This window comes from Lynx canadensis, chromosome B3 (assembly GCF_007474595.2).
Source record: "Lynx canadensis isolate LIC74 chromosome B3, mLynCan4.pri.v2, whole genome shotgun sequence".
In the NCBI taxonomy this organism is placed as follows: domain Eukaryota; kingdom Metazoa; phylum Chordata; class Mammalia; order Carnivora; family Felidae; genus Lynx; species Lynx canadensis.
The window spans coordinates 121,713,250-121,835,145 of NC_044308.2; the positions used below are offsets into that span (position 1 = coordinate 121,713,250).

At 50.7% G+C, this 121,896-nt stretch overlaps 2 protein-coding genes across 5 annotated transcripts; one reads left to right on the forward strand and one right to left on the reverse strand.

The window, feature by feature from the left end:
• Window positions 1-7,902: 7,902 nt before the first annotated feature.
• Window positions 7,903-18,468, reverse strand: ZDHHC22 (zinc finger DHHC-type palmitoyltransferase 22). Of its 3 annotated transcripts, none has more exons than XM_030319655.1 (4): window positions 18,059-18,468; window positions 15,621-16,160; window positions 10,453-10,689; window positions 7,903-8,322 (listed from the first exon to the last, which is right to left on the reverse strand). In XM_030319655.1, exons 2-4 carry the CDS (start codon window positions 16,144-16,146, stop codon window positions 8,210-8,212), a joined length of 876 nt encoding a protein of 291 aa, XP_030175515.1. In that variant the 5' UTR covers window positions 16,147-16,160; window positions 18,059-18,468; the 3' UTR covers window positions 7,903-8,209. The 3 variants fall into 3 exon arrangements, with proteins under 3 accessions (XP_030175515.1, XP_030175516.1, XP_030175518.1); XM_030319656.1 differs by lacking the exon at window positions 18,059-18,468 and adding an exon at window positions 16,973-17,059; XM_030319658.1 differs by lacking the exon at window positions 7,903-8,322 and having other exon boundaries at window positions 8,506-10,689.
• A 33,483-nt stretch (window positions 18,469-51,951) lies between these two features.
• TMEM63C (transmembrane protein 63C) lies at window positions 51,952-120,452 on the forward strand. Of its 2 annotated transcripts, none has more exons than XM_030319659.1 (24): window positions 51,952-52,072; window positions 80,592-80,654; window positions 86,045-86,206; window positions 86,744-86,823; window positions 87,240-87,321; window positions 92,116-92,153; window positions 96,363-96,505; window positions 97,892-97,940; window positions 99,900-100,008; window positions 103,106-103,179; window positions 103,803-103,883; window positions 103,996-104,119; window positions 104,861-104,994; window positions 106,430-106,552; window positions 106,938-107,091; window positions 108,289-108,395; window positions 109,366-109,452; window positions 110,017-110,082; window positions 112,014-112,176; window positions 112,419-112,524; window positions 112,930-113,097; window positions 115,102-115,211; window positions 116,607-116,675; window positions 119,490-120,452. In XM_030319659.1, exons 3-24 carry the CDS (start codon window positions 86,057-86,059, stop codon window positions 119,691-119,693), a joined length of 2,421 nt encoding a protein of 806 aa, XP_030175519.1. In that variant the 5' UTR covers window positions 51,952-52,072; window positions 80,592-80,654; window positions 86,045-86,056; the 3' UTR covers window positions 119,694-120,452. The 2 variants fall into 2 exon arrangements, with proteins under 2 accessions (XP_030175519.1, XP_030175521.1); XM_030319661.1 differs by having other exon boundaries at window positions 119,493-120,452.
• Window positions 120,453-121,896: the final 1,444 nt, after the last annotated feature.

Sequence of the window (121,896 nt, forward strand, 5' to 3'; positions counted from 1 at the left end):
GAGGCGGTTGAGGCCCCGCCCCGCGCGGCCGCGTCCCACCTGCTGTGGTCCCGGCGCACGTGGGGGTCTGGGGAATCGGTTTAGGGGTTTCGTGTTCCTCAGAGTGCACCACTGTTTCCTGTAATTTAATTTTCTTTCTTGAAAGCGTTGCTAATTAAATTCTTTCTCCGGCGAGCCGCGCGTCCCCTCCCCTGCTCCTCTGTTGATTAAACTATCCCGCAGCAGCTCAGTCATTCTCTGCCTGGGCTGCGGGTGCTCAGGTGGAGGGACCTCGATGGCCGCTCACCTGGCTGCCCCCTCGGCGGGCGTCCCTCCTCGGGTCTCCTGGCTCCCTTTCCACCTGGACCATGCGAGCAATCTTTGTAGCCTGAATAAAAGCGGGCACAGCCCTTTCCCTGCCACTGGTGACCTCTGCTGGCTGGGAATCCATCAAAATCAACTTCATGTTATTTCACGTTCCCTGTCCTCTCATCTCTGAATCCTACCCCTCACTGCTTTTTTCTCTGCAGCACTATTCCTACCTTCTCCCCCACCGTCCACAGCACAAAACGCGAAGCAGTTTTGCCAGGCTGCCCAGAGACCTGGGGAAGGTCATACAGCGTACGTAGGGCCTAGCTGGGACTAGAACTTGGCTCCCCTGAAGCTTAATCTCTCAAGAGTCACAAAGTCAGAAACCTCCAGGTGCCAAACAGGCAAGGGAAGAGTGTGGGGTTGCCCTCTGTGGGGTAGTGGGGAGGGGTGGGGTCTGTGGCAAAGCAGAGTGGCTTGCCCTTTCCGGAGTCATTCAAACATCATGCCCCGCTGAAGGCCAAGAGTGTCCAATTCTTGGTTAAGTCTAAGAGGGAGTCCAGTGTCTGAGGATGGCAGTGACTTGCCCAGGGTGACAGGGACTCAGCAGCAGCAGCAGTGGGCACTCTGGACTCAGTGTGGTCATCTTTCTAAGATGCCACTTCCTGGGTGGGGATGTGCAGCCCCCTGCTCAGTTCTGCCCACTGAGGCCTAGTTCCTACTGCTCCTCCTCTCCCACGCTGCAGAGAAATGTCCCAGGACTGCACCCCTCCCTCTGCTCATGGGGGCCCCCTGCCCCTCAGAGTATGGGGGGATGCCATGCTCCCCTACTCTCTATCTGAAATCCCTTATGCACACCGCTCCTGGCCCAATTCTCAACTAGCTGTCAGGCAGAGGAAGAAGGCAGCTCAGGCAAATCCCAGAATTTGCAAGGAGGAGTTTGGGGGACCAATGCTATTTTTAAGGAGATATTACTGGTGGGAATTTCAGGCATCACAAGCAGGCCAGAAAGGGGGCATTTGGGGACAGGGACTCTGGGAAGAAGCCCACACATGGGACTGCCTCCTCCCCAGAAGGCCTCACGGCCGGTTCTCTGTTGCTCTCAGCTCAGGGTTCCAGGTCAGTGCCCTGCTCCCTGCCAGCAGAGCTTTGTGCTAATGCTGCTTAAATTGGGGGAGGGGCATTAACACGTGATCCCACTTCACCAGCCATCGCTGTGGCCCCTCCAGAGGCCTCTCTTCTCCCATATGTCATAGATGAGCTTTGGCAGATGTTTTTCTCCTCGGAGCCTGCTCCATTTTGGGGTCTTTGGTGGCCCCCATGCCCTGGTCTCCAGGGGGTGGGTGTAGAGACAAGCCAGCTGTGCTCAGGCCTCTGGCAGTGTCTGGTCCCCTCCTGCGGGCACCCTGACACTGCCTGGGAAGGCAGCAGCCCAGAAACAGCTCAGGCCTTTTTTTTTTTTTTTTCCCTGGTTAGACATCATCCTTGTGACCTGGGGTAGGGTCCCCAGCCGGGACTGTCTTCAGACGTCCACAATTAGCCTCTGGAAGAAGCTGCTTCATCCTGGGCAACTTGCCCATAATCATCAGCCTGGGAAGGACCAGATACATCCCAAGGATCCCAGGGTCCTGAAGCCAGCCTGTTTGCTCCCACAGTCACCTTAAGCAGCTACTGTGAGCTCTGTGAAGGCAGAGGCTGTGCCTAATTCCTTTCTCTGTACCCACCAGAGCCTACTGAATACCAGGTGCTGAATAACAGTAGGTTAAATGAATAAATCGATCAATGGATGAATGAATGAAAACTTGACTGTTACTTGTCAGCAGGGAGTTTATTGGATGTCTACAATAGTCCACAATACAAAGGCAGTCTGGTGTCTGGGTTCACAAGATGAACTCAGGAGCAGACAGCCTGAGTTCGAATCCCAGCTCTGCCACTTACCAGCTGCATGGCTTTGGGAAGCTTATATAACTTCTCTGGGCCTCAGTTTCTTTACCTGGAAAATAGGGGTAATAAAAAAGCATACCTCGAGGGGTTGCTATGAGGAATAAGTAGTTACTATAGGTAAAGTGTGTATGACAAGGGCCTATTCACATAGTGAATGTTCAGCAAATGTTGGTCATTATTACTCATTGTGACTCATGCATCAACAATGGTGTCAGTGCTGTATACTATATGCTAGGTGCTAGGGGAAACCAGAGAATTCCACCATTGCCATTCCTGCCCTCCAAGGTTCAGCTGGGAGACAAAACCCATACAGGAGGGACAATTTCCCTGGACCAGTCAGGGCTAACGGAAGAAACATGTGGGGGCCACTAGGTGACGGTGTGGGGAGAGGGCGGTGCAGAGGGCCATGAAAGGAACATGGGCCTCGCCAGTCAGGATGAGAGGATTGTACATCATGAAAGGTCACCCCTCTTCCTGAGCCCCTGGTAGCCATCTTAGTAGAAACGACTTCCTTCTAACCCCCTTGCTGAAGTTCTATGGGAAGGAAAGAGTGATGGGGAGTTCTTCCCAGAGGCTCTTCTTTGAGCCCAAGTGTCTCTGATGTCCCCAGTTTGAGTTCTCCAACAGCTTTGAACTGAACCCTGGGGAAATAAACGTGACCCTCTGCCTTTGGTCTCTAATGTAGAGGATCGTGCTGATCATTAGAAAAAAAGTAAACATCAGTTTGTGCTTGACTCACCCAAGCAGGGCAGCCTGTAAGAAGCGATCAGAGGGAAGAGGCAGGTCCATGGGGAACGTGGCCTGAAGACTAAACTCTGACTGTGACCACAGGACGCTTACTCATGCCCTATCACTCCTAATGGCGACTCACAACTCCCAGGAATCATCTGGCATTCCAGCCCCTGCACAGTCCCTTCTAATTGCACTCCTATCCACAGCCCTGCTTTCTTGTCTGGCAACTCCTAATCATCCTGTATAAATTTGACGTTGCCTCCTCTGGGAAGTCTTCCAGCCTACCCGCCGAGAGGGTGCTCTCCTCCTCCTGTGGCACCCTGTCCTCCCTCATAACTGTCCACAGTTGGTCCTCGTCCCTTTGGTCTTCCCGGGGTCAGGTAATAGGTCTCATTAATCTTTGCATTCCTGGTTCTTGGCATCATTCCTGGCATGGAGTCGGCATCAATGAATGCCTGAGGAATGAATGGAGGAGCTGGGCCAGCACTACCCACAGAGAGAGGAATGAGGACAGAAGCAGAAACCAACATCAGGAACTATCCCAGACCCCCCAGTCCCACCAACAGGCTCACCCTGGTTGGTGACCAGGTCCAAGGTTCTGCCTTATCTCCAAAGCATCTCAGATAAGGCAGGAGCAATGCATCCTAGCTCCCTACCCGTCCCCTCCCTTTCTCCCCAGCAGGAGGAGCTGCCTTCCAAGCATCCTTGAGAGCATGCCCAGAGGAGGGAGATGCAGGGAGCAGTGAGGCCAGTTGCAGGATTCTGAGTACAGAGAGGAGCCAGGAGGACCAAATTCATCAAGTGACAAGACGGCCATGATCCTGGGAAAGGAGACTGGCTAAAGAGTGGCTGCTGGGACCTAAGGATTGGTTTCTTCATTATAGCAGGTGGGGGCTCAGGTTGCTTCAAGGACTCATGACCTCTATTGCCGCAGGCAGATGGTTTCTCCCAGCTTTGGCAGCCAGAAGGTTGTGCTGCATGGCACGATGTGCAGATTGCCCTGAATCTCTTCCTCCAGTGCAGGGTTATGGAGTGGTTAGTTAAGAACAATAGCATCAATCACCAACTGATGGGCCATTGACAGAGGCCAAGTGATCCCCGTTACCTTGAATCCCAGGGTCATGATCTTCTCTGCTCCTGATGGCCTTTCATTTGAGGTCACCTTGACCATTCTGTCTTCACCTTCAGGATCATCTTGGGCCTTCTCCCCAGGACCTCTCCAGTCATGCTCCATGTCGGTGAAATGGCTCTGATACTTTCCCTTCCTTACCAGCCCACAGCCAGTATTCCCACCCAAACCCTGGTTATGTCACCCTCAGCTCATAGCAAATGCCTCCTCTTGAGTCCCTCCACCATCTCCACTTCTGGTCTACCCACCAAAGCCCTACTTTCTGAAATATATTTCTTTTTTTTTTTTTTTTTTTTTTTTTTTTTTTTAAATTTTTTTTTTCAATGTTTTATTTATTTTTGGGACAGAGAGAGACAGAGCATGAACGGGGGAGGGGCAGAGAGAGAGGGAGACACAGAATCGGAAACAGGCTCCAGGCTCCGAGCCATCAGCCCGGAGCCTGACGCGGGGCTCGAACTCCCGGACCGCGAGATCGTGACCTGGCTGAAGTCGGACGCTTAACCGACTGCGCCACCCAGGCGCCCCTATATTTTAAATTTTTTTTTTTCAATGTTTATTTATTTTTGGGACAGAGAGAGACAGAGCATGAACGGGGGAGGGGCAGAGAGAGAGGGAGACACAGAATCGGAAACAGGCTCCAGGCTCTGAGCCATCAGCCCAGAGCCTGACACGGGGCTCGAACTCACGGACCACGAGATTGTGACCTGGCTGAAGTCGGACGCTTAACCGACTGCGCCACCCAGGCGCCCCCTGAAATATATTTCTAATCATGTAGTTCCCTTGCTCACAACTTTCAATGGTTCCCCTGTCAACTTTGGTCCAGATCTCTTAGCTTGCCATTCAAGGCCCCCTCTGCTCAGATCTCAAATCCCAGATTTTTTTTAATGTACATCCAAGTTAGTTAGCATATATAGTGCAACAATGATTTCAGGAGTAGATTCCTGAATGCCCCTTACCCATTTAGCCCATCCCCCCTCCCAAAACCCCTCCAGCAACCTTCTGCTTGTTCTCTATAATTAAGAGTCTCTTACGTTTTGTCCCTCTCCCTGTTTTATATATTCTTGCTTCCCTTCCCTTATGTTCATCTGTTTTGTATCTTAAATTCCTCATATGAGTGAAGTCATATGATTTTTGTCTTTCTCTGACTGACTAATTTCACTTAGCATAATACCCTCTAGTTCCATCCATGTAGTTGTAAATGGTAAGATTTCATTCTTTTTGATTGCCGAGTAATACTCCGTTGTATGTATATATATATATATATACCACATCTTCTTTATCCATTCATCTGTCGATGGACATTTGAGCTTTTTCCATACTTTGGCTATTGTCAATAGCGCTGCTATAAACATTGGGGTGCATGTGCCTCTTTGAAACAGCACGCCTGTATCCCTTGGATAAATACCTAATAGTGCAATTGCTGGGCATAGGGTAGTGCTATATTTAATTTTTTGAGGAACCTCCAAACTGTTTTCCAGAGTGGCTGCACCAGTTTGCATTCCCACCAGCAGTGCAAAAGAGATCCTCTTTCTCCGCATCCTCGCCAATATCTGTTGTTGCCTGAGTTGTTAATGTTAGCTATTCTGACAGCTGTGAGGTGGTATCTCATTGTGGTTTTGATTTGTATTTCCCTGATGATGAGTGATGTTGAGCATTTTTTCATGTGTCTGTTAGGCACCTGGATGTCTTCTTTGGAGAAGTGTCTATTCATGTCTTTTGCCCATTTCTTCACTAGATTGTTTTTGGGTGTTGAGTTTGATAAGTTCTCTATAGATTTTGGATACTAACCCTTTATCTGATATGTCATCTGCAAATATCTTCTCCCATTCCCTGGTTGCCTTTTAGTTTTGCCGATTGTTTCCTTTGCTGTGCAGAAGATTTTTATCTTGATGAGGTCCCTGTAGTTCATTTTTGCTTTTGTTTCCCTTGCCTCTGGACACGTGTTGAGTAAGATATTGCTGTGGCCAAGGTCAAAGAGGTTTTTGCCTGCTTTCTCCTGGAGGATTTTGATCATTTCCTGTCTTACTTTAGGTCTTTCATCCATTTTGAGTTTCTTTTTGTGTATGGTGTAAGAAAGTGGTCCAGGTCCATTTTTCTGCATGTCGCTGTCCAGTTTTCCCAGCACCATTTGCTGAAGAGACTGTCTCTGTTCCATTGGATATTCTTTCCTGCTTTGTCAAAGATTAGTTGGCCATACATTTTGTGGGTCCATTTCTGGGTTCTCTATTCTGTTCCATTGATCTGAGTGTCTGTTCTTGTGTCAGTACCATACTGGCTTGATGATTACAGCTTTGTAATACAGCTTGAAGTCCGGGATTGTGATGCCTCCAGCTTTGGTTTTCTTTTTCAAGATTGCTTTGGCTATTCGGGGTCTTTTCTGGTTCCATACAAATTTTAGGATTGTTTGTTCTAGTTCTGTGAAGAATGCTGGTGTCATTTTGATAAGGATTTCTCAACTCCCAGATTTAATTCCACCTGCTTCTCCATGATGGCCGCTATGCTCACCATCCCATGATCACTCCAGGGCTCCAGGCCAGTTCCCTTTTCCTGGAAAGCCTTCTTATCCATGTCTGCCTTCTCAAATCTCATCCATTCCTCCAAGCTCTGCACACATGGAAGCTCCCTGGTCCCTACAGCTGGACATGCTCTCTTCCTCTTCTGGGGCTTCCCAGCAACCTCTCCCAGGATGTGAACCCCTGGAGGACAGTGTTGTCTCATCTGTCTTCCAGCCCCACAGTGTGCACAGCAAAGAAGAGATGTGGAGTGAGCAAATGAGCACAAAATCTAAGCATTCATTTAGTCAATATTTACTGAGCACCTACTATATGCCTAGCCCCTGCTAGGCATTTAGGATACAATGGTGAAAAGGCAGGTGTGTCTGCCCCATGGAGTGTAGACAGCCCATGCTCTACAATGTGCCGAAGATTAGTCACAGCTCCATTCATCCCCTCCCCACCCCACCGCCGGCATATCTTGGGTCTGCCTTTTTGGTTGCTCGTTGGCATGTATCCAGGGAACGCAGACCTTTATACAACACTGGCCTAGGCTGAAGGCTCTTCAACAGCCCAAGAAGAACTAACACTTTGTAGTTGTGCCTCTACTAGTCCAGGCCTGCTCATCTTTAGGATGCATCAGAGGTCATGCCCATTCATCTGCTCAGGGACCACTCCCTCCCTGCAGGGCTTAACCCACTCTCAGCTGCCCTCAGGACTGGGCAGCCTGAAGTCTTCAAGTTTTGTAGGGGCTGAGAGGTCAGGGGGCCCTGGCTGATCCTCAGGGGGCAGTCAGCTCTACCTGTGATGGAGGATCAAGTGGCTTCTCCTCTTCATTCTCTCCCCACCTGTCCTCTGACATGGGAAGGAGTGGGAGGAGGAAGAGGAAAGTTCCTACATTACACATTCTACTCCTGGCCCCCATGGGTCCATGATCCCAGCACATAGACCTGCTACCAACAAGGGGTGGTATCCACACATTTACCAGCCACACAGCACAAACCCTGACCAGTCACAAAGGACACTGGCTGATGGGTTGGAATAAACTCCTGAGGGTTCCATGCAGGTAACAGGCATTGCCCTTTTCATTGCTGGATTTTGAAGCTAGCCAGGAGTCCAAGGGAGGAGCAGGAGCAGCTGGGGCAGCAGGAGTGGGTTCTCAGGGAGTCTGGACAATGGTTACTTACCTACTAGAACAGAAGTATTTTTAATACTTTACCTTAAATATTTCAACAGCTTGTTTGACTGTGTCGGTGCATTCCAGCCTTGCCTGCCCTGCTACCAACCACAGTGCCCGTGTGATCACATCAAATCCAATTTAACACCACATGTTTTATTGATGTTCTTCATCAACAATACAGGGACATGTGTACAAATGCTACTCAAGTCCCACACCTGGCAACCCCCCCCCCCCACCGTCACCGCCCACTGACCAATCGGCCAGAAGCCGACTCCTGCAGGTCTCCCTTTTAGTTCCTCTCCCCATGTCAAGTCTCACAGTGCTGAGCCTCCAGGAGGCTGGGAATGGCATGGTTAGCTTCCAAGCTTGAGCTCTGCAGTCAGGGAAGAGCCAAGGTCTGGATTGCCCAGGGAATCTCTTCCCTCCCCTTCCACTCCCACTTTTTCAGTATGGCCAGAAGTAGGGGGTGAAGATGCTCCCCAATGATTCCTTCATCCAGCCAGCCCGGCTCCTCTTCAGCCTTCTCTGCAATATCCTTCCCCTCCAAGTGACCTGCCCTGCTGACACCAAGATAGCAGAGTAACCATTTTCCAAGGGGTGGGATTCAGTGGGTGGGGGCAGGGACAAGATGCCCCTGATGGCAGAGATTTTATTGTCTTGCTCATCATTTTTGTTTGCTTCAAGTTTTTATTTAAATTCCAGTTAGTTAACATATAGTGTAATATTAGTTTCAGGAGTAGAATCTAGTGATTCATCACTTACATATAACACCCAGTGCTCATTACAACAAGTGTGCCTTGTTCATCATTGTATACCGGTGCCCGGAAGAGACTTGGCACAGAGTTGGCACTCAAGAAATATATGTAGGATGCATGAATGAATGAAAATGGGAGGGAGTGTGAGCCAGTGGTGCCATTACTACATTAGCCCTGTAGGGGGCATGAAGGCAGGACCAAGGTAAAGTGCTCCTGAGCTCTGCTCAAGAACTCATAGTGTTGTGTGACAATGCTTGGGGTGCCTGTGGCCGCCAGCTGGACACTGTAGGGTGTGGGCTTCAGCTCTGCTGCCTGCACGGGTGGTAGACTGGCCTTGGGATCCAGTCAGAAGGGGCACTTGTGTTGTCCCCACTCCCAAATATGCCCCAGAGGTTTGATCTTCTGGGCCCCAGAACACAGAGCAGTGCCCCCATCCAGAGCCAATTAGATAACCAAGGCTGGCTTCACAACCGCCTGACCTTCCAGCCTTGCTCTCCCGCTACGGCCCCTACCTGCCCCTGACACTGCTCCATCTCCCTTTCCTCAAATGCCAACCCCCTCAGCTAGCATTAACACCCAGTCTGTCCTGTCTCACCAGAGACCCCTCCTCAGTGGCAAGGTAGGGTCCTGAAGGTTTGCATTATGATTTTCAGACCCTTCCATGCCTTCTTCCTGCTTCGTGAAAGCAAATAATTCACAGGCATCTCTACAGATCTTGCCTCTGGACCTGGCAGTCACAAGAGTCACTAGACTCTTGGGGGTGGGAAAGGATCCTCCCTTTCCTGACCCTGTGCAGAAATTCTTTCCACAGCATGCATGCCAGATGACTGACCAGTCCCTGCTGGAATACCTCCAGTGGGACACTCTTTACTTCCCCAGGCAGCTTTTCAAATTCTGAACAGCTTTAGATGCTAGAATGTCCTTCAGAAATGAGCCCATTTTCCCCTCTCATTCTCATCTCCCAAATATCCCAGTGCCCAACCTCTGTGTGACCTCTCTCCTCCCCTCCTCTAAGCATTTTCTAATTTCACAACACTCCTCACCACCCCCCCCACACACACACATGCACACGTCCCCTTCTGTATGGTCATGCAGCCACATGCTTCTCCCATTTATCAGTATTTCTCCTTTCCTTCTTCCTTCCTTTTTGCCTTCCCAACATCTAACAAAAACCCCAAAGACTAGACATCAGAGAGAAAGCTACAAGAGTGCCAAGGAAAGGAAGCATCAAGGCAGGTCCCAGACTGGGCTGGGGTGGCCATATGGAGCAAGATGGACAGACACAGCACCTAGAAAATCCAGGCCATTGGCTGCTGTCTCCCAGAGAAAAGGCTTTGCAACTTGGGGGTGGGGCAGTAAGCTCCTGAGTTTCCCTTCCACTGCTCACAAATCCACAGAGAGAATAAGAACACACCTCTCCTGTTTCAACCTCCCTAGCAGTTGGCAGAGCTGACTTGGCTATCTCTCACACATGGTAATTTTAAACATTTTTGCCTACCTCTAGGTCCTGGGAGCATCATACCAACAGCAAGAATCCACTCTCCATCCTAACATGGGTCTGAGAGGAAGAGCTCTAGCCAATAGCAGTGATGACATGAGACATGGGAGAGAGTGGATGAGCCCGGCAGAGGGGGAAATCAGGGGCTCCAAGGGGGAAGGAACAAAAGCAGAGGCCTCCTAGCAGTTGGCTGGCTCTTGGGAGCCTAGCAATGCCTGAGTGGCCATTTTTCCTTCTCGCCACAATCCACCAGCCAACGCTGTTCTCTATATGTCACAGACCAGGGGTGGATGCTAGGACCTTACTGGCTCAAGGTTGTATTGGGTCATGGGCGGAGACAAGAGTGCCACGGTCTTATGTTCAGGAGGAGTTAAGACACACACACAGAAATGATGGGAATGCCTGCTATTTGTCACGCTGCTTGGAGCTCTCACCTCCAACATTGAACATGGGGACCAGCAGGCCCAGCAGCCACCTCTTCCCGAAGACCTCCTGTAAGTTCTTGCGCCAGGGCCGGGCCCTCACCGCCACCCCCTTCCGCACCTGGTGGCGGGTTTGCCCCCTGAGGATCAACAGCAGCTGATGGCAGCAGAAGCCCGCGCAGGCCAGGCCGATAGCAAACCAGAGGTAGAGCATGAGGATGACGAACATTTCAGAACCGAGGACAGCTCCTGCAGGGGGGAGGGGAAAGACCAGAATCGCTTTACACCCAGGCCACGTACTGAACTGCGATCCATGCAGGCGCTTTCCACTAGGGAAGGAGGGAGATTAATGAGACTGAAGCTATATGCTGTAGCAATCTCAGCGCTGCAGCGAGGGAAGGAAGGATGAACTAGTTGCCCTAACTTTTTCTTAGTGCCCACGGCTCCTGAAGTGAGAGGGGAGAACTGGGGGACGTGGGGGAGAAGAGAAGGTAGCTTCTTCTCCTGGCAGATGCCTAGATGCCACCATTTCCTTAGGGTCAGAGATGCCGTCTTGCTCTACCTTCTCTTTGTGATCTGGAAACAGGGAGAAGGTGTTTTTTCAGGAGCAGAGGGGGGTGAGCTGAGGATGCAAGGGAGGGAGCTGGCTCCTGGGCAGTTGCCTTGACTGCAGCCCCATCTCCCTACAGAACTGGGAACACTGGCGGGGAGGACTCTGGAAAATGACAGCATGATGGAGAACAGGGCCTAGTCATCAAGAAGAAGTCACAAGCTCCAAGGGCAGTGCAGAGCGCTGACTTAGAAAATAATTCAGTCATTAATGCTAACAAGAGGACAGTATGGCCACGAGAACATTTGGCCAGAGCTGTCAGCCAGGGTCTGCTAAGGCTGGAAGAGGCCCCCAAGATCATCAGTCTAGCTCCCTGCCTTGGGCAGGACCTCTCCAAACCCCTCCAAACTAGCATTCTCTATCATTGGTTTTAAACATCCACTGAATAAGAGATCCCACACTCTTCGTCAGAACTGGGGTGGTCAATCTATGCTAAGTTTGACTCTCCCGGCTCTGTGGCCTTGTATAAATTATCTAATCTCTCCAAGTTACAGTTTGCTCATCTGTAAAATGGGCATAATAACAATGACTCCATAAGGTTGCGTGATTCAGGGAAATGGTGTACAAAGTGACCAGCATTCTGGTTCACACTCCGTGCAGTGCTCCCTGATGAGGGTCATTTATAGATGAGGAGACTACATCCAAGAAGGGCTCACATTTAACTCCCAAGACCAGCCAGCTTTCTCCTTCTTTCCAGGGCTTTGAGTCCTGGATGGGCTGCAGCTTTGGCAGCCTGGTAGAGACACCTACCTTGACCTGTCTAGCAGCTAGGGCATTGGGTCCAGGAGAGAACTCAAAAGCCCTCCTCAGCCCCTCTCTCCCTGCAGCGCAAGCCAACCTCCACCCCTTCCAACGAGATGAGGGTGTCTGTTCCAGAGACCCCACCTTACAATCTATTCAGCCTCTGCAAATCTCAACCATATCCTTCTTCTCCAGCATTCCCCTGGCTCCAACCCACCTCCTCCCTGGTTTCCCCAGTCCCCAGTTTCCAGACCCCCGAGGGTTGGGCTTTTAAAATTTGTCCAGTCTGAGCAGCGGTGGACTCCGCAGCCAGGAGGATGTGGGCCAGATTCAGGTTTGCTCATTAACAGCCTCGTCTTGCCCTCAGCCCCAGGGGCTTTGAAAGGTTTCTCCTTGCAGAGTTGGAGACAAATAAGTCCAGCTGCCCAGGGGATGGAGAGCTCACTCCAGCTGGCATTTGGAGCAGCCCCTCAGCTGGCATGGGGGCGGCAGCGGGACAGGGCTTACATAGGGCTGTTCCATCCCTCTGACCCACTTCTTCCTTGTCAGCACAGGTTAGCTCAGGCAGCCACGTGCAGGATGAAGGACCCCGGGACCATGGTGCCCTCCAGGCTCCAGGAATGCTGACAGGCAAAGATGGCCCTCGAGCTGTGATGTGAGAACATCAGAGCTGTCAAGTGCAGGGCCTGCCTTGCAACTCAGCCGCAAGGATAAGCCTGAGTTGATGGAAGCTGTTTTCCATAGGCTTTTTTCTGGCACTAAATCAAGACATGCGGAAAAGACCTCGTGGCCTTTTTCTGGCCCCTTGCAGCAGCTACAAAAGGCTATTCTGGGGACCTGCTTTCTCTTGAAGTGTTTGAAGTTGCTCAGCCTAGCTGCCTCAGCTCCTCTGAATTATTTAATAATAGTTCTTCTTTTAGAAAATCACAGAATTTTCCTAAAGGGCCTGATTGGTCACACCATTCAATCTTTCCATCTCTGCTTCCTACCAAGCATCTATAACACCTTTGACAGATCATCACCCAGCATCTTTAATAGACAGCCAGGGACAAGAACCTCTCTTCCACCCAAAGTAGCCCGTTCAGCAAGAAGCAGCTCCAGAGGCAGTGTGGTGCAGTGGAAAGAGTATGCGCTCTGGAGGCTAGCAGCTCTGAGTCCAAATCTTGGGTTGGGGTCACACTCGTGTGGTTTGGAAGCAACTTAACCTTGCTGAGCTTTTGGCTCTTGAGCCTTTAAAATGGATGTGATAATCCACATACTATGTGTTCAGCAAATGCTAGTCCCCCTTCCCTTCTACTGGACTTTCTGGTGGCACCCACCACTCTGGCACACTTATCCCAATGACACAGGTCAGATGGTGTCATCTCCATTTCCCAGATAAGAGGACTGAGACTCAGAGGGCTGACAAAACCTGTACCAACCCCCCTGAAGCCCAAAGAAAGGACAACTTCCAAAATTGAACTGGCTAGTCTCCCACCTCCTTGGCATAAGCTGAGGGCCAACACTCCCAGCCATGCTGTGCTCTTGTGGCAGATCTGACTCAGGTCGGTACCACAGTTGTGGACAGCTCAATCTATTAAACAGCTTGTCCCCTCCTCTTCCCTCCTGTCCACCTGCCCCCCTGAGCAGATGAGAGAGGGTGTGCCCGCAACCATTCGGGTTGAGAATAGAAGGAGAAGACATAGGAAGGGAGACACTGATGGGGTCAGGTGCATGTGTGGGCGGGGAGGGAGAAGGCCTGGTGAGGGGGAAGAAGGAAGGTCAGCAAAGGAGGATGATGGGTGGGACGGGAGAGTTGGAGATTAGAAACCTTGGCCCCCTTTTCCCAGTGGGTATGGGGAGGAGGTAAAAAGGGGTGCTGCAACAAGGATCTGGGCCCCAAGGTAGTCACTGACTGGCTCTATTCTCTCCCAGATCAAAGTAAGAGCCCCTCTTCCCTTCTATCCTGTCTCCCAAACCTAGCACATATGGACAGGCCTCAAGCCCAGGCTTATCTCAAATCAAACCATTTCAGGATCCTCCCTTTGGAACCATTCATTCTGATGTGATGATGCTACTTGGAAAAGAAAGTGTAATCAGGCTCTCTGGCTCTCCTCATCCCTCCACCTGTCTGTGCTCACACTCCACCCCCTAGCCCGCCCACCTCCCCTCCCCCGGTCTGGTTATTTTGGTCCCAGCAGCCTCCTAGGCCCGTGCCAAGATCCAGAAGGCCCCAGAGTTCCAAGTTCTGGGCCAAATTCAGCCACCAGCCCTCAAGGCAACCCCACAGCTGTGGCCTTCCTGAGTTTCTGAGTTCCCACTACCCAAGGACACAACAGTTCTGCTCCTGTGAAGGACCGGGCTGCAGACCCAACAAAGACCAAAATGGTGGCTTCCCCCAGAATGGAGCAGAACTTTTATGAGGGTCCAGCCCAGGTACATCTAACTAATCTTGGGATCTCAATGGATGTAGCTGCAATGTCTGTCTTTGTCCCTGAAAGGCCAATGGTGTGCTAGATTCCCCGTGCTGCTGGGGGTGGTTTAAACACCTGAGCAGGGGTGGGGGCGGGGCAGAGGCTGCTAGTCAGTAATAGTAAGATCCTGGGCAAGCCATTCAATCCCATATGAGCCTAAGTTTCTTCATCTGGGAGGTGGAGATAACAATCTCAGACACACACATGCATGCATGCTAGCAACTGTAAGAAACAAGTCAGCTGAAGTCAAAGGCCAGGGTAGGGATGGAATGGAAGGAAATGAGGTAGGGGCGAATTTCAAGGCCAGGTAAACTGCCAGGAGCCAGGTCCCTCTGTGCCAGGAATCATGGAGCTCTCCTTGGGGGCACACTATAGAAAGTACAGTCCCACCAGGGTGCTCAAGAGAGTGCTGGTGTGAAGGCCCACGTGCCTGGCTCCTGCAAGCGTGAGAGTCTCCCTGGAGGGTCAAATCGCACGCCAGTGCCACAGCACTGTGATGTGAAGGTGGAGCCATTAAACACGGCTGCGTCTCTAACCAGGGTGGCCCCTGCTCTGCGCCATCTGCAGGCTAGAGAACAGCCTGGTGGGGACAAATTTAGTGGGCAGGAGGGTAGGGCTTACCCTTCTGCGGGGGCTGGCCTGGCACCCTGGTCAGTCTCACTGTGGTTGGTTGGCGAGACCTTTGGAAGGCAAAATCCTTGGGGGAATGTCTGAACAGGATTGGAGTCCAGGCAGAGGAATGTCATAGCATGGGTGTACCTCACAAACTGCATGGAGGGATGGCCAGCACCCAGCCCTGTCTGGCACAGAGCAAGTGTACTGCCTGGATTGCCACACAAGTCTATGAGCAAATAGTCAGTGGCAAACAAGGAGGAGATGATGAATGAGGATGGGTGGGGGGCGGCGGTTGGAGAGGGAGGTGGCCGGGTAAAATACAGTATGCCCAGTTAACCTGAATTTCAGCTACATAACAGAATATTTCTTTATGTATTTCTTTATTTATAGAGAGAGCATGAGCAGGGGAGAGGAGCAGAGAGAGAGAGAGAGACAGAGAGACAGAGAATCCACGATCAGCACAGAGCCCAACTCGGGGCTCGATCCCACGATCCTGGGATCGTGACCTAAGCCAAGATCAAGAGTCGGATGCTCGACCAACTGAATCACCTAGGCACCCCGTTAACAGAATTTTAAAAATAATATAAGTATGCCCTATGTAATATTTAGGACATACTTGTATTAAAAGAGTTATGCATTGTTTATCTGAAGTTACAATTTAACTGGGCATCCTGTATTTTTCTTTACTAAATCTGGCAAACTTGGGGTTGGGGTGGAGGATCCCTATGTAGGGCCCAACCTGCCTGCCAAGGCCCACTCACCGGAGAAGAACTGGCTGATGGAGGTGGGAAGGAGCGTGAGGAAGGCCAGGGGGTGGGCGAAGGAGATGGAAAGGACTGCTGAGATGTAGGCCACCCCGGCCACCATGGAGTAGAGGCAGGCAAGGGAGGTGTAGAGGCAGAACAAGACGAAGTTGCGCATGTTCCTGCCGCCGATGCAGTTGCCGGTGAAGAAACAGTGATGATCGTGCCTCAGGGTGACTCTGGCGCACACGCGGCAGAAGTGGGTGCTGGGCGGGGGGCACGGGGCCCTCCTGGTCGAGGGCCCCTGGCAGGCGTCCAGGTCGTCCGGGGAGTTCTGGATGACCAGGACGTAATTGCCCAGGGCATTGGTTGAGAGGAACAGGAAGAGCGCCCCGTGGAGCAGCGCGGGAGAGAAGAGCCAGGCGGCCGAGGGGTCCTGGCGCATGCTGGGCAGGAAGAGGAAGAGCTGCAGCACGAAGGTCACCAGGGAGATGCACAGGAAGTAGGCGGGGGCCACCACGTTGAGCAGCCTCAGGGCCAGCATCCTCGATTACATTCCTAAGGGGCCCAGGGTGAGAGGAAGACTTACTGCAGTGTCCAGGGGGCACAGTTGGTCGCTCCCGCCCCACTGAAACCCAAGCTCCCCACCCCTGTCCCTTGGATCACGCCTCCTCTCTTCCCCAATCCGAGCCCGAGCAGGTGTCAAACCCCAAGACCCAACTGGCCTCTGGGGGTCAGGCCCTATCTCCCAGTGCCCGCTTGGTTTTTGAGCAACCTCTGAGGCTCTAGAACCCTGGAATCAGGCACAACGAGGCAGTCTGGGGGGTGGGGGGTGGGGGGAATGAAGGGCGTGGGGCCAGCGCTCCGCTCCTTTTTGGCAGTGGAAATGAGCCCAGGTTTGGGATTTCTCCTCCAGACTCCCTTGGAGGAGAAAGCAAAGAATTTGGAGTGGGGCAGAGAGAAATGACCTGTTGGAAGTCCTGCTTTACCTCCTTTTCTCTGACCCTCTGGCCACCCCCCTCACCCAATGTTGGGCAATACTCAGGGACCACACCCCTAACCTAAGGCTCCTTGGAGGTATGTGTGCTTATAGGTCTGTGATGTGTGTGTGTGTGTGTGTGTGTGTGTGTGTGGTGGTGGTTGTGGTGTGGTGAGTGTGTGTGTATATGTGGGGGGCATTCCTTGTGCATGACTGTCCGTGTAATCTGTGTGTGCCTGGGTATCTGTGTTTGTGTATGTATATATCTGTGTATCACACACGCAGCCGCTGCCACCTGGCTTTTAGAAAAAAAAAATCAATTAAAACAATCAATACATTCACACACGCGCTCAGGCACCGGGTGAGGTGAAGGGGGGCGCAGTCGGAATACCTGTGTCAGCCGATCCTGGTCAGCCCATCTCCCCGACGCTGGCTGCCCTGGCTATTTCTTTGCAAAGAGCGTTTTCATTTGAAGCGACGAAATTAAAATCCCCCTTCGCGCCCTCCCCCCACCCTCCTGAAGCGAGAACCCAAACAACCCCGATGGCGCCGAAACCCTTTCGATGCCAACAAGCCCGCCCTGGGCGAAGGAGCGGATGTTTGGCCAGCCTTTTCGGCGGATCTACCCCCTGCTGCCGAACACCCCCACCTCATTCCCCACTCTACCCTGCCCCCCAAAGCCCTGGTTCCTGCCCAGCTTCGGAAGCCACCGGGAAACAGGATTCCCGGCGCCCGAGAGAACTTTTCCAGGGGCTAAGGAGCCGGCGAGCCCTAGGCGCAGGAAAAGTTCTGGGAAGGCGGCTGCACCCAGGATGGGCAAATGCCACGAGGCCTCCGTCCAGGCTGTCCCGTCCGGATTGGGCGATCGATCACCTTGGAGTCCCCTTTGCAGGTGCCAGTGCCCCCGGGGACCTGCGGCCGCTACAGGGAGCGCGAGCCAATCTCCTCGACAGGAACTCAGCCCGGAGCAAGCCCGGGGGTGGTGGCTAGAGGCCGGGCACCGCCCCCACCCAGGCGCCCCCGGGGGCTGCGGCGGCGCTGCCCACCCCAGAGAGCCCTCGGCTCCGGTCTCCGGCGAAGCAAGTGTCTTCCCCACGCCGGTCGCCAGGGGGGCGCGGGAGCAGCCTCCAGATGCGCCGCGGCGCCTGGCAGGCGGATAGGGGCTGGGGGAGCGAGGGGCGCTCGGCCGGCGGCCCCCGCGCCCTACACCTGATCAGGGAGCGCGGAGACCGCCCGGGCGGTCCGGGGGCGCGGGGAGCTGTCCGCTCCGCACTGGCGGCCGCCTCGCCCGCGGCGGAGGGCGGCACGGCCGGGAGCCCTAGCGAGGCTGGCGGCGCGGGCGGCCGCCGGCGTCTCGGCCACCGCCTCCTGGACGCCGGGGAAGCCGCCCCCCGCGCCGCCGCCGCTGCCGCCGCCGCCGCCGCCGCCGCCGCCGCCGCCGCCGCACCGCCGCAGAGCGGTGGGGAAATGAACTCACCGAGCTCGGGTCGCGGACAAGAGGAGCCCCGGACACCGGCTGTCACGCTCCCCGAGGCTGCAAAGTTGTGGGCTCGGCCCCGCTGGCTCGCAGCCTCCTCACGCTTCGCTTCGGGGACTGGGCAGGTAGCGGAGACGTGGGGAGGAGGGAGCGGGCAGCTGCCGTCCTCCCACTTGGGCGCCAGCGAGTGGGGGCCAGGAGGCGGCGGGGATGGCAGCTGGGCACCCCTCAACCCCGCCACCCCTCCCTCCCCTCCTGGGGGCGGCGCTCTGGCCACCCCTCTCAGCATCGTAGACTTGCCCCCCCCTTTTCCCCTGGAGTGGGCTGGGGCGCTCTGCCGGACTTCAGCCACCAACTGGGGGATCTGGATTCAGCGCTGATGTGGATGTGTTAGCCATCATCTGCTCCTTCCTTCCCTGCTCCCCACTCTCGGAAGGAGGGAGGCCTGGGGGGGGGGGTTGAGAGCTCAGTTTGCCAGGGGCAACACCCATAATGATCCACGTTGTTGTGCACAGAGGCGTTGAGAGCCGCAACTCTGGAGCCTGTCTGCCTGGGTCTGAATATCCCCCATCCACGGCCGTGTGATTTTCACATTCCAGTTTCCTCATCTGTAAAACAGAGATGTGAGGATTATGTGACAATGTATGTAAAGCCGTTAAACAGGGCCTGCCCGTGGCAAGCTCTATTTGAGTATTAGTTCATAATTACTGCCACTGTTTACTGGGCTCTCGTTACGTACCAGACACTGTGCTAAGCCTTTAGCATAAGACAGCTTTGTTAGTCCTCAGCAGAAGTTCAATCATCCCCATTGTGTGGATGAGGAGGTTGAGGCACAGAGAAGCTAAGTCACACACCCAAGGTCATACAGCGGAGAAGTGACAGAGCCTGGGTTCGAACTAATGCATATGCCTTCAGCCTCTAGACACGCGGAATCACCCTGAGACCCAGGGGGAGCTCTCATTTGGGAGAAGGGAGGACAGCAGAAGGTTTTATCCGGACCAGAAGCTCATGCCTAGAGCCCCACCCCTTGCCCCCTGTTCCTATGTCCTTCCTCTTCCTGACTCCACTATTCTGAGGTGGGTACTGAGAGGCACCAAGAGGGTGGGGACACCTGGCCCCTTGCATTTCAGTGGGGATGAGGAGGAAGCAGAGAAAGCTTTAGATACACTGCAGGCATAATGGTGTCACCACTACCCCAATTTCCTGGGCTGTCATAGCTCACTCATCTGGCCTATTCCTCTCCTCTGGGTGAAGGCTAAATTAATAAATAAATGTTTATTGCTTTCTCATCTGGTTGATTAAAACAAGGGCAATCCCTCAAAATGAGGACCATATGTTTATCAGCTCAGCCTATAGTTTTGAGTCAGCAGACACCGTTTTCTCTGTGTTTTATCAGTATACATCAAAATAAAAAGGGGGCCAGGAAACCTTTTTATATTCTGAAGGGGTCTTACATGTAAGCAAAAGCCTAGCTTGCTAAGGGCTGGTCTCTGAGAATCTGGTAGCCCTGTGACTCGGGGGGCTACAGGGCAGACACAGAGAAGCACAAATAGCCTTTTTCCCTTTAGAGCTGCTTTGTGTAGAGATCATGGCTGGCTGGGCCCTCTTTGTAAGCTCTGCTGGCCCCGCCACAGGCTGGGGAGGGAGGGAGGCCGGAGTGCTGGGTTTGTGTTATATTGATTGAAGATCTCCATTCCTTAAATACCTTGAGAGTCGCGCAGTATTTCTAATTTTATTTTGCATATGGGTGTGTGGTGGGAAGGTGTGCGTCTGGATTTGCGTGTGTGAGTGTGTGTGTGTGTGTGTGTGTGTGTGTGGGGAGAAAGGGAGAGAGAGAAGATGTCAGTGGGGGAAGGGAGCACTCAGCCAGGAAAGAGTCTGGCTGTGGAAACGCAGATGGGCAAGAACAATTACTTGTGTAGAAATATAGTTTATCAACAGGAGAAGACATTAAAGCTTCAGATCTCCAGCTAGCATCTCCTCAGTGCCCCCCACCTTAGTGAATTGAGTAAGAGGAAGTACAGCCAAATGTTATTTTGTTTTTCTAAAATTGGTGCTTATCCCTGACAAAATCAATAGGGAAGTCAATTTGAAAACCTCACCTCGATTCTGGACCCATCGGAATTAAGCAGACCAAGAATGAACAACTTTACTGCTACTTCCCAGCTGTGGGACCTTGAGCAGGTCACTTAACCCCTCTGTTCTCAGTCTTCTCACCCATAAAATGGGATGAAGATGTTACCTCGTGGTGATGATCAAATGGGATAATGTAATTTAAGCACTTCTGTCCTGGCAGGAGATTGGACAGTGTTAGCTTCTTCTCTTCCTATCTCTCTTCTGGGCCCTTATCTCTACCCACAAGAATATCTTGCCTTTCCAGCTAAAATGAGAGCTCTCTATGTTGGAAATGTTTGGGGGTCTCTTCCATGTCTCCTAAAATGATTATTTGCCCCGCAGAGACACTGAGTAAAAGTGTACTGACTGATGAGTTGATACTGGTCTCTCTCTGAGAGGAAAAGCTGTGTTCCAAGGTCTTTGGAATATCTGCTAAGGACACAGATGCCATTGATCTTGCGTCCTGCCACTACCCACGCCCCCCCCCCCAACTATGGTCTCATCATCCATAAACAGCATCAGAAAATAATTTATAAACTACACTCTCCATTGCCCTTGTCATATATTCTTAGAGTTAAGCTATGACTATATCTGCGGGCGGGCCCAAGGGAGCGGGAACAAGACAGGCATCTGATAGCTGCCGAGCACTTTCCCAGAAATACGTGCCATAAATCTTGCTATTTGGTGCTATTATTTGAATAAAATGAATTCCCTCCCAAGTGGCTATCTTCCATTTTGCCTCAAAATGTTGTGTACCCAGAGAGGAACTCTGTGCAGCAAGCGGCATCTCCCCTGGGCGGGGAACCCCACACACGTGTATCTGGCCCTATAACTCCCAGCTGTTTGGGATGGAAAACATTCCAAGATGCAAGGGGCCACAAAGAAGGAGGCCGTGGGGATTTTCCTTCATTCTCATACCCTTATATCGTATTGATTAGGGTGAAGATAAACTGGGGTCTTAAGGTTAACTGGTACCCTGAAATTAAGATTTTAATAGACATCCTCAGACAGGATGTTTTTTTGCTGCAGATAGCAAGTCATAGCCAGGGGCAACCACAAAGTGCTCCCCGAGTCTCAGAACGCTTAGTGAGACACCATCTCTGCCTGCCTGGATCCAAAAAGCATATAAGGGTCATCTTTGTCTTATCAGACCCAATACATGGAATTTGGATTATCACAGAATTTCTATTTGGAGGGGGTAAGGTACTTGGCCGACGATGTCTTCATTTTAGCAATAACACGTTACTTTGATGTAATAAAGTGCTTTGCAGGTTGCAAAGTACATCCACAAAATTAAAATTTTATTCTGTGAGTCTCTCAACAGCCCTGGAAGCTAGCTGGGACAAAAATTATTAAGCCCATTTTTCTTAGGAGGAAACTGAGTTCAGAGACTTGCCCCGTGTTAATTTGCAAGCCTTGCCTATGTTTGATTTAAAATGTGACTCAACATGCAAGAATCTCACTAATACTCAACTTTTTTGGAACATCTCAAGTGCATAAAGGAAGCAGGTATATGACACAGTCCTTCAGAATAAAAGACCTGAATGATCTTCCTTTACGTGAGATATTTATATAAAGCTACGTAAATAAAATAAGGCAAAGTAAGCCCGCAGCACATTAATCAAATGTTCCCAAGGATTCTGCTGTTTGTGGTGCTGGAGAGCGTGTATGGAATTAGGAGCCGTGATGCTCTTCGGCAAAGCCTACGTGTCAAGGTGGGAACAGCAGGTCTGAATGTCACCCTTGGGGTGACGGGTAGCCCCGGCAGTCTCCCTGGTGATTGATGCATAAGAGTGGAATTCTTGGCTTGGCTTGACAGCGCCTCCTTTAGAGTGTTCAGGCGGTGGAAAAACAAATGTGATCTTTTACCAATTAGGCATGGTTTCCGGGTCCTGGTAGGGAGGCCTGTGCCTGTGGGCCAGTGTGCAGCTTAGCCAAGGTGGTGGCAGCAGGATTAATTGGCGCTTTGGTCTCAAAGTGTGCAGGAGGTGGGGGGCGGGGAGCGGAGTGGAGGGGACAAAAAGGGGGCATAGGAAGGGAAAAGAGGAGGTGGGCAGAGAGCAGAGGGGAGAAGAAAAAGAGAGGAAAGGAGAGGGGCTGAGAGAGAGCACACTCATCTGTCTGACACAACCTCAGTATGTCTTCATGATGGACGATGCTCAGGGGCGCGGGGGGAGATCCGCTGTCTCCATGGAGAGCGCTGCGAGGCCAGGTGTCCAGGATGGGAGGGAATGAGGCTGAAGGTTGACATCTCAATCAGAGGAGGAGGGAGGTGAGACCAGGAGAGGCACTGCAGTGCCCTTGGCTGCTTGTAAGACTCTCGATATGTTGTAATGGTCGTAGAGAAGCGGGCAGCCCAGACCTCACACCCCTGAACCCCTCTGCCTCCGTCTCCCCCAGTGCTCCAGCAGAGATGGCCCAGGGCCCAGGGCCCAGGAGAGAGGCAGTGTGGTGTGATTGGAAAAAAACAAAAAACAAAAAACAAAAACAACCATGAGCATTTGGTGTGAGCTTTCCGTGTCCGATGGCCTTGGCCTAAATCCCTGTGTTCCTATTTACTTGCTGTGTGACCTTGAGCACCTTCCTTAGCCTCTCTGAGCCTCAAATTCTCTGTCCGTTAACTTGCATTTTGTCATCAATTTTACATGACAAAGATGCCAACTCAACAGGCCCTGGGCTTTCTACTTAAATAATCCCCCAACTACCAAATCATCTTGCATGCTTCCTAACACTACTGCCTCTGCGATGATCTTGTTTGTGTGTTTCTTTACTTGTTTACTGTTTCTTTTCATCTGATAGACTATAAACCCCTTAGGGCAGGGACTTACCCATTAGCTTTGCCTCTGTAGCTAGGACCCAGCACAGAGCCTGGCACACAGTAGGTACTCAGCAAATATTGGAATAAATAAGAGACAGTCTGGGGGACAAAAAGCATGAGGGACTGACGTGGGGGTGTAAAAAATACCTTGATTGTGGTGATAGTTACATGACTATATGTTTACCAAAACTTATAGAACTGTACCTGTCAAAAGGGTGGATGTTACTATATGTAATTATACCCTTAATATCTGATCTTTATTTTCATTTATTTATTTTTATCTTAGAGAGAGTGTGTGTGGGGGGTGGGCAGTGAGAGGGACAGAGAGAGAAAGAGAGAGAGAGAGAGAGAGAGAGAGAGAGAGAGAGAATGCCAAGCAGGCTCCATACTCAGCACAGAGCCCGATGTGGAACTCTGTCCCACAACCCTGGGATCGTGACCTGAGCCAAAATCAAGAGTCGGACATTCAACTGGCTGGGCCACCCATGTGCCCCCTGACTTTAAAAAATAAACTATAGGGAGCAATGGATCAACAGAATTCAACTAATAAAGACTCATTTTTATTGACACTCATTATGTGTCAGGCTGAGAGGGGGCCAAGTGCCTTTGCATTGGTTAACTCATTAAATCCTTGCAACAACTCTGCCTCACGGAAGTCTGACTCTACGTATTTTGTAGAGGGGAAATGGAGACTCAGAGTGGTTACAAGATTTGCCAAGATTGCAAAGCTCGCTGGCAGCAGAAATGAAATCCAGGTCACATGACTCCAATGCCCAAGTCTCACCCAGTGGGGTTTCTTCTGTCTCTCACCCCTAAACCCTCACACTGACAGAAATACAGAGGCTGTTTTCCTTATGGCAGAGTCACATATTATGCTGATGTTTACGATGTTCATCTCTTACTCTTTCGCATGAATTAGCCAGTCAAAATCTTTTCTTAGTGAAACAGGGCGTAGAGAGAATGGGCTTTTGTCTGGAGATTGGGATTGGGGTGGGATGTGGCATAGAGTTAATACAAACAGGCCTGCAGGAGGGCGTGGGAGGGTCTGATGGGACCAGAAGATAAAAGGGAACCAAAGGAGAGGGTGTCCAGAAGAGCGGTGAGAAGACAGTCTCCAGGGTCCGATGATCTGGGTTCAGATTTCAGTTCCACTAGTCACCTGTGCAACCTTGAGCAAGTCAGTTCCTGATCTGTAAAACAGGGTTAATTGTAATTCCCACCTCATAGGGTTGCCGTGCAGATTAAACAAGATAACATCTGCAAAGCACTTACGATAGTGGCTGGCGTAGTAAGTATTAAACAAGTGATAGCCGTTGTACCTATTCTTAATTAATTAAACACTGGTGTAAGCCAGGATGGAAGTTCACTTCAGTCTCACATAAATGAAGTTTAAAGGAGCCAGTCCAAGGCTGCTATGGACATTTCATGATCATGTGGGACCCAGATTCTTTCTCTTGTGTTGCCCTGTCATCCTGATGTCCCCTCCTGCCTCATGGCCCAGAATGGGCCAGCCATCATGTCCATATTCCAGCCAGCAAGAAGGAGACAAAGAGAAAGGACATACCCTTCTCCTCAAGGACATTTCCTGGAAGTTAGAATACATCCACTTACCTCTCACCAGCCAGGACTTAGTCACGTGGTCACACCTAGCTACAGGTACCTATGTAACCAGCTAACACTTCTGAGTTGTATTGATAAAGAGGAAAAGGAAAATTAATTTTGGGGCCAACTTTTGAAAAGTTCTGAGGGTAAAGCTGAAGAGCATATTTTGACCAGACCCTAAGCTCAAAGCCAGATTTCATCTTCTACTATGGAAAAGTTTAGACACATCAAGTTGTCTGTCCCCCAAGTCCCAGGACAGAAGCAAGAGTTTCCTGGCACTTTCGGTCACTTAAAGATTCCTGTTTCCCGGGGCCCCTGGGTGACTCAGTCGGTTGAGTGTCTTACTTCGGCTCAGGTCCTGAGCTCATGGTTCATGGGTTCGGTTTGTAGGTTTGAGCCCCCCCATCGGGCTCACTACTGTCAGCACGGAGCCCACTTTGGATCCTCTGTCCCCCCCTCTCCTTTCCCCTCCCTGCTCACTCTCTCTCTCTCTCTCTCTCTTTCAAAAATAATAAATACATTTTTAAAAAGATTCCGGTTTCTCATTGGTCAAATGGGGCTACGACCTCTGCCTTTTCCCACTCTCCCACTGACCCTTGCCTTCCCCTGGGCATTTCTCCTCATAGAAACGAACCCAGGAAAAGCAGCTCCAGCCTGGCAAAGGCTTGACCTCAAATGAACACAGACAATGGGCGCTACAGGCAGCTATGGTCAGTGTCCTAGGCCATCTGGCCAGCTCAGCAAGCAGGACATCTGACCCTGATGATACAGAGAGAGACACAAAGGATGTACTTTAAATATTTTTTTATTTAAAAAAACCATATGAGTGGGGTGCCTCGGGTTAAGCGTCTGACTCTTGGTTTTGGCTCAGGTCATGATCTCAAATGCGTGGGATCAAGCCCCATATCAGGCTCTGTGCTGACAGAACTGATTCTGCTTGGGATTTTCTCTCTCTCCTTCTCTCTCTGACCTTCCCCCACCCACAGGCACACGCTCTCCCTCTCTCTCAAAATAAATAAGTAGACTTAAACAAAAAACCTATGAGTAACATTTTTTGCATGAAAATTTGAAGTTTTAATTAAAAATAAGTCAGAAATCCTTTGATCCTAAACCTAAAGATAATGATCATTAATATTCTGTATGTGCCTTTCAATCTTCTATTTATTCAGATTTTTTTCCTTTTAATTATAAATTTGGGGCTCACATCTTCATCCTCTTTTATAACCAGCATTTAAAATTCCACCATAGTGGGGCACCTGAGTGGCTCAGTTGTTTAGGCGTCTGACTCTTGGTTTCAGCTCAGTCATGATCTCATTTTTCGAGTTTGAGCCCCACGTCAGGCTCTGTGCTAATGGCATGGAGCCTGCTTGGGATTCTCTCTCTCTTCCTCGCTCTCTGTCCCTCATCTGCTCATGCTGTCACTGTCTGTCTCAGAATAAATAAATAAACTTTAAAAATAAATAAAATCCCACAGTAGTAAGACAATCTTCCCATGTTGATAAACACACTTCTCCCACATCATTTTTAACAGACAGCTTGGTTGCTTCTCTTACAGAAGGGACACAGTTTAGTAGGGATACACCAAAATTTGGCTTTGAACTTAGTGTCTCGTCAAAATATACTCTTCAGCTCCAGCTTCAGTCTTGGTCTTTGAAAGGCTGAATAGCTCAAGTTCAGACTTCAGTGTCATTTCTGAGTTCCCTAGACTTGTGTACGATTCATGATCCCGTGACCATATTACATAATCTTTGTATCCAAGAAACATAATAACCTCTGTTATACACACATGGCATGTCATTTGGATTTACTGTTAATAATTAGTTTCAAATGTAGATAACCTTCCACATGTGGCTTGTAATGAATATCTTCTTTTATGCTTTATTTGTTGAAATCCTATCAGCCAGCTAAAGCTTAAATGTATATTTATTATTACAAGGGTGAAATGCTGTATTGCTTATGACAGTTATAAACACTGTCCCTTTTATGTTAAAATTTTTCCAGTGTTAAATATAGAAGGAAACATTGAAAACTGATACAAATATTGAGATGCATACTTTCAGAAGATGCTTTCAGAAGATACTTTTTTGGGGCAACAACAATAAAACATTAAAGTAATAATATGAAGCAGATAATGGAAATTAGATTATATAATAGTTCTAATCTTTGTAGAATTGCTTGGGATGCTCGCATTTGTAACACTGAACAAAATAATCTTTACAAACGTCAGTTTTTTAGTTACTGTATTCTAGTTAGGCCATGAGGCTTTAGTAAAAAAGCCCAGTTGTGGATATCTTTACAATTCGTCTTGTACAGGTAAACTAAAAGATATCTGTAAAGATAAAAACAGGATGTCAATCAACCTCCCCATTTCATAAGGAAGAAAGCCTCTATCACATGTAACAATATCCATGGTGAATCATATTTGACCCAATGTGGAGAGGAATATAAAGACTTTGAAGAGAAGAAGAAATTATTGGAAAAAGTGAGGATCCCACTCCTTCACCATCATCAGTCAAAAGGAAGCTTTGATTTATGAACACAAACATGTCTATAAGATACAGCGTAGGAGCAAGCCAGCAACTACAGGTACAAGGAGACAATTGTGCCTGCCCTGTCGTGTTAAACTGCACAGCGTTGACAGTGCAATTCATGAATAACGAAGTTATCATTAGGAACAGTCTCCGATAAAATTTTAGACGTACTCCTTTATCAAAAATATTTGCCCCATGAAGGCGATCGTAGGCGTTGGCCTAGACTTCGGCTGAATACTGATCTTAACACTCGGCCACCTGGCATCCAGCCAAAGTGTGTTGAGCGCATCTCTAACTTCAGATTACTTCCGGTTTCTCACTATTATTAGCAACATTGCAATGAGTGTCCTAGCACAAACAACTCCATGGGGCTCTATGATTATTTCTTTGGCTGGGTTCCTAGTAGTAGAGTGGCTGGGTCAAAAGGATCCCTATTGCCAAACTACCTTCCAGAAAGTTTGCACCAACTTGCCTCCCGCAAGAGGAGGGGAGTAGGGAGAGATCGTATCCTGGGTCCTCACCAGCTACGGCACCTGCATTTTCAACCTCCCGCAGCGGTTGGCAGTTGGGTGGTTGAGAGTAGCATCCTTCAGACGGCTCCAAACTCTTCTGGACCCCATCATTGTGATTACAGCTATAATTCATCTTGTGTTTATCTTCTCTCTGGCATTATGGTAGACTCCTTGGGTGCTTTTTGGACTTTTTGGGTCACAACGATCACGAAAAGTAAATGTTGCTGGCTTAAATTTATAGATAAGGAAACTGAATCTCAAGGGTTGGGTGGCCCTGCTCCTAACCCTGATGGAAGTTTCCAGAAGCCTGACGAAGCAATAGTCTGAAAGCCTTCTCTTGTAGGTAAATGAAGACTAGAAGGTCCGATCCCCATGACCCCAGCTATTCAACCCCAGGGGAACTCGAGCAGTCCCCAAGTCCTCCTAGCTGTATCCATTTCCGGCCAGGGTTTGAATGTGGAAGAAAGGTGAAAGCCAGTACTTACTGAACCCTGCCTCTGCTCTGGGCTTGGTTGTGTGCTAGGCACTTTACCTGGATTCACGTCCAGGGCTTCTTGGTTGTTGCTGAAGGAAACTGCGTCTGAGTGTCTGCCCTCCCCAAGTGAGCTGCCCGCCTGCCTGGTGTGCGTGTGTGTGTGTGTGGGTGTGGTAACAGACTAACAGCGCTAGGAGCAGGTCAAGATTATTGGCCGCTGAGTCCTCCACCACAACACATTGGCAGCTGACCACTTGGGGGGACGGGGTAAAAAGAGTGACCACGTGACTGGGACTTGCTATACATTATCTCATGTAGGTCTCAAACTGCCTGGTGAGATAGGATCCACATCTTACGCAGGTGGAACCAGAGGCTTAGGAAATGTTCCAGAGCTCACAGCTAGTAAATGGCGAAAGACCCAAATAATCCAGGGTAGATGCACATACTTTCTCTGATCCAGACAGGAAAACATACTTCAATACATTTCTATAACCCTTGTAAGAGCCTGAAGCCTTGAGAAAGAAACAAGGAGCCTTCAGAATCCCCCAGCAGCAGGAAGGCTGTTGTTCCGAGGCCTTGCGGAGGAAGAATGTACCGTCCCCGAGCTGAGGGGGACGCATGAGGGTAGACAGCCTTGGGCAGGTGCTGCAAGCGACCTTCTAGCCTGAAGCAGAACTGCCTGGGCTGCGCGGGTGGTGGCAGAGGAGTGTTGTCCTCGCACGTGAGGACCTGCCTCCTCCTTCCTTCCCTTTTCCACTTCTGGAACCCGGGAACTGAGACCTGAAAGCCTAGAGGGGGTGAGGAAGGAGCCAGCCTGCTGTCCTCACTGGCATCCTTCAGCAGAGACACACACAGCACCCGTGGGCAGCCAGACCCCAGAGTCAAACAGATCTGGGTCTGATCTGATTCAGTCACTCTCCAGTTACGTGACCCTGAGAAAGTTACTTGCTCTCTGAGGTTCAATTTAAATCACAGAATGTGGGCAGAGTCATCGTTCCTCATCAGTGGCTATAAGACTGAGTGAGCAAAGGCTCCCACCCCATTGCTGCCTCAGTCAGAAGCCAGCCCCCGACTCCCTCTAGTCCCCACCTATGCAAGGAGCCTGTCCTGGGCAGCGTCCTGGGACCCCTGGAGCTCCAAGGACCCACCTGAGTGGGTGGGTCCAGATCCTATCCAAAGTCTTGTAGACTGCACACTCACTCTAACCTTCAGACTAACCACAGCATGTGCTGTGGCCCCACCTGGAACACACTTCCTGCCCCTGTGTCTGCCTTATTGTGCTCACACTTTATGCTTCACATAGCTTCATGCTTCTCCAGGAAACCTCCCCTAAGCCTCCAAGTCCAGCTGACACATGTCCTACCACCATATCGTACCAAGTTTTAATGGCCTGGTTGATTGTCTTCCATTGGACCGTGAGCTCAGGAAGGGCAGGGACTAGCTTCTGCCTATGTTGTACCCGCAGTGCCCAGTGGATAGATGCTCAGGGTAGATGTTCAGGACATGTGCACAGAATAGCAGAATTGAAGGGAGGATGAATGGATGCTTACACGGGTCTGGATGGAGTACCTGTGGGAGACAGACCACTATAGACTCTCTGAACCAGGGCCTCCCAAACAGGAAAGAAGAGGCCAGGACTTGAACTATCATGGTAGCAGTGACCCTGTCTTTTATTCTCTCCGGCAAAGGAAGATACATCTAAGTTCGCTCTGTCCAGTTGTTCAGGTTCTGTACTTTACAATTCCGGGGGCACATTTTTCACGTTTCATAGATCTGTGTGGTTATTGCAACAATTTTCCAGCAGATGGCAGTAAAGTATCTTAAATTAAGGGTGCTTTTTGCTCTTTGTGCAAATGCACTGTTTGGGCTATCTGTGGTGCTGGGTGCAGCTGTCTCCCGGCCCTCCCAATCTGCTGAGAAATTGCCTGACACCCTTTCGCAGCCTTGTCCCTCCTCCTCTTCGCTTCAAGGTTTTACAAAACCACACCCAGGACCTCAGCGTTGGCCTGAGAACTTCAGCAGAACTTCTGACATTAGAGTCAGAAATCCCACCTGCACCCGTTGCTCCAGAGAAGGTAATGTTCGTGATTGGAAACCTTGGGCTCAAGTCCCAGCTGCTGTATTTCCTAGTGAGTGATCTGGGGCAAGTGACCTTGCGGTTCTGGGACCTAGCTTTCTCTTCGGCACAGAATGCAGTAACATCCCTGCCCCTGAGGCTGTGAAGAACAATCGCTACCCTGAACGTGCCCACGCTTCACCACTGGTAACGCACCTCTGCCCAGGAGTATCCTGCATTGATAAAACGCTGGACTCTTCACACTACCCTGGGAGGATATATTGGGGCGGGGGTGTGTCACAAGCCACGTGACTCCCATCTTGTCGCTCTCCCCCCACAGGGTCGTCTTCTCCTAGGGAATCCCTTTCCCAGCCTCCGGCACCAATCCATCACCCTTCAGGGGCTTTGGCCACCACTGCAGTCTCCGCTCCAAACTCCTTCGTAGAGTCACAGTCAGTAGGCCAGTGAACAAATATTTATTGAGCACCTACTATGGGCCGGGCTCTGTGCCAGTCTCTACCCTCTACTCCCTTACGGTCGCATGACGGGCAATAAAATTAGTATAGTTGCCATCTTGTTCCTGAGTCATCAGACCCCATCCCATTCCTCTGGGACTCTAAGAAGAAAGAATTCTTGCCCAGTCTCACCCTGTTTAGTTCTTAGGCCACGTAATGACTGGATTCTGTAAATACCATTTTGGCCCCAACCACCACAAGTCTCCTCCGAGGTCCAGACCAAGAGAGGCTCAGCTGGGGTTTTCCGTGCCCTTCTCATACTGGGGCAAGGTTTGGGAAGCAGCAAACAAACTCACCATGGGTTTCACCTCAGTTTGGTCTGGCTGTGAAGAGACAGGAAACCCAAAGTAGTTGTGGCCTAGACGAGATAGACACTCATTGCTCTCACGTGTAAATGAAGTCTAGAGGCAGGCAGTCCAGAGCTAACATGGCCATTGTACGGTGTCAGGAAGGACTCAAGCTCTTTCCAGTACCCTGTTCTGTCATCTGTCAGGGGTAGTCCTCACGGTGGAGGTAGCATTTCAGGGCTGGCAAAGCCCTTCCCTTATGATATCAGGACTCAGGCCCCTTCTATAACATTTCCCTACCATTTGTAGCATGCAGCTCCCACTTCATGGTCTGAAATGGCTGCTTGAACTCCAGCCATCAAGTCAACATTCCACCAGCGGGAATTTAGGAAAGACAACTGAGCAAGGACATGCCCTCTCTCCCTAAGGACACTCCCTGGAACTTATTCATGATACTTCCATTTATTTCCCATTAGTTAGAACTGAGTCACATGATCGGATCTAAATGCATAGAAGGCTAAGAAATAGTCCTTATTTCAGATGTGTTCAATTCCTAAGGGAGAAAAAGAGCATGGTTATTGAGGAACCCTAAGAATTCTCCAGCACATCTTACCTGTGAAGTACCAATTCCTGCCTACAGGAGGTCCCTGGCATAGATTAACCAGGACAATAACTCAACAACCATAAGATCACAGAACAAGAATAATGGAAAGACAGTAATGACGTAACCTCCTCTCTGTGTGTAAATACCGTTTACATATCCCTGTTGCCAACATTCAGCACCGCAAACCCCCAGCTCTCAGCTGCCCAGTCCTGTTCCTGCAGGTTCAGCTTTAGCATCCCTTCCCCCACCCCTGAGACAAACCCTCCCATGCACCCGACACTGCCCCTCCTCCCTTCCTAGAGTGGAGTTTGGCTGAAGAGAAGGTGTGGGGCGCAGTGACGGGGAGGCCCTGTGACAGCACAGGAGCGGTGGCGGTTGCCTTGGTGAGCCGGGCAGAGGTTTCTAGAATGCTGCTAAATGTGTTTTCCTGACCCGCCAACGCCTACTCTTTCTGGCTTAGGAGAACTTCTTGGGAGCTGAGGCCCCCTGGTCCCACCTTGTTATCTCCCCCTGCCACCCTTTAGAAATATTCATTTGCCCATTGACTACCTCTTCCCTTAAGAAGGGGCTCTCAAGCCCTCAGACGCCCCAGGGCAAGGAATGAGGAAGGGGACAGTAACAGTTTTCCCTGCACCCTCATGCCAGCCCTGTGCCTTAGGAGCCTCATCCCCATTTGAGAGATCCAACCTCTGGGCCCGAGGGCCGCAAGGCAGTGGCCCCGGTCAGCCCGCTCACGGTGGAAGCACCGAGACTAGAGCCAGCTCTGTGACTCCCAAGCCACTGCATCTTCGTGAGTTATGTGTCCCAGGTAGGGTTCTGATGGCGGAATTTTAAGCAGACTGTCAGATGTGTTTGCTGTACTGACTGTCCCCTCCAGCTCTTCATGGGGATGTCTGAAGCAAGGGGAGAAAATATGACCCGGCTGGGAATGTTGGCAAAAAGCCACGGGCCCGGTCTATGGTTTGAGCGGTCACGGGACACAGATTGCTGTGGGCACCCCTGCCCGCTCCCCTTGCCTGTCTGCCCCACGCTCCCCGGGCATCTTGCCCACACCCTGATCCCTGATGTCCAGGGACACTGGCTCTGCCCCCTCTTCAATCCCTCCAGGCCCAGAAAAATCACCCCTCCGCTCAGCAAAGGAGGCCACATCCACATACCCTTGCATTCAGCTCCCTGTTCCTCCCCGCAGGCTGGTCATCCTCCCTCCCTGCATCTCACTCAGTCCCAGGGCTGCTGGATCAGGGAAGTGCCTGGAACTTTCCAGAAGGCCGTAGAGGGGAGGGCGCCCTCTTGCCTCTCCCAGAGCCAACTCTGCAGAGTCTGCACATGGAGGCCTGTCCTCGTGGCCCGCTTCTCTATCGGCACAGTTTGTGCAGCACTCCCTCCTGGAGGGGGCAGGGGGTGAGGCTGTTAGGGGTGGAGGCCATCTCAGCCCACATCCTGGAAAACCCACTTGGGACCAGGAGTTGGATGTTCTTGTTTGGGAGTTGGATGTTCTTGTTTGTTTGTTTTATTTTATTTTAAAATTTTATTTTTAAGTAATCTCTAGACCCAATGTGGGGCTGAAACTCACAATCCCCAAATCAAGAGTCACATGCTCCACTGATTGAGCCAGCCAGGCCCCACAAGAGCTGGATGTCCTGCTAGTTTATCTGCATAGCCCCGCTCCCACAAATACACTCTTACTCGTGCACACAAGCATGCTTGTACTCCAACATTCACAAACAGACCTGCACACACACACGTGCACGGGACCCTTAGTTTAAATTCTTCTAAGACAGTACACTCATGGGTGTCAGAGTCTGAGCTCTGAAGTCACATACGAAGTTTGCTTTTATATACTGCATTGTGGTTTTTAAACAATGACTTCTCATTTTCAGAGGGCAATATACGAAATTGGAACCACACATAGATGTAATAAGGAAGGGTCTTCCTCCCCCTCACTGTTCCCAGTCTCTTGCTCCCCTCCCCAGGGACAGCCATTGTCACCACTTCTTTGTGTCGCCTTCCAGAGCTCGTTCGCAGATGAGAGTCTATAAGGCTGCTCACTCACACGCGGGCGCGCGCACGCGCGCAGACACACACACACACACACACACACACACACACAGGATAGCCCACAGGCGCACTGCTCTGCACTCTGCTTTATTTTGTTTATGCAAATGCACCACTTGGGCCACGCCGGGTGCATCTGTCTACCAGCCCTCCAAGCTGCTAAGTTGCCAGTTGCCCAGCACCCTTTCCCAGCCCGATTGCTGTACCTGGTGATTGCTCACGTTTAAGGACACACAGAGCACCTCAGCCTTTTTAATGGGGGCATAGTGTCCCATCATGCAGATACACCATGATTTATTTGATGCGCCCTACTAGGTGAGCATGAATTGTTTCCAGCTGTTACCCACAGTTTTTTTTTTTAAAGTTTATTTATTTTGAGAGAGAGAGAGAGAGAACGAGCAGAGGAGGAGCAGAGAGAGGGAGAAAGAGAGAATCCCAAGCAGGCTCCATGCTGTCAGCAGGGAGCCTGATGTGGGGCTCCAACTCACAAACGGCGAGATCGTGACCTGAGCCAAAACCGAGAGTTGGACGCTTAACCGAATGAGCCACCCGGGCGCCCCTCTTTTTTTCTACATATTTGTTTATTTAAGTACTCTCTACACCCAATGTGGGGCTCAAACTCACAACCCCAAGATCAAGAGTCTCACGCGCTTTCACTTGAGCCAGTCAGGTGTCTCTGTTACCTACAGGGTACAGTTCTTTAGTGAGTGCCTGCCTGTACAATTCAGCCCACGTGGGTGTGTGTTTCCTTCAGAACTGGGTAGGAAGGAGGGACCCAGCCTCTTGTACTTCACTTTCTGAATCCATAGGTGACAATAGTTAGAACACCGACCTCACCACGTGAAGACCAAATGAAATCAGCATGCTGAATGCCTAGCACAGCATCTGGCTCAGGGACCCAGACGTGTTAGCTCCTGAGGAGGGGAGAGGAGAGGGTAGGAATGGGGTGAGTAGGGGCCAGCTGCCCCCCAGGAAGCTGCCCAGTGCCTCTCCTCAAGGCCACCAAGTTAGATGGCAGCGGGCCTCAGCCTGGGAAGTCTGCTGCCCTGATGATGGGGTGGGGATGGTCAGGGAGATTCATACCTAGGGTGCCACAGGGAGAAGTAGGGGGCAGGAAGCCATGAGTGGCTGGGGGCCCAGCTACTGCCTTGGAGCCAGAGTGAGGGGCAGGCCTGGCTTTCCTGCTGAGTCATTCCCACTGGAGCTTTGGAGGATGGGGCAGGCCTGCTTCCAGAGAGAGTGAGAGAGAGAGAGAGAGAGCTCTATCGTGGTGAGAGCTCTCAGGTGCGCACACACACACACACACACACGCACACACACGCACATACACCCCTCCCAGCTTAGAAAAAGGAACCCCTCCCAGCAGAGAGAGGCTTTGTTCCTCACAAGATGTAAAAGCCAAGGAGACAAAGGAAAGGCAGCTCCCAGGGCCCCTGTCCCTCAGCAGCCATTTCTCCACCCCTCTCTCTGTCCTCACCCCATTTCTACCAGCTTTCTCCTCCATCCAACCCACCCCTGCCCCTAGGGTGACTAGCCATCCTGGATGGCCCAGGATGAGGGACAAGTTGATTCCCCGGCTTGTCCATCTCATTTCCCCTCCTCATCTTGCACCTGTCCCCTGGCCCCGGGGTTACCTGTAAATCGCACCTCACAGAGGAGAGAAGCCTTCCTGCCTCTGAGGTGGTGTTCTGATGTAACAGGCCTTTATGAGACTTGTCCCACACTGTGGGGGAGAGAAGTGAATGAGGCTGGGGCCCTGGGTCCAGAGGGACTCACACTGCGAGGGTGAGGAGGCTAAGGTTGGAGTCCTGCCCCCAGAGCCAGCACCGGCTGGGCCCTGGGGGGCGGGGCAGCCTGTGAGAAGCAGGGTCTGGCTCGGAGGGTGGGCTGGTTGGAGGACCTAATGCTGCCTTCCATTGAAAGTGACTCTTTGTCTTAGTACAAAATCCCCAAACCCAACTGTGGTCTAACACCTAGCTCTATACCCTTCCAGACATATTTCTATTCATGTGCACCTGGTTTATGGAAAAGTCTGAGGCTGACAGGATCCAAACAGGAAATGTGTCTGCTTTGTCTCTCTAACCACAGCCTTCAACCTGATTTGCTAAATCTTTTCTGGCCCTGAACAATATTCCAGGCAGATTCCTAGTTTTCTGATCAGACTTCCTGTTTGTTTGTTTAATTATTAAAAGCCCAGGCTAATCCAGTCCAATTTAAAAATTAAGCATCAGGGCACCTGGGTGACTCAGTTGGTTAACCATCTGACTTTGGCTCAGGTCATGATCTCATTCATGGTTTGTGAGTTTGAGTCCCACATCAGGCTGTCTGCTGTCAGCAGGGAGCCTGCTTCCGATCTTCTCTCTCTCTCTTTCTCTCTCTCTCTCTCTCCCCCTCTCCCACTTGTGCTTTTTCTCTCTCTCTCAAAAATAAATAAACGTTAAAAAATTAAAAATTAAACACCATATGCAAATCTAGGGTGATTCTCCTCCCCTGCCCCCATCAGAAGGCTTTTACCTCCAGGGTCTGAGGTTGGGATGTGATGGTGGGGGGGTGGGGGGATGAGAGCTGGAGAGGGGCACAGTCACAGGTCTTGTTTCCTTGGCCAACACTCCCTGATGACCAGTGCTTCCTGGGGACAGGCTTCCAAGTGGGGTGCAGCTGAGTTGTCTGGGGAGAGGCCCCTCTGCCTGGACTTTTTCCAACACACCCTGTCATGTCTAGCCCCTGGAGGCTCACCACTAGAATTCCTCCCCAGCTACACCTCCCACAGGAAACTCCTGCACCTTTGCCTGGCCAGATGGAGGCATGTGGGGTGGGGGGTGGGGTGCCCTGCACTGCCCCCAGCTCTGCTTTGCTTCTCTGTCCATTCTTCTTCCCAGGAGGCTATGGGTGGGTACCCAGCTGAGGCATGGGGTGCCAGTCCTCCCGTCACAGGTACCCTACTCGGGGAGTAATCTCTAGCAGACCCCCTGCACTCCCAGAAAGTAGAAGGGGAACCCCTTGCCCCAGTCTGGGGTCATGTGACTTGTGCAGTCATACAGAGTCCCAGGACCATCAGTGCCCCCCATGCTTGGTCTAATGCTCTGCTGTCTTGAAATTCTTAGTAACTTTCAAACAAGAAGCCACTCCTTTTCGTCAAGAATTAGGGAGCTGGTCCCACCTGGGACTGAGGGCTCGGACCATCCTAATCTGTTGGCAGAAAGAGGGAGGAACGGAGGCTCTGGTTGGAGTAGCAGGGCTCGTTCTGGAGCCTGTAAATGCCTGGGGAGTGCCACATGCCTCACTGCTTTCCCCCTCTCCTGGGAGTGAGGGAGCCTGTCCGTGCCAGCCCCACTCCCCACCCCCCATCCCACCCCCCCATTCGGTGTCCAGTCATCATCTCCCAGGCAAATAGGATCTGAACTAATCAACATCCTGTTAGGGATACAAGCATCCTTCCACATCACACACTACCCAAATCAGGAATTGAATAGATTCAGATTAAGTGCCTTTTTTTTTTCACAACAGTGAAATCATGTTGCATATATTGTTTTATAGCCTGCTTTTTTTCGCTTAACAACACACTGTAAATACGGAGAAAATTTTCATCTACCATCTAATCTTCAGCATCTGTTTTAGTTAAATATTGCTGTGCAACAAACCACCGAAAACCCAGTGGCTCAAATCAACCACGGTTTATTGTTTCTCATTATCCTACAGGTTGCCCAGGTCCTCCCGACCATCCACGAGAAACACAGAGTCTAGAGAGAGAAAAACTCTGGTCCAGAGTTAGCTGAGCCACTTCCTGCTTGTGTGACCTTGACCAAGCTACTGAACCTCAGGTTCCTCATCCATAAAGTGTTCTAGATGAGAACCGTGATGTCTCCCTTACCTGAGATATTTTGAGGATCAAACGAGAACTGTGAAGAATGGGATCTGCCACGTAGGGTCAGCATGAAGATTAAGAAGTCTACCAGGGGCGCCTGGGTGGCGCAGTCGGTTAAGAGTCCGACTTCAGCCAGGTCACGATCTCGCGGTCCGGGAGTTCGAGCCCCGCGTCAGGCTCTGGGCTGATGGCTCGGAGCCTGGAGCCTGTTTCCGATTCTGTGTCTCCCTCTCTCTCTGCCCCTCCCCCGTTCATGCTCTGTCTCTCTCTGTCCCAAAAATAAATAAACGTTGAAAAAAAAAATTTAAAAAAAAAAAGAAGTCTACCAAAGGTTAGCTGCTATGTAGGCTAGTGAGGGAATTGCTGGGGCAGGGAGGGAGCTGGGTCCCCAGCCCATCAGACCGAGAGGCACAGAAGAAAGGGAGGATTCTGCAAGGACTAGAAGCATCTGAAAGGCTGCAGTGAACAGAGCTAAGAGTATGAAGCATTGCTCAGCCAAAGAGGAAATGAAATCTGGGGGAAAGAGTCGCCTTGCCACAGCATAAAGGCACTCATGTGTTAGCCATATTTTCTGCATTCTAATAATATGCTGGTAATAAAGTCAGGAGTAAAATATACTAGAAAGCGAGTAGTGCCAGCCTCGAGGCACCAGAGTCAACAAATGACCCACGGGTGTCCACTGCCTCTATCCCTGCTCGCTCCATCATGGGACCCCCTTCGGCTGCTTCAGGAAAGAGAGAGCTGAGGCAGAGAACCAAATGCATCTCGGAGGGACAGGAGAAACAGTGCCAGGGAGCCAAAATCTAGACCCCAATGTTTTCTGTGCCCCAATATCTTATTTCAACGCTTTCATTACACTTTCAGAGATTTTAACACATACAGGTTCATGTCCTTGGGCTCTTTTAAAATTCGGTAATATTTAAAACAAACCGATATAAAGAATAGCACAACAAAAACCCCATGTTCCTGTCACCAGTTTAAGAGACAAAACATGCCAATACAGTTAAACTTGCCCTGGTGTGTTCTTCCCGTCTCCTTTCCCCACCTTCTTCTCGTGGCGGGGGGGTGGGGTGGGGGGGGAACCACTATTCTATTATGTCCTTGCACTCTTTGTACTTTTTCAAATACACAAATAAATCCAAAGGAAAGGATAAGTTGCTTTATAAAGATTTGAGTTCCAGTTAAAGGCCTACAGGTTTGGATGACTTCTGGAGAGGCTGCAGGAGAAGCAGAGAGAGAAAAAAAAAAGTCTGAAAAAAAAAGGAACAGAATGTCAGTAACCTGTGACAATACCAACTGGAATAATAGATATGTAATTAGACTCTGGGGGCTGGGCAGAAACACATTTGAAAACATAATGGGTGAAAATTTTCCAAATTTGATGAAAAATCTAAGCCCATAGATCTGAAAAGCTGAATCAATGCCAAGCACGAAGATCATCACACCAAGGCACAGTATCTTTAAGTTGCTGAAAATCAATGATAAAAAAGATTTAAAAATTTTTTTTATTTCAGAGAGAGAGAGCGGGGGGGGGGGGGGGGCGGGGAGAGGGGTAGAGGAAGAGAGGAAGAGAGAGAGGGAGAGAGTCTTAATCAGTTTCCATGCTCAGTACAGAGCCTGACACAGGGGCTTGATCCCAAAACCTTGGGATCATGACCTGAGCCAAAATCAAGAGTGAGATACTCAACAGACTGAGTCATTCAAGCACCCCTGAAAAATATTTTTTAAGGAGCCAGGGGAGGGGGGAGGGACATTATACACAAAGGAAAATATAAAAATAATCTCTGACTTTTCATTAGAAATAATACAAGTCAGCAGACTATGGAATTAAATCTTTAAGACTTATTCATTTTTTAATTAATTAACCAATTAAAGATTTTTTAAAAATTTCTTTTAATGTTTATTTATTTTTGAGAGAAAGAGGGACAGAGTGTGAATGGGGGAGGGGCAGAGAGAGGGAGACACAGAATCCGAAGCAGGATCCAGGCTCTGAGCTGGCAGCACAGAGCCCTACGAGAGGCTCAAACCCACAAACTGTGAGATCGTGACCTGAACCGAAGTCGGACACTTAACCGACTGAGCCACCCAAGCACCCCTAAAGTGTATTTATTTATTTATTTATTTGGAGAGAGGGAGAGAGAGAGAGCACAAGTAGGGGAGGGGCAGAGGGCAAGGGAGAGAGAGAATCCCAAGCAGGCTCCACACTGTCAGCATGGAGTCCGATGCCCTACTGGAACTCATGAACTGTGAGATCATGACCTGAGCCAAAATCAAGAGTTGGACACTTAACTGACTGAGCCACCCTGATGCCCCTAAACCTTTAAGATTTAATTGAATGGAACAAAAAACTGTCAACCCAGAATTCTGTAGCCAGTTATAACGCTGAGGGAATTCATTGATGGCAGGCATGTTGAAGGCTTGAGGGAAATGATACCAGGTAGAGAAACTCAGATCCCCACAAAGAAATAAATGGAAAGAAATAAATACCAGACATGGTAAAAGTAAGAGATGTTTCCCCCTCATTAAAAAATTTATGTAAAAGAAAAATAAGAGTTTATGTAAAGCAAAAAAAGTAGCAGTGTACTATAGAGTTTATAACATGTGTAGAAGTAAAATGTATGACAAAAAACACAAAGGACGAGAGAAGAGAAGGAGCTATAGTGTTGTAATTTTCTTCTGTAATCTGTGAAGTGGTATAATATTATTTGAAGGTAGACTGTGAGAAATTAAAGATGCATATTGCAAACTTTAGAGCAAACACTAAAAAAAGAGAGAGGAATAATTATTAAGCCAACAAAAATAAAATGGACTCTTGGGACGCCTGGGTGGCTCAGTTGGTTAAGCCTCTGACTTCAGCTCAGGTCTTCATCTCACAGTTTGTGGGTTCAAGCCCCACATCAGGCCCTGTGCTGACAACTCAGGGCCTGGAGCCTGCTTTGGATTCTGTGTCTCCTTCTCTCTTTGCCCTTCCCCTGCTCACGCTCTCTCTCTCCCTCAAAAATAAAGATTAAAAATTTTTTTTAATTAAAAATAAAATGGACTCTTAAACAATATTCAATCCAAAGGAAGGCAGGAAAGGAGGAAAAAACCCAAAGAACTCATGGTACGAATAGAAAGAAATAGCCAGATGGTAGACTTAAACCCCACCACATAAACAATGATATTAAAAGTAAATGGAATGCATGGATGAACTTTGAAAATATTACGCTAAGTAGAAGAAGCCCGTCTTGAAAGACCACTTATTGGATGATCCCATTTATATGAAAGGCAAAGAATAGGCATATCTATGAATACAGAAAGTATTTTGTAGTTTCCTAGGGCTGAGGGAGGGATGGTGAGGGGAATGGAAATGACTGCTAACTGACATGAGATTTCTTTTTGGCATAACAGAAATGTTCTACGATCAGATTGTGGTGATGATTGCACAATTCTGTGAAGATACTAAAAACCATTGAATTGTACACTTTTTAAAAACTGAAGTATAATTGATATGTAATGTCACATTCATTTCAGGCATACAACATCTACTGGTTATGCTGTGCTCACTAGTGTAGCAACTGTCTGTCACCACACAACACTATCACAATACCACTGACTACATTCCCAGTGCTGTACCTTTTATCCCTATGACTTATTCATTCCGTAACTGGAAGCTTGGACCTCCCACTCCCTTTCACCCATTCTGCCCATCTCCCCACCTCCCTCCCCTCTGGCAATCATCAGTTTTTTCTGTCTTTTTATGGGTTTGTTTCTGCCTTTTGTTTGTTTGTTTGTTTGTTTATTCATGTTTTATTTTTTAGATTCCACATATAAGTGAAATCATATAGTATTTGTCTTTCCCTGTCTGACTTCTTTTCCTCAGCATAATGCCTCAAGTTTCAACCACATTGTTGCAAATGGCAGGGTTTCCTCATTTTTACATCTAAATAATATTCTTTTGTGTGTGTGTATGTGTGTGTATTCCATTGTGTGTATACACATATACACATATATGTGTATATATATACAAATGTGTGTATATATATGTATATACATATATATATATATGTATATATATTTTCTTTATCCATTCATCTGTCAATGGACACACACTTAGGTTGTTTTCACGTTTTGGCTACTGTAAATAATGATGCTATGAACATGGAGGTGCAGATATCTTTTCAAGTGTTTTCATTTCCTTTGGATATATTCCCAGAAGTGAAATTGCTGGATCATATGGTAGTTCTATTTTTAATTTTTGAGGATCCTTCATACTGTTTCCCATAGCAGCTGTACTAGTTTACAATCCCACCAACAATGCACAAGGATTCCCTTTTCTGTTGGAAGTTTTTTGATTACTGATTCAATCTCTTTACTTGTTATTGGCCAATTCATATTTTCTACTTGAGTCAGTTTTGGTAGATTGCGTGTCTAGGAATTTATCCATTTCATCTAAACTACCTAGTTTGTTGGCATATATTTGTTCACAATATTCTCTTATAATCCTTCTTTATCTCTGTAGGGTCAGTAGTAATGTCCCCACAACTTTTTTTTAATTTTAGTAATTTGGGTCTTTTCTTTCTGTTCAGGCTAGCTAAAGGTTTGTCAACTTTGTTGATCATTTTCTAGCACTATTTTTTGGTTTTGTTGATTCTCTGTTGTTTTTCTACTGTCTATTTCATTTATCTTCACTCCAACCTTTATTGTTCCCTTCTTTCTACTTTCTTTGAGTTCATTTACTCTTCTATTTCTAGTCTTTTAAGTTGGAAGTATAAGTTATTCGTTGCAGATCTTTGTTCTTTTTTAATGGAGGCACTTACAGGTATAAATTTCCCTTTGAGCATTGCTTTCACCACATCTTGTAAGATGTAGTAGTTGTATTTTCATTTTTATTCATCTCCAATCATTTTTTAAATTTCCTTTGAGATTTCTTATTTGACCCATTGTTTATTTAAGGGTGTATTGTTTAATTTCCATGTTTTTGAGTTTTCCAGATTTCTTTGTTATTGATTTGTGTAATTTTATTCCACTGTAATCAGAGAACATATTTTGCATAATTTCATTCTTTTTAAATATTGAGACTTGTTTTGTGGCCTAACTTATGGTCTATACTGGAGAATGTTGCATGTGCACTTGAGAAGTATGTGCATTCTGCTGTTGTTGGGTGGAGTGTTCCATAGTTGTCTCTTAGGTCTAGCTTGCTTATAGCATTGTTCAAGTCTATTGTATCCTCGCTGATCTGCATCTAGTTGCTGTAGCCATTATCAAAATAGGCATTATTGTCAAACTGTTTACTTCCCCCAATCTTGTCAGTTTTTTCTTCATATATTTTTGGGGATTCTGTTGCTAGGTGCATATTTGTTTACAATTTTTATATCTTCTTGAGAGAGTGACCTTTTTATATATTATTATTATATATTTATATATATAATTTTTATTTTCATTATTATATAATGTCATTTTTCATCTCTTCTAACAATTTTGTCTTAAAGTCTATTTTTTCTGATATTAGTATAGCCACTCCAGCTCTCTTTGGTTACTGTTTGCATGGAATATCTTTTTTCATCCTTTTAATTTCAACCTCTTTGTGTTTTTGAATCTAAAGTGAGTCTCTTGTGAGCATATACTTGGATATTTCTTTTTATTTCTTTTTATTTTTTTAAACATTTAGTTATTTTCTGAGAGAGGGAGAGCGTGTGCGTGCACAAGCAGGGGAGGGGCAGAGAGAGAGAGAGAGAGGGAGACAGAGGATCTGAAGTGGGCTTTTGCTGACAGCAGAGAGCCTGATGCAGGACTCAAACTCATGAACCAGGAGATCAGGACCTGAGCTGAAGTCGGATGTTTAACTGATTGAGCCACACAGGTCCCCCAGATATTTCTTTTTAATTCATTCTCCCAGTCTCTGCCTTTTGATTGGAGAGTTTAATCCACTTACATTTGAAGTAATTACTGATAAGGTAGGACATACTTCCATTAATTTGCTATTTGTTTTCTGTATGCCTTATGCTCTTTTTATTTTCTCCATGCCATTTTTGTGTTAGACATTTATTTTCATTTTAATTTCTTTGTCATTTTTATTATTATATATTTTTGAGTTATTTTCTTAGTGGTTGCTCTGAGGATTAAAATTAGCATCTTAATTTAGAATAATCTAGCTCAGATTAGTTTCAATAGTATGCAAAAAGCTTTGCCCCATATAGCTCTGTACCCACTTTTATGTTGCTATTGTCACAAATTACATCTTTATATATTATGTACCTATTGACATAGATTTCCAATTTTTGTTTTATGTAGTTGTCTTTTAAATCAAATAAGAAAGAAAGGAGCTACATAAACCAATAACACATTAATACTAACTTTTATATTTACCTGTGCAGTTACATTTACCAGTGTTTTTTATTTCTTCATGTGAAATTGAATTACTATCTACTGTCCTTCCATTTCATCCTGAAGGATTTCCTTTACCATTTATTAAAGGGCAAGTGTACTAATGGTGAGCTATCTCAGTTTTTGTTTATCTGGAAATGTCTTATTTCTCCTTCATTCTCGAAGGATAATTTTGCTGGATAGAGAATCTATTGATTGACAGTTCTTTTCTTTCAGCACTGTGAATGTGTGATCCCACTGCCTTCTGGCCTCCATGGTTTCCAACAGTAAATCAGCTATTAATCTTCTCAAGCCTTCCTTGTACATTATGTGCTGCTTCTCTCTTGTTGTTTTCAAAATTCTTTTGTCTTTCAACAGTTTAATTATAACATGCCTTGGTGTGGATCTCTTTGAGTTCATCCTGTCTGTACTTCATTGAATTTCTTGGATGTGTAGATTGTTTTTCATCAGATTTGAGAAGTATGGGGCCATTATCTCTCCAAATTTTCTTTCTATGCACCCTCCCCCCCCACCCTTTTCTTCTGGCTCTCCCATCATGCACACTTTAGTATTCTTGATTGTGTACCACAGGCCTTTTAGGGTCTATTCATTTTTCTTTTTCTTTTTTATTTGAGGGAGAGAGAGAGCATGAGCAGGGGAGAGCGGGGAGAGGGAGAGAGAATCTAAAGCAGGCTCCATGCTCAGCACAGAGCCCGATGTGGGGCTTGATCCCATAAACCTGATCATGACCTGAGCCAAAATCAAGAGTCAAATGTTCAACCAACTGAGCCACCCAGGTGCCCCTATTCATTTTTCTTTATTCTACCCAGACTGGATAATCTCAGTTGACCTATCTTTAGATTTGCTGATTCTTTCTTTTATCTGCTCATATCTCCTGTTGAGCCTGTCTAGTAAATTTTTCATTTCAGTTATTGTACTTTTCAACTGCAGAATTTCTATTTGGACTTTAAAAAAATTTTTTTTCTCTTTTTTATAATTTCTATCTCTTTTTTTGGTGACACATCATTCTCATGGCTTCCTTTACTCTTTGGGCATATTTTAATTGGTCAGCTTAAAATCTTTTGAGGGAAGTTCCATGTCTGGGCTTCCTCAGCAACAATTTCTACCAACCATTTCTTTTCTTGTATGTGGGCCATACCTTTTTGTTTCTTTTTTTTTTTAATTTTTTAAATGTTTATTTATTTTTGAGAGACAGAACATGAGTGGGGGAGGGGTAGAGAGAGAGGGAGACACAGAATCTGAAGCAGGCTCGAGGCTCTGAGTTACCCACACAAAGCCCAACACAGGGCTCCAACCCACAAAACTGTGGGTTCAGATCATGACCTGAGCTTTGGCTCTGGTGCTTCACCAACTGAGCCACCCAGGTGCCCCATACCTTTTTGTTTCTTTTCATGCCTCATAATTTTTTTGTTGAAAACTAGACATTTTGAATATTATAATGTGGCACATCTGGGAATTAGAGGCTTTCTCTCTCCAGGGTTGTGTTGTTGCTGGTTGATGTAGAAGTTGTTTGCCTAATGTCTTTTCTGAACTAATTTTGCAAAATCTATATTTTTTGTTTTCTGTGGCCACTGAAGTCTCTATTCCAGTAGCTTTGTGGTAAGCTAGTGATTTGATGGAGATTTATTTAAACATCTGGAATAACAACAACAACAAGAAAAAACATCTCCCAGTCTTTGGAGATGGACTCTATGTTTGTGTTGGGGCAATCCTTCCAAACTCAGCCAGGCAGTTTACAACTCTGTTTTACCTTTTACTTTCTGCTTGCACAGAGACAGAAGGGCAGCCAACGGTGAGAGTTCAGTGCATACTATACAGTAATAATGAATAAACTACACCTTCATGCTAAAACATGGAGATATGTTAAGAGAAGCCCAATGTAAAGTATATAGACTCTGATTCCATTAACGTTCACTTAAAAAACAGACCAAACCAGGGCACCTGAGTGGCTCAGTTGGCTAAGCTTTGGACCCTTGATTTGGGCTCAGGTCATGATCTCACGGTTTTGTGGGTTGGAGCCCTGTGTCGGGGCTTTGCACTGACAGCTGACAGCACTTCCAGCCCGTTTTGGGATCCTCCTTTGCTCTCTGCCCCTCCCCCGCTTGCACTCCGTTTCTCTCAAAATAAATAAACTTAAAAAAAAAAAAAAAAAGACCAAACCAAACTATATGGATTGGAGATGGCAAAAGTGAAAGAAAGAGAAAACAGGATTGCCATTAAGGTCAGGATAGGGTTGGTTATCTCTGGATGGAGGTCTGATGGAGGCAGAAGGAGCGTGATTGGGAAGCAACACAGAGAAATGTCTTGTGATAATGTCGTATTTCTTGACTTGGGTAGTGGTTACACAATTTTGCTTTACGATTAATCATTATAGTGCTCATTTGTATATTATATATATACATTTTTGTATGTGTATTATATTTCATGAAGTTAATAAAGGCTATAAGACAACAACAAAAAAAAAGGGCTCGTATACTGAAACAGATGCCAGCTCACAGTGGAATGGATATAACAGAGTTGATTTCAAGAACCTCGAAATGAAGAGGGGATCCTCTCTCTGTAGCCCAGAAAAAATAGGAAAGCCATATTTCCATCCTGCGAGGATCCACCTGGATGGTCTTTAGCCTTAATATCAACATGAAGACTCAAGTATTCTTATTGACCTAATCTTGCAGGGCCTCAGCCAGACTCAAGACAGAATTGAGGTGAATCTGCACAGGCTTCCAACACTCAGATCTGACTGGTCATGCTCAAGCTTATTTCAATTCTAGAGACCCCTCCCTCTCAAATGCCTCCAGAGTTCCAGCACAACAGAGGTGCTTCCTTTGTGACATCATCAACATCTGCCTCTGACCAGGCCGCCAGAAGTTTCTAATATTGGTAATTGGTAGTGGCTGTTGGTGGTGGATGAAAGTGACCTCCCACCTGTCATGAATTTCCCGTCATGAACTTCCCCTCTTCCGGGAGAGAAGTACTAGTAAAAGAGGCTGCTACTAGCTAAGAGCATCTACCTGGTGGGGTGTTGGTGAGTGGGGCTCCAGCCTGAGGCTAAGGGGAGGGGAGGGCAGGGAGGCCAGGCTGTGCCAGCACAGGGGAGGCCTAGATTCTCTGCTATGGAGGGCCAAATTGTTACTGGGACCTGGCTTCTCTACTCTGGCCCCACCAACCTGGGGAATGCCAGCTTCCAATGAGGGGTTTTTGCTATGTTTCTGGACTGAAGTCTGAGACCTTATTCTATCTTGAAATCTACCACCTTATGTCTGGTTAGATGGAAGACACTGGGAAAATAGTTTTCCCCAGTGCTCCTCTGCCTTCTGCACAGGAAAGCAAATTCCTTTCTCTTCAGAAAAGCAGATTAGAGTGTGTGACAGAAACCCAAGTTCCAAAAATGGACTCACATTCTCAGAGAGCTTTGATTTGGTCCTTGGGGACAGGGGATACCCTAGAGTATCTTGATTGTCACTTACAGTGTGAATAGTGATGTGGTTCTGCCTTAAAATGAGTTTACATTCTGGGTCTTATAGCAAAATCTGTGGAGTCTCGTGCCCATCACCTCTGGACCCGCTGCCCCCCTCCCCTGCTTACTCCCTCATAGTCTTATCTAGCACCCAGCAGTCTTAAACTCACACCAGGCCTGGGGTGATGGGGACTCTAGTGTAGCTTTCCTGCCTTGAAGCCTAAAACCAGTAGAGTCAAACTAATTAAAAACAGGCAGTGAGCACACCTAGATGACTCTTTCCTGGGTCTCCCACCTTTTTCCTGTCATTTCGAGTTTTCCTGAACATCTCATCAGGGCAGTGCAGAAAGGCCATGAACAGTTGTGTAGGTTGTGTAGTTGCGTTTGTTTTTAGCAATTACATTCAATTCTGCCATTGAAATCCTTGTGCATGTAGGCCTTTATCAGGGGAATGTTTTGGATGCAATGATCTCTAGACAACAGTGGGGAGGTCCCAGAGTCACCATGAGTCCATAACACTCTGGTGAGGGCTATGTGCTTGCACCCCTTCATGAGAATGGTGAAGGACCTCAGGAAATGTCACTGATTAATAATCCAAATCAGTAAGACCTTGCTAAGCTCGGGGATATAAGATAAGATAACACAGACTTCACCCCCATTGCCATTAAGAAGTATTTATTGAGTCAGGGCACTGTGCTAGATACTAGGAATAAAAAGAAAAAAAAGATATAATCTGACTTATAATCTAGTGGGAGAGAATGTAAGTATCAAAAATCAAAATTCCTGCTTTCTGACTCTTAAAGAAAATTATCATTTCAGATGGCTGAATTTTCTGGATAATGAAGGTTCCAACCATTAAGCATATATTTTATTTTATGTTAACCATTTTTTATTAGAAATACTTTCTAGGGGCACCTGGGTGGCTCAGCTGGTTAAGCATCTGACTTTGGCTCAGATTGTGATCTCATGGTTCATGAGTTTGAGCCCACATCAGGCTCTTTGCTGTCGGTGTGGGGCCCACTTAAGATCCTCTGTCCCCCTCTCTCTGCCCCTCCCCTGCTTTCTCTCTCAAAAATACATAAACATTAAAAATAAAAAGAAATACTTTCTAAATAGGCCATTGCTTCCATTTTAAAATAAAATATTTGCTCAGAACTAATCTTCCCTAATGATTCAGCACATTTCCAACACTACCCTATAATACAAGGATGTCCCCAAGCCTCTTGGAGCAACCCTGAACTAAATGACTTTGTTTCACAGTTGTTCTATGTCCTCTTACTCTTGCTTTCACTGTGCTTTTTTATGAGTCCTTTCTTCTTCCTGCCCCTCCGCTGTGGGCTTGAAAATCAGGAGACTAGGTTTATCAGTTAAGCTATTGGTTCAGCTGTTGTCACAGAGACAACAGTCTCTGTGGTCAGCAGTCCAGGGCTCTTCTCTTCTGGGTCATCATGAAACAGGCTCTTAGTGTCTGATTGACTGACCAACCCTAGGATGTTGCTCTTCTCAGCTTCATCAAAGCTGCCCCCCACCACCGCCTCCATCCCCACGCCCATGGCCCAGTCTACGCAAGGGGAAAGAAGAAGCTGGGAGCAGGCAGCCTCCTTTTAAGAATGTCCAGAAGTGAAACAAAGCACATTCACTCATATCTCATTGGCTAGAACTTAGTCCCATTGCTGCTCCTGGCTGCAAGGGAGGCTGGGATATGTAGTCTCTGGCAGGGGAGCCATGAATGCAAGTTTTAATCTTGAAAGCTCTAGTGCTAAAAGGAAATGGGAAGGAGAGATTATAAGGGGGCCCTTGGCAGTCTCTGCTACACTGGGTCTGTTAAAATTGTGTGTAGAGTAAATGTAGGTGGGCTCTCATTGAAGATACAAGGTGCTCTTCTGCACAGAGAGCACCCAATGTTGACAGTTTGACGGTTCCAACCCCAACTGTTTGGGTTGCTCAGAGGCCCTTGGTTTCTTTGCTGTTGTTCTGGATTATGTCTCCAGACAAGCTGCTGGAGGTTAACAAAGCAATCATAAAGACAATAGGATAACAGTTATTGTCTTTCAGGGAGCACCTACCTCAATCCACATGAGAGCATGAAAAATGTTCTCAGCATCCACGGTTTGGAAACACCTCTCCTTCAAACGCCTCCCAAATCCACAAAGTCTCAGCTATTCATTCTTATCCACCTTTACTGAGTACCTTCTACTGGCTTGACACTCATCTAGGAGGTTGGTGTTCAATTGGTTAGGACATTGGGGTGATCTCTTTGATTGTATCACACACAGGCCATGTGGCATTTTCCTGGGTCCTCCTTCCTCCTCTTTGCGGGTATATCCGTGATGCCTTGCAGGTCTTGGGTCTTATCAGTCTTATCCCTTGCTTCTGCTCAAAAACTTTCCATGGCTCCCTTTGGCCTAAGTAAAATCCAAACTTCTGTGCTTTGTCTTGGAGGTCTTTGAAGACCTGCTTCCAGCCTTCCATTCTGGCCTCAGCTCCCACCAGAGGGCATGTCCAGGGTCAGGTTCATCTAGGGAGGCCGGTTGCACCGATTCTGTGTGGGTGGCACCTTGGTGAAGGGGTTGGAGAGCTGAAACAGCTCTTGGTCTGGGCTAGAATACCCACAACTCTGTTTCCTCACAGGACGCTTGGTCCAGGAGGCCTGGGAATTTCAGTGTAGTCTCTTCCTTTCTTTTCATCTGGGTCTTTCTGACACTGACTCAGGTCTTCTGTATGTGAAAAACTGAGTTAAGCACCTTCCAGGCACCTTATACTCCTAGCCGCTCTATGGGAGTAGGTACTATTATGGGGCTCCTTTGATTTGTGTCCGGGCACCTCTCTGACAGATGGGGAAGTTAATCTCAGCGTGGTTAAGTAACTTACACAAGGTCACAGAGAGAGTAAGAGACAAAGCTCAGCTCTGAACTAAGGTTCAACTGGGTCTGAAAACCATGTTTTTTCCCACTTAACACAGGACCTTTCTAAAGGAACAGCTATTAGCCTCATTACACAAGACGCTTAGTCCTTCCACCCTGGGGTCAAGACACTAGTTCTGTGATGAGGAAGCAGAGAGAAGAGAGGGCAGGCTTTTCTCTCTGCACCAGCACCATAACAATGGCAACAACTACTACTCTTCACTGAGCACCTGTTTTGTACACAGTATCTCATGTCGTCCGCACAACCAGCCTTTAAGGTTATTATTATTTCCCTCATTTTATATGTGTAGAGAGTGATGTTCAGAGAGGTTAAGCCCCATATTTAGATTCGAATCCAGGAAGCTAGGCCTCTTCAACACTGCTCTTGGATTCATCGGGGTTAATCTTTGTTCCCACCAGCCCTTATCCTAGAAGCGGTACCAGAAGTGTTAGGGCCAGAGAGGCCTTAGACTCCCGCTAGCCCAGCCCTCTCAGGATTACAGTTGAGAGGGGAAAACAAAGTCAGAGGGACTGAGTGAGCTACCCAAGGTCACACAGCACACTAACACCTGAGCCTGGGCCTGGACCCCAGCCCCTGATGCCCTGTTGACACTGCACAGTAGACGTCCCAAAGCCTTCCTGTCCCATAAATGAAAAACGGATGAATGAGTGAGTGAAGAAATGGATAGATGTTGAGAGAATCTGTCTAGTGGCTCACTTTGGATTTTCACAGGGTGGCTGGGTAAGAAGAAGCAAGTTGTGAGGTGGGGAGTAGGCGCGTGGCTGGGAAGGACATAGCCAAGGTGCGCCAGTCTGGGAGGGGGCCATTGTGCAGCATGTTAGGGGTAACCGGTCCATGGAAGCACAGCTACCCTCCCTCCAGCATCCCTCCAGCTTTGTATTCAACTGCTTCCTCTATGGCCTTCTCTGCCTGTTGCCAGCAAGTCCTACCAAGCAATATCTTAGTGTCATAAAACTGGGGAGAGTCCCTTTCAGAGACTGGTCCGCAGCCCTCCTCACCCATTAGCTATTGCACTGAAAGCACCCATAACGGATAATGTCTATTAAGTTAATGTGCCTGAGCCCCTGCCTGGGCAAGTGAGGGCCACGTTCACTGTTACCCCTCACTCTGTATACCGATCTTTAGGGATTCAAACACTGGTATCTGCCTCCAGGCCCCCTAAGCAGTTGTCTCCAGCAGAGTAGCCAGGACTTGGATGAAACTGGAGACATGCAGGACTGTGGCTCGAGCACACTGGAAATGACCCAGCCCATTCCTTTTGGGTCTCCTAGGCAGGGCTGTGGCCAATCTGTAGACCTCTCCTTTGCTGGGGAAGGAGGCAGAACTGGGTACCAGGCACTGGGCGCCAGGAGCTGGTCCCTGGGCGGGGCAGAACCCTGCTACCTTTGTGTGGCTGTGCATCTTTTCTGGCTTTGGCTGGCATCCGTGGGGAGGGGAACAAGCCTCGGAGGAGAGCCTGGAGTGGCGGTGAGGCTGTAGGGTGGGCCGAGAGCAGCGAGACTGCTGCCGAGGCCCAGGGCAACAGAGGGTGCTGGAGACATTGCAGCAAGGGACCGGCAGCCTTGTGCGTTTGCAATGGTAATTTGCAGATGGTTCCTGGTAGCTACAGGGTCTCTGAGGCGGAGCCTGGGGCTTCGTATAAAATAATCCAGCCTGGGTTCCCCCGTGGGTCAGAGCAGTCTTGGGGCGGAGCCAAGGTTGGCTCCTGCCGGGGAGGAGCCGGGATGCCGCTCCCGCGGTGATGCAGAGGGGAATTTGCTGACAGTCCCTTGCCAGGTGGGGCTGGCTTCACCAGGCCCGCGACGAAGACCGGCTGGCTGTCTCCTCCCAGGTAAGGAGCGTGTTGCCTGTCACCGTGTCCCGGCGGCCGGTGCACCCTGCCTGGGGCTGGGTCGTGACGCTCAGGGCGCAGATGTGGTGAGCACGCTGGTGGTACGAGCCAGGAGTGCTCCGGCCGGGAGAAGGGGCGCAGAATCCGGGTCCTGGACAGGGGAGGGGGTGGGGAGGGACTGCTTGCCCTCAGCTTTCCGGGACCTCGGACTGGGAGGGGTGGGGGTGGGGGAGACTGCGCCACACTCCCTTGCCATGCAGGCTGTCTGCCGGCCTGGACCCAGGGAAAGGTGGAATGAGCCGCGTATCCGTATCCGGGAGGGCCGTGGCTTGGTCGACCATCTTCACTGGGTTGGGGGGAGGGTGGGGCAGGAGGCACCCCCCTCCCCCCCCCCCCCCCCCCCCCGCCGCCGCCGCCGCCGCCGCCGCCGCCGCCTGCATTACAGCCAGGTGGGGTTGCCTCTCTGGATCACCCCCACCCAGGGATTCCCCGGGGCTGTGCCGCCCACTGGCTGGGCTGGGAGCGGTGTGCGCTTCCCCCGCAGTCTACTTCACCGTTATGAGTTATGACAGCGTCACTGCTGCGCGGCCGGGTGGAGGTCTCATTCTGTGCTGGTGGGCTGGGCTCCTGGGCCCCGGGGTAGAGGGTGCCACCTTATATTCTTCCAAAGAAAGGTTCTTGCCTCCATCCTTATCTTGGCCTGGAGAGAGGAGCTTCGGATTTGGACGATGGACCTGGGGAAACTGAGGCCTGGGGTGCTGTGGCTTCACCAAGGTCACTTAGCAGGTCCTACAGCTGGCCTCCCAGGCACTGCCTTGATCTGATGTCCTCTGGAGGGGCAGGGGCCAGTCTTGCTCTCTAGATCTCTGGTCCAATTTGGGGAGCACCGCCCCACCCCAGCGCCCCCCTTGCCCCATCCCTGAGAATGGAGGAGGTTGCAACTTCTGTATGGGGCTTGGGGTGTTCTGGGTGTGAACAGCGCAGGGATAAGAATTGTCCGGGGACGGGAGAAAATTACTCCCAAAAAACGTTCATCTGAGCAGACCGAATTGTGGGCCTCTACTATCCTCGTGGGTTCAGGGAGAGGAGAGTTGGCTTCTGGGAGAGGAAGGCCCGAGGGGGCAACCCGGTTCCGGCTTTAGTCTCTGTACCGGCCTTGATGAAAACCTGCACGTTCCCAGGCCGCAGTGGGAAGGACAGGGGATGAAGAGATGGACTTTTTCTCCTTTGATGGCCTGTGTCTCACTGGAGAAGAGGCCGGGGAACCATGTTGGTAAGATGGCCTTCTCCCTACGCCGCCCTCTGTGGTGTAGCATCCCACCCTTGGCCTCTCCCCAGCTCCTGTCCCCGGGAGAAATGGATGGGCTGCTGTTGGATCTGTGGCTCTTGGAAGTGAGCTTTTCCCGAATTCACCTTGTCTTCCTTCTGCCTGAGGCAGATGACTTTCTCTGGGGGAAAACTGAGGTAGGGGGAGAGCTGTGTTTTATTTCAGAGCTGGAGCCAGCCAGCGCCATGGTGCAGGTGAGGAAACCGAGGCACAGAGGGTGCAGCGAGTTGCTCCAGGTCTCTCACCTACACGCAGGTCTCTTACTCCCTGGCCCACCACAGGGCTGTGGATGAGGCCCCTTGCTCTCTCCTCTGGTCCCCCAGCCCCCAGCCCTGGTAGGGTGAGGCTGTGAGTACCTCCTAAGGGGTGAAGGGGGGGTGTCAGGGAGAGGGGACAGCTTCAGCACTTTCTCCTTTACGAGATGTTTTCAAGTTACTTGGAAAAGAAGCAGCTAGAAGAGCCAAAGTCACTTGGTTGCCTTCCCATCGTGCCCCCACAGGAAAGACACCATTTCTCTGGGCCTCTCGGAGCCAAGTGCAGCTATCCCGCCCGCCCTGGTACCGGCAGCTGTGGTCGCCCCTGGGAGATGACCCCTGGGGCCAGTGCCTTCAGTTACTTCTCATCACAGGAAGGGAGTTTCTGCCCAACCCAGCCTTATTCTGCGTGAAAGGGAGTTACCTTGTGCCTAGCTCATGAGTTGCTGCTCTTTGAATACACTATCTGAGCACAGGACCCCTGAAGCTGGCCCCTGGTGATTCTGCCTTGGGCTACCTGATGATCAATCGCCAGCAATCACTGGGGCGACCTGTGGGAAGGGATGATGTTCCCAGTAAACCGGATCAGAACTAGCTGTCCATGGGGTGACGGTACAATACCAGAGAGAGAAGAGGACCCGCCATGCATCTCGATGCTCCGAGGGTCCTTTCCAGCCCTTCACCGGGAGGAAGGCCACTGCTCCGAAGTCCTGGGAAGCTGGTGGTGTGTCCTTCCTGGTTAGCAGAGGCAGGGGCAGGCTGCAGAGAGGCTCCTGGCTCGTGGCAGAAGAACCACTAGCAGAGGAGCATGGCACCTGGTTCTGGACCAGAGTCCCTGTTGGCTGGCGCTCTGCCCTTGGTTTTCCTACCTGACAACTGGGCATGAAAACACCTTCCCCAGTTGGGTGGGAGGGCTCTGGAAACATGTCAAGCATTTATTACGGATGGGCGGTGTTATTCCTGGAGTCTGTGGTATAGATTGGAGCTATCTGTTTCCAGCCCCTATGGGGAAAACGTGGCTGTTTCCTCTGTGGAGGGCGCCCTCTCCCCCATGGCCAGTCGAAGCCACCCTTCTAAGGCCTGGAAGGCGGGCCATCCCTCCCCAACGTACCTCCAGTTGTGTTTTGGCCCTTGAAGGCTCCATTCCCCTTCCTCGACTGCCTGTGCTATTTAACAGGATTCCCACGCACTAAAATGCTGGTGACTGGTGGCACAGCGGACCTTGCTGCCGGCCTGTATCTTCCCCACTGACTCTCACATCCCAGAGACTCTCAGCTCTGCTTCCTCCTGGGAAGCAGCTGGTGGAAGAACTGTGGAGATGATAGGCATAAGAGCTCTTTGCACACAGCGTCCAGGGTGCGAGAGTCCACGGGGGGCCTTCAGGGCCTTGGGCAGGCTCGCTCTGGGACCCGCCGTAATGAAAGCACTCTGAGGAAGTGAGATCAGCAGCTTTTAGTGCACTGTGTTGCCTGTGGCGGGGGCCCGTGTCCTCTCCTCCTCTCTCTCCTGGAGAGACTGGTTTTCCTAGCTTACTCACACGCCAGCACGGGTGGTGTGGACCGGACTCCTTGTTCTTGCCATGAGTTGGCGGGTGGAACTGGTGCAAAATAGGGTCCCAGGGGGAGCTGAGATGAGAACCTGGGCAGCTCATGAGGTACCGTGTGTGTCCTTGTTCTAGATCTGTCTAGACGCCCATGGGCAAACCAAAGGTGGCCCTTCAGAAGAGCACCCGTTGGCCAGAGCTCTGTGTCCTGTGTTTCTAGGGAACGGAATGCAACCGAGCCTCCATGTTCCTTCCCAGCACCCTGTGGCTGGTACTGAAGCATGCAGAGGCAGGGTTGGGTGGGGGTGGAGGGGATGCCCGCTTTCACCTCCTGCCTGCTCCTGGTGATTCGTCATATTCTGAAGGGGAACTGAAGCCTGGACCCGCTTGCAGAACCAGGATCCAAGTGTCACTGTCTGTTTTTCCCACCCTTTCATTCTGCTGTCTTGCATGAACACCCTCAAGACCGGGTCGGAAGAGCTGGGCTGGGGGTGGCTAAGGTAGGGCACGGCCCTGTGCCTGCAGACCCCTGTTCATGCCAAGCCAGGGCTCTGGCATCCAGAGGACCAGGGGCGGAGGGGCCAGGCCAGCCTCCAGTGGGAAGCCAGACGAGTGCTCCCTTCACCGAATGGCCTCGGCAAGGAAGACGGCCCTGGAGACAGGAGGCCACTCTGCACTCTGGCTGAGTCTCCTTAGATTGTGCCCGCCAGAGCGATGCTGGCCGCAGGCCATGAGATCCTGTCAGGAGAAAGGCATCCTGAGGTCTTTGGAGATACAGATGAGCAAGATGGCCGGTTGGCAGGGGTATGGCTGTTGGTTGCTTTTTGATGTGGAGGTCTCATCACCTCAGGCGTCTGAGTGGCAATGATTTGACCATAGGCTGGAAATGCTTCAGAGGTCAGCTGAGCCCCATGGGGAAACCGGCTGCTTTGTCGGGGGGCATGGGAGCACAAGAACGAGGCACACAGAGACATCTTGTCCAGGGGGCACTTGGGAGCTGAGTTTCCACCTGCTTCATTATCTGCTCGCTTCACCTCTGTGTTCACAGCGAAGTGAAATAGTCCCTACTGCAAAGGGCCAGCTGGAGGATGAATGGACATAAGGAGAAAGGTGCACGTGCCTGCACGTGCCTAGTGACCGGGAGCCCCCTTCTTCCCGTGTGCTCCCCCTTTACCTGCTCAGTGGTGGGTTGCCCAGGGACTCTGGGCTGGCTGGCCAAGCTTTGGTGACAGTGCTGATCAACAGTGTTGACTGCCTCTGGCACTGTTTGAACTGAGATGTCCCCTCCAAAAGAGCTGGCAGATGGGGAGGTCTTCTCAGAAGCAGAGGGTGTGTGTGGGATGTGGGGGGCAGGCGTGGGGGAATGTCTGTCCTTCGGTACCGCAGACAAGCTGTTGTTGGGCCCAGGATCCCTTCTGAGCTGGGACCTCGTGTGCGCAGGCCTGCAAACTGGGCCAGGCTTTGCGGAGAGCTTCTCAGGCAACGGAGCAACAGCCTGAACCACGCCCCCACTCTGAGGTCCTGGTGCCACTCAGTGACCTCACATTCCTCGTTACTCCTTTTAATCCTCTGCACGCCCCGGGGGAGGGCAGAGCAGGTGTGAGGAGCCCACTTGATAGATGAGAACACTGAGGCTCAGAGAGGTTTTAATGGCCACAACTGCACACACCCACACGTAGGCACAAAAGCGCCGAACCCAAAGTAGCTCCAGGCCAGTCTGACTCCAGCGGAGTGTCTCTTCTCCCCAGAGCACAGCCGGCACGTCCTCCGGTCACCTGCTATTTGCTGCTGCTCATGGTTTTGCTGAAGTAGCTTAAGACAAAAGGACTTGGAAGTGAAGGTCGTGCGTTTCTCCCCTTCCCCTCTACTCCGGGCAGGGTGCCCAGAGCTGGGCTCTGCTGAAGGACAGCAGGGGAAATGGAAGAACGAGAGGCCCTCTCCACCCTCCCCTCATGCCCCAGGACACACAGTGGGCTTGGTCAGAGGGGCTGAGTGAGGCAGGGAGAGCAGATTCGGTTTCCTGTCTTCCTGGAGGCTCTCCCCAGCCCCCTGGCCTGGGGAACCGGCATGGACCAGCCGGGATGGAGGGGACAGGAAGCCATGGCCTGGGCTCCGAGAGCTGCAGAGTGGAGGAGGTGGAGGGGCCCAAGTCCCAGTGCTGTCCTGTGGGTCTGGGGAGGAAGTCCAGGTCTGGTGGCCTGATCTGTCCCCAGAGACAGAGGAGGGAGAGAGGTTGGGTGGAGTGAGCCTGTTCCAGGGCCTGGGTATCACAGCTATATGCCTGCTTATCAGAGGAATCATCTTTGAGCCCAGCTCTGACCTAGTCACTTATTGTTTACTTATTTTGAGAGAGAGAGAGAGTGTGTGTGTGCTGAAGGAGCAGAGAGGGAGGGAGAAAGAGAATCACAAGCAGGCTCAGCGCGGAGTGGATGCCGGCTCGAACTCACAAACTGTGAAATCATGACCTAGGATGAAATCGAGAGTCAGACACTTGACCGATTGAACCCAAGCGCCCCTGACCTAGTCACTTCTTACTGGCTCCCAGGAGCCTGCCATTGAAGACTGAGCTTGGATTAAACCCAAATTACCTTTCTCTGCCTGCCCTCCTGCTTCCTTCCCCCTTCCCACACACTCTGCTCTGGCTCAGAGTCTCTTCCTGCCCCGGGGTAGGGGATGGCTCTGATCACCTTGAAGATTACCAAATACACACACTTGGCTTTGTACCCCTCCTCCCCACTCCTGCTCACCCAGCTCAGCTAAGAACAACCCACCCTGGCAAATCAAAGCTTCCACCCACCCCCTCCTCCCAGCCCAGTCTTTGGCCTCATCCCCATCCTCATCTGGTCAGGCCCCCCCCTGCCCTTCAAAGTCCAGCTCGAATGCCACTGCCTCCATGAAGCCTTCACTGGATCCCAGCCAGGGCCAGTCTCATGGCCTTTAATGCACTTGTCCCATTAGAGTCCGTCTCTTGTGCTAGACAGTGAGCTCACCCTTTCATTTGTCAAGCATTCACTGAGTGCCAGCCAGGCACACACATGCCCTCCGGTAACTCGTGGGGAGGGGGCAGGTAGGCAAGTCAACCGATAATGACGACAGCTGCAGAAATGCTGTAATAATGGCAGGACAAGGCACCAGGGGACATTTTGGCAATGGCATTTAAAGCTGAAAATGTACACACTTGATGGCCAACAGTGTTGCATCTAGGTGTATAATTACCTAGAGAAATTCATATGTGTGCGTGAGGAGACAGTCCCAAGGACATCTAGGGCAGCGATGTTGGAAACACAAAAGAGGTCTCCACCTCAGTATCTTCAATAATGGAGTAGACAACTACAACTGTGATGTTAGGCAGCAGTTAAAATATATGTAATTGGGGACTTTTATGTTTTGTAACTTATACCACAATAAATACACACAACTATCTGTGTTAACACAAGTACATCTGAAACAATATTGCAATAAATAAGAAATTGCAGAATAATGCCATTCATGAACATTTAATTTTAATGGAAATAACACTATTTATGATTTATGGATAAAAACATGTTGCAATATTCACACTTGTGGTCTTTGGCAAGGGAAAGAAGGAACTGGTGCTGGCGGGTAGAAGGAAGGACTTTTATTTCGTCAGTAATGCTGCTTTGAACAAACAAGATCTGAAGCAAAAATGATAGAATGTTACCATTGGTTAATTCCATTGGTTTTATTCTTTTAACTTTCTGTGTTTAAAATTTTTCAAAATTAGGGATGCCTGGCTGGCTTAGCAGGAGGAAAGTGTGACTCTTGATCTCCGGGTTGTGAGTCTGAGCCCCACCTTGGGTGCAGAGATTAATTAAAAAAAATAAAGTCTTTAAAAAGAATGTCAAAAATTAAAAAAAAAAAAAGTAATCTTGAATGTCAGAGGGAAGGCGTCAGCTTTTCCCAGGGAAGCCAGGAAGGGTTCCAAGAGGAGGTGATAGCTGGGCATTGAAGGCAGGGTGGGGGTTGTCAGGTTCTACCAGGTATGGGGACTTGTGACAAGGAGATGCAGAGTGTTCAAGGACAGGGTATGTGTGCATGGGCTGTCTGTACTTTTTAAATGTTTATTTAAGGAGAGAGAGAGCACAGGGGAGGGGCAGAGAGAGAAAGAGAGAATCCCAAGCAGAATCCTTGCTGTCAGGGCAGTTCATGACCTGAGCCAAAATCAAGAGTCAGATGCTCAACCGACTGAGCCACCCAGGCGCCCCTCTCTGCACTTTTTAATACTTTTTTTTTTTTAAGTTTATTTATTTATTTTTGAGAGAGACAGAGAGAGATAGCACAAGCAGGAGAGGGGGGCAGAGGATGTGAAATGGGCTCCATGCTGACAGCAGAGAGCCCAATGTGGGGCTCGAACTCATGAACTGTGAGATCATGACCTGAGCCAAAGTCGGGTGCTTAACCAACTGAGCCACTCTCTGTAATTTTTTTAAAATTTTATTTATTTTTTGGGGTGCCTGGGTGGCGCAGTCGGTTGAGCGTCCGACTTCAGCCAGGTCGCGATCTCGCGGTCCGTGAGTTCGAGCCCCGCGTCAGGCTCTGGGCTGATGGCTCAGAGCCTGGAGCCTGTTTCAGATTCTGTGTCTCCCTCTCTCTCTGCCCCTCCCCCGTTCATGCTCTGTCTCTCTCTGTCCCAAAAATAAATAAAAAACGTTGAAAAAAAAATTAAAATAAATAAATAAATAAATAAATAAATTTTATTTATTTTTTAATTTACATCCAAGTTGGTTAACATACAGTGCAGCAATGATTTCAGGAGTAGATTCCTTAATGCACCTTACCCGTTTAGGCCATCCCCCCTCCCACAACCCCTCCAGCAATCCTCAGTTTGTTCTCTATGTTTAAGAGTCTCTTCTAGGGGCGCCTGGGTGGCGCAGTCGGTTAAGCGTCCGACTTCAGCCAGGTCACGATCTCGCGGTCCGTGAGTTCGAGCCCCGCGTCGGGCTCTGGGCTGATGGCTCAGAGCCTGGAGCCTGTTTCCGACTCTGTGTCTCCCTCTCTCTCTGCCCCTCCCCCGTTCATGCTCTGTCTCTCTCTGTCCCAAAAATAAATAAACGTTGAAAAAAAATTTAAAAAAAAAAAAAGTCTCTTCTGTTTTGTCCCCCTCCCTGTTTTTATATCATTTTGGCTTCCCTTCCTTTATGTTCATCTGTTTTGTATCTTAAATTCCTCATATGAGTGAAGTCATACGATATTTGTCTTTCTCTGACTAATTTCTCTTTCTCTGACTAATTATGCTTAGCATAATACCCTCTAGTTCCATCCACGTAGTTGCAAATGGCAAGATTTCATTCTTTTTGATTGCCGAGTAATACTCCATTGTATATATATATACCACATCTTCTTTATCCATTCATCTGTCGATGGACATTTGGGCTCTTTCCATACTTTGGCTATTGTTGATAGTGCTGCTATAAACATTGGGGTGTATGTGCCCCTTCAAAACAGCACGCCTGTATCCCTTGGATAAATACCTAATAGTACAATTGCTGGGCATAGGGTAGTGCTATATTTAATTTTTTGAGGAACTTCCATACTGTTTTCCAGAGAGGCTACACCAGCTTGCATTCCCACCAGCAGTGCAAAAGGGTTCCTCTTTCTCTGCATCCTCGCTAACATTTGTTGTTGTCTGAGTTGTTAATGTTAGCCATTCTGACAGGTGTGAGGTGGTATCTCATTGTGGTTTTGATTTGTGTTTCCCTGATGATGAGTGATGTGGAGCATTTTTTCAAGTGTCAGTTGGCCATCTGGATGTCTTCTTTGGAGAAGTGTCTATTCATGTCTTTTGCCCATTTCTTCACCAGATTGTTTTTTGGGTGTTGAGTTTGATAAGTTCTCTATAGATTTTGGATACTAACCCTTTATCTGATATGTCAGTTGCAAATATCTTCTCCCATTCCCTGGTTGCCTTTTAGTTTTGCCGATTGTTTCCTTTGCTGTGCAGAAGATTTTTATCTTGATGAGGTCCCTGTAGTTCATTTTGGCTTTTGTTTCCCTTGCCTCTGGACATGTGTTGAGTAAGATTTTGCTGTGGCCAAGGTCAAAGAGGTTTTTGCCTGCTTTCTCCTGGAGGATTTTGATCATTTCCTGTCTTACGTTTAGGTCTTTCATCCATTTTGAGTTTCTTTTTGTGTATGATGTAAGAAAGTTGTCCAGGTCCATTTTTCTGCATGTCGCTGTCCAGTTTTCCCAGCACCATTTGCTGAAGAGACTGTCTCTGTTCCATTGGATATTCTTTCCTGCTTTGTCAAAGATTAGTTGGCCATACATTTTGTGGGTCCATTTCTGGGTTCTCTATTCTATTCCATTGATCTGAGTCTCTGTTCTTGTGTCAGCACCATACTGTCTTGATGATTACAGCTTCGTAATACAGCTTGAAGTCCGGGATTGTGATGCCTCCAGCTTTGATTTTCTTTTTCAAGATTGCTTTGGCTATTCGGGGTCTTTTCTGGTTCCATACAAATTTTAGGATTGTTTGTTCTAGCTCTGTGAAGACCGCTGGTGTTATTTTGATAGGAATCACTCTGCACGTTTTAAGTGTTTGTTGAATAACTTGTGTTTGTCAAGCTGCCCCTCCCTTCCTCATTCTCGTCCTTGATTCCAGCTCCTCTATTTCTGGGCTGTGTGCATAGTCAGTAGGCTACTGCTTGAACAGCATGTGTCAATTTGGTGATTTTTTTTTAAACTCTAAGTAATCTAATGGGGGTTGGGGAGGAATGATCCAAATCTATAAAATTGAACATTAAAATGGGGGAAATACCCCACTAAGCCAGGGAACAGAGAAAGAATTCTTGGGGGATAATGTCCTAGACTACATGTAAATTCAGTTGAAAACAAGCTGAAACTGATAGTTTTCTGAGAAAATATAAATCACCAGTTTGACCCCAGCAGAAGAACTAACTAGAAAGCCTCAACAGACCAATAATCATGAAGAAAACTGAGTTTTCATAAAATCCCACCCCCAAAAACCTGAGGTTTATCAAACCTTCAAGAAAGGGATGATTCTACATTATTTAAGGGTGACCAACCATACCAGATCATAGAGAAGAAGAGGTTCCAAGTTATTCTATGAAGCCAGCGTGACACTGACAAAGAACACAGAAAAAGATAAAAATTACTGGAAAAAAATGAATTTATGAATATTGGTGCAAAATTCATAAATTAATATTAACAAATAGGATCATACAGTGTTATGTTTAAAAAACAAATACACCACATGGGGCGCCTGGGTGGCGCAGTCGGTTAAGCGTCCGACTTCAGCCAGGTCACGATCTCGCGGTCCGTGAGTTCGAGCCCCGTGTCAGGCTCTGGGCTGATGGCTCAGAGCCTGGAGCCTGTTTCCGATTCTGTGTCCCCCTCTCTCTCTGCCCCTCCCCCGTTCATGCTCTGTCTCTCTCTGTCCCAAAAATAGATAAACGTTGAAAAAAAAAAAAAACAAACAAATACACCACAAACAAATATCTTAAACAAAGCAATAGGTCAAAAGAGGTGAAAAATCACATAAACAGCTCCATAAATGCTAAAAAGGCCTTAAAGGCATTTTATGACAAATTCAAAATATGTCCCTGATAGTAAATCTTCTTTTTAAGTGTTTTTATCATGTTATTTTGTTTTCATTTTAGTTTATTTCATCATATAAGTGTGCTCTTTAATCTGCAGTCTCTATTTCACCCACCCCCCACCTACCTCCCCTTTGATAACCATCAGTTTGTTCTCTGTAGTTAAAAGTCTGTTTCTTGGTTTGTCTCCCTTTTCCTTTTGCTCATTTGTTTTGTTTCTTAAATTCCACATATGAGTGAGATCATACAGTATTTTGTCTTTTGCTGACTGATTTATTTAGCTTAGCATAATACTCTCCATCCACATCGTTGCAAATGGCAAGATTTCATGCTTTTTATGGCTGAATAATATTCCATTGTGTGTGTGTATACACACACATAGTATTATATATATATATATATATTATATATATGTATATATACACACACAAATACAGAATGTAATATATATAATGGAATACATGTATATACACACACACACACACACACTGTATATAATGGTATATATTGCAATGGTATATATATATAACACAGATATATGTATACATATAAATATACCACATCTTCTTTATCCATTTATCTATGGATGACACCTGGACTGCTTGCATAGTTTGGCTATTGCAAATAACGCTGCAATAAACATAGGGGTACATGTATCCCTTTGAATTAGTGTTTTTGGGTTTTTTGTTTGTTTGTTTTGGTAAATACCAAGTAATGCAATTACTGAATAATAGGGTAGTTTTATTTTTAATTTTTTGAGGAGCCTCCATACTGTTTTCCACAGTAGCTGCACCAGATTGCATTCCCACCAACAATGCAAGAGGGTTCCTTTTTCTCCACATCCTCACCAACACTCTATTGTTGATTTTAACCATTCTGACAGGTGTGAGGTAATAGCTTATTGTAGTTTTGATTTGCATTTCCCTGATGATGAGTGATGTTGAGCATCTTTTCATGTGTCTGTTGGCCATCTGTATGTCTTCTTTGGAGAAATGTCTGTTCATGACTTCTAACCTATTTTTTTAATTTGATTATTTGTTTTGGGGGTATTGAGTTCTTTGTATATTTTGGAGACTAACCCTTTAGTGGATATGTCATTTGCAAATATCTTCAGTAGGTTGCCTTTTAGTTTTGTTGGTTGTTTCCTTTACTGTGCAAAACCTTTTTATCTTTGATGTAGTCCCAGCAGTTTATTTTTGCTTTTATTTCCCTTGCCTCAAAAGATGTATCTTGAAAAATGTGCTACGGCTGATATCAGAGAAATTACTGCCTGTGCTCTCTTCAAGGATTTTTATGGTTTCAGGTCTCTAATCCATTTTGAATTTATTTTTGTGTATGGTGTAAGAAAGGGGTCCAGTTTCAATCTTTTGCATGTGGCTGTCCAGTTTTTCCAACACCATTTGTTGAAAAGACTACCATTTACCATTGGATATTCACTTTTCCTTTGCCAAAGTCTAAGTGGCCTTATAATTTTGGGTTTATTTTAGGGGTTTCTGTTCCATTCCATTGATGGATGTGTTTATTTTTGTGCCAGTCCATACTGTTTTGATTACTTTAGCTTTATAATATAACTTGAAATGTGCAATTGTGATAACTTCAGTTTTGTTTTTCTTTTTTCAAGATTGCTTGGGCTACTCCAGGTCTCAATTTTAACTCTTATTTAATAGGAGTAGATGGATATTCCTTAACATAATTTTATGCATGTGTATGTATGTGTGTGTGTGTGTGTGTGTGTGTACAGATATACACACATACAAGGGGAAAAGGACCACTATTACCTTGAGCATTCTTCAATACTTCTCTAGAAGTATTAAACAATCCAATACAAATTTTGAAAATAAAAGTTATAAAAGGAGGCCAATTTATCAATTAAAGCTGTAGATGATGAGATTGACCACCTGAAGGAAAAAAGAACAAGATCATCCACTGAAAAACTAGAAGAGATAATAAAAGAATATAGTAAGATGGCGGCTAATAAATATTAAAGACAACAATGTATAGCTCTATTACATATAAACTTTAGCGTCTTATATAATGGAAAGAAGCATTTATAATATCAGTAAAAGTGCTAAACATAATTAGAAGTCAGTCTAAGCAGAGGTGGCAAGAGCAGATTCTTACTACTGCCGTTCACTCCTGGTGCCCCAGCACTTAGAATAGGGCCTGGCAATGGTAATAAATATTTGTCAAGTGGTGGCATGGCTCCCAGATCAATGGAACAGAAGTTTATCCAGACAAAGACCCACGCACGTCTAATAGACAGCAGGGATGACAGTAATCGCTGACATGAAGTGGTTCCCATGTGCCAGGCACAGTAGGACGCCCTTCACCTGTAGCCTAGCACGTGACCAGTCCTGGGACACAGTCTGTGCACTCAAGAAGAGTGTGTGTTCTGCAGCCGTTGGGTGGGGTGTCCTGCACCTGTGTGCTGGGACCAGTTGGTCTGTAGTGTTGGGTATATTCAAGTCCTCTGTTTCCTTATTGATCTTCTGTCTGGTTGCTCTGCCCATTATTGAAAGTGGTTTATTAAAATCTCCTACTGTTACTGAGTTACTCTTTCTCCCTTCCATTCTGTCTGTCTGCTTCACCTATTTGGGTGCTCTGCTGTTAGATGCATATATATTTAGGGGCGCCTGGGTGGCGCAGTCGGTTAAGCGTTCGACTTCAGGCAGGTCATGATCTCGCGGTCCGTGAGTTCGAGCCCCGCGTCGGGCTCTGGGCTGATGGCTCAGAGCCTGGAGCCTGTTTCCGATTCTGTGTCTCCCTCTCTCTCTGCCCCTCCCCCGTTCATGCTCTGTCTCTCTCTGTCCCAAATATAAAAAAGTAAACGTTGAAAAAAAAATTTAGATGCATATATATTTATAATTATTATAACTTCCTGGAGAATGGACCCTTACATCAATATGTAATATCCTTCTTTGTGTCTTGCTGCAGTGTTGGACTCTTAGTCTACTTTGTCTGATGGAAGTATGGCCACCCCTCCTCTTTTTCAGTTACCATTTGCATACAGGGTCATCCCCCATCCTTTTGCTTGTGGCCCATGTGTGTCCTTACAGCTAGCTGAGGTGAGTCTCTTATAGACAGCGCATACTCGCATTTTTCTGCACCTTTTACCTGAAATAACTCACTTAATCTTCACAATAGACGGTGCTATTGTTATTACCATTTTCAGATGAGGAAACCAAGGCACGGGAAGGTTAGGTAACTTCTCTTAGATCCAGTGAAGCTAGAATTTGAACCAGCACTTGACTCAGAGGTCATGCTCTTTGTATCCATCCTACTACATAGTTAAATTGAGATTTTAAATTTAGAAAAAGGGTGACTGGGTGGAGGGAGGGAAGAGATTATTCATACGTGACTTTGGGACAACTATCTAGCCCCTTGGGGGAAAGAAATAAAGCTGGCCATACTCCTTCCTATAGGCCTTACTCCTATAAGGAGTAAGCTATACTCCTTACACCAAAATATATTCTAGAAAAAAAAAAGATTAGAAAGAAGGAAAGATTAAAAAGAAAGAAAGAAAACCCTAACAGTACTAGTGGTAAACAGGGGCAAATGATTCTTAGGATGCTCTAGTAAGAAATACTTTTCACCACAGAAAAATCTGAAATTTTGTGCAAAAGATGGCATAAATAAAGTAAAAAAGAATATGACAGTTTGCAATACACATGACAAAAAGTTAATTCATTGCCTTAGTTTAGAAAAACCTTTTAAAAATCAGTAAGATAAATTGGAAAGGACATAGGCAGTTCACAGAAAAATGCAAAGGCCAGTTAATCAATAAACATGAAGATAATGTCTGCCCTTTCTGATAATTAAAGAATTACACACCGAAACGATAACCATTTTTCAACACTCACACTGGCAAACTTTAAAAAAACTGGAAAACGCACAGTGTTGTCGAGGTTGGAGGCAACAGACACTCTCGTGCGTGCGTGGCTGGGCAGTTCAAACTGGCTCATCCTCTTTGGAAGACAATTTGGAAACACCTCTCAGAATTTCAGGCCCACCTAACCTTCGGCTCCTTACCCCTGGGGATTTATCCTCCAGCTAACCTCACACACGTGCACGACAATTATAACCAAAGACGTTTTTTGCAGTTTTGCGCGGCAGAAAGGTAGAAACAACCTAAGCATCCATCGACGAGGATGGATTCACATAAATTATAAGTGCATTTTTTAGCAGAAGGGATGAGCTGCCGCAAAAATGAAGGCTCTGTCTGTGCTGGTATGTGGGGACGTGTGGTGTATGTTAACAAAGCAGAGTACTGGAAATATGTTCCTGGCTGAGTTTAAAATAAAGAGGCAGGCATACATATGTATTTGTCATTATTTATGGGAACATTTTTGCAGAAATGCACAGCAGGAAGTGTGGCTCTGTTTGGAAGTGGAGCAGGGGTTTGGGGTCGCAGGGGGAGGTTTCACGGTGCATTTGATTTTTTTTTTTCCCCTACAACCGTGTTATTTTCAGAATTTAAAAAGGAAAAGAAAGCAATTAGAAAGGGAGAATACCATTTAAATGCCTCACCCTGAACTATCTCTTTAAATTTGTTTCTCGGGAGGGGCGCCTGGGTGGCGCAGTCGGTTAAGCGTCCGACTTCAGCCAGGTCATGATCTCGCGGTCCGTGAGTTCGAGCCCCGCGTCGGGCTCTGGGCTGATGGCTCGGAGCCTGGAGCCTGTTTCTGATTCTGTGTCTCCCTCTCTCTCTGCCCCTCCCCTGTTCGTGCTCTGTCTCTCTCTGTCCCCAAAATAAATAAACATTGAAAAAAAAAATTTGTTTCTCGGTAGGTTCCCTCTTGTTACATCTGTAATTTTAAATCTGGAAGGGCTGAAGAGATGTCGCCAAAGGAAATGAGGCCTAGTGAGGTTTCAGCAGCTGCCCAGGGCCCCTGGCTGGGGGCAGAGCTGGGACTCCTACGATGCTACTTGAAATCCCCTGCTGCTTATGGGCCCCCCTGAGCTCCCCAGCTCAGCGCTGCTGGCGGTCTGGGTATCTAGGCTGAAGGCCCCCGTGTGGGAAAGTGGGGGTGCTCCAAGTCACCAGGAGGGAAGTGGCAGAGGGGACCTCGGTGCTTGGACTCCTAGAACAGTGCATCCCCAGGCTCATGCTTACCTGGGATGAAGGGTGGCTCCTGGCTCACCCACCTCAGGGATGGGCAGCTGGATGTGGAGATAGGGCAGACTGGGGGGTCATGGCTTCATCTGGGGTGCCCCTCGCTCCAGGAGAACTCCCCTGAGGCAGGCCTCATGAGAAGATGCTGACGAGCATGTTGGGTGAGGGTGCTTGGCTTGGGGAGGCTGGGGAGACCTGAGAGTGCTTTGTTGTCCCTATGCCACAGAGCCTTGGAGGAACCACCTTCGTTGTCAGGAACTGAGCAGGGACAAGGCTGGGCCGCTCAGAAGCACCTGAGGACCGATCAAGAGGAGGGAGGGCCAGTGAACCACCCATCTGCCTGAGCCACAAACCTCACCTGCTGGTCCAGGTAGGTGCCCTTGCAGCCATCCCACCCAGCAGTGCTAAGACCCTCGTGCCAACTCTCTCTCAGGCTCAGGAAATGTGACCACCCCACTGCCCATGGCCTGTGGCTTTCCAGTCAGTGCTTGGGTGAAGGTTCTCCCTAAACCCTCCTAAACCCACAACCTGAAAGAGGTACAGGAAAGCCCAGTCCTCTCTCCAAAGGACACTGCCCCAGGTGACCTCGACTCCCAAAGCCTGGGAAGGGGGCCAAAGGCTACTCTGGCTCCGGTAGGATGTCCCCTGCCTGAAGAAACACCCACTCTGAACCCTTAGCTGGGTCTCGACTGGCTCCTGCCCAGCTGAGCCTGGTTTGGGACAGGCCTAGAACGCAGCCAGACACAGGGATTGGGACAGATGGTATCTCCATAGACTCTTAGAACTGGAAGGGATCTTAGTGATATAATCCAACCTCAGTCTCTTTTAACCTCTCAAGCATAATATCAATAGTGTTGTTGACAATGTTGTAGCTGAACATGTCTAAGGAACCAGCTGTAATCTCGTCAAAACAGCACCGAAAGCCCTTGGGTCTCAGGCAGCCCTTCGTGGTTCAGCCCCTTCCTCCCTGCCCAGCCTCAGCCAGGAGGACCCCCAGTTCTTTCCCCTCCTTCCACCTACCCAGTGACTCGTAGCAACTCATCCCCCTTTGTGACAGGGACACTGGCAGTGATCAGACATCCCAAGCAGAGGGCATTAAAGCCAAGTTAGCATCGCAGTGAGGCTTTCTCCCTAGTTTAAGTAAGTTAATAAAATCAAGAAGGGGGGTGCCTGGGTGACTCAGGTCATTATCTCACGGTTTGTGGGTTCAAGCCCCATGTCAGACTCTGTGCTGACAGCTCAGAGCCTGGAGCCTGCTTTGGATTCTGTGTCTCCCTCTCTGCCCCTCCCCTGTGTGTGCTCTAGCTCTCTCTCAAAAATAAATAAACATCAATCAATCAATCAGTCAAATCAAGAAGGGATTGGGTAGTCAAGACAGGCTCTCACAGTGATAAGATCTCTCTATCTGAGAGTCTCTAAAATCTCTTTTCTACCAAAGAAGTTAACCGCTGTGTAAGCTATTGGCCAAGAACACTGATTGTTGCCATTATCAATAAAAGCGATCATAGATAGAGTTCTTTTCTGTGCAGATCAAAGTGCTTGATGTTCACATCTCCCTTATAATTTCCTGGCCCGGCCTGTGAGAGCTCTCCAGGTCAAGGAGTCTTAGCCACAGGCGAGTAGTTCACGTCCATCTTTCTGGCCACGCGCACCCCCAGCCCGCACTGGACCCTGGTCCGCCTGGTCTAGATTGCCCCGAGAGGCAGCATCGAATTGTGGTGGAGAGCGCAGGCTCGGGAGCAAGGAGGGCGCAGGTCCCAATGCCACCACCCACTAGCTTTGTGATCTCTGTCTTTTCATCTGTGAAATGGGGATACCAGCAGTCCCCAGATATTTAATATAGATATTAAAGTTAATATCTGTAAAGCGCTTGGAACAACCTCCAGCACTCAGTGAGCGCTGACCCGTGTTAGCCCTGGTCATTACAAAAGCCACACTCTGCTTCCTGATTAACCTCCCTAAAGCAAAGTAGTCATCTCTCTGCCCTGCTCCAAAACCATCATGGCTCCCCATTGCCCGTTCAGTGACTGTGTCTAACCTGTCCTTTAAGGGCCTCAAAAGCAGCAGCTTTACTGTTTTCCTTGCACATAATAAGGAATCAGTAGTGTTTGCTGAGAGAGAGGGTTTCCACCCTCAAGGTGGGTGAACTGAGTCCCTAGGAATGGAAGCACAGCCCCTGGCAACCCCACAGCTGGGGGCTTGATCCAGGCTCTTCTGCCTCCCCCGTCGTGCCCTGGCAGGAGCAGCCCTGGTTGTCTGTCGCTGCATCTGCCCAGGGGGCAGATTTGGTTTTCCCGGAGCTGCCGGGGCCTCACGTGCAGGGGGCGCCATTCGGGCTCCAGCCCTCCTGGTACATGTCAGAGTGAGGAGGGGATGCCCGGCTACAGGCCAGAGCAGGCAGTGACCGCAGTTACAACTCACACTCGGATGAGTTCCAGCCAGGTGGCAGACGGACGTCTTTGTCCTCATCCATCCCTGGGAAGTGGCCAGAACCTCAACTCCCACAGCTCAGGTGGGAAGCCCAAGGCCAGCAGAAACCACCCGCAACATGGCACCTTGGTCAGGAAACCTGGCAAGCCCCCCATCCTGCACCTCACTGCTTCCCTGGCAGAAAAGAGGCTCGTGCCACAGAGGAGCGGGCACCGGGTTGAAGTAGGACAGACTCATGTCCAAAACCGGGCTCCTCACTGGGTGGGGAGACCTTGGCCATGTCAGTTAGCTTCTCTGAGCCTCTATTTTTCCATCTATAAAACGGGAGAACAGTACCCGTTCCATTGGATTGATGGGAGGCCAAAATGGATCAAAGTGCCCAGGGGGCACCTGTACAGTGCCTACATGGGGCGGGGCACCCTGTAACTTGTGGTCATTTTGCTCCGTCCGTCAGAGGTGTTCTTCCAGGCTGCCAGGTGCAGCTGCCTCTGTCCTGCAAGCCTCTCACTTTCCTTAGTTGAAAATCTCCTCGCTTGGCCTCCACTCTAAGATGAAGAAAAGCGGTGGTATCTTTGGCAAGGGAGGGGAGAGAGAACAGTCCAAATCTCCGAATCCTGGCAAGGGCGCGAGGCTCAGTGGAGAAGAAGCAGAGCTCTGTCTGGCTTTCGCAGAGATTTTCCACACCGGTGCTGCCATGCTCAGGAAGCCAGGAGTGAAGTGACAGAGAGGGAACACAGTAGACCATGCTGGTTCCTGCACGGAGGCGTGTTTGGCTTTATTCATTCAACAAGTGAATGAATTTGTTGGGATTCCAAGCGGTATGCTAAACACTGGAATATTCAGCAGCAAGACAGATAGACATAGATCCTGCCCTCATGGGGCCTTCATTCTAATGAGGGCGAGGACAGACAATAAACAGCATAAACTATGGGCAAAGGGTGGTAGGAGATAAATCCAGTGGAAAAACAGGGGAGGAGAGGGGATGGGAGGGCCTGGGGAGTTTGATTATTAAATACGGTCATCAGGACAGGCCTCACCAAAAAGGTGACATTGGAGACGCCGATTGTCTGCTCCCCTCGGGAACCTCTGAGAAGCCCGTGAGCTCAGAATCGGGGCCAAGTGCCCTTCACGAGATCCCAGGATAGGAGCTAAATCTAGAAACCCTTCTAGTCCCAGCCCAGATAATGTCATGCCCTTCCTCTGAAACCTTCAATAGTTTCCTATTGCCTACGCAATTAAGTACAAATCATTCATTCTGAAATTCACGCCCTTCCTTTTATCTCACCAGACCCTGCTCACCCCACCTCTGCAGCCTAGTCTACCTGCCGTTTCTGGAATATTCCACTCTCTGCTTCTCTCCATCACTCATCTGTTCTCTCTGCCCCAAATGCCCCTGTCTCAATGGTTTCTGTTAGCCTGCCGCCTCTCTGAAGACTTCCCTGACCCTGGGGAGCTGTGGTCTCTGAGCCCCATTACCTTGGCTTTACCTTTCTCATGGCCGTTACTCTCTGCCTTTGGTATAGGCATTGGTTTAATTATGTGATCTTTCCATGAGGCAGGTGTAGGGCTCAGCAAACATTGGCTGAATTGAGTATGGCCAAGCTCAAAGGTCCCCAGAAATACTGGGACAAGTGGTCGTGGGGGTCGGGGGTTGTCCCACTCACACAAAGAAGGCAGAAGAGGGAGACGAGCAGGAAAGGAGAGAGGGAACCGAAATGTAGGTGAGACAGGATGGAGGTGCTAGTGAAGAAACGGGACAGAGGTTCCCCGCCATGTTTCTTCTAGTTGAGGCAGGTTGTCAAGAGACAGAGGGTGGGTTTTTTCTTCCCCAGAAATAGCTACTACCCCCTTCAGCATCCCAGACCAGTGTTTCCTGGTGTCTAACTAGAATACGTCTTACCGCGGCTGGGGCTCACTTCCTCTGGTTCTATCCTCTGAATTCAAGGAGCTCTTTTGAGTCCTCATTCAGTGAGGATCAGAATGACTTTCTTGACTCCCCTGTCCAAGAGGCAGGAGCCAGGTCACGATGAGGCTGGCCCATGGCCTGGGAGTTTATGCTCTAGTTGAGGAGGCCAGGACCCCTCTCAGAGATTGCTTGGGGGCCGGAGTACGGGGACCACCCTATGTCACAGAGGCTGTGCCAGCCCGTCACTCCTCAGCCACTCTCCAGGGCTGGCCCTCATCATGGTCAAATCTGTAACCAGAGAGCCCCCACTACAGCAGCACCGTCATCCTCAGGCCACTTGTGCCCTGGACCCTCTCTGTCCCACAGGTCCCGTGAAGCCACGTGAGCCAGCCTCGCAGCCTCTGCCATCTGGCTCCCCGCCGCCGTGGCTGGAGCCGCTGCGCTCTGGGCTCTCCCTCTACCTCTCTCCAACCCCCTCCCCCTGCCACCACCGCCTCCCCCCGCCCCCCCTACCACCACCCCTGCCAGCAGCCAGCCTGGCTCTTGCCCTATTTAGACAGATGGGAACAGAGCTGGGTGTCCCTCCCATCTCTGCCGCCCCAAGGGGTGGTGCGTTTCTATATGGGGACCTGAACTCCCTCAGGGGACAGTCCTAACGTAATCCGAGCCCACCTTGCTCTCCACTTTTGTGTATTCCTGGTCTCCTCCTGGAATGTCGTGTGCCCTCGGGAAGGCATTCCCGTGGCTGTAACCCCAGCTCCAACTCCGGGGCAGAAGCCCCATGTGCACCCAAGGTTAGGAATGTGGCTGCTGGACTCAAATCTCTCTTTAGTGACAGTAGTTCCCACCTTGGGGTTGTGAGGATTAAAAGAGCCCACGCTTACAGACTCTGAGCACAACATCTGGCAGTAAGCCCTCAATTCACGTGACTACTGCTGTCCGACTTTGAAGAGCCGCCTTGGCCAGCACCACCTCCAGGCAGCCTTTCTGGATTGTCCAGGGCTCCTCCTCTGTGCTCCCGGCACCCCTTCACCAGGCCTCTGGAGTGCACTTATGCAGACCTGTCACAGTTTCTTTGGGGTCTTTGTACCCACTAGAGTCTTGTGCTTTGACTATAAGCACCTTGAATGCAAGGAACAGTCTGGCCCATTATTTTGCTGAATGAATGGTTTCATGAGTGACAGGCAGCCGGGAGAGACGGACTGAGAGAATAGGATTGTGCCTTCCAGGCCTGACTTTTCAAGGGCCTGTCCTGAAAGACCAGGATGCCCACACCGAGGCCTGGGGGTAGGGTGTGGAGGCTGAAGACCACCCCGCCCCGCGTCCCATGGCCCAGTGCAGTGATCCTCGAAGCCCCATTCAGCAATGTCAGCATCACCCAGGAACCCAGGAACTTCTAGACTCCACCCCAGACCTGCCACATCAGAAACTCAGGCAGGGAGGCAGCATCTGCGGGAAACAAGCCCTCCACGTGATGCTGAGGCACCAGAGTGTGAGAACCACTCTCATGTTTCAGAGTAACTCAGGTCCATAGGAGGTAGGGTCTCGGGGGTCTCTGCTCTGCTGAAGGCTTCCAAGAAAGCTGTCGGCTAGGTCCCCAGGACATAGCTCCTGCTGATCCCACGCTCCTGAGCTTGAGACCCTTTTGCTGACAGGGCAGGTGCGGGGGAGAACACTGTCCCCACAGACCTCTCCTTTCCCAAGCGGCACTAGATCAGAATGGGTCCAACCGGGTCTTGGTGCTAGGCTCTCCCCACTGCCATTGACCAGCAGCCCTTCGAGGCCAGCCCCTGTAGCAAAATTCAGGGCAGACTTCTGGAATATTAGGGCTAAGAAGGACCCTAGAGAGCATTGGCTACATCCATGAGTTCTCTCCCCACCCCCCCAACACACATGCACACACACATACACAACTCAGCATGCCCACATACAAATACATAAACATGCATGCTCCCCAAAGCACACACAAGCACACAAAACCCAAATAGTCATAAACACATTCCCAAGCACACCCAAATGCCACTCCCCCTACGCAGATGCACACACACAATACACCGATACACCTCAAAATACACAAACGTAAATGCGTAGGTCCACTGGATCCATTCCGAGGGCAGCTGTAGCAAATTACCCCAGACCCTGCAGCCACAAACCACAGACGTTCATTTTCTCAGAGTTCTGGAGGCCGGAAGGGTGACATCCAGTGTGCTGGCAGGGGCTGTGCCCTCCTGCAGGCTCTCGGGGGGGAAGCCTCCCTGGCCGCTTCTGGCTTGTGGGAGTGGCCGGCACCCCTGCACCTTGACTTGTGTGGTTTCATGTCTCTGTCTTGGCCTGTGTTCTCGTGGCTGTCTTGTCTGTGTCTCCATGAAGACTTCGTATGGGGACACCAGGCGGTGGCCTTATGGCCCACCCTAATCTAGTACGACTTCACTTTAACTAGTTCTATCCACAGAGACCCTATTTCCAAATAAGGTCATATTCTGTGGCTCCAAGTGGACAGGAATTCAATCCAGTGCATTCACACATTCCCAAATGCACAGGTATGGAGACAGACACACACACACACACGCGCGCGCGCACACACACACACACACACAGAGCCCTGGCAGATGAGAACCCTCGGATCCTGAGGGGAGAAGAGTCCTCGATGTTAGAGTCCCCGCCTCTGGAACCAGCACAATGCGGGTCACACCCTGCTATGGCACTTATCCCAGCGCGGCTTTTCATCTTGGTTTGGTTTTTGTTTGTTTGTTCGTTTTGCTTGGTTAGGTGTGCCCAGTACAACACTCAAAAAGCGAAAAAGAGAATATAATGAAAGTAAGTCTTCCTCAGGAGGCTTCAGCCTCCACCTAGTTTCCTTCCCAGAAGGCAACCACTTAAGTGTGTCCTGGGTTTCCTTCCAGAGACCAGGCAGACGTGCAGGGCGTTTTCCCTGCGCCATCGTCCGTGTCTTGTTTTCTTCACTCAACAGAGCATCTGTTACTCTTTATTCCGATTACCTGCTTTCATGTTTTGGGGCCTCTCCCACCTGATGGAACGAACACTCACTGCGGCCAGGTCCATGGACCACTCACTGAGGCCAGGACCACGGACCGCTCACAGAGGCCAGGACCATGGAACTCTCACTGAGGCCAGGACCACGGACCGCTCACTAGGCCAGGTCCACAGAATGCTCACTGAGGCCAGGACCACGGAACACTCACTGAGGCCAGGACCACAGACTGCTCACTAGGCCAGGTCCACGGAACGCTTACTGAGGCCAGGACCACAGAACGCTTACTGAGGCCAGGACCACGGACCGCTCACTAGGCCAGGTCCACAGAATGCTCACTGAGGCCAGGACCACGGACTGCTCACTAGGCCAGGACCACAGAACACTCACTGAGGCCAGGACCACGGACTGCTCACTAGGCCAGGTCCACGGAATGCTCACTGAGGCCAGGACCACGGACTGCTCACTAGGCCAGGACCACAGAACGCTCACTGAGGCCAGGACCATGGACCGCTCACTAGGCCAGGTCCACAGAACGCTCACTAGGCCAGGTCCATGGAACGCTCACTGAGGCCAGGACCACGGAACGCTCACTGAGGCCAGGACCACGGAACGCTTACTGAGGCCAGGACCATGAACCGCTCACTAGGCCAGGTCCATGGAACGCTCACTGAGGCCAGGACCACGGACCGCTCACTAGGCCAGGACCGTGGAACGCTCACTGAGGCCAGGACCACGGAACGCTCACTGAGGCCAGGACCACGGACCGCTCACTAGGCCAGGACCGTGGAACGCTCACTGAGGCCAGGACCACGGAACGCTCACTGAGGCCAGGACCACAGAACGCTTACTGAGGCCAGGACCACAGACCGCTCACTAGGCCGGGTCCATGGAACGCTCACTGAGGCTAGGTCTATTGTAGTTTAGCTTTCCTCCCCACTTCCTAGCCCAGTGCGGGCACAGAGCAGGTGTCCAGTTAAGGCTGGTTCTAGTTACACATTGACCAGTCATCGACAGTGGGTTGGGTGTGCATGGGCTGGGGCTCAGCCCCTCTGTCTCCCCAGCATGTGGCACAGTCCACCAGAGGCCGTCCTAGCAGCAGCAGGAGCTGAGGGGGACGGCACCCAACAGTGCCTCCTGCCTGTTAGCTCCCGCTGCCGGGCACCTTCATCCTGCTCTAACTGGGGCTGTGCCTCCCCTCCGGAGCCCTCCCCTCCCAGCCCACTCAGGACTCCCTCAGAGAAATCCAGCGGGCAGGAGGCTGGGGAGAGAACAACAGTACTGGCCTGACGACGACGAGCCCTTTGCCCAGTCTTTGCTAGCCGAAGGCTCAGTCCCGCTTGTTACCACAGAGACAGGAATTACGGCAGTAAATCAGGGTCGAAGTGAAGCCTGCAGCTTGTGGAGGGAATGTGTTCGCTCCACAACACTCAGATAAGAGATGTGCCAGGTGTGTGTGTGTGTGTGTGTGTGTGTGTGTGTGTGTGTGTGGCTGCTCAGCCTGAGATCTCACCGTGCCCTCAATCTACTGATTGAGCTGAGCTCCAGGGGGGACGGGGTGGCCAGGGGCCACCCAGCCCTGTGAGACTGGAGGCCAAGGACATACTCGGCTGCAGCAAACCTCTGCTCATCTGTGTGAAGAAGGGCTTAGATTCGAGAATTTGTAGGAGCCCCTCCAGCCAGACACTCTGGGTTGGAGATCGGGGGGCCAAGTGAGACCCACCCCAGCCTGCTGCCAGTCATTCCTTTCTTCCACAAATATTTGCAGAGAGACAGAGCACGAGTGGGGAGGGGCGGAGAGAGAGGGAGACACAGAATCCGCAGCAGGCTCCAGGCTCCGAGCTGTCAGCACAGAGCCCGACACTGGGCTCAAACCCACGAACCCACGAACCCATGAACCCACGAATCGCAAGATCATGACCCGAGCCAAAGTCGGACGCTTAACCGACTGAGTCACCCAGGGGCCCCTTTTCCACAAATATTTGTAAAGCACCAAGCTCTAACCAGCACAGCAGAGAAAATACTAAGCAAACGTAGCCATTAAGGAGCTTTGCACCCACTGGTGGAGCCAGCCATTTAGTACGTCATCTTGTAAATGAACGTCAAATGTACTAGGTTCAAACAAGGAAAATAATACTTAACTGTATTGAGCCATTGCTATATAGCAGTACCGTTCTAAGTGTTTTATGTGAATTGGTTCATACATTCCTAACACCCAGCCAATAAGGTAGATGCTATTAACATCTCCATGTTACAGATAAGGAAACCGAGGCACAGGGAAGCTGAGATATTTGCCCAAGGACATGGAGCTTATAAATAGCAGAGACAGGATTTGGGACCCACTCTTAAATGTCATACTGTGTCTGTGACCCAAGATGCTCTGAGGCATGGAATGTGGGGGCTTCACCTGGTCTGGGGTTCTTCCCTATGGAGGCAAAAACCGAGCTGCAATTAACTAGGGGAAAATGAGTTAACTAGTGGGAGGGAGGAATATTCCAGGTGGAAGGTCTAGCATATGCAAGGGACCTGTGGTGGCAAGAGAGAAGGTGGCATGCCACTTACTAGCACCATGACCTTAGGCAAGTGATTTCACCTGTCTGGGCCTTAATTGTCCTCTCATCAGGGGATGATTTTAGTACCCTTAGGTACTTGTGAGAGCTACATACTTAAATGGGAAGTATTTCTCCTATAGTAAGTGCTCTATAAATGTTAGCTACTAATAAGATCGTGCCCCTCCCACACACACCGAGGGCTTCCTGGGCTGCCCTAGCTGTGGGATCTGGGCTCCTCACACAGAAGACTTGGCCTTGAGATGAGGAGGGCCTGGCCTGCTGGCCTGGCTGGTTAGGACAGCAGTAGCTGAAGCCAGGCCAGGTCTGGAAGGAAGGAGGTGAGCGCCAGACCAGGGGACTGACTAATAAAGACAGAGCTCGTTCTTTTTGAAGCTTTTGCCCACTTCCCCAAGCAAACCACGCCTGCGGCCTGGGACTGCCCAGCCTCCAGCTTCTGCCACTAGAGGCCAGGACGGGGAGAAATGGGAGGGGAGGAAGGCCACACACTTCCCCATCAGATAAGATGTGCAGCTGAGGAGGGGACTGAGGATCCTGACCCCCCAGCCGGCATCCCCACCGTCACTCACTGCCCCTCCTTGGCCCAAAAATCCAGGCTGACATTCGTTTTTCATGCATAAAAAGAACAGAGGCAGCAGCCTCCAGGCTGCAGTTTGTGGGGTCTTGGACAGTCCTCCCCTGGTCTGTTCCAGAACAGAGTAGACGGGAGGAGACCAGGAATGGTCCAGTCTGGGCCCTTCACCAGCACGTCGCAGATGACCTGGTGCCAGTGACGGTAGTACTGGCTAATGGCACTGCTTCTCAAGCATTTGCAAAGGGGTTTGTGTGAGTTAACTCATTCCGTGTTCACAACAACCTTGTGAGGCAGTGCCATTATCCCCGCTTTCCAGAGGTGGAAACTAAAACCCAGAGAGCTGAGGTCTCTGTCCGTGGTCACACAGCGAACAGGGGTGGACCTGGGATTTAAGCCCAGACAGTCTGGCTGCAGACAGTCCACTTCTTCCCACAGCCCTGAATAACCTCCCTGTGTTCATGCCTCCCTAAAATTCATGCCTGAAGAGAAATTCCCTGATGCCCCTGCACCGGGCAGGTGGGTGCCCCTGTTCTGTGTTCCCTTATAACCCTCAGATTTCAAGTTGCATTCTTTCCACTGCTGCTACGTTGGTCTCCAGAAAGCTCTCTACCCCTCTTCTTCACACCCAAGAGCTAGAAAGAAGGAAGAAGGAAACCTCTCCAGAAAGGAGGTCCAGTCGTGGTTTAGGGGTGAGGACAAAAGGCAGGACGATGCTCTGGGTTTCCGTGACACTGCCTCTGCTTGCTGCTGAGGAAGCTGAGGAAGGTGCTGAGATGGGGGCGAGGCTCTCTTCTCTCTTCTCTTTCCTCACCTCCTTCCTTCACCTGCCTCACCTTCCTGCAGGCTGCACCTGCCCAACCCTGCCGATGGACTGCATCCCACTCCAGGTTAGAGGCTCGGACCTTGTGTCTGGAGGCCCTCCTAGGCAGAAGGGCAGCTGGGCCATGCCTCTCCCAACAGCAGTCGTCTCCCCAAAACCCCAAACACTGGGAACCCCCTGAAGAGGAACTTGCATTTGTACTTCCTGGGAAGAGTAGATTTGCCACGAATTGTTGTTGAACGAACAAATGAACAAATGAAAGCATAAACCAGTGATCCATCCTGCACTCGAGCCATGACTACTCGTTTTCACATTCCCAAAACACCATGCTCTGTGCCCCCTCTGGCTCTTGGCCAACATGGTTCCCTCTGTCCATGCTCCCCACCACACTGCTGATTCGAATTCCTCGCATCTCAGCTCAGAGGTGACTTCCTTGCAGAAGGCTTCTCTGACCGCTCAAGGTGGGCCCTCCCCATGACCCCCTTTACCTGGGTTACCAAAGTGTGCCAGAGTGTGTGGTGGCTCGTGCCTGGCATGCTTACAGGTCTCCCCAGTGAGTCTGGGAGACTCATATTGGTGAGAAACGGAACTGCCAGGCCCCCAGGGCCTCGCATGATGGCTGGTGCATGGTAGGTACTCAGCCCTTCTTTGTGGAAGGAAGGAAGGGAGGAGGAGGGAGGGAGGAAGGGGGGTGCTTTTGGAAGGAGAGAAAATGAGTGTGTAGGAGTTAAGTGGAAAAGAGCAGCACCCAGGACTCAAACCTCCTTAGAGCCAGATGGAAGGCAGAGCTCTTCCCAGCCCGGGCCCACCCCCTTCCCTCATCATGTACGGTATTAACCAAATAAAAGTCACACGTCCTTCTGGCTGTGCTGTTGGTCACCAAGCACTTGCACATCCCTGCCCTGGTTCCAGTCCCCCAGACAGCCCTGACAGGGGCTTCCCAGCTGTTCCCCTCGTTTTAAAGATGAGATCCAGCAAAGGGTGCTGGGCAAGTGCATAGCCACTCGCCAAAAGATGAACTTAGACGCTTACGTCACAGCCTCTGCAAACTTTAACTCAAAATGGATCATAGACTTCAGTGTCAGAGCTAAAACTATAAGATTTTTAGGAGAAAACATAGGAGTAGGCAAAGATTTCCTAGACACCATCACCATCCCCAAAGCACGGTCCATAAAAGAACATTTGATAAACTGGACTTTGTCAAAATCCAAAACGGTGGTGCTTCAAAGATACCACGAAGAAAACAAATAGACGAGCAACAGACTGGGAAAAAGTATTTGCAAAATACACGTGATAAAGGACGTATATCCTGAACATAAAGATGTTCAGGAGCCCTGAGAGATGATGCCGCCCTGGCAGACGGCCTGGGCCCCTAGGCCTTGTGGTCTTCAGATTGCATTTGTTCTTTTGCAGCTTCCGGGTAGCTGAGCGAAGCCCCCAGGCCTGACTTAGACCCTCTCTGGAGAACTGACGCAGGTAGGGAACGGCCCTCCAAGGCCTTCAGATCGCGCCTGCGCCTCCCGCGCCCCGCCTTCCCCCGCGGCTTCCTCAGCGCGGGCTCCCCCAGGTGGCCGCCAGCAGAACTGTACCTTGGTGCCGCAGCTTCCAGAGATGCCAAGAGAAACGCCCCTCGGGCTACTCTGGCTTTTCCGGCAGAAGGCTTGCTGTTAAACGGGAGCGCGTGCAGGGGCGCCCAGCAGCTCAGTGGGTTAAGCCTCCGACTCTTGGTTTTGGCTCAGGTCATGATCTCACGCTTCGTGGGATCGAGCCCCGTGTCAGGGCTGTGCACTGACAGTGTGGAGCCTACTTGGGATTCTTTCTCTTCCTCTCTCTCTCTCTGCTTCTTACCCCACGCACTCTCTCTCTTTCAAAATAAATAAGTAAACATTAAAAAAAAAAAACTATAGGGGCGCCTGGGTGGCTCAGTCGGTTAAGCGGCCGACTTCAGCCCGGGTCACGATCTCGCGGTCCGTGAGTTCGAGCCCCGCGTCGGGCTCTGGGCTGATGGCTCAGAGCCTGGAGCCTGCTTCCGATTCTGTGTCCCCCTCTCTCTCTGCCCCTCCCCCGTTCATGCTCTGTCTCTCTCTGTCCCAAAAATAAATAAACGTTACAAAAATATATATTAAAAAAAAAAACTATAAAAAAAGGTACCATGTTCAGTGTAAATCCTTGTAAGTTTATATTTAGCTAAACATGCTTGTGTCAATGAGTTAAGCAGTGACCTGGGGTAGTAAAACCGTGGGCAGCCCCTGCAGAAAGAGAGGGGAACAGAAGGATGCTGATCTGGTAGGTAGAAGGATGAGTTCGTGTGTTTCCCTATTTTTGTGAGTTAGCACAGAGAGCCCCGGACCCGTCCTGCACACCACCCTCTCCTTTATTCCCTTCTCTGTCCCCATCTCCAAAGCCTCCCCAACTCCAGACAGCATTCCGCTGTGCCCCTTGGAGCTCTGCGCCCACTTTTCATTTGACAAGTGTCTGTGTGATACTTCTGTGTCCCAGGCATTGCTCTCCATGACTGACAAATCTTAACCCAGTTATCCATCTTTTTTAAAAAATGTGTATTTGTTTATTGAGGGGGAAGGGGCAGAAAGAATGAGAGGGAGAACCCCAAGCAAGCCCCATGCTGTCAGTTCAGAGCCCGACATGGGGCTCCACCTCACAAAGCATGAGATCATGACCTGAGCTGAAATCAAGAGTCAGACACTTAACCGACTGAGCCACCCAGATGCCCCCACTTACCCCTCTTAATAGCACTGCAAAGTGAGTACTAGTTACTAACACCACTCCCCTTTTGTAGATGAGTAAATGAGGCAGGGAGACCTTAAGTAGCTTGCTCGAGGTGACTAGTAAGTGTTGGAACTGGCATTCAGTGCCACAGAGCCCAAGATGCCCAGAAACACCCCCAGCTCCTGTAGCACCTCGCCTGCCCACTGGGAACTGAAACCTTAGACTCCCCAGGACAGGGCCTCCCTTGCCACCCTCTCAGGCCTGGGGACAAGAGAGATGTATTCCTTGCTCCTCTGTGCATCTTCCAGACTCTTCTTCCTTCCTTCCTGCTGAAGCCCCCATCTTGGACCCAAGGTGTCAGCCTAGACACCCCGTCTTTGGTACAGGCGCTGACTCCCCCCCGCCACCAGATCACTCCCCTCCTTCCCAGAAGAGTTCAGTTCTTGCCTCACCGTCACATCAGTGCTGTTCCCGTCTTCATTCTTACCGATTTCAAGATCCACCTGTCCATAAAGGACATTCCAGCCTCCCAGTTCCTTGACACCACTCAGTCGCTGTCTCTGTTTTCATGCCCTAGACCTCCTCTCTACCCATAACCGATCCCTTCTTAATCTCAGTGCCACACAGCTCATTTTCCAACAGCCACGTCCTACGTGTCGGCTCACAGCCTGTGATACCCGACAGTTCTACCTCCGTGGACCCCTGTCACCATCCCTCGCCCATCTCGTGTGTCCTTTCTGTCCTTACCTGGCCAGTCATTAAAACGACTCCCTCATGTACAACTCCAGCCCTCTCATTCTCCTACTTACTTGGGAAAACGTCTGCCCTGGTTAGGTCGAGCTGTCTGCCTCTTCCACAGCGGCTCACCTGCATCCACACCGATGAGCACAGCTGGGGGAGAGGCCCAGTGAGTCTGGCTACTCTTGCTGCAGATTCAAGACCGTGAACCTCAGTGGCCCCTTAGTGCTGCGCGACAGTCCCACCATGTTCTCATAATGCATTCACTCCACCACTTCTCTAGACTTCTATTTCTGCCTTGCGTCCTGTCCTCAAACATCCCACATCTGCCCACCACCTGCGTCGCTCAGCAACCTTGAGACTTGTTCCCCCTGCATCTGAGAAAATAGAAGCCTTGGGTGGGCGCACCCGCGAGCTCCACCTGTGCGCCTGCCTCCCTCCTGCTGCCGTGGGTCAGTACCCAGCTCTCGGCCAAGACCAACGTCTGCACTTGTGCACCGGTTGCCGGCCCTTCCCACATCCTCGCATTGCGTCGGCATTGCCCTCTCTCCCCCGTATCGCCAGCCTTTAAGTTCCCACTGGCCCGTTCCCACCAGCATTCCGTGCTGCTGCACCGGTTTTTGTTTTGTTTTGTTTTGTTTTGCCTATTCACTATTGCGTCACCAGCATTAGTCTGGCACAAGGCAGTTGTTCACTAAATACTTGTTGAATGAATGAATGAATGAATGAATAACGAATGAGCCTACTTTTCTTGTGCTGCTGCCTCTCCCGTCCTAACCACCTCCAAACTCTCATTCCTGTTCAAAGGAATCGTTCATGCCCACCGGCTCCAATTCTCCGGCCACCATTCTCTCTCGCACCTGTTCTAGTCTGGCCACCGACTAAACCTCCACGTTGCTTCAACTATGGCTGGTTCTCAGTTGTCAGAAGCCGATCCCTCCCTTCTAGAAACATTTTATTTAGCTTCCAGGATGCCACCCACTCCTGCTATTCCTCCTTCCTCTCTGGCCCCTCTTCTAGTCCCTTTCTCGTTTCCTCCTCATCTGCCTCACCTCCCCGTGTTGGGGCCTCACCCTGCACAGACTCAGACCTTGAGCCTCACTCTGAGCTCACGCCTTCGGTGACCCAGTCCTATGCCTCCAACAGTCACCTGTCTGCTGGTGACTCTCACAGTTATGTCTCCTGACTCTCCTCTGAGCTGCGGGCTCACGTGTCCAGCCACCCGCCTGGCATCTCCACTTAGCATGTCCAGCACCCAGCTCCTGACCCCTCCCCCCACTCCTGGTCTGTCCCACCCAATAAAGGCACTTCTGCTCTTCGGCCCCAAAACCTCAGGGTCACCCTGGACTCCTCTCTTTTACACCCTGCCCCCAGCACCCATTGTATCAGCACATGCTGGCTTCAGCTTCAGAATACTTCCAAAATCTGACTGCTTCTCACCGCCTCCTCCCCTTCCATCCCAGGCTTGTTACCTCTTGCCTGGATTGCTGTAATTTCCTCCTAACTGACCTCTCTGTGTTTACTTCTCGGCTTGCCCCGCTCCCATTTATGCTCAAACCAAGGGTCAGAGTGATGCCTTTAATACATAAGTCATTTCATGTCACTCCTTGGCTCAAGCTTCACCCCCCTCACTCTCCCCTGTCCAAGCTTCACCCCCTTCACTCTCCCCTGTCCAGCCACATAGGCCTGTTTGCTCTTCTTGGAGGCTCCAGGCAAGCTTGTGCCCCCAGACCTTCTGCTGTGCCTGCCATGTGGTTTGCTCCCTCTGCAAGTCTTTGTCCAAATGTCATCTTCCCAGTGAGGTCTTCCCAGTCACCCTCTTTGCCCTTCTGACCCACCGTCACCCCTGCGCTGCCTCTCCCCACCAGGATCCAATGAGAGAGGGTTTTTTTGTTTTATTTTGCCTATTCACTATTGCATCACCAGCATTAGTCTGGCACAAGGCAGTTGTTCACTAAATACTTGTTGAATGAATGAATGAATGAATGATGAATGAGCCTACTTTTCTTGAATGGGAGTGAAGAGTTTCTAGGATGAGACAAGGTCTGGAGACAAAATGAATGATTTTTTTTTTGTAATGTTTAGTTATTTTGAGAGAGAGAGAGCTCGGATCGGGGAGGGGTAGAGAGAGAGGGAAAGAGAGAGAATCCCAAGCAGGCTCCGTGCTGTCAGCATAGAGGCCAACGCAGGACCCTATCTCATGAAATGTGAGATTATGACCTGAGCTGAAATCAAGGGTTGGATGCCCAGGGCACATTGGTGGTTCAGTCAGTTGAGCATCTGACCTCGACTCAGGTCGTGATCTCAAGGTTCGAGCCCACATCAGGCTCTCTGTTGTCAACATGGAGCCCATTTCAGATCCTCTGTCCCCTCCTCTTTCTGCCCTTCCAGCTTGCACATGTTCTCTCTCTCTTTCAAAAATAAATAAACATTAAGAAAAAATTAAAAACAAAAAGAGTTGGACGCCCAACCAACTGAGCCACCCAGGCGCCCTGAAATCTTAGCTATTCTTTTTTTTTTTTAATAGGCTCCATGCCCAACATGGGGCTTGAACTCGCAACCCTGAGATTAAGAGTCACATGCTCTAGCTACTGAACCAGCCAGGTGCCCCTGAATGATCTTTTAAAACCAGAACACTTTGCAGATAAATTTAAGCAGCTACCAGTCACTTCCAGTTTTCATCTGTGCTTCCTGCTCTTTTCTGAGTCTGGAGACCTATTGATGCCCATGACCATGAGCCCTACATTTGAGTCTCACCAAAATGCTCAGGCTCACTGGCTTGGCTCAGGCTCTGGGCAGGTGCTGATCTCCCTGGTTCAAGTTCGACCTGAAGACAGTAACGTTTACTGAGTCACTGCTATGTGCAGGGCACTCTATAGCTTTACCTCATTTAGTTTTAGGAAACTTCCTTTCCTGGAAACTGGATCAGAGAATCATAAGATGTTAGACCCTATCTGCACAGGCTTCCCATGAATGCAGTTCTGCTCTCCAAACCGAATATTTCCACTCTGGGGTCCTACCCACCTCTGTGAAGTTTGTTCATTTATATACAAGAAAAGTTTCACAAAGGTAGAAATAGGAAGATCCATTTGGATGTGCATCTCACAACTCTTGGTAAAGGGAGCGAGTGGTACAAAATAAAATCTCTTCCAGGGGATCTGGGACCTGGGCTCTTCTGCCATCACGGCCCTGGGTTTAAGGCAGCTGTGCTCCTCCCGGGTAGGGCTCTATGCCCTTTCAGGGCTGAGCCTCCCTGCCTTGACCTGCTACAGGCTGGCAATGGACACTGGGTCTGATGGGTACTCAGTGCACCTACCTCCCCCCAACTCCCCATCAGCCTTCTGCATTTGCAGAGTGAGAGGGATTCCTTGTGTCTGACCTGAGCACCCCTCTGTCACCAGGAAGATCCCAGGATGGCTGCCGTGCAGGGCAACCTGAATATGGTGAAAGAGACACAGAACATGACAGCACACAACTGCTTCAATTCTCAGAGCACCGTCCTGCAGGGGCAGCCCTTTGGGGGAATCCCCACTGTGCTGTTCCTCAACGTCATCTTGTGGGTGGTAAGTCCTGTGCCCCACGGTAGGCAGTGAGGCCTCAGAGGGGCGGACCGTCACACTGTCACAGGTGATACAGCAGGGGCCTCAGCTCTCCAGACGGACATCAGCCACAGTGGTGGGGACTCCCTGAATGTCAGTCATGCCCAGGGCAGCCCGGGGAAGAGGGAACTGCAGGAACAGGCAGAATTCCTAAGATTCCCTTCCATGCGCCACTGTCCAGGGACCTACCCGGCCAGTGCCCTCGGGCCTCCCTTCTCTTTCCTCTTGCTGATTTCTTCAAGGAATGTTCTTGTTGCATCGTTCTAAACATGACACCGATGCCTTCACTCTGCAAACTCTGAGAATCCACTCTGCTGGGAAGCTGCTGGGCACTGGGGATCCAGAGTTTAGAAAGGCATGGCCTCTACCCTAACATAGCTGGCCACTTGTTGGAGAGCCCGGGAAGCCCCTGGGAACCTGAGGGACGGGATCTCCCCCACGGAGTTTCAGACACCAGCCGAGCAGGAGACGTATTCCCACATTCCCTTTCCCGGCCTATAGGTCATCATTTTGGTTTATTCCTTCCTCCGGAAAGCTGCGTGGGACTATGGGCGCCTGGCTCTGCTCATTCACAATGACAGGTGAGGAGAGGCCGGGGGTCAGGGCGAGCCAGCTGCTTGCTCCCTTGGGGGAGGTAAGGCCACAACCAGGATACAGTAGGTGTCATGCCGTCACCCACTCCTGCCCGGCTCTGGCCCTCCTCAAAAGAAGGGAACTTAGTGGGGGCAGTCATCTCTGGGCACAAGCCCACTTTTTTCTCAGATCTCAGACTTTCTGGATCGCGTGACTCCCCAGATACGTTGGGCACCTGGCAACAGGGGTGATTACTATCTGTACCCAGAGCTGTGTGCTCAGCACACGAGCTGAGATGTGTCTGGTACTGTATAAGAGGGTGTGGCGGCTCTTGGCTTGGGAGCTGGAGAGACAGCAAGGCGGGTGGCCGAGGCCTTTTCTCTCCTTCTCCGCCTCCCTGCTCACTGATCTTCCTGGCCGGCAGCTTGACTTCACTGATCTATGGGGAGCAGAGCGAGAAGACATCTCCCTCGGATATTTCCCTGGAGATGGAACACAAGGACAAGGTGAGCGCTGGGGTGGGCCTGGGCCCAGCGGGTTCCTGGCTCTGCCACGTGCAGGAAGGAGCCCGCTCATGATCAGGGGCTTTGCAACCAGCTGCACTCAACCTAGCAGTGTGACCTGGGACACACTCTTCAGCCTTGCCAAGCCTGTTTCCCCATCAGAAAGACGGGGATATTAACCATTCCTAACTCCTAGGATGCCAAATAAGAGTTAGTTAATTCCAGTATTTTAAAGAGATTTATTTATTTATTTATTTATTTATTTATTTATGTATGTATTTATTTATTTATTTATTTTAGAGGATGAGAGACAGTGTGCAAGCGGGGGAGGGGGAGAGAGAGAGGGAGAGAGAATCTTAAGCAGGCTCCACACTCAGCACAGATCCTGACTTGGGGCTCGATCTCATGACCGTGAAATCATGACCTGAGCTGAAATCAAGAGTCCGACCCTTAACCGACTGAGCCACCCAGATGCCCCCTTAAAGGAATTTCTAAAACTAAATTTCCTGCTTTTCTCAAATCTCCAACCCTCGTCACAGTCCTGGTCCTGCCCCAGCCCCGCCTCTGAGCCAAGGACTCACTTCCCACTTCATAGAGGAGAGTCCAGACATCAGGCAGGGACTCCCTCAACCTCCCGCTTCCCAACTCTGCTTGATGGAGCCCAGTCTTCCTTCTCTTGCCTGTCGGATGCCAGGGCTCCACTCGAGCCTGTTCATTCACTTAGCTGGCTGCCGTGGCACACCTGCTGTGGGCCACTGCTGGTCTGGGACCTGGGCAGTGAACTCAATGGACCAAGTCCTGCTTCATGGGACTTTCTGTCTGGATGAGAGACACCCAGACAGATGCACGTATTGGTGGTAAGTGCATGAACTCAAAAAGCGGCAAGGAAGGCACTACACAGTCATGGCACAGAGCTGGAGAGTTCCAGGTGGTGTCAGGGACGATCTTGGGCCCTCCCTGCCACGGCCCACACTGCCTGTCTCCCTCTGCACCTGTGCTGCCCACTTTCTCACTCCCACTTACTCCTCCACCCCTCCAGAGTGGCTCCCACCCCTCCGTTCCACCCAGATGAGCCATCGGTTGTCCCAGGCCATGAAATCCCAAGGGCTTTGCTGAGTTCTCATCTCATCTGGTCTCTCAGAGACATCCAGCCCTGTAGACTACCTTCCCTTCTTGAACAGGCACTTGCAGTCGCTTCTGTGCCATCACACTCTCTGGGTTTCTCTTCTGCCGCTCCTCTGTTCCTCCCCATCCCCTCTGCAGGCTCCTCCACCCCAGGGGTTTCCCTCAGCTGGTCCCAGACCTCCTCCTCTCTCTGCTGGGCGACGTCACCCACACTCCCAGCCTCGCCTGCCACCTCTGCACAGAACCCTCCTAAATTTCTGTCTCCAGCTAACCCTCTCTCTGGGTTCCAGACACATTTATCCAATGATCCTCAAAATATCTCCACGTGGAGATTGTAAAGGCGTTTGGAGTTCAGTATGTCCAAAACATGCCACAACATCCCTCCACCCACCTGTTCCTAGATCCCTGGTTTCAGACTCTGCCCACCACCCACCCAGGTGCACCCCCTGGGTCTGGCCCAGGCCCCCAGGTACAGCCAGTTCATTACCAAGTTGTATTGCTGTCACCCTCCCAGTCTTGTTTCTCTCCACCTCTCCCACCACCCCCCAGGCCAGGCCCCCATCAGCCTCTTGTTGGATGAGGCAGGGTGGCCTCTAACCAATATGTCCACGCCTGTGTCCTGCCCCACCCATTTTCCACCTCATCTGTCCTTGCCTCCCAACTCCCCCATCCCTGGCCACAGTGGCCACCTTTTAGATCCTTAAAAGTGCCACCTCCTTCCCTCCACAGGGCCTTTGGCCTGTCCTTCCCCCTCCCTCTCCCCGGTGCCCCCCCCCTCAGGTTAACACACTCACCCTTTGTTCAGATTTCAGCCCAAACACCACTTCCCCAGGAGCCCCATCCCTGCCTTGTGGGTCCAGATCTTTGGTTTTACACGCATTGCTTTTCTTCAGAGCTCTTAACTCAGTCCGTAACAGTCCCTCATCTACCAGATCGGTCCAGGGTCTCTGCTCCCCCAGCAAGAGCAGGTGCTGACCTGGGCTTGCCCACCACTGTCCCCCCACCCCCACCCCCAGCCAGGCCAACCTGCCATGTAATTAGCATCTGATTTGTGTTTGTTGGAGGCAGTGAGTAAAACCATATTCCTTCCATTATCATCCCTCCAAGAGACCTTGTCCCCTTATCTGCCAGGATCTGCCCCAAGCTGTGTGGAGAGCCTCAGACAAATTTGTCCCTTAGAATTCCTCTATAGAACAGGGACAGTCACGCCTACCTTACAAGGTTGACTCTCAGGTTTATTTTCAGAAGCATTGCTTTGGTTGGGGTTTTTTGTTGTTGTTGTTGTTGTTGTACAATGGCAAAAAGATCATTTATTTAAAAATAATCTGAGGAATCATTACAGCAGCAGTGAGGTAGTCAAACTGCAGAGGTAGAAATGAGACAGGCAGGGAGAGAGTCTGGTGAGGTGGCCCGTGGATGCCCCGGCCAGGATGCTGGGGCCTCAGCCAGGCCGAGTGGCGTGGGTAAAGCAAACGGGTCATTACCCCATGTGGTGGGAGTGAGGAGCTTGGGGCCACCAAGCGAGGTGCGATGAACTGACCACTGTCACTCAGTCTTGTCAGCTGAGCTGGTTCCTAGGACCTTGTGGCCATTTCCTGCAGGGATGGGACAGGAGGAGAGGCGGCATCTGCTTCTCAGGCCTGCTGTTCAGGTGCTCTGTCTTGTGAATGGTTTGCGCCTTCCCTAGCTGCAGTGTAAACCCAGGGGAGCACATCCGCATGTGTGGGCCTGTCGTCCGTGAGAGAAGAGAGATACTGCACACATGCTCGCTCACGCATCTACGTCTGTGCAGTTTCTACAGGCACATAGGCCACACTTCTTCTCACGACCTCTGCCCTCTCAAGGACAGTCCTGTCCTGTGTGAATTCCAGGACTTGTACGTGCCATGTGGGGTATACACCTTTGCACCTGCCATAGAAGGGGTGGAAGTGACTCCCAGGAAGGTGTGTCCCTCGCTGTGCACAACAAACCTCCTCACCCACTAAATAAAACACACCCCTGTTTGCCCATAGGTGGTGGTGCGAAAAACTCTCCGATGCGGAGAGTGGAGTTCAGACTCTCAGCCCAACTCCTGTTTAGCAACTCACGACTTCCCTGGGGACTTTCACAATCAATGCCACCAGCGTGCTAGTCCCCTTCATTGCTGTGACCCATACTGGGCATCTGTATTTTAGTTCTTCAAGACATAACTGAGGACACGGTCCCCCCTAAGGTGGATGTCTGACCATCAGGCAACCCCATACAGGGAAGGGTACTTGGTGGGTCTTATACTGAATGGAGCGAGGAACTTCCTTCTGTTTTCCTATCACTTCCTTTTGGGAAATACCCTTCCCCAATCAGCGTGGCGCAGGGGAATGTCAGCCAGGCAGGCTGCCTGTTTCACTCACGTACTTGTGATCAAATGGGGCCAATCAAGAGTTAAACCTTTTCCAAGATTTTCCTAAACCCTAGAGTATCCTGGAAGGAATCACGCACCAGGGCAACTTCACCAGCTATCAGATCTGGCCACTTTTAGGGCCATGGGCCCCAGCCCATCATCATGCACACTCTCCCCAAGCAGACTTCCTTTCTAGGCCCCCCCATCACCTCCACGGCTGAGGCTGCCTTTCCCCACCACCCAGAAACCCCAGACAGCAAGACCTTGAGATAAAGGCATAATCAACAGGACTCTTCAAGTTTGTTTATTTATTTTTGAGAGAGAGAGAGAGAGAGAGAGAGAGAGAACAAGTGGGGGAGGGGCAAAGAGACAGAGACACAGAATCCAAAGCAGGCTCCAGGCTCTGAGCTGTCAGCACAGAGCCCAAGGCGGGGCTTGAACCCACGAACCATGAGATCATGACCTGAGCCGAAGTCGGACGCTTAACCGACTGAGCCACCCAGGCGCCCCAGTAGGACTCTCAGATGTAGGAGAAGAAACCCATCTCAAACTAGTGTTTAAAAAAAAAAAAAAAAAAGGTAACACGTGGCTAGAGTGTGGGGAAATCCAGAGAGAAGTGGCTTCTTTGGGTACAACTTGATCCAAGTCCTGTGATGCTACCAGGATCCTCTCTCCAGGCTTTTTTTTTTTTTTTCCTCAGACAAGCTCCTGCCTGTAGCATCGAAGATGACACCAAAGCCACTGCAGGCTCCATGGTGTTCACCAAGGTGCAGGAGCTCAGATGGGGAGAGACCCTCTCTCCCAACGCCCCTCTCAATCCCTCTAAGAGAATTTTGATCGGCCCCACTTGCATCATGTTCCCGTTGATCAGCTGACCACTGGTGGCGGACCCCTGCTTGACGGACAGCCCACCGGGCCACATGCAATGGGGGAGGGGGGGCACTTCCCAGGCAGAAGCGATGAGGGACAGACAGAAAGTAGCCAACGTCCACTCTACAAACGGTCCCTTCTCTCCCTCCGGTCCAAGACCCACTAAGCCCCCATTTCCTGTAACAGGATGCCACATGGCAGGAATGTGAACTCATAGCTCACTTCCGGGGAGACCTCTCCCTGGACAGTCACCACTGATTCCAGATGGAGCCCACTTCCTTCCAGGACCCATGCCCTTCTTGCTGCCATCTCTTGCCTGGAAGGAGGCCCCTTGCTGACGCTGCCTCATGTTTCCCAGGTTCCCACAGCTGAGGAGGGCAGGCCTGGGCCTGGATTTTCTCACATGTTCTCTCCTTTTTCCCCAGGGCTTCTATTCCTGGTTCTTCAACACCATCACCATGAAGTAAGTGCCTGAACTTTCCCAGCTTGTGATAGCAGCTGCTATATTTGGGTGGTGATGGGGGTGGGGCGTGCTGCCCTGCAGGTCTGGGCCCCAGCCGGCCTGCGTTCTGGACCCTTTTCCCCACTCCCCACTGACTGCCTCAGCCCTGCCCAGGCAGGGGACGCTTTCTGGGTCACAGTGGGTGAAATGGGACCTGGGCACAGCCCACAGCCCTCAGGAAAGGACCATTTTCTCATGCTTATAAAAATGCTTTTATGGATCCCACACTAGGAAAAAGAAATTCTTCTTGCATAGCTATTTGCTTTCTTTCTGTGAACACCATTCATCGTATTGAAATGGAAAAGAAAATACCAGGCAGAAGGGCATACTTCCTCTTGCCTCAGCACTGATTACAGAGGGACAGCCCCTTGTCCGCTTGCCTTCTGGATCTCTTTAGGGCCAGACCCCACTTGGCAAGGAGAAAGACCCCAAGTCACCTGTTTTCTCCTAATTACCCCATGCTTCATGATTTTGACTGCACCCTCCTGACTCTGCCCGGCTTCAGCTGAGCGCTTACCAGAACTCTCTGTCCCCACTGTGTGTATGTGTGTGCACACACACTCATGCCTGTGCACACGGCTCTGCCTCCACCTCAGAGCCCTGTACATTCCTGGGTGCTCCCTAAATATCCCCCGTCTGTCCTGCCCTGTCCACCTTTCAAAGCCCTCCTCCAGGGTCCTTTCTTGCCTGGTGATGCCTGCCTTAGGGTACAGTCTCACTGCCCCTCAAAGGCCACCTGCAGCAAGGGGCCTGAATGGGCCTGCTAATTTGCTTTTTTGGCAAAGGTTCATAGAACTTCCTCTTGCGTGGGCCTCCACACCCACCAGTCAGGCCCTGGCTGGGAGCATTCACACATTTTTCCAAGACCCCATCCCACCCCCTTGGGCCACCTCAGGGCACCCCCCCCTTCCTCCAGACCTGCTGAAGGGGGCACGAGGCACCCTGACTGGGCCCTGGGAATCCTGAGCTGGGCTTAGGACCACTGGCCTCTGGTGTTTGAGCTCCAACCCCACTGATGGGGGAGTCCCCGTGGCCTTGCCTCCCAGGCTGTCTTCATCATCCATCAGAGTTCCTAGTATCCAGAAGTGATACAGCTAGTTTGTGTGTGTGGTTCAGGGATCTTAGCCACATGTAGGGGGAGTGGAGGGGAAACATTTTATTTCTTGGCACCTTCTCTGGGTTTGCTTGGGTAAGTTTTAAAACATGCACAAGCTCACATTAAATATATTTTCATTAAGAGAGACCTGGTAGCCACCTCCAGGCCTCCTGCAGAGAGGCAACCCTTGTCCACAGTTTCAAGGGAATTTACTTTTTTCCTTTCCGCAAGATTTGCCGATTTAAAACATGTTTAAATAATCAATAACGTGTCTGAACACTTGGAGCTGGTTACCCTGGGAAGCCATACGAGCTGGCTGTGGGTGCCTGGGCTTAGCAAGTTCCTGAAGGATGGGCCAGGGCAGAATGGCACATTAGCCAGCTCTTTACATGGGGAAGAGGGAGGGAAACCTGGGGTACATAGGCCGGCCTGAGCTGACCACACCCTCGGTCTTGGACAGCTGACTTTCTGGGTTTTCTGTTGTCTGCTGACCCATCAGCGGGTATATATGGGGGCAGGGGGAAGTGTTGCAAGAGAGTAGCGTACGTGTAAAACTTAAAACTTCATGCAGTACGCATCTCTGTGGTGCACATGTGAATATGAAATAAAAGAGGCACGTCACTATGTTGGTGCAAATCCATGTATACAGCTATTCATGTGTGCATACCCAGACCTGCGGGTCAGTGGGAGGTCAGTGTGCACAGTAGTGTGTGTTTCCGGGTGAGAATCCTCCCCACCCCCCCCACCCTACTCCACCCAAAGGTTCCTCCATGGGGAACTCATCGTCCGGGGAAGGAGGAAGGCTGGGCATTGTATTATGCATCCCGCACCCTTTGAGAACAGTGTCTAGACGGCAGCTTAATACATTTACTGATCAGGGACAAGGAAGCCAGAGTCCCAGTGTACAAAGCCCACGGAATCTAGTTGGAGAGGCAAAGGTTAACAAGACTCACTGTATATAATTCATAATGGGAAAGTTATCATTGCTGTGCAGGGGGTATTTGGGGGACAAGAAATTAATTCCAGCTAGGGCGTGCAGGAGAAGCAAGCTTTGAGCTAGGCCTTGAAGGATGGGGAGAATTTCCACTCTATGCCAAGTGCAGGACCCATCACAAATAAAGGACTACATGAGTGAAGGTTTGGGGCAGAGATGGGCAGGGAGCATCCAGCAATGGTCCGTCTAGTGTGGCTAGAAGCAAGGATACACGGCAAGAGAGAGGCTAAATGGTTGGGCCAGAAGGATCAGCTGGGATCTTGACTGCCATGCTGAGAATTCTGGGCAAGACATCAAATGCTGTTTATGCTATAGTCACTAAGTTAAACAAGCACAACAACAAAAAACTAAAGGAGATTAGCCAAGATGCTTAATAGTCATTATCTTGGGTTGGATGAGATTCTGCAGGAATGATTTTCTTCTCCTTTGTATTTCCCAAGATTTCTTTTTTTAAAAATTATTTTAATGTTTATTTATTTTTGAGAGAGAGACAGAGTGCAAGTGGGGAAGGAGCAGAGAGAGGGAGACCCAGAATTTGAAGAAGGCTCCAGGCTCTGAGCTGTCAGAACAGCCTGATGTGGGGCTTGAACTCACAAACCGTGAGATCTTGACCTGAGCCAAAGTTGCAAGCTCAACCAACTGAGCCACCCAAGGCACCCCCAAAAATTTCTATAATAAAATTTCACTTTTCTTTCTTTCTTTCTTTCTTTCTTTCTTTCTTTCTTTCTTTCTTTCTTTCTTTTTCTTGAGAGAGAGAGCGCATGAGCAGGAGAGAGGGGCAGAGGGAGAAGGAGACAGAATCTTAAGCAAGCTCTATGTTCAGTGCAGGGTCCCATGTGTGGCTGAATCCCACAACCCTGGGATCATGACTTGAACTGAAATCAAGAGTCAGACACTCAACCGACTGAGCCATCCAGGCGCCCCATACTTTTAAATTTTTTATTGAAGTATAACACACACATGGAAAAGTCCACAAAAAATAAATGTCCAGCTCAATTACAGCAAAGCAGATCAAGAACTGGAACATTGCCAACACTCCATCACTTCCTCCTCTCCAAAGGGAGAGTATCCTGACTTCTAACTCCATAGTTCTATATTGCTTATTTTTGAACTTTGTATACGAAACCATACAATATGTACTGTTTGTCCCTGGATCTTTCACTCAACATTGTGTTTGTGAGGTTCAGCTATGGTCATTCATTTTTATCTCTGTATAGTATTTCGTTATATATACAGTGTTTTATATATATATATATATCATTATATATATACGTATATATGTACATATATATATATACATATATATATATCATGTATATACATACATTATCTCACAATTCTTGTGTCCATTTCCACCCTCGGTAGACGTTTAGGTTGTTTGAGGCTGTTATAAACAAGGCGTCTATGAGATTCTTATACATGTCTCTTGATATGTGCATGTGTTAATACTAGACCTGGAGTTACTAGGTCATAGGCTGTGCATACATTCAATTTCCTTAGATAATACCAACTGCTTTCCAAAGTGGCTCTGCCGGAGACGTACCCATGAATGTGGGAGAGCTCCCAGTGCCCCCATACCCTTGCCAAGACTTGGTATTGTCTGACTTTCTAGCTTTGGTCAATCTGGCAGTATGGAGTGATATCTCTTTGTGGTTTTAAGAATTCCTTTTTAACTGACACATTAAAAGAAACAACTTTTTAAAAAATAGGATGCATCTTGATCTCGCTGGTGGTTTGTCTGGTGCACGCACCATGGCAAGCACTCAAAATGTATGAAGAAGCAATAAAAGATGGAATGAATGCTTGATTTCAAAAGTGCTTCTGGATTCCCGAGTGAGTGTCTGTAACATAACTTCTGCCTTCGATATGCCTGTGAAATTCAGTGAAATACATTTGAGGCATAACAGAGGCTTTGAGATGAAGGGTGATATTTCTAAAAAAAAAAAAAAAAAAAAAAGAAAAGAAAAGAAAACTTGGGGGTAGGTTGATAATCTTCTCTTCCTTTTCTCTACCTCCCTCCGACCTAAGCTGTGGCCACGCTGGCTCCTGAGGCGTGTCCTTGTCTGTGTGTCTCTTCCAGGAACGAGGATCTAATTAGCAAGTGTGGAGACGATGCCCGCATCTACATCATGTTCCAGTATCATCTCATCATCTTTGTGCTTATCCTCTGCATCCCCTCCTTGGGCATCATCTTGCCCATCAACTACACTGGAACCGTTCTGGGTAGGTGGAGCTCAACGCACCCTGCGCCTGGGCCACTCGACCTAACGGGCGGCCTGGTAGGCGGGGCAGAGCTTGGGTCTTGGTAGTCTAGAAATCTAAAATTTAAGTCCACATCTCGAAACTAGTTATGTGACCTTAGGACAACCCAAACTTCTGTCCTCCCATGTGGAGACTGGACCTGGGGCGTCCTTCATCACAAGTGTGGCCCAGGACCTGGCCCATGGCAGACACACAGTAGTAATTCAGTCTGGAGCTGAATGTTTACCTGCAGCCCCACCCTACATCTTGCCAGGTCTTTGCAGAGGCCTTTTTATGGCATGTGACCTACCGCAAAGATCCCTGAACTTGATCTCTCCCCATCCCCTCTGTGACAGACATAGCACTGGAAGTGTAAAATTGGTCTGATAAGAAGTCTAGCCACACTCGTTATAAGAGGGTCCTTTTGACAGAATGACATTGTGGGTGTAGACTTGGCCTGCGTCTGCTTCCCAGAAAATACCTTTGCTCGATCTAGCAAATGACTTCTTATTATATTAAGCACATCAATCCCTCCAGGCCTCAGATCCTCAGCTGTCATGGGGATCGGGAGACGATGCCAGAGCCTGGCACGTAGTGAGTGTCCGGTGAATAACAGCCAGTATTTCACTTAGAAATGTGAAGATGGACGGAGCCGAAGGCTGTACAACTAAGTGGTGTACTTAGCACCTTAAGTGCCCATGTGGCAGCCAGTGGTACCCTGATTCCTCAGGCGTCTGTTTCTCCTCAGCCAGAGGCAGACCTCAGTTAATTCAAGGTAGCACACAATGTGCCACGAGATACCACTGCCACAGTAACTTCTGTCTTTCCAGATTCCCTTCCTAAGAGCTTGTGTGTTGGCAATGATACGTTATATTACATGTAACATAGATATGTATAGTATATCAACGCAAGATTTCTGGACGCATTTCATAATACCCAGAGATGTCCAAACTGACAAACTAATACATTTTGCCAGAAGGCTTTACTCTGTCGAAAGGAGGTAATGTGACATTCTTGTGATTGTTGCCAGGGGTAACAGTGTTACTGATTTCTTCCCTCCACTCGTGCTGGGGCCCTGGGCTCCTTCAATAAGCATTTACTGGTGTCTGCTTGATCCAGTTGGGCACTGGGGATGCCTCGTCAAGACCTGGCTGTAGAGCCCCAACCAGCAGTCTCGGGAAGAAGAAGAGGCCTCTTCTGGTTTTGTGGGGAGGTGGGGGCAAGTTCTGGGGAACAAGAGGGGAGGGGAGGATGTGGGCAGGCATCTCTAGACCCCAGGCATCATTTGGGAACCTCGAACGCAAGCAGCTCCCACACTCACTCAATCAAGGAACCAGCTTTGAGATCAGTCACTTTCTTCTCTTTCAGATTGGAATAGTCACTTCGGTCGGACCACCATTGTCAATGTCTCCATAGAGTAGGTACCTGATCGTCTTACCTCCCATTCTACTGGCTCAGGGTTATTGGTGGGGAGAGAAGGTCCAACTTGTGGGTCAAAAACATGGGCACTGCTCTGCTGCTAAGAAAGGCCTGGTTTCCTTGGGACCCATGCACTGAGTAGGATGCCAGAAGTTGCATTCTCTTAGGGGGGCAGGACTCCTGCTGCCTCAGTGTCCCCACATCTGTAGTAGGTAGAACTACCCAAACTGGCCACTCCTGAAGACTTGGAAAGATGGTCCTGTTTGTTTAATATGTCCAGCCCCCAAGTGGCAAAGACCCTGTAGCAAGCAGAGGCTTGAGGTATTATTTCCTGCTCACAAAATAGAGCAAGTTAACCCTCATATAACCGAATAAAGTGTAGACCTGATTCCCACAGCAGGGGGACTGAGGAACCACATGACCTGAGTTTATGCCCCACCTGTGCCATTAGCTGACCCTGGGTCTGGGGCAATGCACCGCCACCCTGAGCTTTATTACTAGTCTAGTCTGTGGTGGAGAAAGAACTGTTGGACGTGATTCGTGGATTTCAACAGCAGCCAACCTGATCAGATCAACTTATACTGAGCCAGATGTGGCCCTGCCGGTCCTTGCTGAGAAAACAGGCCCCCAGGGTGTCTCGGCCAGGTGTGGCTGACTTCCTGACAAAGCCGAAGCCTCAGGTGTGAGAGGGGGTTCACACGCTCCTGCCCCACCCCGGCCCCTCTGCCCCCGCACCCTGCAATCCATCAAACTCCCAAATCAGCAGAATGGGGCTGTGGCATCCTCTTAGCACCCCTTCCAGCCATCTCCTCCCCCGGTGCTGCCGACACCAGAGCAGAATTCACCACCTTCTCCCCGGCCAGCCACGGTGGGGGTGCGGTGCCTACACCTTCCCAACAAGATGTCAATTTTTATTTTTATTAAAAAAATTTTTTTAATGTTGGTTTATTTTTGAGACAGACAGATCATGAGTGGGAGGGGCAGAGAGACAGGGAGACACAGAATCCGAAGCGGGCTCCAGGCTCTGAGCTGTCAGCACAGGGCCCAACATGGAGCTCGAACTCTCGGGCCACGAGGTCATGACCTGAGCTGAAGTCGGAAGCTTAGCGGACTGAGCCACCCAGACGCCCCCAAGATGTTAATTTTAATAGGGCAGGAAAGACCCTTCAAAATCCATAAATCCGTATTGGCAGAAAGCAGGAATGTTCTTTAGAGACCGTATAAACTTGCCGGCTCTCAGGAAAGGAAGATTGAGACACCTAGCTGGAGGGGGATGTTACGTGAAACGTCAGGCACTGGGATGAGTGGCGAGGAGATATTTTGAAGCGACACAGCTTTTCTCTCCTCAGACCGCACCAAATAAGGTGGGCCCTATTTCTGAACAGTCAGCTTGGCCAGATGCCCCGGGACAGCATCATCTGAGCCCAAAGCCCGCGTGCCACCGCCCTTCCTACCCCATAGAGGCAGAGCAAACCCGCCGGGCCCTCCTCCCTCTGGACGCGAGTGTGACCCCCTGTCCCTCGCCACAGAGGTCAGATGACCCCTCCGCCTGGGCTGCTGGGCAGCCATGGGAGCCTGAGCTGCGGCCGCCAGCAGCACAGCACAGTGGTGAGGAGTCAAAGCGCTTCCTCTGCCAGGGCTGCCCCGGCTAGAAGTGACCTCGGGCAGGCCACCTGCCACTCTGATCAAATGAAGATAGTCACAGTACCACCCTCGTATGGTGTTAGGGTCTAGTGAGAAATGTACATAAAGCATCTAGTCCCAGCCTGGGTCTGCCATATAGGAAGCACTCAACAAACGTTAGCCTTCAGCAGCCCACATGGGGCACCCGCTTCTTACCATGGCCGTCCCCTTCCAAGGTGCCCCAGTGTCTGGATGCACCAGAGGGTGGCCCAGGGGAGAACCGGATGGGGTGGGAGAGGATGGTCTCACCCCTCCTGTGTCTTGTTCTTGGCAGAAGTAAGGTCCTGTGGCTGCATAGCTGCTTCTCCTTCCTCTATTTCGTCATTAACTTCGTCTTCATGACCCATCACTGTTTAGGGTTTGTGCCCAAGAAGAGCCATAAGGTGAGTAAGCGAAATGGACTCCCGGAACTACTCCCTGCCAGCCAGAGCCCTCCCCAGCTGGACCGTCCCACTGCCAGCCTGCAGAGGCACCCCACACGGGCACGTTCTGCACACCTGTAGGGGGCAGTCTCACCTGAGCGGCGCAAGCCTCCTGCTCTTAGCCCGGTGAATCAGCACCTGGCCCCTAGCACAGCTGTCCTGGGTGGTAAACCACTGAAACTCTGCCAAGCCAGCTGGCAAACAGCTGTCCCAGGTGCCTCCTCCCGCTACACCCCGCTGCCTGGCCCCTCTTCAAAGACCCCCGGACCCCCACCATCCACAGACTAAAGGATTAACGAACCCCTGGGCCAGCAGGGGGGCTCCCATCCTCAGTGTTCAGTGCCCCCTGCTGGGGAATGCCCAAGTTCCTTGCCCTTCCACAGTCTCTGAGGTCAGAGACCCCAGGTCCTGGCCCAGTATCCTCCCAAGCAGGCACTGCGATAAGGAATAGCACAGCACTCGCCTGTTTTGAAGGTGATTCTAGGAAAAACCACTGGGCTGGGTGGGGGGGAGTGGGAGGGAGAAGAAGATGCAGATAAGAGGCAGCCATTAAGGAACGGGCACTTTGGGCAGCCTGGGGATCAGGCAGAACATGCCCCCCCCCCGAGTTTTCCTAACCTGAGTGGGGTGGGGGGCAGTCGGGCACCTTCCCACCAACTCCCCATCCATCAGCAGTGGAGCCTGAACTGGGGCCCTGACGCTTCACACCTGCTCCTGCTACTGGCAGTCCAGGCGCTTGAAGTGCACAGCTGCCCTGAGGGTGTAGACATGAGGCCCAAGGGCGGCAGGTGGGCCCTCAGCCCTGCCCGCCTGAGCTGCACCCAACCCGCACCCTCACCCTCACCGGCACCCCCACCTGCACACTCACCCTCACTCGCACCCTTGCCCTCACTCGCACCCCCACCACCACCCGCACCCCAACCCTCACCCACACCCTTACCCGCAGCCCCACCCCCACCCTCACCCTCACCCACACCCAACCCTCACCCTCACCCCCACCCTCGCCCCAACCCTCACCCCCATCCTTGCCCACACCCCCACCCGCACCCCCACCTGCACACTCACCCTCACCCGCACCCCCACCCGCACCCCGACCTGCACACTCACCCTCACTCACACCCTCACCCGCACCCGCACCCTCACCCGCACCCCCACCGCCACCCGCACCCCAACCCTCACCCACACCCTCACCCGCAGTCCCACCCCCACCCTTGCCTCAACCCTCACCCCCATCCTCGACCACACCCCCACCCTCGCCTGTACCAGCACCCCCACCCTCACCCACACCCCCACCCTCACCCACACCAGCATACCCACCCTCACCTGCACCCGCACCACAACCCTCACGCGCACCCTCACTTCCACCCTCGCCCACACCCCGACCCTCACCCCCACCCTCAACCTCAACCTCACCCTCACCCCCACCTGCACCCGCACCCTCACCCACACCAGCACACCCACCCTCGCCCACACCCTCACCCACACCCCCACCCTCACCTGCACCCGCACCCTCACCCACACCAGCACACCCACCCTCGCCCACACCCTCACCCACACCCCCACCCTCACCTGCACCCGCACCCTCACCCACACCAGCACACCCACCCTCGCCCACATCCTCACCCGCACCCCCACCCTCACCTGCACCACAATCCTCACCCCCACCTGCACCCCAACCCTCACCCACACCCCCACCTGCACCCGCACCCTCACCCACACCAGCACACCCACCCTCGCCTGCACCCGCACCACAACCCTCACGCGCACCCTCACCTCCACCCTCGCCCACACCCCGACCCTCACCCTCACCCACACCCACACCCCCACCCTCGCCTGCACCAGCACCCTCACCCTCACCCCAACCCTCACCCTCACCCACCCGACAACCCTCACCCACACCCTCACCCGCACCCTCACCCACACCCGCACCCCCACCCTCGCCTGCACCCGCACCACAACCCTCACCCCCACCTGTACCCCAACCCTCACCCGCACACTCACCCACACCCACACCCTCGCCCTCACCCTCACCCCCACCCTCACCCTCACCCCCACCCTCACCCTCACCCCCACCCTCAACCTCACCCTCACCCGCACCCCCACCCTCACCTGCACCCGCACCCTCACCCACACCAGCACACCCACCCTCGCCCACACCCTCACCCTCACCCTCACCCTCACCCACACCCGCACCTGCACCTGCACCAGCCCAGCAAGGGAAAGGGTGTGCGAGCCGTCCAGACTGTGGCAGGGAAGGGGATCCATGAAGACTAACACCCTTGGCTCTGGTGGAGTAGGACCAGCTCCCTTGACGCCATCCATCTTGAAGGACTGATGTGCTCTACCCCACCCCAGATCGCAAATCCACATACCCCTGAAAGGTTATTCTGAATGCTTTGGCCTGCAGGCCTAGTGGCTTGGGCACCCCTGAGCCGTGTGGACTCAGCTACATCAGCTTTCCTTTTCGTCACCAGAAGCATCTGCTGAGACTCCTGTCTCTTGCAGCTCACTGTCACCCTGAGGGGATGGGTCAGGAAGACATTTGAAGGGCTTCCCCATCACCTCCCCAGAGTCTAGCTCACCTCCTAACCCCCTGCCCAGTGTAATGTTGGAGACGGCCCCACTGACTTCTCGCGACATCCCGTGGCACAGCAGAGGTGCAGGGAGGCCAGAGTGATGGCAGGGTGAGGCCGTGCCGTCAGCCAGGAGCGGGAGCAGCCCCTGCCAGTCCCGGAGCTCCAGGCTCCCTCCCCGGCCCTCCCTGTTGACAGCTTCTGCCTCTTTCTCCCTTGACCTCAGCTTTCGTTGGCAGTTATTCTGGATCAGGATCACGGAGAATAACAGAGGCGTGGCATGCCTGCCTGCAGCTTCCCGCAGCCCACAGCCTGCTGACCTTGGGGACACAGGCCAGGGAAGCTGGCACTGAGCTTCCCCAGCAAGAGGGCAGCCTGGTTGAGTAGCAAGCCTGTTCCAGACAGTTCTGGGCCACCAAAGACCCAGACATCCAGGAGTCCTGTGTAAACACACTCTTCTCTCTCCATTTGCCTTCCCCACTTAGGTCACCAGGACACTAATGATCACCTATGTCCCCACGGACATCCAAGACCCAGAAATCATCATTAAGCATTTTCAGTAAGTCGGTCAAATGGACTGAAGCGTGGATTGCCTCTTCCCGGTAACCTTGTCTGATTCTTCATGTGGGTAGTAAGCTGGCATAGGATGGTGGAGCGAGAGAGACACCCCAGGTGATAGCTCATCCTGGGCTTGGCTCAGGATTAGCTTTCCAGAAAGGGGGAGGCCCTGTGGCCAGAGCAGACTTTCTGAAGTCAAGGGATTTCCCGCATGGCATGCGCATGGTGGGTGTAAATTTCCCTTCCCTTGCTGCTCCAACCAAATGCCTGGCAAGCTCCTGGACCAGTTATCTAGAGCAGGTCATCTTGGAGCGTCTTTCGTGACCCAAGGTCCTAGCCCCAGGAGATAATTATTTCTCGTGGGCAGCGATTTCTAGCTCTGTCCCCACCTGGCTCTATTCTGGACCATATGGGAAGGATGTGGCAAATCTTAGATGACCAGGGATCAACTCTGAAATTTGACCTTAGGAGCGAGTAATGGGGTCTCCCATCCAAGAACCAGGGACCACAGACAGCTGAGCCACTCAGCTCTGTGGGCTATAGTTCTAGGGGGCGGATAGTGTGGGGAGGATGGCATATTCCCAGCACCACAGGCTAGTTCAGCATCCATGTCTGTGGCTACAGTGAGGCCTATCCAGGATGCGTGGTGACCAGAGTCCACTTCTGCTATGACGTCAGGACCCTGATCGATTTGGATGATCAGAGGTGAGTCTGCAGCAGGGTCTGTCTGGATCTGGGGTGGGGGTACAAGGGGAGGATGTGGCTCTGCTGGTCCCCAGCCACAAGATCCTTCCTCCCACTGCCCACCGGCCAACAGGCGCCATGCGATGCGGGGCCGGCTCTACTACACTGCCAAGGCCAAGAAGAATGGGAAGGTGATGATCAAGATCCACCCCTGTTCCCACCTGTGCTTCTGCAAGTGCTGGACCTGCTTCAAAGAGGTACCTGGCCCGGGCATCAGGGGACACAGCAGAGGAGGGGCTGGGGCACTGGGTCTCCAGCTCTGTCCAGGGCTCTGGACCCTTGGGCCCCATTCAGATCTGCTCTGGTGCTGTGGCACCCAGCTCCTCCCTTCTTTTCCCTCCTCCTCCCTCCTGCCTCCCTGTTGAGAATGTAGAGGAGCTGAAGCCTTTCTTGGGTGATCCAGGGAGGCTTGCTCATGCCCACTTCTAGTCTTGGATGGGAGGACCAGAGAGAACACAGTAGACTGCTGTAGGGTGCCAGGCCTTAGGCTCTCAAAGGGCTAGGACTGAAACATTTGAAGGCACTGGGCTCCATCTTCTTACCCAACCACCGTGGCTAGGAGGAGGCCACAGGGTAGGACCGAACTCTAGCCAGTCCAGAAAAAGAATCATCCCTCTTCTCCAAAAATGCCGCAGACACATTCTAACGCTCCTTTAGAGTCCAGCCCAAGTCCAAAAGCACCCCCTAACCCCCAGGTGTGCCTTACCTTCCCCAGATCTAAGAGCAAGGAGCTAATTTCAGAGTCACAGCCTCTCCCTGTTCTCAAGTTGGGATCTTGGAGCCCACTGGGATCCTGAGCTCTTTGCCAGGCTTTGAAGGGGGTTGGGAACGGAACTAAGGCCTCAGGCCCACCACTCAAGTGGAAAGAGGCCAATGCCCAGGTGAGGTCTTCCTGGAGCTCTGGCTTCCCCAGCTCTGAGGGCCAAATCTCACCCCAGGTAGATGCAGAACAATATTACAGTGAGCTGGAGGAGCAGCTGACTGATGAGTTCAACGCTGAGTTCAACCGCGTTCGGCTGAAGCGCCTGGACCTGATCTTTGTCACCTTCCAGGACTCCAGAATGACGAAGCAGTGAGTGCCAGGGCCAGCAGCTTGCTGTGCCCAGCCCAGCCCTGCGAGTGGGCTTCTGCTTCTCTGAAACCATCCTCTTTCACCTCATTCCAGCCAAGGGGGGAAAGAGAGAGAACCTCCCTCTAGTTTGCCATGTTCTGACCGCCCCTCCAGCCCGCTGTGTTCTCCGCAGGCAGCCGCCATCTTGCTTTCCAGAGCATGTCTGCATCCATTTCCCCACAGCTGCCAGGCTCAGCTTGTCTCCAGAGATACCCAGGCCCTGGGCTCCCCATTCCCTAGGTCCTTGCTTCAGCACGGAGGTGTTAAGAGTAGCCATCTTGGTTCCTCTTCCAGGCCTTGACAAGAGTGAAGCCATTTTTCCCCCATTACATATTCCCCTGTCCTCACCACAGGTGAAAGAGTCAGAGTAGAGATGCTCTGCTTGCTCTTTCTCCTCTCCTGCTGCAGGTCTCCCCTAATTCATAGCCTTACAGCCTCCTCCCTCCTCTGCCCCAGCCTCTGGCAGCTCTACCTTGATAGGGAGTGGGTTAGATGCACTCTGGAATGTTCTGGAAGGATCCTAAGGACAGGGTCAAATAGATGGGAACCCCAGAATCAGTCCCTTGAGGACTGTGGGGGCCCTCCTTTCTCTTAGGGAGCCTGGTTGTACATAACACTTGGTCTTCACTCACCCATACCCTACAAAGGAGCAGTGGAACAGCCTAGAATTTAGTCAGATACAATTGTGTGCAATTTTGCAAGTCGCTTATACTCTCCAATTTCTTATCTGTCAAATTTGGTTCCTTATATCTTCCCTGTCCACCTCCCAGAGGGATACGAAGGGATATGTGTTCTATTTAGTATATATGGTATATCAAACAATATACCAACGTGAGACAACACTGTTTCTTTTCCGACACACTGTCATTCGGTAGAGAGGATCTGAGGTTTAATTACAGCAGAGATGTGAATTAGAAAACCAAAGACCCAGGGCCAGCATCTGCCCCTCTTTGGTTGTGTCTCAGGCACCTCAATTTAGTAAGCCGTGCAATTGGGGCTATATTCATCAACCATTAGCTCAGTGTCAGGCATACAGAAAGAACTCACGTGGTAGCTATTAATACTAAGATGAGGCTGAAATTAGTACCTCTGGCACCAACCTCAAAGAGCGTGTCTTTGTGCTGTCACTGCTATTAAGGGGGAAGGACATTAACTGAGAACCATGTGGTCCCCTCCCTTCCGGGGTGGTCCCTCCCTCTGTGCCCCTTTTCTCCAGGGACTAGGCTTTAGGAACTGCCCACCTCCAATGTCCTGAGAGGCATATCTGAGGCTTCAAGAGTCCCTTGGAAGTGGGGTCCATCTCTCTAGGACCCTGGCATGAGACCTCTCCTAAGTCTGTTGTCCTCACACCCAGACCTCTCTCTCCTGCCCATCCCCGCCCCCACCATCTCTGCAGCATCCAGGAAGATTACAAGTACATCCAGTGTGGCGTGTCCCCCCAGCAGTCCTCGGTGTCCACCACTGTCAAATCCTACCGCTGGAGGGTTGCCCTTGCCCCACACCCTAAAGACATTATTTGGTAAGCGCCCCCCTCCACTGCTCTCCTCTCCCCCGTTCCTTTGAGCTTCGCTGAGATTGAAGAAGGGGTGGGAAGGGAATCGGGACCCGTTCTCCTACTCTGTTACCCACGTATGGCTCCCACTGGGCTGGCAGGGCCCTGTCCTCTCCTGAGCACCACGGCCTCTGCCCCCCCCCCCCAAACCCAGCCCACCACAGGTGCCTTTACAAAAGGTGTGACTGAGGGGAGGATCCGGGCCTGTTGCAAGCAGGTCTGGGCCCAGGGGGCTGAATTAGACCAGGGCAGTCTGGGTCTACAGCTGGTGTGCAAGAAACCGCACGTGGGGCCTGTCTAATGTCTGGGACCCGAGGTCCTAAGTGCATCTCCCTCCTCCATCCCTCCCCAGGAAACACCTGTCCGTCCGCCGCTTCCATTGGTGGGCCCGCTTTATCGTAATCAACACCCTCCTCTTCTTCCTCTTCTTCTTCCTCACCACGCCTGCCATCATCATCAACACCATCGACATGTACAACGTCACCCGCCCCATTGAGAACCTGCAGGTGCCACCTCTGCTCAGGCCAGGCATGGGGGCCCCAGGGAGATGAGGGAAGAACCCAGGCGAGGACGGGATGGGGGGCCCCTGGAACGCGGCTCCAGAGCCCTTGCACCACCACCATTGTGGAGGTGGCCATGGCTGTGTAGATGGTGGTGTAGAGTTTCCTTTGTTCTAAAGGGGATGAATGCACAGGTCGTTGCCTATCTTAGGGACTGGAGCTGGCAAGGAAGGAAAGGGGGTGGTGGTGCTGCAGGCAGGTTCTGGGGTGGGGAGTTGGGCAGGGGATGGGCGGTCCAGTCTTTAGATTGGGCCACCCAAGACTAGCTGGAGGCACAACAGGTGCAAGGGTGTGGCAAGTGTGACTGCTCTGCACTCCCCACTTTCTCTCAAGCTGGGGTCCCTGGTTTGAGGGTTAGGGTTGAGGGTGGGGAAGTGTGAGGTCAGCTCCCAAGCAGCCATCCAAGAGAAGCAGGACTTCCATTTCCCTCATGCCAGGCACACCCACTCCAGGCTGAGGGCGGTAGGCCCTGGAGGGGCCACCCCTGAAGTTAGAGGATGCTTCATACTGACATGGGACATCAGAGAAACTGGACTGGCCCGTCTCCAAATCCTATAGCCTCAAGGCCATTATAACAGGCCTAGAAGGCCTCCACTTGCATATAATCCCCATCCCTACTCCAGCAACACGTGCACACACAGGCCACACGCCTGCTGCTGCTTCCTCCTGCCCTCTGTTGTCAAGCTCACAGAAGGCCCACAAAGCACCACCCTAGGGATTCTTCCTTCACACCTTACCCACTTCTATACCTCCTTTCACATGACATCACAGGGAAAGTAGTGTCTTCTCTGTGAGCTCTGCCATATCAGTGACAGCAGCTGGCTCTGGCCCTAGGGCGGAGTCACCAGGAAAACCCCAGGCCATCCCTCTAGGGACCTCAGCCTAGAACACCTGTGCCCCTTGAAGACAGAACTTGACCTTGGGGTGTCAGCCTCTGCCCGCCACCAGCCAGGCAGACCCCTGGCCAGGAAGGCTGACGAAGAAGGCCAGGTCCGCTGCGCAGCCTCAGGGAAACCCAGCCTGCTCTGGGACTAAGCCGGGGAAGACGAGGCCAGAGGTGTGGGAGAAGCAGGGGTGGCCCGGAAGGGGAAGGGGCGCTTCTTGCACTGATGTGTCTCTGCCCTCCTCCGCTCTACCCTACAGAGCCCAGTCATAACCCAGTTCTTCCCCTCCCTGTTGCTCTGGGCATTTACAGTGATAATGCCTCTGATGGTCTACTTCTCTGCCTTCCTAGAGGCCCACTGGACCAGGTGAGATGGGGGGGCCTCCTCTCCCAGCCCTGCTGTTTGCTCAGCCCCGGCCCCTTCCCCTGCCCACTCCCCCACCAGCCATCTGGCCTAAGGAGTGGAATTGACATAGGGGTGGATTTGATACCCAGAACCATCCCAAAACACTAACTTTTTTTTTGAAAGAGGGGTCTGAGTTGTCTCTGGGCCTCTGGGCTCAGGGACCCTGAGATAGGACCACCATATCAAGCATGTGAGGCCCAAACCAAGCCCTTCTTGGGCTGCTCCCACAGCCTCCAGCCATGCACTGAGGCGATGGAGCTGTAGGCAGAGCTACAGTGCTAGGAACCCCAAACAGAAGGCACCGGGGGAGGAGGAAAGAGCAGGACTCATCTGAAGAAGGTCAGGAAGGCAGTTGCAGAGAAGCCCATGAACTCAATCTGACTGTACACACCTGTGGCCCGGGCCGTGCAGCGCCAGCATTTTAAACAATAGGAGCTATTTGGCCCTAATAGTTCTATGGTGGTAGCTGGTGGGGTAGAAAGTATGTACCACATCCTGGGCTTTTGCCAGAAGGCTGTGTGGGTCTCAAAAGTTATTTCCTGCACCAGAAGCTCCTACCATCCTACCAGGCAGTAAGCCAGGGGGCTTGTCCTGACAGAAACCCTTACTGGTCTTTTATCTGGCCAAGAACGTGGCTTATGTTGATTATTAAAACTGCAGGGATCCTGATTATCATTGGTAATGTCCCTCTAACAAAGGTGTCAAGCACACAGCACATGTGTGCCCCTCCTCCCCATCCCGTGCCCAAGGCAGACATCACTAGTTGATTATGCTACTCTTCCCTGCTGCAGCATAGCTCTCGGCGCTCTGTGGGGATGGTATTGGATGCACTGTTCAACCAATTTTCTAGCCCAGGCAGGTGCCTCTGTCTTTCCCGCCATTCTGTAGTTAGGTCCCTGGTTCTTATCTCGTATTTCTTTGTTCCCTTCAGATCAAGTCAGAATCTGATCATAGTGAACAAGTGCTACATCTTTCTGGTGTTCATGGTGGTTATTCTGCCCTCTATGGGACTGACCAGGTACCTCACCTCCAATTATCCCTCCTCTCTCAGACAGGCTCACCCTAGAGTTGGGACCTCCTGTTTCAGATACCGTAGGCCTACCTGTGCTTGCGGCAAATCCATTCCTCAAAGGACAGTCTGGTGCCTGTCATGAGCCTAGCATGAGCCAGGTATCATGTGAACTCTAAGGTGTCAGCTGTCAACTCTGCCTTCAAAGAGCTTATCATCCAGCTGGGGAGACGAGCATGGCTGTCAGCTGAGAGCCCAAGGTGGAAAAAACACAGCCAACCTGCAGTAGAAATTTGGAAGAGGGAGAGAGCACTGTGGGAGAAATACCTCGTGAAAGTTTGCTAGAAGTGGCCTTGAGATGAGAGGCCAAAGGGTTAGGGGTAGGGGTGGCCCAGCACGAAAAAGGCAGAGAGGCAGTATGGGCTGTCCAGCTGGAATATTAGAATGCAAGAGTCTCTCTAGGGATTGAGAAAGGGAGGACAGCAGGAGGGAAACCAGGCCAAGAGGAACTGAACCCCAAGCCTCAGCACGTAGGTTCATTGACTAAAGGACCTACCTTGTTCTTGTTTCTAGTTTGAATGTCTTTTTCCGCTGGCTCTTTGACATCTACTATCTGGAGCAGGCATCCATCCGGTTCCAGTGAGTACTAGAGTGCATGCTACAGGTGTACTCCCAGTGTATGCTGGGGCTTCCATGGGTCCATACTAGGGAGATATGTGTGTCCTTTATTTGCTCACATGGGTAGAGATGAATGCATACACAGGCTGTCATTAAGAGAGCCCGGGCCATGGACCTATTTGGCAATCTGGTAAAGCCCTGGGATCCCTTCTCTGAATGAAGTTTTGGAAATAATTGTAGATTTACAGGAAATGGCCCCCACAATGTCCTGTGTACCCTTTATCCAGTTTCCCCCTCTGGTAACATTTTGCATAACCATAATACGGTATCACAGCCAGGAAACTGACATTGATACAATCCACAGAGCTTATTCAGATTTTTCCAGTTTTACATAGTCTCTGAATAGATGCCTGTAGATGCACAGAATACCTGAATCACAAAGAAAAACAATTATACTGAAATGGTGTTATCAAAATATTTTAAAAGTCAAATTTGTCATAAAATCTTTATGCACACATTTCCTAACAGGACAGTGGATTTTAAACACAAGCAAGCTGAAATTACATTTTATTGTTTTAGTTTTTGTTAATTTAACTTATTTATTTTGAGAGATGGGGAGAGAGAGAATCCCAAGCAGACTCTGCACTGTCAGCACAGAGGCCGACGCAGGGCTCGATCTCACGGAGTGTGAGAGACCATGACCTGAGCCAAAATCAAGAGTCGGATGCTTAACCGACTGAGCCACCCAGGCGCCCCCATATTTTATTATTTTAAAGGCATTAGTGTGACACCGTTAGCTAGCAGAAGAACATTAAGTTGGGGTGAGGTGATGGGATCTTTGACAAAGCAACATGTGGGTCAGGTTGGACATCCGGCCAATTTCGATTTTGTTTTGTGTTGTTTTCAGGTTAAAAATATTGAAAATCCCAATTTTCAAAGATGTCATGTTGCAAATGACATGCAAGCTTTCACAGCCTGCTTTATAGGGCAAGGACCAGAATTCTGTAAGGTTTCTACAGTTAAACTATAATTGTGATAAGTTGGACTTTTTTTTTTTCCTGAGATGAATATTCATCTTTGGTGAGGTCAATATCTTCAATACAGTTTATGTATGAGAGAGTAGCTCTATGGCTCAACTTTGAGGCCATCAAGAAAGAATAGTTTTTGAAGGAGTTCTGAAATATACCCAGGGAGCTCACAGATTTCTCTTTTCAAACAAGTGGACAGAATTGTGTAGATGGGGCGACTGGACAGCCACAGAGATGCCTGGGTCACCAACGTGAGAATAGGCAATGCGGCCATTCATTCAGGTGGCTGAATGACTCCCAGCTGAAGCTGGCCAGCCATGCCAAGTACGCAGCTGCAGACAGGAAAATGTCGATCCCGTAAAGTTAGCATGTGTCATTCAGCAGCCTGTTTAATAACTACCCTTATTTCGAAGTGATGGTGAGTGCAAATAGTATTGTCATATATCACTAGCAACGGCAACGTGATATGAAAATATCTGATGTCAACTACTGACAGAGTCACAGCCATAGCTGACGTTGCTGTGATTTGTTGCCCACATTCTCTTAATGGGAAGAAATGCTACACTGCAGTTAGAGGTTAGTGAAAATAAAGACGTAATTCTTTTCACTCTTCAAGGTCACAGACCTCCAAATTTCTACTCATGGACTCTCTGGGGTCTGTGGACCCCGGTCAAGCACCCCTGCTTTAGATTTTGATTGTGTTTTGCATGTATTTCCCAGTTGCATGTATTTCCCAACACATCCATACTTGTATACCAACCTCATCCCTGCTCAGAAGGCCCCGCATTCACTTAAATTGGGCCCAGGGCACATGTGTACATGAAGCTTAAAATCGCCATCCCCACCCCTACCCTCTACCTCTCTTCTGACATCCCTGCCCTTTCCCTCTCCCTCTGGCTTCTGTGCTGTCCCCCACTCTCCCAGGTGTGTGTTCCTGCCAGACAATGGCGCCTTCTTCGTCAACTATGTGATCACGGCAGCTTTGCTTGGCACGGGCATGGAGCTGTTGCGCCTGGGGTCACTCTTCCTGTACAGCACCCGCCTCTTCTTCTCCAGGTCGGAGCCAGAGAGAGTCCACATCAGAAAGGTGGGGGCCGGGCCCTTCCCTGAGCACAGCCTTCAGAGTTTCCTTTGGGAGGGTGTCAGGAAAGGGGGCCTGCTGGAAGCATGAGGGACTCGAGGTGAGAGGCGAGGTGTCCTGGGGCTGCAAGGGAGCCTGCCTCCAGGCCCGAGCTGCCTTCCGGCTCCCACGGGATAGACAAGAAGCCACAGAAGCAGCCGAGCCGAGGGGACCGAGCCACCTCAGGTGACCCCTGCCTTCTGCCCTAGAGCCACGCCATGGACTTCCAGTACGGGCGAGAGTACGCGTGGATGATGAACGTCTTCAGCGTGGTCGTAGCATACAGCATCACCTGCCCCATCATTGTCCCTTTTGGTGAGTCTTCCCTCGGACACCTCCAGGGCTGCCCACCCTCGTATTGGGCGGAGGAGCTGAGCCCCGCAAGGTCAGGCCACCTTCTGGAGCATGAGGAGACCTGGGACAGACTGTCAGCAGAGCGAGGAGGGGCCTGGGCCAGATCAGGGGAGGTTGGGTAGCTGCAAATGTGGGATGTTTCTCGAGTGAATGACCCTTCGCCAGACTGGCAGAATAAGCTCTGGGGGCCCAAGGGAAGCTGATGGTCCTGGGGGTCGGCACCACAGAACTCCGACGCCCCGTCCTTGGCCCTCACTGCCCCGACAGACCTGACTCTGGCTTCCCAGGCCTGGGGAGCCTTGGGACAGCACAGGGCCCCGGCTCAGGAATCACCACTGAATGTGCCTCGGTCTTCCTGCCCCGCAGGCCTGCTGTACCTGTGCATGAAGCACATCACGGACCGCTATAACATGTACTACTCCTACGCGCCCACCAAACTCAACGAGCAGATCCACATGGCTGCTGTCTACCAGGCCATTTTCGCGCCACTCCTGGGTCTGTTCTGGATGCTGTTCTTCTCCATTCTGAGATTAGGTAGGTACCAGGCCTGCCGGGCAGTCCCGCCTCCTCCTGCTCCCCACTGCTGCAGAAAGCCCTCAACAACACCTCTGCTCTGTTAAAGCAGAAAAGGCCCGGGAGGAGCAAGGCTTGCTCACGGATTACAGCCACCCAGGTGGCTTCTCTAGGCTTAAGGGGCTTGTATCAGAGTCCCAGCAGACCTTTGAGGCTAAGAGGAGGGCTGGGACTGACACGGACCAAATAGTATGCATTTGGGTTTATGACCACCGGAGCAAGAAACTTCACATTCCTTCATTATTCCTTTTTTTTTTTTTTTAATATTTATTTATTTTTGAGAAAGAGAGAGAGAGAGCGTGAGCAGGGGAGGGGCAGAGAGAGAGGGAGACACAGAATCCGAGGCAGGCTCCAGGCTTCGAGCCGTCAGCACAGAGCCCGACGCGGGGCTTGAACTCACAAACCACGAGATCATGACCTGAGCTGAAATCAGATGCTTAACTGATTGAGCCACCCAGGCACCACTCAGATTCGTTCATTCTAACTCAAGGCTGGCAGGATAAAATATTAGCTCTCAGGCTCAATTCCTGTGGCATCCCCACTGGGATCCTGGAAGATGCGTGGTCTTACAGATTGCCGAAAAGCTGGAGGAGGATTTGGGGTGTGCCCCAATGACCAGCTTTTCCCCTGCTCTTGGCTCCACAAAGCTGCTGTCCTGTCCCCTGAGGCGGGAAGCTCACACTGACCTCCCCATCCTCTCCACCACCAGACCATTTCCTGCCTTCTCCCCACACTGGCCTGTCCTCAGAGACACCGGACCTTAATCCTCTCAGTGGAGCAGAGAAGGCAAAGTCCGTATTTTCTTACTTCCTGTCGAGGTGGCAGCTGGAAACAGCTCTCAGGATACAGGACCCGAACGTTATAAAATGGAAATCACAGGTTCCTGATTTTGAGCTGACGGGTCAAGAAGGACATGTTTAATGGGCACTTGAGCGGATGCTTATGGCAATTAAATTTGTGTGAATTATCCATTTGTTGTCCATTCCCAGTGTCTTATCGCCCAACCTTTCCCCACCGCCCAGCGGACTTCAGTTTTTAAATAATTTTTCCCCTAACTGTAAAAGATTACATTATCAAAATTGGAATGACCCATAATCTCATCCAGGGCCTGACGTCTGCTGCTCTCAGACCTCATTCTCTGGGCATATTTTGGGGGAGAGGGCAGAACAGGAGGGAGTTTACTGGTTTAGTCTTACTTTGCAAAATTGTGATTTCTGTTTTATAAAGTTCTTTCATCGCTCAGCATACTGTTCTGAACAATTTCCTGCGTTACTGCAATACTGTTGGAGCACGTGACTTTGAGCAGCTGCATTAAATTCTACCCGTTTCAGTCAGCTCTCCATTGTTGGATACCGAAGCTCTTTGCCACTTTTGCTGTTATAGAAACACGATGATAAGCATCACTGCGTGTTAGCCTCTGACTGTAAAGACTGATTTTTAATCTTCTGTAGAAAACTGGTAAAAAAAAAAAAGAGTTACCAAATACCCCTAAGCAAAATGTCAGCAACTTAAATTCTGGATTGCTCTTCTGTGCCGTTAGCAGAGATAACTGAGCACGCCAGGAGCTCACAAAGACAGGCGTGGGTCAGAGGTTGTATTTGTGGGCAGTGGCATGAGCGAGTAACTCAGAGATACTGTCCAGGGACTGTGATGTGGGAGGTGAGCTGATGGGTCGAGAAGGACGTGTTTAATGGACACTTGAGTGGATACTTAAGGCAATTAAATTTTTTTCATGGAATCCATAAGATGCCAAATTCTAAACTGGTCAGATGGCACCGAGAGATGGTCTCATGGGTCAGGCTCATTGACTCCAGTTGCTAGGAGGAAAATTGGGGCAGGGGCCTCTCTGCCCCCATAGAGGCGCTGGGGTGGCCCCTAGTGACCCAGGACCTCGGCTGGCAGACTTCTGCCCACAGCTCCCGTCCTCAAGCACGGAGCCCCACGGCCTTGTCTTCTCCTTGGCAGGTTCGCTCCACAACATCACCTTCTTCTCCCTTTCCACGCTCATTATTTCCATGGTAGTTGCCTGCCTTAGCACTCTTCTGGGGAAGCTCCGGACGGTATCTTACTATGAGGTGAGTTGCCCTCGCTTTCCTCTCTTCATTCTCCCCGGCCCCTGGGGACACGGCTCTGGGCTACTCCTGACCTGGGCACCCACAGCACCACGGAGACAAAGGTGCCTTTCCGATGATGGGGTGTGCAAGCTCAGCGTGCATGGGTGTGTGCCCGTGAGCCAGCCCCGGTGCCGGGCCCCCCCACACTCTGCGGAGTTTTAAAAGACAACCGTCCTCTCCTCCTCTCCCTTCTGCCGCCCCCTCCAAACAGCGGGCTGCTGGCACATCCCTCCTACAATGTGAGCCTGTCGAGCCACTGAGCTGTGAGTGCCACTCCAAGGATGGAGGCTTGAGAGAGAGAGGATGGGGGGAAGGACAGGACCGTGGGGCATGGAGAAGGACGATGAAGAGGGAAGGGGAATAGTCAGCACACTTTGAGGAGCCCCAGGCTGTTGAAGTTGAGGCCTGGCTCTCTGGGAGCCCGTGACTCCTTTGGCTCATTGCCAGTGGGGTCAGCCTCATCATTAGAGACGGGAGCCAATCCCTGCCCGCTGAGCACCCTGCCAACAAGGGTCCGTGCCCAGAGCGGCGTGTCAGTACGGGTGTGCTAGAATGATTTCCAGGGACCAAAACATTTGTTATTTTTCATGGTTACCCGTCTTTCTATTGGCTCACGTTTACTTATATTTCTGCTTATTTTCAACTAACTCAGGTTTTCTGTTCATAATAGTAAATTGTGTCCTTTTAAAATGAAGTTATATAAAGAGAAGAAAGTAAGCTGATTTAAAGTTCTGGTATCCCGCTGAGTTAGAGGAACAAGCCTCTTGGAAGAGGATCCTTTTGCCTGTAGTGGCCTTATACCTGGGGGCCCTGAACTCAGACCCCCACCACCCTCTCTACCCGGCCTCCTCCAACCCCCGGCTCCAGTGCCATGACAGTGAGGAACCAGAGTGGACGATGCCTCTGGCCCTGTCTTCCCGATACAACGATGCCATGTGATCTGGTTGCCCAGGTGTCCACTCTAGGGAAGGAAGGTGGCAGACGACCTAGACCGTGATCTCAGACCGGTCGCAAGATCGAGGGGGAAACCCCAGGAGGAAAGAAGAGACCGTTGAAGCCAAGGCTTTTACTAGAGTCAAAGCAGGCTCATCTCTGAACCCCAATACCAATTCTCCTTACTCCCCCCCCCATTATGGTCCTTGGGAATGGAATATTCTGGAAGGGTCACCCAGCATCCCGGTCCTCCTTCTGTCCCCCTGGGCTTCAGCCCTACCAGCTGGGCCGTAGGTCATGGAAAACAGAAGACGAGTTGCGTTCCGGGGGAGCAAGAGGCCCAGGCGCAGATTCGGGGAGGGAGCGGGCAGAGGGCAGACACCCCCACTGTGTGACCCTCCACATCTTTCCCCACTGCTGCAGCCCGAGGAGGAGATGGAGACCGTGTTTGACATGGAGCCAAGCAGCAGCACCTCCACACCCACCTCCCTTGTGAGTCAGTGCCTTCACCCCGGGGGACAGGTCAGGAGGGGGGTACCTGTAGGAGTGGGCTACTCCAGCAGCAGGGGCGGGGGCCACCGGCATTTAGTGCCCTCCCCGGGTGTTGGGGAGGAGACGGGGGGCCCCTGGGCGCCCTCCCCTGACACAGCAGGACTTGGCCCAGGTCAAAGTGCTGCCATGGCCCTGGCTGAAGAGCTGGGAAGATAGAAGAAGCAAGACAAACCCTGAAAGGATCTCAGAGAGGAAGAGAAAGGTCAGGGCGAACCCAGCCACAGCGAGCTCAGTCGTGTAGACGCAGGGACGTGCTGGGGCTCGGCCTCAGGACCGAAGGCTGCCTCCAAGGGCACAGATGCCAGGCAGAGCTGCGCAGACAGAGCTGCAGGGAGCTATTGGAGGCCCGCGCTGAATGGTAAGGCAGGGGTGGCGCCACACGAGTGAGCCCATCAGCCTGTGAAGAGATAAGGCCTACTGAGAATGCAGGGCTCTGGCTGGCTGGGCCTTGGCTCCCACGCCTGGAGGGGCCTGAGCACTCACCCACGTCCCTGCCACAGGTGTAGATGTGAGGCCACCGACGCACGCACTGAGCTGGGTACCGGGTTGGCCCATGCCCCGATGCCAGGGTGCCTTGGAGAAGTACTGAAGAAGGGTAGCGGCCAGCCTGGGCACTCGGGGAAGGCTTCCCGGAGGAGGGAACATCTAATCCAACTCCAGGAATGGGAGAAGGGGTTGCTAGGTGGAATAGGTTGTGGGGGAAGGGCATTTGAGGAAGAGGAGCAGCCTGTGCAAAGGCCCAGAAGAGAGGATCTGGAGCGTTTGAGCACCTGAAGAGTTTTGGGCCTGGTGGAAGTGTAGAGTGGGCGGCAGGACCCAGTGGGAGAGGAGACTCTTTAGTCGTGGCAGAGTTGGGGAAAAGTGCACAGACACAACAGTGGTGGACGTGCCCACCCCCCGTGCAGAGAACTGCAGGTCTGCCTCACACTGGGAAAAACTCCTGCACAGAGGGGCACATTTCCTCTGGGAGGCGACGGGAAGTTGCTTCGCATAGCATCTCCCCTCGGGGGTCCTCCCAAGATGAGCCCTCTGGAATATTGTTAGCAATCGGTTATTGAAGTCTTCTTAGGAACCTGACACTTCGCTGTGAACGCTCCTAATCTTTATGATACACCCACATAGTAGGTGTTTTCATCCTCATTTTATAAATGGGGAGAACTGAGGCTCAAAAGATCATTTAATTTAGACGCCAAGGCATTCCTGAGCAAGGAAGTCACAGAACAAAGTTGAACCAGGTCGGTCGCACTCTAAAGCCTGGGCTTTAAAAAACATTACTGGAATTGATTTTTTTTTTAATCTTTCATGATAATAAGCAAGTAGCATATGAACATTGCATGTAATTATGGGCAAAAAACAGATAAGCAAAAATAAGAAAATAAAAAGTTCATATTCCCACCACCCAGAGATGACTGCTGATAATTTAGCAAATATTCTTCCAAGTATATGTATAAATTTTGCTAAACTGAAATAATACTGTACTCTTTTATAATCTGCATTTTTAGTTAACAAGCTCCATCTTTCCATATATATACATTTCTGTATCTTCCAAGACCCAGTCCATATTCAAGTTGTCCCAAGTGTTCCAGAAATATCTTTTACAACATGTCCAAATCAAGATCCAATCCGATCTCTGTGCTAGATTAATCTGGTGCCTGTGCACGTCTCTAGTATTTTAGCCCAGGCTCTTTCTTGTGACTTGTCAGAGACTCCAAGCCGGTTATCCTGCAGAATATCCCACCTTCTGGATATTTCTGGGTATTTCTTCCTGATGTCTTATAACGGGTTTTATTGTCTCCTGTATTTCCCGAAAACTAGTTAGATGCAGAGGCTGGACAGATTCAAATTCAGCCTTAGGGGCTAAAACACATTCTAGGTGGTGCCGTGCACCACACCGGGAGACGCGTCACATCCCATTTATTCCCACTTATGACACTGGTTACTCCCAGGTTAGGAGGATCACAGCTGGCCTCTTCCATTGTTCAGTTACCATCTTACCCCTTATGACCAAAAGGTTTACAGGGGGTTTGCTTTGGCATTATACAAGTATCTAGATTCTTCCTACGGAACAATCCAACAGGGCACTTTGGTTTCACTGAAATGAATACACAGGAAAGGTTTAATTCTGTCCCATAATTACCTGTTTTCAAAATAAGGAGTTGGTTTAAAAGCCACTTCGAAGGATGACAAACAGCTCTGTCCCTAGTACTTCCTGTTTTTCTAGTCTGCTGCCCTCCTGTGCATTTCTGGGTCCATTCCTGGGTGTCACAGACACAGTTTGTAAGACCTCAGGTAGCAATCTGTTCCAAATCCTGATTCCCGGGCCAGCCGGTGATCCGCGCCACGGCGGGTATGGACATGCCTCGTAAGCTGTATTGGAAAGTGCGCTAGCCCGGGCATGGGGTCTCTCCAGACCCCAGCAGAGGGGAGCCTCGCATCCTCTCTCTCCAGGGTCAGCCTGACCTGGAACCAACAATGAATGGGGCTGCACTGGAGGAGCAGTAGGCTGGGAGCTAGGAGGCCTGCACTAACTCACCCTCCGAGTTATAATTGCTCATTAAATGGTTAAGGGCCCCTCAGCAGGTGGGGATGGCCAGGCCCCGGGCTGCTGGGGTAGAAGAAAGGATCCGTGGCTCGTGGCTCTGGCTCGTGGGTCCAGAGAGGCAGAAGCTCTGGGGGTAGGGCTTGAGGGCAATGGCGTGCCCAGGGCGTGGCCCCAGATGTGACCTTAGCTCTTTCTCCCCTCTCTGTCCCAAGCAGCTGTACGTGGCTACTGTGCTGCAGGAGCCGGAGATGAACCTGTCCCCTGCCTCCTCCCCTGCTCGGCACACCTACGGCACCATGAACAGACAGCCTGAGGAGGGAGAAGAGGAGAGCAGTGTGAGGGGCTTTGCGAGGGAGCTGGGTTCCGCTCAGTTCCAGGACGGGCTGGAACTGGAGGGCCAGAGCCAGTACCACTGACCAGGACCAGAGGCCTCCACCTGGCGACTCCAGCGGGAGCAGCGGCCAGGGGAGGGCCCGGCGAGTAGGGGGGAGGCAGGAGGGCCACCCGGACCTCCCCACTACCTCCCGCAGACTCTGGGAAGGCCCCAACAGAGACACCTGCGCCCTGGGTGTTGGCCACATGGAGACCCAAACCTGCTGACCAGCTAGAATGGAAGGTGCCGGGCAGTGCAGAGGGCAGTGCCGAGGGCCCCCGGGATGGGATGGAGGATACAGGCAGCGCCACGTCTTGGGAACAGCCGCCAAAGCCCTGGGCACAGAGACTACAGGCTAAGGGACCTTGCTGGGGTCGAAATGGAGAAGGTGTGCATAAGGGAGGAGGCAGAAGGAAACCCACCGAAGACTCTTCAGGGTCCTCTCCACGCTTTCACCAGCTGCCCTGCCAAGGAGCTTCCACCGCTGCTCCTACGCCATCCCCCACCCCTACTCCAGTCCCTCCCCTGCGGTCTGAGGAAGCCCAGGTATTTGTGCTAAGCCTCATCAACGACATCCCCAGCGTGGGGATCTGTAAAGAGAAGTTTCTGCACGCACCTGGGGCATGCGGCAGCTGAGACCATAGACCTGAGGGGAGGCAGTGGAGACCTGTCCTATTCCTCTGCCCCTCGGCAGACATCCCCAGGAGCAGCAGGGTGGAGACCCTTATCCTTTCTATTCTCACAAGGGCAGCTGGGACACGATCACTCGGGGCTCATTAAACGGGACCTGTGTGCATTTTGATGAAGGCAACCTTGGCTGGTTACTATAAGGTGGGAGGGGCAGAGGCAGAATTCATGGAGAGGGGTGCTGTCCCAAAATACTGGGTTATGGGAAACCAGATACAGCTTCCCCAAGCCCCAGGCCTAATGAGAGGACCCTCAAGGTCAAGGATGTGGCCACTGAGAGCTGCTCCTGCCTCATACCAAACTGAGTGCCTGAGCCCCCAGCATAACCAAGGTGGGCAGCAGCTTGGGGTGAGAAGTCCATGCTTCAAACGGAAGGCGACGGCCATTCCCTGGCCTCTGAGTAGGACCCTTCCTCTCTTGGGGCCACCTGCATGCTGGACTGAAGACCACTCAAATGGCCTCCAATATGGTCCTGGCCCAGACACTGCCCATACCCTGCTGGGGATGGGGTGGGAGTGGGGCTGTGTCCTCCATAGAGAAGCCCTTATCTGGTGGAGGCCTCCTTCCCAGAGCTGCCACCACCCGAGACCTGGAGGAACCAAATCCTGAGTAGGAACAATGCTGGTGACACCCGTCCCCTTTGCCACAGTCGGGGCTACAGACCTCTGCCTCTGGGGACAGGCCCCCATCAGGACCACCAGGCAGTGCAGCATGTTAGGATACAGACAGGGGCCAGCTGAGGCCTCAGGGACCAAAAGGAGCTAAGCTGAGCGGGGTCTACGTGGTCTGGAACTCTCCTGAGTTCCCTCCTGCAAAGATCTGGGTCCATGTGGCCAACCTGCCAAAAGGAGGCCCCAAGCTCGCCTCCCCCGGGCATTTCCCACCACCTCCCAGGCACACGGGCGGCCCTGAACTCAGACCACCTGGGTCTTGTCCCTCTTCCACCTGTGCCCACATCTCAGCTGTAGAAGCTCCAGGCTTCACCAGAGGAGAAATAGAGCTCAAGAGACAAACATTGCCATACCCCCGGGGCTTGGCCCAGACTTGGCATGAAGGATCTTTCCAGAGAGCTTGGGTCAGCCAGGGAGTCGGCAGTCTCTCCCACTCCTTGTCCGGCTAGGAATAAGGAGGAAATTATACCCAGCCAGTCCCTCCTGAACCCAGGCCCCTCAGGGTCCCCTCCTTCTAGCATTTCACCAGCCAACAAGGAGAAGGGGCCTTTCCCAACAGGGAGATCTGCCCATGCCATGGGAGGTGGCCAGCTCCAGGCCCTCCGGTCCCCAGAAGGTGTATTTGGTGTGCGTGTGGCTTTCCTGCCAGAAGCTGGCCTGCAGGCTCACGTTCACCGGGCACTGCTTGCTGGGCGCCTGCCCCCCAGCCCTGCAGCCCCTGCTGGGTTATTCCTGCCGCTTCTGCCACTGTCCCTCTTCTGTCTTCCCCCTGCCCACCTGGCAGTGTACGGATGCTGCGTATGGAAGGGTCCCAGCAGATTACATGGCAGCATGGCTGGGGGTTTCCCCCTCTGCATTTGGGCCAAGTGCAGCTGGTTCTGAGAGAAG

What these genes read in the sequence shown, in the direction of transcription:
- ZDHHC22 (XM_030319655.1), bottom strand. Translation starts at nt 16,146, where the DNA reads ATGCTGGCCCTGAGGCTGCTCAACGTGGTGGCCCCCGCCTACTTCCTG. An exon ending in CATCAGCCAGTTCTTCTCCG is followed by an intron (nt 10,690 to 15,620) that starts GTGAGTGGGCCT and finishes TCCCCCCTGCAG; the next exon opens with GAGCTGTCCTCGGTTCTGAA. An exon ending in CCCCATGTTCAATGTTGGAG is followed by an intron (nt 8,323 to 10,452) that starts GTGAGAGCTCCA and finishes TGGTGTCAGCAG; the next exon opens with GGCAGGTCACTTGGAGGGGA.
- TMEM63C (XM_030319659.1), top strand. Translation starts at nt 86,057, where the DNA reads ATGGCTGCCGTGCAGGGCAACCTGAATATGGTGAAAGAGACACAGAAC. An exon ending in CTAGAGGCCCACTGGACCAG is followed by an intron (nt 108,396 to 109,365) that starts GTGAGATGGGGG and finishes TGTTCCCTTCAG; the next exon opens with ATCAAGTCAGAATCTGATCA. An exon ending in CAGGCATCCATCCGGTTCCA is followed by an intron (nt 110,083 to 112,013) that starts GTGAGTACTAGA and finishes CCACTCTCCCAG; the next exon opens with GTGTGTGTTCCTGCCAGACA.